Below are 144179 nucleotides of genomic sequence, written 5' to 3' on the forward strand. Positions count from 1 at the left end.
AGTGAGTGAATAACGGAAATATTTTATTTGTCAAAGGATTTTTTATCTAAATCGCAATCAGGCTTCAGAAAAGGACTGTTACTTTAACCCTTAAAGTAGTAAATAATGGAGGCACTTTATAAAAGAAAAAGTTGTGCAGCTCTCTTTATTGCTTTATCTAAGGAATTTGACATGGTCAACCACAAGGAACTTGTTAAAGAGGCTTCTCAATGTCAGTTTATCAGGATGCTTTGCCAAACACCTTTATGCCAGGACTCAGTGCATGCTGCTTGATTGGTCTGTCTCTTCTGTTCTGACTGTCTCCAAGGGTGTCCCCCAAGGTTCAGTACTGAGTCCTGTATTATTCACATTTTACATCAATAATCTGTGTGACAACGTGCCTAACATCATTTCAGTGTGAATCAAAAGCAGTCTGCTTTTGATGAGATCCAGTCTAATCAACAGTAACTTAAATTGACATTAAATGTGGACAAAACTAAACTTGGCAGTTACTGAAAACTGGACTACTATTAATCTAGGTATTTATTAATCTAGGTATTTATTTTTAAAACTTGCTTCTCCTTTAGTGCCACAAATATTTGGTCTCAGCAACATTTTTGCCTCTGCCTGATTATGCTGATTGTTTAAGATGAATATGTCTACTCCATGTTTATAAAAGCTTCACACTCTTTATTGGACAAGAAGGGCTTTATGTGTTCTGCCCCCTGCACATGGATCAAATTCCAGAATGATTTCAAATCTGACAAAGTTAATTTCATTGAATGAATTCACATCACATATTAAGGACTCAGATTGTACCTCTATTGGCCAATGTCTTTGCATTTTATCATAATCACCTCATGGTTTTAGTTTGTGATTATATGTTTCTTATGTCTGCCTCTTGTTCTCTACATACCTAGGTATTGTTTCTTTTAAGACACTGGTTTTAGTTTTGTGTTACACTGATTTCATTTTATGCACGATTTTAGTTGTTGTTTTTTTCTAATTAGCATTTTTGTCTTTCACTGTCCCTGAATCCAACTTTGATGTTTGTTTTCATGCTGTCCTCTTGGCCAGGTCTCTCTTGCAAATCAGAATTTTAATCATAGTGGAATCTTATCTGATTAAATAAAGATAAACTGAACTGGCCAAACAGTTACTGTAACAATTCTCAGTTTGGCAAGAGCTTGAACTTTCGTGTTTGTTTTGAAGGGAAAGTAGTATGTAAATTGCAAGACTGTGCGTAGGAATTAGGCTAATAAGGGTCTTGTGCAAAGAAAAGGTCTTTGAGTGGAGCTGATTAGCATTAGGGAACAAATGGAGAGGTGGGCAGCCACAGCGTGGAACTACAAAGCTTACCTTTTCATACAAAAGTTTCAGCTACGTTGTCCAAAAATGTACTCAGTTTTTAGCTCAATGGTTGGACGACTGGATTATGTGCTGAACTGTATGGCACTGTGTATTTGGTACAAGAATGAATGGGCGATTCATTTACTTGGGCTCTGTGAATACATTGTGCTTCAATAAAGCTTTTGTGTGAATCCCTTTTGGATGACAATTGTAAAATAGCATTTCTTTGTCAGACAAAATACTTTTTTTACTTATCTCCATGGTAACCTTGCTCTCTCAGTCCTGCCTCAGTCGTTTGTCAAGTAACTCACTAGTCTTTTAAGGTTGGCTGTGAGTCCATACATCCACTTGCTCACACAGCCAAATGTCTATGAACACATCTTTTGATCCTCATACAGGAAAAAAACAATTTAATTTTATTTCCATCTCAAGGTGAGTAACAGGAGAGACATGTCTCTCAAATAGAAGAATACAATCTAGCCTAAATTTTGTGGTCAAAGTTTTCCTTTGTTTTCTAACACTCCTGACTGGTATTTTTTATTTAAAGTCTAAAGGGCAAAGACACACCTTGCTTCACAAGAGGAGTGCAGAAAAGCTATTTCTGTTTCAAATGAATAAAGTGGAGGTGACTGCAGTGGGTTATTCAGGTCAGCCCGCAATCTTTTAAATGACATTTACTTCAAAAACAACGGAATTGAGAATCATACTTATGTTTAAAAAAATCTCACTACCTTCAAATCAGCATAATACTGAAAATTGGTTCTTGTGAGAGGGCATTTACTTGACTTTTGTTCTAAATTGAATGATTACTTCCTTGTGAATCTTGTCACGTTATAATTAAAGGCTTTTCCCTTTGTATTCCAGGGACAAATTCTCTGTTTAAGTGTGCAATATGAATTTTTATTCTGTGTGCAGCATCACTGAACACAGGACTTTTATCAGTCTCCTTCACACACTAACTGCAATCTGGTTGTCTGACTTAACTACGATAAAGTGATACTAATTTAGAGTATTTTTTTCATTCATTGACTGTGTGGTTATCTTATTCCTCTCACAAGCTTTTCAGTCAGTAGGCTGTGAAGTCTTACCTTTGGATTCAACAACAAAGAAATTTTTGTTCATGAGGCTAACTTTTTTAAAACTTTTTTTGTCATGGACAAAGATTTTACATTTTACCATACAGTGCAGTGTAATCTTTCCTTGGCCTCTCAGTGTATCAGATTCAGGCTTGAATGGCCTCCCCCTGGTGCAAAACCAATTGATCACTGTAGAAAAGTTATCAGTGGGCATAATCTCATTCCTCTGCTTTCAATACATGCTTGCAGTGGACAATAGAGCATTCCTCAGTTTGGCTTACTGGTCCGCCTGTTTGGACAGCGAGTGGTGACAGATAAAAGATCCACATCGCTACTTTATACATCTCTAGAAAAAGAGCGCACAAAAGAAAAGAGAAAGTCTGACACGTTCGGTGTGATGATGACAGGTATGTTCCCTGTGAAATGTTCTATAGATGTCCTTTAATTATCCTGGGGGACAGAAACAGCGCTTTGAGACCAAAGATTTCAGCTTTGTCTCGTGTGATAGAGAATATGAATCACTCAGCTTGTCTCAGGCACCAGAGACAGGCAAAAGAGGATCTTCCATGTAAAACACTTGTGTATTGCTGCACAGCTGTCACTGTGTACAGGAGCTGGGATTGTGTAAAAATTGGGGCTTAATTTGATTGAGAAACCACACTGGATGCACAGATGCATGGCATATCCCCATCTCCTTTGCTCTCCCTTTATCTCTCTCTCTCTCTCTGAATGAACCAGAAACAAAGGAAAGATGGATTTACAGCCTAATCATGGTAAAAAGCTCAGTGTTCCCCTCCATAGAAAGAGATTTGTGCCCTATTAGACCAGTAAATAGCCAACTTCAGTCTTATTATCGTCTTAAAACGTAGACCAGGTTTCCCAGCCTTTTCAACAAGCCTTGATCTTCATTTCCACAAGAGGGTTTTGGAAACGGTTGTGACATATAACACTTTCCAACACAAAACAAAATATACATTTGTAGATGCGGTCACATCACTCAGCTGTATTAAGTTAAAAAGAAGGAAAAATAAATAAACCTTAAAAAACAGAAAATAAACATATAAACAACTATGCAAATACATTTGCATAATCCTATCAATGTAGTGCAGTAGGAATTGCAATTAGTGCAAGTCAGGGCTGATCCGCTTTACTGTGGTTTGTCTGCTTTTGGCTGCGTCTTTGTGGGTGGCACAGGGTTGGAGAGAATCAGAAATGGGGGAGACACTCAAGCTGTTCCTGTTAGTCGAGTGATGTCTGAATAATTGGGTCATAGTTGAAAGCCAGTTCTCAGACAAAAATATGTTTTGCAATAATAATAATAATTATTGTTTGTCCAAAACTCGCTGCGTGATAATTTTTCGGCTTTTGGGATACCCACATATCATTCCTCAAAGGGATTTTAATCCCCGCCCCCCCTCCAAAAAAAAGAGCTTTTCAGTCTGTTGTGACTGTAAGCTCAGTAGTGCTTGAATGTGAAAAAAGAAATAAAAGTGTTTCTCTGCTAATGCCAGCTTTTTTTTTTTTTTAAACTACTTTCACACGAAACCATCCCACACACAAGTGCTAATGTCACCAGAATCAATAAGCTGTCTCAGAACATTTGAACATTCTCAGAATGGCTCTGTGTCAGCAGTGTTCTTGCCATTTTCTTCAAAACCAATCGAGGTGCCACACCTGAGTTCCTAATGGTTCTATTGATACATCCCTTTGTGCTGCAAGCCAATGTCACTTTAATGCAAGTGTGGAAGAAGAACCAGGTGCTCCGCCTCTCCCGTTCAGTTTCGAGTGATTTCAATGTGCTCAACTGACAGTATCTCAAATCTGCATAACGCTTTCATGTGCATAGAAATAGAAAAGTATGCATTTTAAATACAGTAGGAGACTGTCAAACATCACGCATCCCCATTCAAATGTATTCATTTACACTTACAATTTACAATTTACAATTTGGTATTTAGCAGACGCTTTTAGCCAAAGCGTCTTACAATAAGTGCATCAGTCAGATCCTATTACCTCATAAGCAGAGATCACATTTATTAATAAACCAAAAATATAGTTTTGTAAGAGAACCTCAGATGTGGTTCTTTTTTGCAGTTACTGAGTGTCCTCAGATCTGAAATATGTAATGTTCCTCTGAGAACAGGTTTTAAAGTATATCTCATATATACCGTCTGTAAAATGTAGTGCATGTGTCTTATACTGTTGCACTGCCTATTTCCACATGATACCCTGTTTCCCTATTTCCACATTATGCTATTCATTTGCATTAGGACCTGTTTTTTTTCTAGACAGGTTTTTTAGTGTGAGGTTTTCCCAAGACTTTAATTATTCTTGTTTTGTTTTGTTTTGTTTGTTTGTTTTTTCCTTTTGCTTTCATGTTTCAGTTTTCTTGATCCTCTGAAGTGTTTCGTTTGCTGATTGTGTAAATCACACTCATATTTCTTTGGGCTGTGACTTTTCCCTCAAGTTATCTAACATCAGACGAACAAGGAACACTATTTGTCTTTTTTTTCCCCCCAGAGAATATTCAAACAGTATGCCCATCCCCTACTGCTAAATGAAGTAATTATGAATGGTTGAAATCAAACTGTGATTATTTCTCGCTGCTTGACCCAGGAACATTGGAAATATAATCTGCATGAAGGTTTTTAAATGAGAGGTCTAGAGAAAGAAGAAAACAGAGTAGCTGCAACATTGTTCATAAATTGCTATGTTTGATTAACTTCATTTTTCAACATTAAGTTCACTAGAGTTAGCTAATGATTTTTTTTAGATGTATATTTTATATTACTCATTGTGAAAAAGAAATTACCATGGGCATTGTTGATTACCCCCCGAAAGGATGGACTACAGATCTTATTCAGTGGAACACAGCAGGCCTACATATGCGATGAAATACTAATTGCTTTTCAGGTGCATTACATGTTGTTTACAATGACTGAGTTTGTCTTAGATTGTTTTATATGTGTAGATTGAGACTTATTCTTTGACACTGACATTGCGAACATGATTGCATTTATCATTATTCTGAGACTATTGCTTCCTCACAGACCACTGCATTAAGTACATTTCTCAGTCCTCTGCATTTTGTGAAGTTTTGATTTATTCTGTTCTCAGACAGTGTTTTCATCAGCTCTTGGAAATCTCTGCCTTTGTAGGAAAATTATGATAAAATCTTTGACGCTTACCTTAGCAACAAATTCAGTTATATATTCTTTCTGATTTAAGTTTCAGGCTTATGTTTAATGAAATCACCATCAAGCTGACCGTTGGAAGATTTGACATGAGAAAATAGCGTGTATGAGCATATGTGTGTGTGTGTATGGTATGAGGTTTCTATCCTTGCATCCTGGAAGATCTTTGTTAAGTTTCCACTGCTACATCCCATGTAGCAAGTCTGAACACTGTTAACACCCTATCTCACAAGCACCCAGTCCCTTTTCAGAGATGAGGTCCTCAGCTCTTTGATGTTTTCCTTTCCATAACCTTCCAAATCAAACACATAATAGATTATTAAATCAAAAAACACATCTTAATTTTCTCTGTGCTACTGCTAGTCTGGCACTATATGCACATCTTTGCTCTTGTAAGTGTGTTTCAGTCCCTTGAAAACCATAAAGGCTAATTCACACTGCTTACTGAGCATTATACTCCTGCCGCCTCCTGCCCGAGTGGGACTTTATCTCCACATAGATCCCCAGTTTCACTCTCTCTCCTGACACCTGAGCTGCATCTGTCGCTCTTTGGTCTCTCAGTCTTAAATTTCATAATGGACTCCCCTCATGAACTGATAACTCCATAAAAAACAAAACAAAACAAAAAAAAAACCATTTATGAAATAAGCTCAGATCAGCCCAAAACTTTGTCTTATTTACTATTTCAATATCAAATCATTAGTTTTGTTCACCTTTTAATGTTTAATGTCAGTTTAAATGGCTTTGCATTGTAAGGACAATGGGAAGAAGATAGCAGAAAAAACCCTTGACTGTGTAGACCCTTTGAGACTCAACACCAGTTGCCAAGCCCACTGGGGAAACGGAATGACGTACAAGCATAACGGGATTGGAGCTAAAAATCACAGTTTCACAGCGTTCCCCTTCATCAGGCATGCTGTGTGATCAGTCACCTCCCATACGCCAAAGCACAACTCAGTTGTGATTAATGCATTGGGTAGAACCGTGCCACTTAAGGATCAGACAGTGCATGGCAATGTTGCATGCCTTACCAGGTCATGTATTTACATTTATTCCTGAAATTAACAGCTTGTGGCATAACGCATGCAAATGAGACTAAGACTGAGGATTTGTGAGCAACTGAGCCAAAGGAGGGAGCCTAGAATGTATGTGCATATGTTAGTGTGTGTGTGTGTGTGTGTGTGTGTGTGTGTGTATGTGTGTGTATGTGTGTGTGTCTGAGTGCATGCACAAGTGGATGTGTGTGTGTGTGTGTATGTGTGTAAGTCATGTTTACTCAGCTAAACTATCACTGATTAAGAAAACACATTTCTCTTTGGCAGCAAAAATGGGGAGAGTTGCGAATTTATAATTATGTCGTTTTGATATAAAAATATTTTACTGAGATAATGTGGCAGTCAATCTCTTGTGTAGTCCATACACAACACAGTTGGGGCTCAAAATGAATAAGCAGATACAGGATTAAAATGAGCAAAACAAATCAACTTTGTTTTAGAACGGGGACTGGACCACACCAATAAAACTGGGAATGCTACCAGCTCTTGTTGCTGTGCAGAACAGCGAATGAGTAAAAATTAAAGCAGCTTGTTGACCTTTTCTCTAGATTCTAAGTGTTGTCCCAGAACTGTGCCATTGTGTTTATCTTCTCTGGGTGGTAATCTCAAGGACATATATTAACTGCATGCTCCACTGTGTGCACATGGTGATGAATACATATTGAGAGAGGGCAAGAGGTCAGGTCAAGTGACCTCCAGGCTGGTAGAGGAAAATCTACTCAGTAAAATTATACCAGAGCTGAGACAAGGATACGCCATATCATGAGAAATAGTGGCTCTGTTTTGCACAACAGAGTAACATTATACATTTTCCACTCTAAAAGGCCTCCTCAGACTCTCTCTTTAGGTCTGGGCTTTGACCATAAACAGTCCTCAAGGAAACTGATGGATGTGCTCTGAGGGCGAACAATATATACCAATATTTGATCCACTGGTTTCGTTAAAGGTTTTGTTAAAGTTATACTGGCCAGATGAGAACTCGTGTTTTCACATATTCAATCCAATATAAGCAGTTCTGTCTTGTCTACTCAACACAAAGTAAGAGCGTTTTGGAAGTATATCCAGAATGTGTTCCTTGGGGAGGAATTTAAAGAGTTTATGGAGAAGAGACTGAGTAGGCAAATATTTCTCTCTGTTTTTGCACATTTACACATTTTAATGAAGCCTCTTCCTGTCAGCAAGAGTTGAGTTGAGTACAACACATCCTCCATAAGGGGAATCTGTCTCACATGGACTGTCGTGGACCCTCACCACACATGTTTGGGCAATGACAGTATGTACATGGTGGATGCATTCTACTGGCAAATTACAGCTTAAAGAATTTTTTTTTTCCCCAAGTATCTTTGTGTTGGTCTCAGAAAAAGTTCAATGGGTGGCCATTTTTTTTTTGCATACTTTAGCAAAGACAGGGTTGTTTTAATGAGATTTGTGGCGTTCCCCAGCAGTGGTTTAAATTAGAAGCTGAAGACTTTGACAGGAGAAGAGACAGCATTAATACAAGGAGAGTGCCACCCTCTCCTGCCCATCCAGCATACCATTCGGCTCTCTGACAGGCACTTTGAAGCAGGGGCTGTGTTAATTGCCAGCTGCTACTTGTCAGATTATATTTCACAAATTCTTTAATACTGCCATCTCCAATTATTCCTCAATGATTTTGTTTTTTTTTCACCCAGGTTATGGAATGGACTTTTAAAAGCTGGACTCTTAAGGCAAACAGCATTTTAATGTGCTTTGACTCTGTGGGAGACAAATGAACACACAACTAGTTTAGAAAGAAATGTTATTGAAATGTGTTGTGTTTTAAGCTTAATGTCTCCTCCTGTCTCATATTTCACCATATAAATAGATATACACAATCAGCAAGGTGATGGCATTAGGTTTCCCTCGTAAAAGATCTTTGTTTTGCTTCAGATGCATGTTCACTGACCATGGAGGAGAACCGTATCCTGTCTCTGAGTAAGCAAACAGGTCACTCTCATTTTAATGACTAAATTTTTTATCAAATTTAATTTGAATGACTAGCCCGTCATGTTGATCATAATCAATCAGATTTTCCCAGCTTCCAAAATGTTCCTAACAATTTGCTGGTTTGTCCTTGGGGTTTCGCATTATTTCCAATATATTATCTCAGGGAGGCATCACAAACTTTCCCTTTGAATGGTGGATTCTGATTTTCAGGCTTGTCTTTTCCCTCTAAGGCACTTGTGTAAGCAGCACTGACCCGATCGATGGCAGAGGTATTGACCCAGTGAGTCTCTATCTGTGAGGTCCAGACTGGAGGTCAGGCAATTAGGCTCTGTTACAACTCAGCGTTCCTGGGAGCTTCAGCTGGAGATGGGAGCAGAAAAAGCATGCTAGAGCTCTAATGTACTAAATGAACCACAGCTTCCATCCACCAGACATGGTACCATCTACCAGACATAGAGCATTGAACTCATTTATACAAGGGCGAGTTTTCTGATAAATCAGTAGCTGACAAGATATGTTCTTATTGTATTTCTCACTGGCAGGTCTGTGGGTATGTTTTTATTTTGATATTGTTTGAACATATACTTATACATATGTTTCAGCAGGACATCATGTGAATGAGAAACTGTCCACAACAGGCAGCAGCCTCACTGCAAAAAAAAAAAAAAAAAAAATCTTTGTGGTTAAAGTTTTGCGATTGAGTGGACACATTGAATGAAAACATCAAAGACAACTTTATGTGCATGTTCTGAAATATATGCATTTTTCCTTCCTTTAGGGATCAGGATAAAGTGTATTTGTGGAGTAGGAGTGAAGCTTCCAGATTGATAGATGGTCAAAACTACCTTATAATCTGAACAGATAGGGATATAAAGAACCAATAAAATGGTTCTGATCTGTTATGGTTTAGGACAATACCTTGAACTGAGTTTTATTTTATACACATCAATTGCATTTATCCTCGTAGTGAAATTTTAAGTAGTATGTTGGCTTTTAGGCAGCAAAACTGACCTTTGGCCTGCAGTGCTTATGAGAAGACGTGCTGAGTTCCAGGATATTACTATTTATTTTAGTTTGAACATGCTTTGCATTCAACGAGCTTAATGCTTAAGTTTGGCTAGTTCCTCTCTTACTCTGAGGTGTTCGGTCAATTGCTCACAACTTCATCAATTATTTCTTTGTTTTTGTATGCATGTGTGTGTGTGTGTGTGTGTGAGAAAGAGAGAGAGAGAGAGACAGAGAGAGAGAGATAGAGAGAGATTTATGTTTGGAGGAAATAATTGTGTGTGTTTTTCTCCAGTAGAGTTAGAATAACTGAAAACGACATTGCACTGTGTCCACTAATATAAACATTATTTCATTTCAGTCAGCTGGGTGACGTTAAGCACAATGGCATTGTTGAATGGATGCTAATCGGTTCATTGTGAATAGGTCTTGGAAAATGTTGCTGCATAAGAAAACAATCTCCTCACCAGAATTGACCAGCTGCAGCTCCCTTCTTTTCAATAACATATATAAATTACAGGAATGACAAGCTGCATTGTTAGTGCTCTGGACAGGTGGAAGTCCAAGATAAAATATACAAGATATTTTCTACGGTTTTCTAATCTTTCAGAATAGATAACTGGACTGGAGTTTAAAATAAAACTGAAATAAATCTATAAATAAATATACCAGATAAGCGACTAAAATTGCGCGTCATTTCTAATGTCCCTTGTCGAGACATTAGATCATTCAGTCAGAGCCACATCGTGATAGGAACAGTTTATAAGTCTAAGTTTATGAGTGATAAAAAATTAGAAAAGCTTTCCAACTCCTATTAAAAGAAGTGAGAAGATATTAAAGATGACTTTGAATATGTGTTCGGCATTTTATTCAATACACTATATGGTTCATTGTACAACCAATAGACTGTGTTTGTTATTATATTAAGAGTTATCAGAGCATCCACCTCAGTCTCTGCTGTCACAGAAGAGTACTCAATACCATTTATTCATTACATGCAGTTTGAACACCATGGAGGAAGAAAGTTTTAGACTTTATAGTAGCCATGGCCTGTGAGTTTGTGTGTGTGTGTGTGTGTGTGTGAGTGTGTGTGTGCCTGTGTGTGTGCCTGTGATGTGTAGGTTGGAGGTTGGTGTCTTTTCTTCACCTTTTCCCTCTTTTACACAGGAGGCCCTCCATTAAAGAAAAGTAATGGGCTGTCAGTGTATCTCATCCTTCAATAGACATCCAGTTCAAAGCCCAAATTATGGAGATGGGAGGAGGTCATTATCCCCTGCCACCTCTCATCAGTGCCAAAGCTGAGGGTGTGATAGAGAGTTGAGCCAAAGGCAAGGCTCATCCAGGGCCTCCCTAGACATGCAGGCCTTTCCATGGGTCAGTGGATGTCCAAAAATGAATGTTCTAATAAGGGCGTTTAGGGGATACTTAGTCTTAATATACAGTTAATGCTTACTTTAGTCAAGCATTTATTGAGTTTGTTTTCTCTCCACATCGACTTTGCATTTGTGCTGATTCTGGTCCACAATAAAACTGAGCAGAACAGGGAATGCCTCTGAAAATGTTGCTTGGTTGCTCAAAACACATTATGTCGCTGCTTCACTCAGCAGATACATAACTCAAAACCTATCAAAGGAAATTAATAATATTTTAGATATGTAAAAATGGTTCTTTGAAACATAATGATGAATTAACTCATGATGAGTTTAATGAGAAATACATTGCTATATTCCGACAGCTCACCGCTGGATTTTCTAACATGATGAATCCTTTATAGCAACCATCTCTCACAGTCAAATGGATAGATCTCCTTTTAAAGTAGGCAGTAAATTATACGCCAGAGGGCTAGATCCCAGCTGAACAAAGGTAGTTTAACAGCCTAAGCTGTCTTCTCAGTCATATATGGTCCCCAACACACACACACACACACACACAATTGTTAGAAAGAGCACAAGCACTTCCATTTGTCACAATGTCCCAGTCCCATGGGAACCATTTCTAATTCATCTCTCTTGAAATGCTATGAGAAGTTCCGCTATGTGTAACTGACACACGGTTGGCTGCAAAATAAAGCCCGATAATTGCACTTAAATGAAACACTTTTCGCTCCATCCTGTTTGCTTCTTAAGTAGTTATTCACTACAGAACACAATACAAAAATGAAATATTATCTGTTAGTGCAGTATACTGCTGCAAAAAAAGAGAAAAAAAAAAGGTTTTAAATTGTACTAGTGGTGCAGATGCAGAAATTTGGTTGCATAATGAACCAGCAGACATCCAAGGCACTCAAAAAGGCTGCATCTACTGGAGTATTTACAACACAGTATGATGCAATTTATGTTAAAAGTACAGAATTACTACAATTTAATTATAAATCCCTATTGAACAATATCCTTGCATCTCGAATTGCACCATAATTTAAAGTTATGGAATCTCAGCAACAATAACAACTACTGCAACAACATTAATACATTTAGCTGCATGCAACATTTAGTAGTTTCCGAATTGTTACATTCAAAAACTTTTCTGAAGTTTCAGGTTGATCAGTGAAATAATTCTGTGTGAATGCAAATTTTCACCGTGTACAAAGCGGATGTGACAGAAATCTCCTGAACATGGCTGAACCAGGAGAGACATTTCTGTCTGGCAACACTTGAGTCTGGATACTGGTTTGTGCTTTTGAAAATGGTCCCACCGCGTGCCACCAATTTCACGTGAGAGGTCATGATTCTGCACCAGAACAGAGAAAACATAGTCATTGCATATTTTCATTGGGGTTTGCTTAGAATTGCCCCTTATCTTTCAGAGTGTGGCAGGCAGCTTCTCCCCTATCCTGTCTGAGATATCCACATTGACAGATCCATCAATGACAGGGCCAAGATATATAAAAGAAGGCGTGAAGTCAACGGGCTTTCCACGGATAATGAGAGGATTGGGGATACTGTTTGAAGGTGATACATGCATGGCCTTTGTTTCCGGACTGCATGTTTTCATCCCGACCTTTCTTGTCACTGCATGGAAGATATCTAACACTTTTGTAAGGGCCTGTCTTGATGAGACAGTGCTATGTCATCAGCACGTAAAGACCGGTCAAGACCAGCCAATGAGGGGTCTTAGGGATGGATCAATGCTATCAGTAAGACATCCTATGACATGGTAAAAAAAGATTTTAGTATAATTCCCTGCAATATTCCTGATGTTAAGGGGAAGCAGTCAGTCTCCTCAGCTCAAATCCTGACACAGCTCTTACTGTCATTGTAGAGTAGCTCACAATTCTGCACAATTTAGTAGGCATGCCAGAGCCAGAGGAACTGCTATAGGCAGCCTTGAAGTCAACAAAGGAAAGGTAAAGGGTTCTTGAATACTTGCCAAAGGCAGATCTGTCCAACACAGTGTTCTGCCATCTGACAACCTTTAGCTCTCTCTCTCTCTCTCTCTCTCTCTCTCTCTCTTTCTTTCTCTCTCTCTTTCTTTTCTCTCTCTTTCTCTCTCTCTCTCTCTCTCCTTCTCTCTCTCTTTCTCTCCTTACGTCATGCTTTCTCCTGCTTCTGGTATGTACCTCCCTTCATATGCACTGAAAGAGGCACACTTTCAAATATTTACAAATATGTATAACTCTGTTCATATGCAAATTAAAAATTCAAGGTGAACAAAATGTAGTGGAATGTGTAATGAATTTAATCATCATGTCATGCATTTTTATAATTTTAGTACTGCAGCAAATTGTTGATGGTCAAGATGAGAATTACTTTTCAATATTGCAACCGAAAATAAAAAAAGAAATTGGCTTTGCCTTTTTTTCTTTTCTTTCTTTTTTTAGTTTGAGTGTAACATTAGTGACACCTAACTACACAAGGCACCATGTGGCATATGGTGAATGCCAAGTGACAGAGTGATTAAGGTGCTACAGCTTGAAAGACAACATCTCAGAGAAAGAGATTCTTGTGGTGAGAAGGAAGCCCCCCCCCCTCCACACACACACACACACACACACACACACACACACACACTGTGGCAACCAAGAGCTGATCTATCTGTGACAGGTTAACTGATGGCACTGTTTAAATTGCTGAACCAAGAAAGAGAGTGCCACTTATGTGAGGAAATACATACTGTCTTCCAAAGCTGGGTCACAGGTGGTCCAGAGGAAATTACCACCCCACATGTTAGCTTTGAGCCCTTGACCCATTGTGTCCGCTCCCAGATCACAAACACTTCCCTGGAATGACTGTCTTTTGAGAGTAATCCTAATCGGCAAGGGCTACATATTCTGCTCTACCAGTTTGGATAAAATATTGAAAGTTATCATCTCCAGTTTCTCATCTCTTTTCATCTCATCTAATGGTATCATGATGTGAACCTGAAACAGTCCCGAGGAGGAGTGGATGTTGTTCTGCACTTGGAAGGTGTGGCTTTAACAGCCTTGTCACCTATGACCGAGGACCAGACCAATTCATAACCAGAACTAAAGTTTGGCATCTGAGAGGACGCATTGTGTGCAATTCTAGTAAACAGCTAAGATAGGCCCAATAAGAGCCGTGTCAATGACTACGGTGTATCGTATCTGCTGCTAACAGAGGAGTCAGGAATGGTGCAGCATACTGAGAAGTCATGGATCTGCTGCACCATGTTTTACCTTCAGATATCTGGACTTAAGAACATGGCCATACAGCAAGCAGTCCACTGTAGAGCACCTACGCCTACAGCCAGCTTGGTCCTGTGGTCTTCTACACAATCCGGCTGTAAGGAAATGTTCTAGTATGGATCAGGGTGAAAAGTTTGCTTGGCACTGAGCTCAGAGTGATATCGCAGGGATTTTCACAGAGGAGGTGATTGCCATTGTGCTTCAAGAGGGGCAGGATAATGCCTTGTGACCAACTGTCTGAGATAGCTGATTCTAGGGAACAGCTCTGGAGCATGGGGCACTGAGTTATGCAGTGTGGCTCTGTGGGGCATGGCTCGGATTACCACAATCTTTTGAGACCCAATGCTTTGGTCCATCTCAGTTGGATGGACAGCCTGGGAGGAGTCTTTTAAGGTTTTGAAAAAATTTTTTTTTAAAGCGATCAAATATTCAACTACATGTTTTTGTCACAGGTAAAAGACATTTAGCGCCAAACAAACCTCAAAAGAAATGGACAGAAATGTGACATTTGACACTATAGCACCACAGTATGGCCAGCTCTGGCCAGTTTTATAGCCTGGGTAATGTGAGGAATTTTGTGGGATCTGGCCAGCTTTCATAGGTGTTTGTTCCCTGGAAAGTTTCAGGTGAAAAATAGTATACAAGAACAAGAAACATGTAAACACAAAAAAGATCCAGAGGCTTCTCAGCTTGGAGCCATAAGAAGCAGCTTTATTACTATACTGCTTTTCTGACAGTTCCTCAAAGTGTTTCACATCACCGTGAAAAGTTATACTGGAGTCATGAAAATGAACAGTAACTTTAACAAAAAGTTGAATATGTTTAATTGTGAAGAACCACAAGGCTAGTTGAATGAGTTGGATTTCAATACTCAGGAATATATCACTATGAAATGATGCTTTTCACAGCACAATGCAAAGCAAAGGTGAACCCTAACCCTAAGTTATATTATTTGTATCCTGCAACCTTGAGTTGACAAGAATTATCTGTTTATTCTAACAGACCTGTGCTAAACTTTTTCCAAATGAAGCATAACACTTGACTTGGATCACTGGTGGATTACTTTTACATTTCTATGGCTACTACTACTACTGCTATCCTGACCAAGCTCTGTGGTGTCATATCTTATCAATTTCCCTTATAATTCAGGACAAACCAGAGTTTCTCTCCATATTCCAACAAAAGAAACTCTCCTGATTTCTCCTGAGATCATCCAGTCTGACTGACAGCCATAAATTTTGTACAGCATGTGTTTTTTATTTAATCCATCCTGAAGAGTGAGAGAACACATGTGACTAAAAATCATGTGTATTCAAATCCTAGTTCAAAAGAGGCACTAAAAAATATACTAATTAATGATAGTTTAGTACTGGGAATCTTATACTGAATTTAACAAGGAAAGAGGTAAATTATTGTTTAGGCAAAGCTTTATGTATGTATGTGATACTTTCATTTCTTAGTAATGTTTTCTTTTTCTTTTTCTTTCTTTCTTCCTTTTTTTTTTATTAGAGTGAAAGTCTTGCTTGTGACGTGGCGTTGCCTTACTCTTTCAGCATGTGGAAATACAGCAGCAATCCATACAGGATTAACATGCTTTACATTGGGAGCAAGGTGGCATAATTGATTCCCATAAGCCAGCTTCAAAGTAAGCTTGTTAAAGTGAAATGTAGGAGGATTAAAAGAAAAATGCAAAGGTACAGCAGAAACCTACCCAGATGATGATGAGCTATAGGCCAACGCTCATAAAGAACCCCATGCACCCGGAGTTTCAGCTATAATGCATGTACCGCAATTACTATCTAGAATCAATAGGAGGCATAAGGAAAAGAACAGCAAAACGAGGTAATTATAGCTCCTCTCGTGGCTTTTTAAATAACCAGCTAAATCACCTCATATGCCTTGTTAACTTTCTCATCTGCGTCATAACGTATAGAGGGAGATATTTCAAATATTTATGCTTAGTGTATGGACGTCTTCAGGTAGGGGTTTGGTTTCTCTGCTCTCTAAAGTAATATTTCAGACTGTTGAGATGAATTCATAATATCATGCTCTCACTCTGGGTTCTTTGTCTCTTGGAAATAAATAAAAAAATACATACTGCTGAGCTCTGCACGATTGTATAGAGTGATACAGTAGCACAGATCACCCTATCTCAGGCATCTAAAGTATATTCATCTGACCAAAAGAAAAAATATTTTTCGGGAAGGAAGATAACCATTTGGTGCTTCAGTATGGCTCATCAGAGTGTTACCTCCCGCCCCTCTCTTTCTCAGACACAGATGCCATAATGTTACATCTCTAGCTGACAGTATAACACACAGTCATCAGTGTGTCAGTCACAGGCTCATGCAGTTCTGTCAAGTTCATGGCTCTGATGTCAAGAATGACATTTGAGTCCTCTGTGATTCCCAGAAAGAAAATCACAGCAAACTCACAGACGGTCTCTGAGTCTGACGTCGACAGGCAAAAGTTCAAATTTGACTCTCCTTTTATCATTCGCCAGTGGTGCGTTCAAATGTCAAGAAAAGTCTCAAAAAAGTCTCTTTTTTTGTATGCTCCTGATCTTTTTTTTTTTTTTAGCAAAGTTTGACCTCTGACAACTTTGACAAGTGGATATGTATATTGATACCGATCACCAAGGAATACTTCATACATCAATCACAAACCATCCTTAAAAGGAAAACAGAATCTTTGAACATCAAAACAAAACACAGTGTCAGTTCCTCCATTCAGAGATGCTGTGTGCACTTGTATGTGTTGACAAATACGTATATTTGGAAACATTTTGTTTATGGCTTTTTTCAGTGCAGCAATTACTGAGAATGACTGTCATTTTTGCAAAGCTGATATAAAAAAAAAAAACCTGCTACAGAAGTGCAAACTGAGAATGCATCATATTATTATTACCACAGAGTCCATAATGTTGCACTAAATGTGCTCCTCCAGCTTTGTTCAAGCCAGCAAATACTGGCTCTAAATAGAGGGAAATTATAGTGTCGACATTTCCAAATGTGCAGTGCCCAAGGCTGAAGATGACGGGGCCGAGGAAGGTTTCATGGAGGATTTTGAGATTTTCACCTCATTCAGCATGAAAGGATATTCTCCACAGAGAGGACTGAGTTGAACAACAACAAAAAAATCCTAAGGATTTAAAGCTTCCTTTTCATACATGAAAGTTTGATAGTGTTGTTGTATGTATGTTTTATACTTTTAAATGCTTTTTTTTTTCAATCATCCCGGGAGACGGATCTCATCTGAAACACTCAAATGCCCTCCAGACAACTTAACCTTGATTCACCTATACAGCTTTTGTCCGGTAAGAATGGATGGTTTTATAAGTTAATGCCCCCACTGGCAATTAAGCATGTCATCTCGGGTTTACCTGCGTGCGATGGCAAACGGCTGAGATCACATTGCCCATTACACTGATAAATGTGCTGTAGGAGTGAACAAGACCTTCTCAGTCAGGCTGCCCCCTGTTGTCTCCTCACACATAACAGGCGTTTAAAAGGCTGATCAAAGAGGGTGTCATCGCTGCCAATTACGGACCCCATGAAGCCTGGGGATAACATCCACATCTATTAGTGAGCTTCAAGACAGTCTAAAGGCAACGGGGATAAGTCGTCTGGTAGAGAGGATTCCATTCCCATTCAGACAGTGAAACAGGAACACATACAGAGAAATTTGTATGGGATACCTATAGAAGGAATTCTTCTCATACAGGGTACCATTAGCTATTAAGCTATGTAATTTTTCTTAGCGTTTTCTGCCCTGCAGACACACAAAAAAAAAATTGGTTAAACACATCATTCATCTGCAAGTGCTTATTCTAATTTGAAAGCTATCAAAGTATGATTAACTGGGGAGTTAATCATTCATATCTCAACTTACCTTTTAAAACGTCTGACCTTATAAAGACAAATCTTACTTCTTTAACTGTCTGTTTCACCTTTAACAAAGTTTCATTCAGTTTTTTTTTCTAGTTAAAACAATGAGAGTTTTGGTTTGAATAAATTTATAAGATGATTATCTTTCCACTACTTAAAGTGCTGAGTCTGTTTTCTCAAAGGGGAATCTCTCTTTATTCCCTCCTAAATGATTCCAGTGAGGCAGTTTAATTAGCAGAGAGAGAGAGAGAGAGAGAGAGAGAGAGAGAGAGAGAGAGAGAGAGAGAGAGAGAGAGACAAAGAGAGAGAGATCTCAGTGCATTATGTGGAACATTACTGCGAAAACTACACTAAGAAGAAGTATCTTGTCTGTGTTTCAAAATCGACCATCAGCCAACAAGTCTCAGCCACATGACTACCACATGATTGATATGTCTTTAAATGCAGCACTGGTCTAGTATCCTCTACAGAGAGAATCTCTTCCTCTCCCCACACATTTAGCAGCACATGATAGACAATCACAGCATAACACTCTGACACCTCAGTGGAACCCAGTGGAAACTTCTACTTGTGTACCAAAGCCCTTTATTCTCTAGGTTATAGGAAATACCAGCTTTCTGCTTCACTTTATACCAGCTTTATTCAGCATTCTCCTTCTGTTTTAGTGTTTCCCTCCGCAGTGCTGAAATATGCAGAGTATTTATCCATTGCTGAAAAAAATATGTTCATGTACTGTACATATACTCATTATTCATAAACCACATGTCAGTGCTCCTCCATTTACAAATCTCATGTGTTCTGTGATTTGAGTCCTCTAAACGCATCAGTTGCTGGAGTAAGGTCTCTTACAATGCGATATGTCCAGGCCTTCGGCTCTTGTGGGAAGGAATAGGTGGAATGCGACTTAGGCGAGATTAACGGAGGAATCATGCAGTCTCTACACACTTTCTCACAGAGGGAGATATCATGACTTACCTCAAGTGGATTTGGTATTTTCATCTTCTCTGTGGTGTTATTAAACCTAATCACACTTGTGAATGTCGATGAAAATGAGATATTTAGGAATTGCTCTAACACTCTACCCTTGGGGACTGATCCTTCTTTGAAAGGTTAGAAGCAGTCCACATTATATCCACATTATATGCAATTTGTGTTAACTTCTTTATCAGCTAACTCAATCAACCGGCACTGAGTAGATCCAGATGGACAATCTGCTTTCAAAATATCGTTAAAAGCAGAGCGCGAATTATACAACGACGCCCCCCCCGCCCACAACTGTTGTTTTTACCTCTTTTGGGGGGGTGTAAGTCTTAATTAGGGGGGTCAGACCCCCCCAATTCCCCTCATAATTTGAACCCTGATTAAAAGTCTAGTGAAGGTGATGTCTCAGTTGTTTGCATATTAATTTGAATATTTTACATTTATATTTGTTCATTTAGCAGACGCTTTTATCCAAAGTGAGTTCAAAGACAGGCAGAATATAAGCCAAGCATATAGCCATTAAGCAGACATTCCAGACATTCCAAAAAATGGTGCTGAAGTATTAAAAAAACTAAAAATTGGTAGACATACTTTTAGACATGCTCTTACCCTCTTAGACGCTCTTAAATTGGGGCATTCAATTAATTAGCCTTTTTAATTGCAAATGCAATTATTCTATACTCATTATCTCCACGTGGATTAAAAGGATATTGTGATGACATGGAAGCCTCAATACATAAACGAAAGAAGAGTACATGTTACTTTATGAACAATATGGTGTGTGGTGACAAAAATATCCTCAACTCACCATTTCTTGAAATTGTTTCCCTATGAGCTAACTTTAACCTGAGAGTGCTTTTTGTTTTTTAGTGGACAGAGAGGGGCATCCATTGTCTTGAATCAGGAGTCTCCCATTTCCTTATTAGTTTGAAATGAGGAGCAATAGGCCTCTTTTATGACTTTTCCCTCTCAAACTCTTGATTTTCTGCTGACACTGTACCTCCCATCACCCATACCCCAAAAGGCTCCAAAAATTATTGACTGTTTTTTTGTTTTGTTTTGTCAGTTTCCTCTGTCAGCACAGCAGAAATAGGTGTCAACACATCTAAATACTGAAAACAACTGTGAAAGTTCTGAAAAAAAAAAGTTCCTGACATGAAGTCCAGAGACTATAATAATTCACCATGTTCCCTCTTTGTAGCTCTTTTGATAACCCACTGTTGGTTGGATTCAGTATGAAATGTATGACTCACCACACTCAACATATTTATTGCTCTCTGAATCATAAATAAGTATAGCCACATTTTTCAGCACCTAAAGAACACGAAAGCTTCTTCCTTACGGTCCTATAGACTTTGCTTAACAGGTCCAGTACTTGAAGCTAAATTTGGTTTGTCTCAATTAAACACTGAACTCCTGCAGTTTGAAAACTGGGTCAGTCTTGAAGAGCTGTCTCCCTTGGAGTGGAACTGTCGCAGGCTCTCCACCACCAAAATATCAATTAATTTATCTTATGGCAGCCATGCACAGAGAGGACTGTGCAGAGCTGAATACTAATAGCCAACAAAGACAGAAAAAGAGAGAGAGAGAGAGAGAGAGAAAGTGCCATAAGCATAGCCCCTAGTCAGGGCAGAGGTTCTGTGAACAGCCAAGAGGATACCAGAGGAAGTTCTTATCATTAATGCTGCACTACATTTAAAGTGCAGGTGCACCCTGACAGTTTGATAAAGGTGGCCAAGGGGAAACTCCACAGGGAGACTCAAAGTAGAACATCTCTTATTCTGAACATAGCCTTTAGAAAGGATTAAAGAGTTTCCCAAGCACTGAAGCTAACCTAGCGCCATTACATTTTTTCTATTGTATTTTTAGCTGGTGTGGATGATTTAGTGTAACTACCAAATTTAGCTGGAACAATCAGGCATGTTTCCCATGAAAATGCAACACATTGCTTTGACAGTTTTTGGTGTGACACTGCCTGGAGAGATGGATGATAGTTTTCCATGAGCTTCGATGGAATATCTCCAGGAAAAGCAGAAGAATAAAAAAGTCTTTTTGTTTGCACACCGTACTCTGGAAGCTTCTCCAGGAATTAATCGATAAACTCCCGCGGTGCACAGAGCCAGGCAATCAGAGGCCATTCTTCTCTATGCTTTGTGGTTCTGTGCCTCCTACTGCCCCCATCTAACCTGCCTATGAGCCACTCTGCTCGGTCAGCCCTGCTCCTGCTTGGGCCTTATCAAAGCACTAAGAGCCACCAGCAGGAGACAGAAGGCCCCTCATTATCCCTCAGGGCCTAATTGCATCTCCAACCTGTGAGGAACAAACCGACACCATCCCCTCGCTAGCGTTCCCAGGCATATGTTTCTTTATGACTTTGCAAACCCTTAAAAGTGATCACTGTAATTCTGTAGTCTACAGTGGCTTTATGTTGACAGAGGAGCTGCAATTATAGGACACAAAAGCGAACAGATCCCTAATGCGTCTTGTGTTTGTTTAGTGGTATACAAGCCATTGTGTTAGTGTGTCTGAGGGTGGTTGGGTGGAAACAGTGTCACTATGGGTGTAATTGAGGCTACTGCTACAACATGCTCATCTATCGTTAGTTCCGATTCAACAGAGCCAGGGCTCGTGTTCTAATGATATCACTCTGTTAGACAGTAAGGCTATAAGTGACACAAGGAATCTGTCAAAGATAAAGGAGTTAAACAAATAAAGCTTATTTTGTCTAATCAGTATTCATCATGGTATGGAACTCATAACGGATTAGAGGGGGGGAAAACAAAAAGCACCGGAGAGCTCAAAAGTCACACGACTTTGCCTACTGATTCAAAATTCAAAGCTGTGAGAATTAGTGTTATGACTGGACTGACAGGTCAAATGAGAGCTCCTGTGACTCATATCTGCCACAAAGTGAAATTTCAAAACACCCAGGCACAATTATTTTGGAAATGTATTAAACCTCAGGTGCTCCAATGCCATCAACTCTCATAAAAAGACTAGGTGCTTTAGCAATTGATTTGGCAATTCTTCTTATGATTAAATGAGGACATTTTCAGAGACTTGAATGTGTATAATATGAATTTTTTGTTCATTGTGTCCCAGTAATGGAATATACAGTAGCCAATATATGATTCATGTGAATATTTCAATTGTGTTATTTCGCCTCAAGTCTAAAACTGAGATTGTTTTGTAACCTTTGACAAAGCCTGCTCCACAAAAATTGTTTTTCTTTCTCTTTTTTTTTTTTTTTTAGACGGGGCAGTGGGATGGCTTGGTGGAAGTTACGATTTGCTGGAATGGAGCTTAAAATTATCCGCAAACTTCACAGGAAGTGATATTATTCTATGGGTGTGAGAATGAACCTGTGAAAATATTCTCACACATGAGGTGGAGAATAGTCCAGGGTAGGAGGTGTTTGGGGCCATTGAGGGGTTAGCTTGTGTTGATGCATATTACTGAGGGCTCTGGTGTGTTACAATGGTAAACAACATTTCATCTGCTTCATCAGCACAGTCAAGACAGGTGAAAGCAATAAGCTGTTTATTCTTCTCAGAGACAATGGGTCCTATACATGGGCGAGCATGCTGTATGAATGTATGTACGCTATATGTGCCTCTGCCAGTATCTTTAATAGCAGGTACCTCTGTTTTTCACACTGTATGTTATGTTCCTGTGAGCTTGACACTGGACAATGAATTAAAATGCTGACACTCTTAAGAGTAAAAAAAAAAAAAGATTTAATATGCTACAACATTAGGGCAAAGGGAGAAACAGAGAGAAACTATTCACAGACAGTGGTTTAAGTACATTGCTGAAAAGACACATGATGCAGTAAAACAATAGAACAGATAAATGAACCTGTCATCCTGTCAATTCCCATGCTACATAGACATCAGTAGAAGATATATAGACCCTAACTATCTGTCTGAGGGGATCACATAGTACTCGTATATTTACTATATAACCTAAAACGACTCAAATCTACTGTATATAGGAGACAAAAAATAGAACAGAGAGAGAGAGAGCATGTACACAGCTAAGTATATGTATGAGATGGAAGGTGTGTTGTCTGTGTATGTGTGGGAAGAATATGTTCCTAACCTGGGCATGAATCTGTATGTGAACAGAATACAACATAACAAAACACCGGCTTGGTCAGGGTTACGCTATGCATAACAAAGAAAAAGTGGAGAAATCTAGCATAAGACACACTCCAATCTCATCAGTCGATGGATTTTGATTGTATAGCATTTCAAAACAATGGAGTCAGTAAAATGGGAGACTAAGTACAGTGATATTACCCATCTCATATGATCAAATCACAAGACAGGGCAAAAACAATTGCTGAGGATATTCATCTGGACATTTTTTGAATACGGTGGGTGTGCAATCATGTTGGAATGATTGCTGCTGATAAGCACAATCTTAATTTAAGAATTCATTGCTTCTGCCTGAGAGACTGTAGAGGATCTCTGTATAAAGCTAAAGTCGCCCATTGAAATATCAAGTTATAAAAAGACTTTGAAAAGCAGTAGGCGAACACGGTTCTTAAGGAGTGTGATACAGCATTGAGAGTTTGATCTGCCAGGCTCACAATGACATGTCTCTCCCTGCTGTTTTCAGCTCAAAGCTCTGCCTGAATTTCCCTCCACTACAACACATTATGCTGAGATCAAAGAGGTGTAGAGCATACAGACAGGAAAACCATCATCCTTACTCTTCATTTCTCTCTCTCTCTCTCTCTCTCTCTCTCTCACACACACACACACACACACACACACACACACAGAAATTCTCTCTCTCCCTCTCTCTCTCTCTCTCTGCCCCCTCCCTCTGCACACTAAGACACATACATGCACTTTCACATACTGTGAGAGAGGCTCAAACTCTCCCGCTTACTCAAAATCAAATTAGCCATGTGTCATTGGAGATAATGGCAGCAGGTAATGATATCAAAGATAATATTGTTATTCAGAAGCTGTCCCCTGGATGATGATGTTCTGTACGACTTTCAAGACTGATAGCCAGCATTATTAAAGCCATTACTGTAGTATCAATACAGGGAATTACCTGGAGAATTACCTATTGCTTGCAGTAAAACAGTCAATAAGATCTTATGAATGTCTCAGTTTTAAAATGATGGCAGAATAACAGAGGGGAAAAAAAACATCGTTTGTGAACCGGTCACTTGTCCACAGCAACAAAATGTCCCATTCACAGCTCCTACTGTTTGCTTTGTCATGGGGCTCTTACCACATAGCTCTGGAAGAAAAAAGAATGCAAGTTTTATCCTTCAAAACAGATGTCAAGCACCTGTGACTAGGCCAGTGAGATGTAAGAAGGAAGCACTGACAACCATTATAACGAGCAAACTTGCAGACGCTTTTCACATTCCACAACAGAAAGCCAAAAAAACCCCCAAAAATAAATAAATAAAAAGGCTGAAGCTCATTATTTTCACATCTATCTCTGGAATGTGAGATGCAAAGAATGTGACCAAAATGTTACCAACAGGCATGAATTACTGGGAGAAAGCTTACCATACAATGAAACCCTCTTTACAGAGAGAGAGAGAGAGAGAGAGAAAAAAAACATTAACAGACAAAAATGCAACAACTATTCTGCGTTTTCCATACAACACCATTTTCTAGTCAGTGTTCCAATTTAATGTGTAATCTCAGCCATTGTAGATCAATGATATACTTCAAATGAGTATCTGTTGCCTTCACTATCAAAAAAAGAACATCATTCTCATACTCCTAAATTCCAGGACCAGTTCTATCAGTGCCTTTACTGCAGGATCCTCAAATATAATTTCCACTAATCAAAAGTAATTAAATGTGCTGATGATGGAATATGTTGAAAAATGTGTTGAAAAGCAAATAGAAAAAAAGTTCAATAGTCCTTAACAGGGTCACTCTAGTATAGGTTTTCTCCATTGGGTTCTTACCTAAACAGCTCTTTAGATAAGGGTTAGATGTGTCTCACTGGCTGTGATCGCAAAGTGTCAAGATCCTAGTGTCATGATCCACGATCCTAGCCATTAGTATACTTCACTGGGAACTAGGATTTGGCTAGTTTGTGTGTCCTTTTTAGCTTAGGATGTTAATTGTTTATTCCTGGCATGTAGCTGGTTGCATAACACATTTTAATAATAAAAGAATCCAGACTGTTTTCTTATCAAAGCTAATGAAGCTCTTATGTAGCTCTTCTGAATAACTTCTTGCTCTTATTAGTTTAGAGAAATATATTTTCTCAAAAATGGTCTTGTTCTCCCCTGATATTTTGGGAAGTCAGAGTGATAAATGTGTTGACATAATGTTTCCTAAAAGAGATAAATAGCCTTAATTTGCATTAGAATCTCTAAATGTGTATGATCTTGTGTGTTGGGAGTTAGTGCAGAATAATCCAGGCAAGCAAGAAGGCTAGGATGTAGCACTAACTGTTCCTCCTATGTGTATGTGTGTGTGTGTTTGGTGGAAGTTATATGTTTCTTTTCATTTTCTGAGCTTTATATTTCATAATATGCTGTGTTTTCAGTCAATTTTTAACGGCACAACGTGAATGAGATACATAAGAGGTGTCAGAAGAGGTGTCATTTCTCTCAGCATTTCACATTACATTTAAGAAATATTTCAGCACATATAAAATATGTCAGGCTCCATAAAACAATTTTATAGCTGACAGTCTATAGTTGTGAAGAGAAACAGGAGAAACAGCACAGGAGGGATCTGAAAAAAAAGACCTGGTGGGTTGAACAAAATATTGAAAACAAATTTTATTTTAAAGCATTAATGTTATAGACAGTGATTTTTTTTGACAGATCTCTCTCTCTCTCTCTCTCTCTCTCTCTCTCTCTTCTTTGTTGTTTCATGCAGGTTTCACTGTTGTGTTCTGTGAGTCCTGCAGCAGTTCTTCATAGTAGAGCAGCTGATCCACCTCAAAGCAATCACTGGGCCTGTCCACCAGCCTACTCAGAGCTTCTCTGATATGGCCCTCACTCTCACTCCTGTCCCTGGCCTGCTTCAGGTAATCATACACCTTCTGGAATGTTTCCCCTCCCAGCCTCTGGCACACTGACCTGGAGAACACAAATTCAACATAGAAACAGACTCTTAGAGAAAGCATGGAATTTTCCCGTGACGTTATAGTGACGTTCTAGATTGGAAACGTTCAAAGAAAGCCTCATTAGTATATATGAGGAATGAGACTGTAATAAAAAAAAAAAATTGTTAAAAATTAATCCAAAGCCACCTGAGATAAAAGGAATGAGAAAACTATTCCAGAGACTTTTGTCCGGCGTAACTCTGTTTTGCTTAGATGAGAAACAGGTGCATCCATGCAGGACTCCCTATATAAAGGCCCCCTGACAGGTGTTGGACCCGTGAGCAGACACCGTGAATTAGACTTTCTGTCTAAGGGATGTCAACCTGATCTCCATAGGCCCCTGTGGAGCCTTCAACCAGAAAAGAGTGCCCACACAAACACACAAGATACATCAAAAGCCAAAGAACAGCAATGACAAAAACAACAACAATAAAACAAAACAAAAAAAAAATAGAAAAATAGGGAAAAAAAATCTGAGGGATACATGTGCTATTATAAAACTCCAGCGACAACAGTAATACTCCATCATGAAATATGGCAAAGGGTCAGTCATATCATTATAATAACTACTAATCAGCACTGTTCAAATTAGCCTTAGTCACTTGCAATCAAAACAGAGAATATTTAGTATGAATGTATGCCTTTTGGGGGAACTTTCAAAATTAAAGTGAACTGAAAAACAATCATTAATGGAATAAAATGAGCTTTTGCCATAGAAGTCACACCATTCAGGTATGTTTCAGTGTTTTGCTCATCAGAGATATTTGTTCTTTTTGGGGGTAATTCAAAAGTAGCTCTTAATAATAACTAAAACTCAGAATTTGGATTTAGAAGATTTTAAATCATTGTATGAGTTATGACAAAGATTTATTAGTAACACTGGCCTGGTCCATATATATCCAGCTGAAAATTGCTTTTTTTATTTTTTCATTTTTTTATTTATTTATTTATATTTTTTTTTTTGCTGGTCAAGAATGGAGCTTCTCCAGAGAGTATGAACCATCATGAGGCTCAAGATTGCATTGTATTGAGGATTTCAGATAGCACAAGAAAAATGAACCTTTGAAGGTGATTAATTTTTCTGGGAAAATGTCAGAAAATGATTTTTTTTTTTCTTGTCTGAGGGATAGCCAGTGGTTTCTATCTTGGGATTACCCCAGAGCTGGTTGGGCCTTGGGGGTGTAATGCAATTTTGGCTGTGGATATGAGTTCTCATGGTCTTCCTGTGATTGGGTTCCCCAGTTGCGCCGGATATCATGACAATGTATGGCTTCTGGCCCAATTACCTTTTCTTCATCACTGGCTGAGACAGGACAGTTGCCCTGCTGATTATATCCCGATATAATCAAACTTCTCGTGGTCACAATCACCGTGGTGAACCCTTGACGTCCCTATGACACATAAAACACCCATTCCTGAACAGAAGATGAAGGGAGCGATGAGGGGAATCTTACAGCTGGGTCTGAGAAAGGATGAACGTGCCTTCAAAGACAAATGTAAAACAGCACAAATGGCCCCGTGGAAACTCACAGAGTTCCTGTAAAAACTCTGTCTCTTTCCTTTCTCTTTCATGCTGCTTAACTGTCTCTTTTTTTGCAGTCTTCATCTTCCTTTTTCAACAGTTGCAGATTTTTTTCTTTCTTTTTTCTTTTGACTGAGCACCACTGAATATATCTACATTAGATGTTAGAAGTTGCGATGAATGACGACTTGGAAACGTAGGCCTCAGGGGTCGGTGCTTGTACTTTTTGAAGCCAGTCCAAAACAAGCTCACTTTGATCTTCCTCTGAGGATACGGGAAATATCACGTACCGGATAATATGAAATACCCTCAAATAAGGTGCCAACACTGATTTAAAACATTTTTAAGCATCTCTCCCCTAAAACTACCCCAAACAAATATCTACTGTAACTTACTATGTTTATTCAAACGTAACCGTGTAACTCTTCAGCTGGGATAAGTGCTCTGAGAAGAGGCTGTGTAGACAGATATGATCTATGTATGACTGGAGGCAGTGTGCCACCGGGACCTTGCAGATTAGGAATCATCATCATGGTATCCTTAAGTACTCATCGGTCAAACCTATCGTCCTCCTGAGAGTAAACGTAATCTGTCATGCGCTTCTCACAATCAAGCCATTGCAACAGTGTTCACAAAAAGGCAACAGGAGCACCTCCCTAATTTCACATGACCATTTGTTGTGCACACAGTAAGCAAACACACGTACATTGACACATATACACAACACACACAGAAGTACATTTATATTCTGTGTAGTAACAGACACTTAGGCTCCTCATGTAAACGCGCAGCAACAGGAGTAGAGCGAGAGAGCGCAAACAGTTAATTCCAAAGTGGAGTGTATAGAGCTGAGAGTTGCAAAAAGTTATCACAGTTTACCTCTATCATAAATACAGACATACAGCAACTTACACCCAAACGTTTGGATATATGGCAGCAGCTGAGTGTGCAGAGGGCCTGGGAAATTAGCAAGGAGAGTGGGAAGATGTCGGCATAATCCTCCACCCAGCCAATCCTCTCCAGTAATGGGCATGGGGAGGGGATAGCATGTGGTCTGGGATTAAATCGATTGTACCCACCTTGTTCACTTTAGCAAGAGGTAATTGCTGTCTCCTTCTCGCCACGCTTCTCTGGAGCTCCACTGTGACTCGGCAAGTTTGAGAGCTCCAAACTGGCTAAATGAGGAGAGGGAATTGCTCGGGGCTCCGAAATAGGAAATATTTCAGTGTTCATGTTCACACATATGCAAATAGTCTCTTCTTCCTGGGAAATGCAATAGCTTTGCCAGTGACTTTTATTAATGACTGAGCCCTAGCACAAGAATAGCTTCACATGAGCTGCTAATCGCAGATGAAAAAACACATTAGACTGTGAGGAGGCATTACTGCTCCAGACATATTAAATTTAAAAATAGGATCAAATGGTTCAGATACAGAATGAATTCTGTGAAGTTTTGAAGAGGTGTCATCCTTCTCGATAACGTAGAAAAAAACAGTTGCTGCTTCACCCTTCATGCTAATATGGAAGTGTAATGGTGACATAAAATACCTAACAAAAGTAAAAAAAAAAAAAAGAAATACACACACACACAGACACACACACACACACACACACACACACACACACATATATATATATATATATATATATACATGTGTGTGTAATTTTAACTTTGCAAAGCTGCCAAAGTCTTACGCAGTAGTGAAACAACACACTATGAATGAAACAGAATATAAAAAACATACTGCATCTATACAGCTCAGAAAAGAGAGGAATAAGAGGTAGCTAACCTTCGGAGATAGCTAAGTCATAACTTTCTCTAGAGACTGGAATGCCCAAATGAATGCCTTAAAAATCAGGAATAAGCCCAAGAATTAAGAAAGAACTCAAAGGGTCTATTCACACCCAGACACCAGCCTCAGTTTTTCATACTCTGTGTAATGACAACCAACAATCTGCTGAGATGATTCATGATCTCAATAATTCCTTTTTCCACATAAACAAGCACCACTGACTATAAAGAACAACACGAGTCCATGAATAAATGGTAAGCCATGTAAAAATCATTAAACATTAACAAGAACAAATGAGCTATTGAAGCAGTCTGACTAGATATCTCAAAATGTTCAATGAACTGTGTGTGTGTGTGTGTGTGTGTGTGTGTGTGTGTGTGTGTGTATGTGTGAGAGAGAGACAGAGAGAGATGAGTCCAGAAACTGTATGTCACATTGGAGCAGATGTACTAGACCACAGTTCTTCAGTAGAGCAATGGGGAAATTAGAGGTACAGGATATAAACAAATCCATATGGTTCTAAGGATGAGATCCTATTCAACTGAGTTTAATGATGAACAAACACAGACAGGGTACACAGACACCACTTAAACCTAAGTGCACTTCTGAGATGTACAAACCTATGCCTGCCACTAAAAACAGGAGCACACAATCAATAACAAAGAATTTTTAAACCAGAATTAGCCTAGTCACAGGTGGGGTTTTTCCAACAGTGAGGCAGGGGGTCATTCTGATAAGAGAGTTTTGTATGTAGGTACGAAATATTTAGTCATCTGTGTGCGACAATTTGAACCATTCATTTTAAAGTTTTCACTAACTGTACATTGCAAGCATACAAGCATATGCACATACGCATGCCCACACAAACACACACACACACACACACAAACACACACACATACATGACTCACATTGATATGAGTCCATTTATAGTTGATTAATCAAGACTGTGCAATCAGCTCAACCCCCACCACCTAGACCCAAACCTGCATGGCAAACGCAGTCTAAGCTCCCACTTCCAGTCCAGCAAACACACACTCCAAACAGCAATCACCACAGCACATTTCAAACACACACACACTCATACACACACACACACCTGATACTGTCAGGGCTAGAGGAGTGAGAGAGAAGACACAAAGATGTGCACTGCTCCGGAGTTTTGCCTTGCTTGATCTTCAAACTCAAACTTTGTATGTGCAGTCTTCTGCAGCATTCTCCTGCTGCTCTATGAATGTGATCATTCTTTAAGATGAAAGAAACATCCTCTTTGTGACTGTGTGCGTGCTTCTCGCGTGAGCTTTGATCTATCCTTTCTGTGTCTCTTAATGAGTACAATTTATCTAGAGTTGCACTGCACTGCAAGAAGACCTGATGCTTGTGTATAGGACTAATTTGTTTCTGCGTGATGGAAGTTTCCCCTTGCAAAAGGGTCACACCATAGTGGCATAGTTTTTTTCAGGAATGCTATTGCTCACAGGATTGTGTACTGATAAATAATAAAAATGTGTAAGGACTCTTTTTGAGTGTACAAAATCTGGATCTTTATAATCTTTATAAGATTGTATAACATTTTTTTTGTTATTATACAAATCTTTTTAGTAGCAAACCAATGTTAAGTCTCTGGGGTTTTTTGAGGTTTTTTTTGCTCTTTTTCTCAGCTGATGTATAACTAGCACATAAAGCTTTGCAATCATGGATCAGCTGCCGAGCCTTCATGGGAACCGTAGGGAAATTGCAGCTGTTGCAAATTGCTACCTGTGCCTCCCTCATACACCCCCTTCTCCCCATCACCCCTCCTCCTCTTATGAAACATCTGAGCAGTGAGGGAGCTGACAGCCTCTAATTCCTCCTCTCACAGGAAGCGCGCTTCCGTTATTAATGTCACCAGTCTGGACTTAGCAGGGGAGCCGGTGGCTATGTTTGCAGGCAAAACGAGGGCGACGGCAACTCTAACACCACGCCGCTCTACCATGCATAGGGAGTGTGTGCGCGCGCGCGCGTGTGTGTGTGTGTGGAGGGGAGTAACAGCGGACAAGAGACCCAACTCAAGAGGCCAAGGATTCAGAGGTTGCCATGGTGAGTAGGCTGTCTGCTGTGCAAAAAGACGGTCGACGACATCCCTAACACCCAAAAACGATGATACCAAAAAAAAAAAAAAATAGGATCGTTATGGCCAGATCCTGTGAGAATCGTTCATCTGGGACGTCTCTGTGATTGAGTCTGGACTGAGACCGAGATAAAGAGGCCAGGATCAAATCTGATTAGCTCGTCCTCAGCTGAACTTCTCCCGAACAAACTGGATCCCTAAGTGGGCTGCCTAATCAGTAGTAGAGTGTACACATTAGCTCTACGCTTCACTAGCCCCTAAGAGACAGCAGAGCAGTGTCTTATAAACAACTTTTCCACTAAGACACCATGAGGAGGTTTTTGTCATGAACTCATTGCGCTGATCAGAAACACAGCAGGCCACTGGCATCACTTCAGGGCCACCAAAGTGAGATAAAGTGCACCATAAGGTACCAAATATCTTTAATATGCATGAGAATGTAGACTTTATTCAAATGGAAGTTTCGAATAAATTTAAAAGGAAAGGAATAAAACTTCAGCTTCTTTCAACAGATGACAAAAGTCTGCATTATGAAATTGTGGTAAGGGTGGGGGGGGGGGGGGGGCAATGATGCAATCATTGTGTGACAGTGGGCAATTCCCACAGATGTGTGCTCGACTCAGTGCTGACACACAGCGATTCTGCAAGCCAGAGACGTAGGTTCAGATTTTTAATATCCCTAAGGAAATGATGTGATCGAACCTCTCCGAGTCGTCCTGCTGACAGCTGACACTCACTGCCCTTGGGGAGAGAAACTGTGATAGATGCATGTATGAGGTCTTAATAGCCTGTAGGCTAGCTGCTGTATCAAGGATCTTTCTAACCATTAGGTTTGCCTTGAGAGGCATTGTGTTGGTAGGAGCTGCTGATCTTTAAGTGTCCATGGGTCAGTCTTTACTCTGTACCTTGTATTAGCAATTCTGTTTCTGATGGCTTCTGCACTTACGCATGAACTAAACAAAATAACAGTTATTTCTTATCCAGTTGCCAATACCTAAAAGCCAAAACCATGGTGGCTGAACTATAAATTTATGTCCTGTTACGAACCAATGTTGAGACTGTTTGTCTGTAAAACATTCCATAACAGCATCAAACCTGTAACGATTAGTTTTCCTTGAAACAAACAGGTATATAGCCAGTCTGAATACTAATTCTATAACAATAAATCAAAAACTTATCACCAGACACCTGGGTCAGTGTCAGAGCACACAGAAAATGCAACCCACAATCACAATCAAATTTGTCCGTCTATTCAAGCAAGTAATTATAGTAAAAGCTTGTCACAATACTGGCTACTCAACCCTAACCCTAACCCTCAGAAGGGATTTAGTAAAGTGCAGCACACTGTATCCAGAACAACAGCATGCAATCAGCATGTATCAATTTATAGACAACCTGTAAAGGTCAAGACAACTAATGCATGCCAGATTCATTGGCAACAAATATACAGGCCTATATACATGCTGCCTGGCCAAAAAAAAAGTCGCCATTTAGATTTGGAGCCTCTGGAAGCAGTGTCATGATCTGCGGTTGCTTCAGTTGGTCAGGTCTAAGCTCAGCAACGTTATGTGGCAGTAAAATGAAATCAGCTGAACACCTGAATGTACTGAATGACCAGGTTATCCCATCAATGGATTTTTTCTTCCCTGATGGAATGGGCGTATTCCAGGATGACAATGCCAAGATTCATCGGGCTCAAATTGTGAAAGAGTGGTTCAGGGAGCACGAGGAATCGTTTTCGCACGTGAATTGGCCACTACACAGTCCTGACCTTAACCCCACTGAAAGTCTTTGGGATGTGCCGGAGAACACTTTACGGAGTGGTTCGACTATCCTGTCGTATATACAAGATCTTGGTGAAAAATTAATGCAACTCTGGACGGAAACAAATGTTGTGACGTTGCATAAGTTTGTCGAAACAACACCGTGGCGAATGCGAGCCATACTCAAAGCGAAAGGCGGCCCAACGAAATATTAGAGCGTGCGACTTTTTTTTTTGGCCAGGCAGTGCATATATGTTAATGTACACAGAAATTTCAGTAGACCCCACAGCAGAGACGGAATAGCAATCTTCAATATTCAACACACTCTAAAAGGCACATAACCATATCTACTCTATCCCTTATGGCAAGCAGCACAGCGCAGTTCAAGGCAGGACAGACAGTGCATGAAACACCAAAGGAATGATAGCTTTCAAAGCACACTCCCTTGTCTCGGGTTGACGAGAACCCTCTGTGGGATCTCAGTGTGCATGGGACTCCTCCAAAATGCTATCCTGCCTGACAGGAGTCCACAGTTCAGCACTGGAGGAGTTGGCTGTACGAATAGTCTTTAATCAGCTTGCCACACGTGAAAAGGTTCCAGGTACTGACAGGGTTAGGGTGAAACTAAATTTCCCCCCTTAACCGATGCTATATCTACTTAAAACAGTTTACCTGTCCTAACTAGCCATTCATCTGACCTTGTCTCCAGAGAGCCTAGTACCCCTTAGAGAGATACACAGCAGAATCCTGTGAGTCACCACATAGCCAGCTAAATCAACTTTTCATTGTGACATCAGCGTCTGTCCCCTCTTCCCCCAACCCCGACTCCATTCCTCCACTTAAAAGTTTGTGCAAAGTCCTAGTACTTGACAGTAATTAGTCAATTATTCAGTGCCTTAGTACTTCTCAGACGCTCCCATTATGCATAGTGGAAAAAGCCATCACACTACTTCATCTGTCAATGTAAAACACACACTCACACCATTAATGTTTATGTGACTTGGCTAAAAAGAGGATATGTGGGTCAGTGTATCTGCCAATCAGAAATGTCAGAGGACACAAATACACATTTAACTAAAACCATATGTCGTATATGCAATGTCATGGATGTCAGTAAAAAATGTCACTAAAGGTGGTGAACTTTGGGAAATCCCAAAAACAAAATATAAAGTTGGCAACCCTGGTCTAATCTTAAGCTTGAGGATCTGCTTACATTTTTCAGACTCCTCATGCCCACTGACCATAATCTCACGCATCTGAAATGGTATTCAGGAAGTGACTTCATGCTCCCAAGTGTTTCTGTCTGATAATTAGTGTGACTGAGGGGTCAATCACACCGACCTGTCCACATTGGTGGGAGAGAATGGTCTGCAGCTAAAGTTAACAGTTTGAACATTTCGTTTAAAGCTTGCAACACGAACATCTTAAATGGTCTGTCTAAATGACCCCCGTCAAACTATCTAGTCAGAATTCATCAGAAAAACTCTCAGCATACAGGAATATGCCTCTCGCCTCGAGAGCTCTGATGAAGACTAAAGCGACGCAGCAGTATGGCAGGGAGACTGAAGTAAAGGAAAGCGTATGAGGCCCAACTCACACCAGTGACCATGGAGCCACAATTCGCTGGGTCCCCTTATGGAGAATGAAACTGAGAAGAGCATGAGGAGTGGAAGTGGGCAATGTTAATGTCAGTGTTGAGGATGCAGTACTCACTCCCTCATGCGCTGTATTCTGCTCTTCACCATGGTACAGTTAATGCCGCGGGTTCCCTGAGCAGCTGTTAGAGGTTCTGATCTCTCTGGTGCAACACTCGCAGCTCCTGAAACAACATACATAGCAATTTTTTAGTGTGGATTTATTTTCAAAACCACACAGACACACACACACACACGTTTGTACTCATATCCTAGTGGGGACTTCCTTTGACTCCCATTATCCTGTAACTAAAGAATACTAACCTATCCCTAACCCTAACCTTAACCAAAGAAATGTTTTGACACTTTTTGTTTGATCAGTAACAACAATATAGTTTAGAAAAACGTTGTTCTCCTAATGGGGACCAGCATTTTGGTCCTCACCAGGCACTTTTGTCAGATTGTGCTATCTTACTGGGGACTTACCTGTCCCCAGAAAGCCACCATTGCATGCACACACACACACACACACACACACACACACACACACACACACAGAGATACTTAACGATATCAGTTACAGATAAATAGCATCAAAACCAAAATTCTGGGTCTGTATGAGGGAAGCTTTTATTCTTTTGAAAAATGTGCTGATTACTGGGCCATAGCAGAGAATGTCAAGCAATCAATCACAACACAGCATCTTGTCTACTCTGCTTTTTGAATAGTCTCTGATATACTAACTATCATCTCTTTCTCTTACTACATTTCCTGGAAATAATGAACAGTGTCATGTTCCATTTGTTGACAGTGAAAGACCATCACACTTTTGTGGGGGCAGAGTCTTTAAAAAATCTGCCATTTCCGTAATGATACTGTCTTGACTCATTCAGCCACTTCAGTCATTAAAAGGCATATCCATCTAAACAACATACTGGAGCTGTTTTGGAACAGCTGATTTTTTTTTATTGATTCTATGTATCACTCAGGGCTGGGTATTATAGATCTACACTACCTCCTGAATAGGATGGTAAAATATTACAAGGAAATAAATTACATAAACCAACAGCAAAACATCAGCCGTCTCCAGGACAATAAATAAAAAATGCTTATCTGATTGAATTTTACAAGGAAATTTATGATGTATCTTTAAAAGGAGCCATCAGCTTTCAGAACAGCAGGGTGAAAAACAGCTTAATGGACAATATTTACGATATAAAGTATTACTGGATTTGAAGCTCAATTGTTGTAGCTGAGAAAGAAGAGATTTCAAAGCAAAAAGGGAAAGTTTGTGTGTTAGATGTGAAGTTTAGTCTCTTGTTCTATGTAGGCCAGTAGTGAATAAAATCAGACATCTGAAAGCTCCCCGCACACAGGTGATCAAGGAGAAAAGAGGAGTCTCTGAGCTGTCAAACACACTGACATGAGCTCTCTGGTTCACTGGGCCTGGTCAGATTCTTTGTGTGTGTGTGTGTGTGTGTGTTTGCTGATGGTGGAACAAGCAACAACTATATATTATCTGTTGGACATTATTTCTGTATATCAGTAGGTTAATTTGTTTGCATTTCTAGCACCCTCTGCAAGACTGTAGGCTGTTTGTTTAGTGTTCAGTTCTGATGCTGGATCAAAAGATTTCTTACCCTTCATCTAATATTCCAACACTGAGGTCATTCATCTTCGTGAGTTTAGAAAGGCAGCTGAATTTGGAAGCGAAAAGACAAATTCGAGTCTACTGGATATCAAGTGGAAGGACTGCTGACACCAGGATTTTCAAATAGAGTCAGAACCACAGTCTCATCATTTTTTTAATTCAGAGATGGACAGGACAGGCTCCCCCCAACGATTTGGAAATCAAGATACCACTCTGTTCATTGCTTTTGTTCTCTCTCTCTTTCTCTCTCTCCTACTCTCTCTCTCTCTCCTACACCCAAACCCTAATTGTAACCATGACTCAAACAAAAAAGAAAAAAAAAAAACCTCTCACATTTTAGATTTACTAAAAACAACAAAACCTGTAAAATGGTCCTATTCAGTGATTTTACTATTGTGTCTACTCTATGATTTTAAGGGTGAAAACTATATTTTTAGACAAGTACACACAGACACACACGCATGCAGTATGCTGACGCTGTTGGAACGGACACAAACACGATTGTACAAGCGAGAAACACTGACTGGAAGAATAATTATACAATAAAATTTAAATGTTGTGCAAAATATTACAATCAACGTTAAGGGAAAAAAAATCAGAAACAAGGAGAACACTGACACAGTGCACATGAAACCTAAAGAGGAAATACAAGTCATGGAAGAAACTGAGAGCTCCAGAAATACTGATTCCAACACTATCGATGAGGAAGTGAGGAGAGTGGACTTGATATGGCTAGCAGCTGTAAATAGCATCACAGAAATGACCTAATCAATGTAAATGCCAGGCCTCCTTTAGGAGAGAAAAAACAAAGACTGTCCAGCAGTTTCCCTTCACTTTCAACATGAGAAAAATACTCATCAATATCAAATATGTCGAAAGGAATGCAATTGTCTAAAGCAGTTAATCAATCATTCTGTATCAAGCTAAATTATTATGCTAGCCATGCTTTACGACAATGTGTCATTCCTGGATGACTTTGACCTTCAAGAATGAGATTTCTGCTGACCTATCATCTAATTGGCCAGTCAGAAATAGAGAGGAATGTCATATCTCAAATAGTTCAGTGTGTGTGTGTGTGTGTGTGTGTGTGTGTGTGTGAGAGAGAGAGAGAGAGAGAGTGTATGTAAGAGTGTTGTGCTATAGGGCAGGGACAAACTATGTGTTATAGCAGGAGGACTACAACCACTATGAATCAACCAGAGAAAGAATGTAATACACTGGACAAACAGGCATACTGAACTGCAGTGCTCCTGGTCTATTCAGAGTGTGGTGACTTGTACTATTTACTAAAACAGCACAGTACCAAAACCCATTCATATACAATATCACTGTGGATAAATGATCATTGCTCACCTCTGACCATAGAAAGTATTGATTTTATAGTATAAAATTTTATTCTTCTGTGATGTGCTTGAAGAAGACAGTGAAGGATGTACTCACCACTTGAATCACCTTCTAGAACATTCTTCATATGTTTGATCATGGCCTCCAGGTCACTGTCCTGTGGGAGATACAGAGAAGGTGGAGGTCACACTAGACAAAGAATTCTCCATCTTGCTTCTGAGGATACTGGGGTCAGTATTAAACACACCATATGGCCTCCTTTGCCTTGATTATGAAGCTCTAGAGACTCATTTCCATTCTGTAGGCTGAGGAAGGAGTCTGAGGTCTAAGCTGAGGCATAGAAACCCACAAATTATCAGTGCATACTGACTTCATCAATCACAGATGTCCACAATACACCAACCCGCAAGAACAATGGTTTAAAACAAGAGGCCACTGGACACCAAAATCACCTGCATGAAAAGAAGGACTTTGTGTCAGTTGGGACACCAGACCCAAAAGATATTAAATGAAAGATGCTCAAGGATAAGGGCCGTAAGAACATCTGTTTGTGTGTGACCTCCTGTTAGGAGTTCCAGGGATTTCACTAGGTCCCAATGGCATCTAACAAGTAAAGTTGACACAAGAGAGTGAGATACAACTGAGGCAAAGGTAGCGGTAAAGCACCAAGCATCTTCATCATCATTATCATCCTCATCATCGTAGTCCCCACTGTAAGGCAACAACATCTCCTCTTCAAGGTCTAGCTCAAGATTTGCACTCAGATTGGTTTTTGAAGAAGCGTAGGAATAATTTCACTAAGAATGGGACATTGTAATTGCATCTGGGTGGGAGTATTTCCTTCTGGAATTGGATGTGTAGCAAGTATGCTGGTCACACAAAAAATAACAACAGTAATAAAACAAAAAATTCTAGCGCCCAAAAGAATCTTCCTTTAAAATAAATGCAGTTCCTTCAGCGCCCCCTCTTCCGCTCCCCACATGAAAACAGCCGTCCCACAATTGGGGAAAAAAAAAAAAAAAAAAAAACATTCAGCAAACCAGTGCCTTTTTCTCTGCGAAGGAACTAATTATCAAATATCCACTGGGGCAGAAGTCTATTTCATCTGAGTCTCTAGTCTCATCTGCTTAGGCCATTTCTTTTTTTTTTTCCTCCCCTCCAACAATGACAAATAGTTTTAATCTATCTAGGCCCGTCTGTCCAAATGGTGAGCTTGGCGGAGGCTGGATTGCGGACTGAGAAGCTGGTCGAGGAAGCAGCCTGTGGGCTTCAGTGTGCCTTTCATGCACTTTACCCACTTATGAATGAGTGGATTCTGCCGCTCTGCTCTGGTCCCTCTGGTGTGGAGGTCACACTGAAAAAAAAAAACATCCTCCATCTTTTTTCACCAACCAAAGTTAACGTCATTAGACCTTTTGCTATGTATGTGATATGCTTTTGCGTTACAATTTACAATTTACAATTTGTAATTTGGCATTTCGCAGACGCTTTTAACCAGCGTTATGCTAGGTGATGATTTATGATCAGGAATATTTTTGATGCAGATTGCCCTCTTGTACAAACATTGTATTTGGTTGAATTATTGTGACAAAATGCATAAGATACATATAGCTGCGTCTCATATTCATGAGCAGGTCATTTAAAGAAAAAAAAAAGATGGCAAATTGTGGTAATGTCATGGGTGATGCTATGCTAACATGAGCTAATGTACAGATGAATAATTCAAAAGGATAAAACAGAGGGGCATGAGAGAAAGGCTGAGTGCTGGGCAGACAGCGTGGCTCAAATATGTACTTAGGCCACTCCAGCCTTTGAGTTTGAGATATGGGAGTCGGTGTACCTCCGCTGTAATTGAACATGGAATAAACTAGAAAGCACATATTAGTAGAAAGCAGAACTTATATTCACAGCAAATATGGGAGTACAGACAATATCCATGTAACTTATTTAGTTCAGAATTAGCTGGGTTTTTTTGTTTTTTTTTTTACCATGAAACACGGGCCCTATGAGCCCCCATGGGGCACAATCGATAGACAGCTGCCTGAAGAGACCAGATGAATTTCATATTCTCTTAAACATTGCTCAGTCAGACCGTAGACAGATTTTGACTGACAACCTCTTCTCCCCCTGTCAGACAGCTTCGTTCTCCTCACCTGTCCGAACGTTTGATGAAAGGTGTCTGATGGCACGGGCTCCTCAGGGGCCTCTTCCCCCTCCTCCTCCTCCTCCTCTTCCTCAGAACAGGACTCAAATCTCTCTTCATAATAATAAGCCTCTGCACTCTGCGGATCTTCAGGAATGTCTGAGGGAGACGAACACGTACGCACACGAACAGGGACACACACACACACACATACACACACACGTACACAAACATGATGGATTTTAGGAGGTATCACCTGATGCAATGTGCAATGTACTGCATGTGTGTCATGTTAAACTTGGACGATCCAATGGCAAACCACATGTGCAAGAATCCAAGCAGAAAAGCCCATCTCATCTACACAGGGTCAGCCAACAGTTGTAATAGCTAGCAGGTGTTGGAAGAGAATGTCACACTCATATGAACATCTCACACACACACACACACACACACACACAAACACACACACAGGTGCGCTTTGGTCTGGCAGGGTTATCTAATTCCCAATTACACTATTTCATGCCAGTGATCCTATTAGTTGGCCTGGTGCTGCCAGTTCCTGGGTCACACTAAGAGGCTGAAAGAGAGAAAGATGAAGGGAGAGATGGAAGGAGAGAGAAGCGAAAGGGCGTGAATCCAACTGTGCTCCACACTGAAGGACTCTCCCATTCCCCGCCTGAGTGATTTCATTTTCTTGTTTAGCACTTTCCACCTGAGCACCAAACTGGTCGTCAAGGAGAAAGGGAGAAAGATGCCATCTTTGGCAGAGTCTTTAAAGCAGATCCAAAAAAAACTATAGACACAGCGCACTCAGTCTCAATTCAAAACAACAATCTCACACTGTACAGTCCATCTACAGGAGAACCTCTTTCACACTCTTTCAAGGTGACTATTAGACCCAAGGTAAATCAGGTTTGGGGTTTGAGGAAATGAAATCATTTGTTATGTTGTGCGGTTCTGTCAACTTTGTCCCATTGGACACCTCTTTTTGATAATGAGATCAGTCTTGAGTGGATATCTAGTATAAGAACGTAGATGAAGATTCATTTTCCACTCCATTCAATCAATCATTCGAATGCCGTTCAGCTGGCAGGAACAGCGTGCTTTTAGTCATCGAGGTGTAAGCTGGCAACAGAAGAACTTACTATTAGAACATCGTGTTCCTCCTCATAACTTTAGAACTCTTCCACCCCCTCAACAGGGTTCAATAAACACTAGGGATATATTTTTGCTGCGCGTCTTAAAATCTATGAACAGGGACAAATGAGACTGATAAATGATGAGCTTTTCCCAATTAAATGACCTCAGGAGTTACCAGAGATGGTCAGCATTTTCGGTCGACCCTGTCCTGGCACCAGATTTCATTGATTTTAATTAGCAATGTTAATGCCTCACCTGAATTGCTTATGCAAACAAGGATTACCTGTTTTTTTTTTATTCATTAAGTATTTTATATTCACATTCTGACTTGCACTGTCAAGGTTACACAAGCCTACAGTGAAGGCACCTGGCTGATTCTTGGCCCCTGTGTTGTCATCTGCCTGTTCAGTGGCTGAAACATTGTCTCAGTGAAAAAAAAAAGCTCATATGGTAGTAAAGCATAATGTTTCATAAAATATTGGTAATGAACTGGTGAACTGATTGGTTAACTGATAGACTCATGTCACCTGTGGAGCAAGAATGAGATACAGATAGATGTGATAAACAGGTATAGGCAACAGCAATCAACAGAAACAGATTTGAGAGAGAGAAAGGCAAAGAGAGAGAGAGAGAGAGAGAGAGAGAGAGAGAGAGTGAGAGAAACAGAGAGAGTAAGAACGTTGGTAACATATACCGTTCTACTGAGACCTCAGCTTCATTGTTAGAAAAAAATTAAAGCTATGTATTGTTTTGATAATTAACAGATAATGAAATTCTTGAAAACTAAATATTGCCTCTGAGAGCTTTCTAATGAAAAAAAACAAACAAACAGTCTTACAGTGTAATATCAGTGCTATTCTCTCCTTTGATCTGTTATTTATTTACTCTGCAACAGAACAGCCTCAAAACTTTCGGTACACAGTATTATCAACTGTACACACCACTGCATCGCTCCAATGTCACCCATATCAGAAACAGGTGGGCATCCTCTATATGGGAAAATCTCATATATTTCTGTGCGAGAAATAGTGAGCAGAAAATGATTTTCTACAAACTTATTATCTCTTCTGCTTCCTCTGCTGCAGAGCAGATTTACGACAGCTGTGTCGGGGAGAAGATTCGGCACTCACTACTTATCTTAGCTAAGGTCTCTCCTAACCCTTAATATAGTATTTAGAAGAAAACCAATGATTTAAAGACTTAAAGGAGGTAAAGACATAGTAGTAGTATATTGCATTTAATAACACAGTGAAAAATTTATTAGATCTGCACATCACACATTGCTTCCATCTGTCAGGGCTTGCCTTTCTCTCGCTGGGCCTACGCACACTGCTGTTCCCCCTACCTCGCTCGTTTAAAACATCTAATTTCCGTGGTAATTTACAGGGCTAAAGTAATTAAGGAGAGGAGCAGATGGATAACCTTGCTGCATTTCCTGAAAGAGGATCTCAAAGATTTATCGTCACAACAATCACACAACTCGATTTTTTTGGGTCAAGGAGGCGTTTTTGCCTGCGTTCGGCTCAGCTTTGATTAGGATAATGATGATGACAGTAATGGAGATTCATTGTGAGGAGGCACAGTGAATTATCGTGGCTAAAACAGGTTTCTCTTGTAATTTACGGAGTTTCAAAAAAAAACACCGGCAAACAGATGAACACTCAAAAATGTATTTTTGCAGCTGAAAAGAAAATAAGATGATGAGCATTTTTTTGCAGATATTCTGACAGCGTTGGGTATATTATCCTGGTGACAAAAGTCTGTTTTTCTCCTTTATTAACACTTCTGCGATCTTGTCATTAAAATGTGTATTTACAAATATATATCATTGTTCAGAAAAAAAGTCTAAAAATGTAACTCTTGTTAACTTGTTTTGCATGGATTATCATGCCACTCCAAAGAAAAAAAAAAAAGAGATGCATTTACCTATTCAGAGAAAGAGCATGTGTGAAAAGGTTTGTTCTTCTCCCAAAGATAATGTCAAACTAGATCAACTGTCCAAAAATATTCCTTATAAAGAGCATCACTTGACCTTCATGGAATCAATGCAGTGAATGCACGTAGGAGCATAATTTAGTTTTCCTTAACAGCAGGTGGCTCAACAAACAGGGTGCTCAAGATAAAACTCTTGACACATGAATAGAGAAGAATCAGTCCACACTGGTTTCCTGTTGTCCCAACTTTCAAAGTAAACCCTTTATCTTTAAAGAGGTATAAATAATGCATGATTTTAAGCTGCATGTTTTCTGAAGTTGGCATATGTCCCACTATCCTTTGATAGGAGGCTAACTCCTTCGCCTAAAGGCTTGTTGGACAGTAAGCTCTGGGGCTCTGTGGTTGTATGTTGCCCTGCCACTGACCTTAAAGGACCACTTATGCAATACATGAAGATATATTACAGTAAGGAACTCCAGAGGTATTGCAAGAACAAAGCAAAGCACAACAATACACAGGATCAAAGCTGAAAACACATGACCTAACTCTTAGATCTTCCTGGTACTGCTCTGTTTTACAGCAAAACAAATCATTCAACCATCGTCGACACCAACTGCTCTAAGCTAAACAGTCTCAGGAGCTTCTGGCAATTTTCCTTTCATGACGTCGTGTGCCGCACTCAGCCACACTCTGGGGGAAACGAGAAAAAGAATATATACATGTATACAAATACGTATAATATACTTACTGAATTTTTTCTTTTTTTACACACTTTAACAGGCACTTTTGTGGAAGATTAATCAGTTTACATTCTAAATTCACTTGACTACACAGTGAGTGTGTGTGTGTGTGTGTGTGTGTGTGTGTGTGTGTGTGTGTGTGTGTGTGTAAAGCACAACACTCTATAAGGTATAATACTTCTGGTAACATGTCCTGTTGAATGTTCAGTTCAGAGTGTAACCGCAGAGAGAGAAGCAGTGAAGCATCAAGAAGGCATTGAATTTTAATGGTGATCTGGGAAAAAGGGAAAACCTTTTTCTGATGAAAAACTGAAGTTTTCACAGAGACTGATACGAGACTTAATTTCATCAAACAGACATTAGGAGAAACACTGCGGTGAGAGAGAGAAAAAAAGAATTAATCTTATCATCAAGGGAACTCAGTTTCCTTCACATTTTCCCTCAAGAAAGCACTTGCTGACAGTTTGATAAAACTAAGTCATTTCTAAGGATTGCTTTCGATAGGCCTATTCAGGGAAGCTGTTACTATATCCCCCAAGGTTTTTGTCCATGCCTTAAGAATAGGACTGACCAGCACGGGGTTCCGTTTTCCTCATTACTTGCAGAGGATTCTGGGCCACAGTCTGTGACATTCTGGATAAACAGCTTTCCCTACCCCCTGAGTTAGCAAGTCAGCCAGCAGCACAAAGCACCTGATCCCTTTTTGTTTAGTGCCTGCACACCTGGTCTAAGATGCTTATCATTTTCAATAGAGCTATTACCTGCTCCGTTTCCACATACGGCCGTACCTCCTAGAGGCTCCCATTAATGTTCAGATTCATATTAGCCTCCCTGATGGCTAATGCAGATACCAGCTGTCATCTCATATCTGCTTATTTGTCCACCTGACCCCTAAAATTCATTTGCTGTTGTTGTGAAACACTCACCATGGCCCAACGATTCAGATGTGCACAGTTGATCTCCCATTGGCCCAGGGTGCTCTGTTGGGGTATTTCTCTGGGCCGTGACTTGTTGAATTTGGCATGCAGTGTTTTCTTCCCTCTCCTTTCATACAAACACAGGGGGGGGGAAAAATTCCATTTATGTAAGTTTTTAGTGGGCGCTTCATTTTCCTTGATTTCAAACTTAGTTGCAAAATGTTGGATACAGACAGCGCGTTGATGAGCGGAGGACTTGGCTAATTGCAGCAATTACATGAAGAGAACAACTGCTCAGAGAAATGCCAAGGGAAAAGTTTGAGGTTTAATGTTTGGAGTTTCAGTGAGAACTTTGAGGGAATGGGGAGAACTAAATTTAGTAAAATCTATTTTGTTTCACTCTGACCTTTAAAATATAGTGCCGAAGCTCATATTCAAAGAAAAAGATTGATTGACGTCACATTTCTGTAATGTCACCCTGACCAAAGCAGAGAAAAACTTACATTTAAAACATCCACACTGACTTTCTGGAAATTTCTAGACCGAAATTCTTGAACGCGAAGACGATTTTCTTGATACTTTTCCTCAGCAACTAGCCTGTCAAGGTATGTTAAAAAGATTAAAAGCTAAATACAAGAAAAAAAAACCACAACAGTGCTGGAGTCAGTGTAAGATATTAATGAGAAACAGTTTTGAAAGTGCTCAATAAAGGTTTCCATTATTAAATGCTGCACTAGTTTCGGATGTGACAGAGTATGTCTTGTTTTCAAGCAAAAAGAGACAGGTTTTTAATTTATGGTGGAATGAGAAAACTACAGAATAGCCTACATATATGGAAAAATAACTTAAAATGTGTGAGTGGGTTAGTGCAGAGGTAAATGAACTGAATTAAAGCACATCTATACTTCATCTAAGATCCAAACACCTCATATAATTAACTGTCTGCTAATCTTTTGCCTGAGAAGGACCTGTTGTGTTCTGGAATCAAATACGAGAGACGCAATCTGATTTCTCATTTATTATGTATGGAAAGTGCAGAATGTACTGAGGACATCTGTCACATGATTAAATTTGACTCCAAATACAACTGAAAGCACAGCAGCATTTTCAGTGAGCGCAAAGTGTGAATGAATAAATATTCTGCAAAGCTACGCCTCCAAACCTTTCCTTGCAAAATCTAACTTTCAGGTGAAAAGACTGCCATCAAAAAGCAAAGCACTCTAACCCTAAAAGAGTTTGTGAACAGATGGTATTGCTTTGCTTCCAAGGACAGTATATGTGATGGGAAAACCACTGAGTTTTAAAAGGTTGTGAATTCTGCTGGTAGGCACTGTAACTGCTGCTCTGTAACTCACTTGAGTTTTCTGGCCTCCTCGTCTGCGGCCTGGAGCTTCCGGAGCCTCATGCGCTCTCTCGGGGTCATCTTCTGCACCTCTGACCTCTCCCGCAATGTCTGCAGGTGAACCTTCCGTCTGTTAAGACCAGGAGCAGAAATCACAGAGAGCAGTGAAGGCTGTGTGGATTGAAAGACCACTGCTAGGCTGTATTAAAATAAAATCTCCTGGAAAAAAAAAAACTCATTAAAAGCAAATTATTAGTGTGTTTAAACATTTGCAATTTTTTCATAGTCTGTACTCTCAGAAATAGAAATGTCAAGGTGTAAAGCTGCAATGATCATTTAATAGGGCTAGATTTTGATAACATCAGGTTTAACATGTGTACATCAATCTCGCTACAAGACATTTTCTTCCCATGCTGTGCTTCAGTGGGCACAAAATGGGCATTTGTGCTTCAGTGGACACGGAAGCCAAGTGGACTGGTCGTTTTTAGTCAAGGTTTTAAATAAGCCTCCTAATATCTCTGCAAAACGCCTGCTGGAAAACACCTGATTCATAATGCATGTCTGCCACGTGTTAGAAAGACATCCAGAACAATGCAATTTTGACATTTTAGACATTTTTTTTTTAGGTCGAGGCTTATTGTGATTGGCATGGGACCGTAGGTGATGAAATCTTTAATTAGCGTGTTCAGGGATGAGGGAAATTCATGGGCGACAGCCACTTGTTAGTTGCACCTGATTAACACCCCCAAACTGCAAAGTGTCACAAAAGAATTGGAGGTGCATATTTTTAGATTCCCCTCTGACGAGCAGGTGTGATACAAAAGAGAGTCACTGCCCTGTTCCCAGAAACCCACTGTGCGTATGACTTAACAGGTCTTTCGGTGTCTGTGGCTCAATGGCCATTTTCCTCATGCAAAAAAAATGTAGTGAGAGTTTGAGCAACTATTCCTTTCCTCTTGTCATTGATTTTATGAGAAAGAGTGCAGAGTTACCCACACTGCTCTGAGAATTTGTGCAGTGTTCCCTCCAGAGCACCTATCTCTTAGAGTCAGACCGGAAAACTTGTGTTTTATACTCTGTGAATATGAGAGAGAGAGAGGGAGAGAAAGAGAGAGAGAGAGAGGGAGGGAGAGAGAGAGAGGAGGGGAGAGGGATAGAGAAAGAGAGAGGGGAGAGAGAGAGTGAGAGAGAGAGACAGAGAGAAAGAGAGAGGGGAGAGAAAGAGAGAGGGGGGAGTGAGAGAGGGAGAGAGAGAGAGAGAGAGAGAGAGAGAGAGGGAGCAGTGGGAGAGGGGCAAAGAAACAATCAAACAGAGAAAATGTAAGATGGACACATATTTAATGGATACATAAATCACTTAATGGGACTCTCCAGTGCCTTCCAAAAATGTACAGTTTGCTGAGGCAGTGTGATGATGAAAGAAAACAACACACACACACAAAGCATACAGCCGCTTGTCTGAGACCCTGCATAAAGAGCCTCTGTATGTGGGTCAGCTACAGAAGGCTTTGTTTCTCTCCCTCTCCCTGAATTCTTAAAGAGGTTGAAAGGGGTTGTGTGGAAGACTGCATCTTAGCCACAGGGAGTCAGATCTAGAGAGTACATTTGCAGAACAATAAAGAAATTTGCGCGACACAAATTATACAAGTCTAATGAAAGCCTGTGTACACAGCAATAAAAGAAAGAAAATGACATCAAAGTGTATTGTTTTTAGTGTCATCTCTCAGACGCCCAACCCCTCTGATTATATCTGATTATATGTTTCTTGGGATGTGATACCACAGTCACTTCTGCATGGCACACCCCATAAAGAGCTTTCACAGCCCCCAGAGGGGGTGGTTTTCTCTCTCTCTCTCTCTCTCTCTCTCTCTCTCTGTGTGTGTGTGTGTGTGTGTGTGTGTGTGTGTGTGTGTGTAAGGGTGTTTGTTATCACTTTAGACCACCTTTGGACTAATTAGTGCACCATGTGAAATGTGCTGGTGTTATAACTGTCACTTCCTATCATCACTAAAATATGGATGCATGAACAAGAATTGAAAAGCATCATGGGTGTGTATCACACATAAAGAAACACATATTACACTGGACATCTTCTTTATCTGTCCATCTGTACGACACAACAAAATCAGTTTAAATGTGTTACAGAAAACAGAGACATTTTCCTGGCCAACTCTGCAATGTGCAGCATGCTGTTAAATGTACACAGACCGGCCTGCAAACAACAGATGGGTAATTCTATCTCAACATCAGGGCGGTCGGACGAGATTCGAAAGGAAGTTTTTGCCCTGAGTATGAAAAACAGGCAAGTGTAGACACGCTTCCCGAAGTTGGAAGTATCTCAGTCAATAACTTCAGCGCGAAGGAACACTATCAATCATTGACATTTTATCTGCCGAATTTGGAAAGGTTAGACGCAGGGTTGTACGTGTGAGGAAATGTGACAGGTAATCGAAGGGGAGATGAACACTTATAACTGTCCTTTAGGAATCTATAGAGCTAGACCAGCAGTACATAGTAATCAAATACTGTCTGCTGCATAATGGCCAACAGCATTAACCTTTACAGGAAGTCCTGTGAGCAGCCAATACAAGTACTCGTAATGCCCCCGCCCCCCCCCCCCGGCTGTGATCAGATTGGTCTGGTCTCCTCTGTAGGGCTTACCTGCATGTTCTCCTCAATGAATTTTGTCCTCAGTGCATCTGCTGCAGAGATCCTAGACAAAGGATCTTTCTCCAACATACTATTGCCAAAAATAGAGAGTAAAAAAAGTTGGCCATAGTACAGTAAAATAAATAAATAAAAAGATAGAAGGAAAGACAGAATGAACAAAAAAATCTATTAGAATCCATCAAGGTGATGCAATCTTTTGACAGCAAAGGATGTCTGATTATGCTTTGAGATAATGAGTCACGTTTATTTATTAATTATTACGTGAATCACACGACTACGCCAAGTAATCCTGATCAAGAGACTGCTGGAAGCTGTGAACCATTCATGACGGAATCCACAAATCGCTACAAATATCAAACTCAGATCTGCAGACTTTCAAAGGGTTTTTTTTTTTTCCATAAACTGGTGGACAATCAACTCAACCAGACATATTTCAAATGGTTCAGTCTATCAGTCTACTCATGCATGACAAGAGAAATACAGTGGCCCAAGCCTGCAGGGGAGATGGGAGGGAGGGGGGTCATTTGATTTCACTTGGGCATTTTGAGTTCTTTAGTGTCATAGTGTCAAAGAAAATGTAGGCCTGTGCATGGAGACTCATACCTCTGCATTATTGAGTTGAGCTCTCTGGAGTATGTATCCGGAAGGCATGGACTCGAGCCCTCCACTATCTTCATGACTACTGACAGAAAATTATGTCCCTCAAAGGCATGCTCCAAGCAGCACATCTCATAGAGAATACAGCCTAAGGACCTGTGAGAGGCAAAGAGTCAGTACCACTCACATACTGCTGGGTGAAACATACTGATGGAATAGGAAGAGAGACAAATGGAAAGCAGTCTGTATGAAAATTGCAAAGCTTGTGAAGTGTGCGGCAGCCAAGCTCAACTGTCAAATTAATCTCCATATAGGAAGCAATCAGATCATAAAAGCCAGCGCTTAAATATACATTACGTGGATGTGAGACAAGACACCGATGTTGATCGGAAGTGTAATCAAAAACCACGATTGTCTAAAATTGAATGAGCAACTGTAACCATCTTCATATTACAAAGAATATAATAGCTCAGAGGATCTTCATATCAAGAAGGAAAGGCAAATCCTGCATTTAGTCAGAGATCTCATATAAATTTAGGCTTTTGGGATATTCGCAATGAATAATACTGCAAACCAGACAGCAGTATAGGCACACTGAGACTAAAAGCAGATAGCAGTGAGTCAGAGGTGATAGCCATCAATAACCACTTTCAAATAAAGTCATTTCATCTTCTATATTAAGTTTTGGAAGTCACTTTGAATATCTGCTAAAATCTGAGTTTTGACTAATTCTAGAATATATAATGATATGAGAAACACTGAACATTTTTGCAGATGAAAGCACTGACGGAAGTATTAATTGCATCAAGATCATATAGAGCTATTCCCATAAAATTCCAAAATAATATACGGAGAACGTTGAATATCAGCATTGTCATTTCAGATGCTATCAAGGCTTTGGGAAACAGGTTGAATTAGTCTGACAACTTTAATGACTTTTCTAAAGGACAGCCTTTTTAGAAGGGCTATCCAGGCTCCTATCCAGGCTCCTGCCTCTCTCTCTCTCTCTCTCTCTCCCTCCATTAACTAACAGCATAATGTAACCTATCTTTCCCTGGCTTGGTTTGCATGGTTGGCCCACTACACTCAGCCACATGGGGTGGATGGTCCTCCTCTCATTAGAGTGCTTTATAAGTCTGGGCAGACCAGAGGGCACACAGCTCTGATCTCCCTCTCCTTGTCTCACCTCCTGTAGGCTCATGATTGATCACTTCTTTGGTAAGAACGGATTTAGTGGGGACAAGAGGACAGGTGCATTGGGACATACAGACAGTGCTGATCTTTGCAATTCAGTGTGCTGGATTTGAGCAGGTACTGGAACTGGCTATTTTGAGCTGCAGGTGTCCTCAGGAGCCTCTCATTTCATCAATTTATACTTCCCTAAGAATTCAAATGCAGACTTATAGGACAAGTATACCCTTGTGAAAAAGAAGTATACTTAAATATGTTAGCAGTATATTTGCAGTATCCAAAGAGAAATAAAAGTATGTTTTTAATTGAATGTATTTTAATTACATGCCCTTAAAGCATACCTGAATGTGTTTTCAAAAAGTATGTTCTAAATTAATATATTTCAAGTATTACTTTAGCGCACTGTTCTGGAATGCATTTCAATGACTGTGACTGTAACTGTCCTTGTAAATGATGTACCGCCCCTCCTACCACATCAAAAGGTAAGTGAGTTATTATCTAATTTATGCTAGCGCTACCTAAATGACGTATTTTGAAAGAAAACAAAAGCAGTGTCATTAGTCTAAATGTAAATCCAGTGAAGCTCAGTATATATACCTTTTTTAACACATCCAAAAAGGGTTTTGAAAGAGTACCACGACAACACTTATTTACTGTTCCTGAAGCACATACCGATTTGTTTTCTCATGCAACTTAAGTGTCCCAAAATAACATATCAAAGTAGCATTTAGTGTATTAAATTTCTACTAGAATCTGAATCAAATATAACTTAAATATTCCTAAATTCAAATAAATTGTTCCAAAATAGTGCATCCAGTACCAACTGAAGTGCGATTAAAATGTGGGCATTAATAGTACACTTTTTAAAGAAAAAGTGCACATCTCCGAAGTACACTTTAGTACACTTTTTTTCCCACACGGGTATGCAGGAATCAGCACACTGCTTCATTATGCCTGTATTATTATGTATCTTCACCTACACTTCTGACTAATTGCAGCTTTCAGTAAAAGTCTGAGATTACTCCCATCATCTGAGAGCTTTCATGTATGCAGCAAATTTCAAGCAAATGCCAGATTACAGTGCCAGTTTACACATGACGCATCAGTTTCACATCATTTAAAAAAAGCTGCCTTCAGAAAGATAGCTAGAAGTAAGCATAAACACACAGTCACAGAAACTGCATATACTATGTGCCTTAGCAAAAATAAGTACAATTATCTTTCACATATCAAATATAGTGATAAAAGATTGCAAAATTTTCTTGTAACAAATATTCAAATTTTTTTTGGCTATCAAAAGTCAGGGACACCTAGGTTTTTGATGATAGCAATAATCTTCTCCTCTTAACATGATTACAGACTGGTGTGTTTCAATGGAAAGCTATTTAGATCTCACCATTTCTTTGCAAAAACTTCAAAACTGAAGGAACAGCTGGTGAAAGTACTACCCTGGGAATAATGATATACCTCGCACATTTTATACCCCCAGGTGTGATCTCAGCACTCATCTGTGGCTATCTCTCAGGTGTTTAAACATTTTTAGGGCAAAAAACCTTTAATATGCGCTTTTAAGAACAGTTTGGAAAAAATAAAACTGTCAAATAATTATTTAGGCAAATCCTACTCTTCATACCAAGGAAGACACACCTGCGATGAATGTGAATCTGAACACTGCCTAAATATAGCCAAAGTGCTAGTAAATAGCTGCTTTATGTTAGCAAAATCTTTGATGGCATTTTTTTTCTTACTCACTTGAAAAGTAACGGAGAAAACCAAACACTACCCAGAATATTCGAATAAGAAAAGGTGTCCTCAACCTATGACAGTGTATGATATTTGTAACATGTGCGCTGCTCACCAGATATCAGACTTGGAATCATATCCCCGGTGACTAAGGGCTTCAGGACTCATGTAGTAAGGAGTGCCAGTGAAGGTGGTGGCCAGGTCACATGATCCCATGAGCAGACAGGAAACCCCAAAATCACCTGACCAAGCAGTAAACATCTGCTTCAACATATTTTGTGTGTACTGTAAACACAGCAATTTTTTGTTATTTAGTGCAGACATGATTCAGTGGTAGTACTATTTAATGTGGCCTTCTACAATAAAACAGTCATCATGTCTAAGCCCTCAGAGGACTGGTTTTGTTGTTATATTTCTCCTTTCTGTCTCTGTAAAGAAATGAATTCACTTTGAAACTCTTTGGTAATAATCATATCTCTTCAGAAATAGGGATCAGCTGCTGTCACAATAATAGGGCCTGTGAAGATAAAGTGAAATTCTTTGGTCCTCTGTGTTATTAAAAGGTTTTTTTTTTTTAAATGTTACATGAACATCCAAAAGCAAAAGGCACAGGTTTCCTGTGGGACGCTGCAGGAAAACATACCTATTTTAACAATGTTCCTCTTCAAAAAAATATTTTTAGCTTTTAGATCCCGGTGAAGTATCCGCCTGGTAGAGAAAGGTAAAGAAGAAAAAAAAAAAAAAGAGTCAGTAAATACAGAGGCAACGTAAAGGGAAAGGAATTTGAAATTCATGTTTCAGAGTTTTGAAATGTACCCTGCTGTGTGCCCCGGCTAGCCTACGTTCCCATATCCACACTTATCCAGGGGGAAGCTTTTAAAACATCAAAACATTTGACTAGCAACCATCTCAGCTCCACAACTACAAAGCATTTCAAGATATGAGGATGTTGATGACAACAGTGATTATTATTATTCCTATTATTCACATTCTTCATCATCTTCTTCTTCTTCTTCTTCGTCTTCTCCTTCTTAGTTGTTGCTGTTGCTGTTTCTGTTGCTCTTCTTCTTCTTCTTCTTCCTCTTCTTTAACCAAAATATTTCCCATTGATGAAGTGAAAAGGCAGTGACAGGCATGCCTGGCCTCCAGCCCTACCTCTGGTGCATGTAGTGAACTCCCAGGAGCAGCTGGATCAGCCACTCAGTCACTTGTTTCTCAGACAGGCTCTGCCCAGCTACCCTCAGTTCTTCTAATTTACAGTCCAGATCCCTGTCCTTTAATAAAAACAACAAAAAAGGAGGAGAGTGTATCTTTAATGAATGTGAATTGAAGCTGACCCAACTTTTACAGGGTACAAAGTTAAACAAGTTGTTGTTCTGTACATTTTAATGCATAATTATGATTTTTTCTTTACAGATTCTAAACAAAAAAAATGGTATATTTTAAGGTTTGGGCACTTTTAAATTAGCATTGAGGAACAGATCTTTTGACAAATATTTCAGCCGCCAAACTTTTCTTGTTTCTGTCTTTCTATTCTCACTTCTGGAATTTCTCCCTTTCTTCCTCACAGAACTATTCAAGGTCAGAAATGTTCTCCGGTCTTCCTGCATGTTGAAAACTGCGTATTTGAAATTTAACCACACAATTTGAATAAACTGATAAGGTGATAAACATTCCCAAACCTACATCTTTCTTCTCTGTAAGTACTTCGTTGTGGATTTTGACATTCCAGATGTAAAAAAGCTATGCTGCTAAATATCTAATGTCTTTTCACCTTCAATATTTTAGTGCGGAACATTACATGTTCTTCTCCTCAGTTGTTTATATTTGATGCACTGATACAGTCACCATGTTGGTAAATCAATATAGTTTTGAGTTTCAAATGAAACAAGACTAAAACCTTTTTGATAGAAAACAAAAAATGTCACTGGTACATAAACATGTGTACATGAGAAAATGTAGACGTATATCTAACACCAGGGTAGATTACAGTGAGTGTACATGTCAAAAAGGGACAACCTATCATTTCACCTCTATCATCTGACAGTTTTTCTGACAGCTGAAATTGCTTGCTGTAAGCACTTAGAGAACTGTTTAAAGCCTGTTCCTGTTTTGTAAAAGCTTCCTGTTTTTTGTTTTCAGGTCCTCTGGGAATAGTTCAAAGGAGCCCATATTCCTTAAAATAAATAAATAAATAAATAAATAAATAAAATTTTTAAAAAATGTAAAAAAGGATAGGATAGAACAACAATCATGGTCTGAAACATTAGAGGTCATGAAGTTTCTTCACAATTACAGTTCAACTTAAAATGTTAAGCACATTTTTAAAAAGTAATTAAAGATCATCCAGAGAATTGCTCAAATCTTTGCAAGAACTACATCCACTAAATTAATTTTTCTATATCATTTTGAATCTGTAAAGATCAGGTTTAACATCGCGCCATAGGTACTGACCAGCTTCTATTACAAAAAACATACTTTGACCAAGTTGTTCGAGTTTGGCCACATTTTATAGTATGGAGGGACATCTGATACATCTATGTGTTTGTAACAGAGTGGTGGATTGTATATGCTACCTGAGAAGTTCACAGTACTTACTCCTACATGTGCACAAACATGGAGACACCAGTCTACAAACCAAAAAGAAAAATGTGTCATTTCTGAGTTACTAACATATCCATCTGACATATCCACTGCTGCCAGAGGTTGGTAACCAAAATGTATCATAGATGAAGATGGAGTTTAACTCTCTCATACTGTGCCCCACACAACCCTGCCTCTACAGGTTGGCACTAGGTCTATGCTCCCTGGAAAATTCCACAGGCTGCCCCAGTAAAAAAGAGAGAGACAGAACAGAGAGAGAGAGAGAGAGAGAGAGAGAGAGAGAAAGAAGGGGGGGAGAAAGAAATATGGAGAGAACAAGTGAGTGCCAGAATGAGAGGCAAAAAGAGAGGAATTCTAGATTGCTCATACAAACTCACAAATGCAGAGCCTACTCAGCAGTATGCCTTTAATTGAGTTTTCCGATCAGGCATGAAATCTGTCGAAGGCTGTGAAATATTAAATAACTTGCTAAACTAAAACTTGCTTAATCTAACTATTCGATCGATAACAGCCAGTCTTAAAGATATAAATATATACATTATGAAAACAATTCAATTTCAGATGCAATGCAAGAATTCTTCGAAAATAGATTGACTCTGTATGCTTGGACTGATCTCCATATATCACTTTCTGAAAATTTCCATCGGCTCCTAAACTCTTTCAGACGCATTTCAGCTTTATGATAACTCTTGGATTGAGGTCAGCATGCAACACAATGAAAGATCATCTTATTTTCCTTGAACAGTGTTAAGGGATACATCAATCTCAGACAGTAATGTGACCACTGTTGACCCATTCCCGCCTGAACACAGTGCAAATCTTTGCCTGCATCATCGAAATTACTCGTCTCGCTGTCAACTAAGCATCATACGAGGTCTGAAAGAGTCAGTTCTATTACCAGCTGAATCCTCTCATTCTAATGTGTGTGACTTATTGAGAGGCACACAGGGGGGCTTCCTGGTGAGTTGCCTGGGTAGAGGTTTGATGGGTTTACTGATTCATTAGGAGATTCTCTGTGTAAGACCTCCTGCATGTTAGCCCATGGGAACCGTTTGCTTAGTGTTTCCTTAGAGCGTGAGGGTTTAGCAAAGACAAATACACATACACACACACAGAAACACATTCATAGACAAACAGTGCTTATCATCATCTTGAGGCTGTCATTAGGATGTAACTGATATGTCTGAGAACCCATTAGTTTCTCCTGATTAATTCGTTTACAGAAGTGCAGCAATCATAGTTCGTAAAGTACATATAAACAGAAAGTTCAAGAGTTCGCTTCAACTGTGAATATAAACAAATGGAATCACTGTGTCAACAATTGCATTTTGACCACACTCTCTGCCAAGAATGCTTAAATCACTCTGTCTGTCTCCCTCGCTCTCTCCCTCTCTCTCTCTCTGTGTCCTAATGAGAATTTGATGGAGTGCTATTAGACATCTTAAATATATTATGACAGTTTATTGAAATATATGCATCTAATCATTTTCCCCCACTGGCATTCTTCCAGGCCCCTCTAAACACACCGTTTGAGAACTGAAGTTTAGTGGTGTAGTTGGCACACTGCCAGAGCCAGGTGACAGATAGCCCTGTGAGATGGGAAATGACTGCTGTAACCATGGCGAAGTATCACTCTGGGGAAGAAACTGCCTCTCTGTTGTATTAACGTCAACTCAGTCATTACCAAGCAATCATTCAGGTGCTGAACGCTGTGGGGTCATAAACATTCTCAGTTTTTCTGTGGGTGTGTATGTGGTGTGTGTTTGTGTGGGTTCAATAGGGTAACTGTGGTGAGACCAATGGATGATGTCACTGAGCCTTAATGATTCCTACCCACAGTCACTCCTAATAGCATAGACTCCTCATCAACCATGCCCAAGACCTCCACATGGACTCGTTGCCTGTTCAGTGAAGCACTCAGGAGAAATGTCTCCACAGTGTCTATTATGAGAGCCTTGCTGGTAGGAGAGCAGATCTTTACTCACAGAATGTGAAAGTAATGAGATTTGCTGTGGGGCAAATAGAATAAATTTATCTTCATTTGATAATGGATTCCTCCACTTGGACAACATTCCAAGATGTCAGACAAAATTGGTATTATTTCGAGCTGTTTTCGGAAAACAGAGAACAACTAGCAAGTAAACACATATTCTCACTCTCTTCCCTCTCTCTCTCTCTCTCTCTCTCTCTCTCAGTTATACGTGGTCATGTTCCCCATACTTTATCTATTACACTCTGTGGATCATCAACTAATATTGATTTTTCCTGTGCACAATGTTGCCTGCCCATTTGATGTCTGTTACTGTAATAATCCGCAGTAAAAGGTGGATGAGTATCTGCACCTCCTGAGATAAAAAAAAAAAAAGCTCCATCTGCAAAAGCCTATCCAGAACATTAGAGAGAAAGTCCATCACTAGAAACCTAGAGCATGGACATAGCACGTTCTGGTTCATTAGCATAGCAGGCTCAGAGATGAGATTCTGTATCTGAAACTATGCAAATAATACGCTAATGAGATGTAAAAAAGGGGGGGGGGTGGAGCAGAGGAGGGAGAAAGGACATGCATGCATTAATTTGACTCCACTTTTTTTTTCCTCCTCATTTTCCTTCCATAGCTGAGAAACAAGCTGAGATAAGAGGGGGACAAACATGTGATCAATAAATTATTCCATTTTCAATCAGATCTGTCACATGCTCTTATAAGAATGGACTCAACACAAGAAGGGATTTGAGAGTAAATCCCTGTCAAAGTAACATCTCCAAATCCATGTCCGCAGTAATCGCAGTCTGTAAACGATGGATCATTTAAAACCATTATTGGTGTGCATATCAATCTTTGGGAGCCACAGACCTAAATAATGAGGAATCAGGTGAAAATAGGAGAAACACATTCATATACTCATGACTAATTTCACAGAACATGACAGTAGTGTTAGCCATTGGCTTTTTCCTAGGAAATGCTCATCTCTGTCTCATGCTCAGAAAGCTCTATAAATACAAGCACATGATAATGTACACTAATTGCAGTAACACCACCATTATTATGATTTTTTTTAAAAATGCCTTTTTATAATGATAATACATGACATGAGGGAATCACTCTGCAGAAAACAAAGGTAGATAACAATGAGAAGTAGAAAAAAAAATGAAGCTACAGTCCACAGAGTTATTCGCTTACTGGCATTTAATTCTGTGACAGACAGGCCTGGTGACAGACACTGTGAATATTATGAGGTAGAAGGAAACAATACTGGCCAATCAATATATGCAAAATATAAGAGACATAACTAAATTCAATAAACACTGAGAAGTAATTCAGTAGCAGAGATTTGTTGGTAAAAAAAAAAAAAGAAGAAGAAGAAGGAATCTGATAGCACCGTGACCAAGCCCTATATATGAGAGGGCTGAATAGGTCAGATGATAAAATTGTCACTTTGGCAGTTGCCGAAATGAGTGTGACCTCTGTGAGTGCCCAAGGAGTCTCCTGTCATTGTGAAACCGTGTTCTACTGATCTGCCACTGACACCACAGAGCTTACAGCAGAAAGAGTCCAAAAGAGAAAAACATGGGGGGGGGGGGGGGGGGGGGGGGGGGGGGGGGGGGTAATAGGGTTGATGAAAAGATTCGAGAAAAATATAACTCTGGAAAAAAACCAGAGGGACAGGAATGGCGGTATTAATGTGTCAGTCTACTGTGGCAGATGGATAGCAGGGAGGAAAAGCATATTGTAGGAGACTTTACGGTACCTCACAGTACTCTGTGATTATACAGAAGGCATCCCTCTCTAAGAAGCTGGTGTAGAACTTAAGTATGGCGGGGTGGTGGAGCTGGGACAGGAGCTGAGCCTCCTGCGTTGCTTGGACAGTCTCGTTGGGATTCAAGCCTCCCACTGGGATCTCCTTCAGGACTTTACTTCACCACATAACACAAGGAGAGAGACAGACAGACAGACAGACAGAGAGAAGAGAAAAAATGTCCTGTTTGAATAAAAACTGAAGAGAATTGAGGACCTGTAGTAGTTTTTTTTTTTTTTTTTTTTGCAAGTGGACATGCACTGGTTTGCACTTTTCACCTTCTTACGTGATATTTCAACAGGCTTGCATCACGGTAAGATGGTCAGGGAGACAAAATGCATATTGTAGATATAGAAATATAGAAATCATGAATCTTATGTCACTAAATAAAATAACTGTATGGACTGAAACCCCTGTGAATAGCCAAGGGATTTGTTCTGTGTCTAATGAAGCAAATTAAACTTATTGGTGAAATCATGATCAGAAAACCCTCAGAGGTACACCTACAGCTTATTTTGACAATCAGTAAGAACAAAACATTAAAAACTATTCTCAAAGCTCCAGCCTTTCATATTAAACTATGTTAAAATAATATTCAATACCCTATATATTTTCCTGTCAGCAAAAAATTCTCTATTCACTTTTGGAACAGTGTATTTATGGACTGGTTTACTTGAGGCTTCCAACTTATAAAATACAGTTATATGGAGTTATTGTGGTGCACTGATCATTTATTGTGTTATTGGTTTTTCAGATGGATATAACCTTAACATGTGAGAATGATGTTATTAAATCTCTGCTTTTAGATCTAGGTAAAGATTCCCACGAACAGGTATTGCAAGGACTGACATCGGTGCTTAGAATCCTTACATTTTTAATGTCCAAACAGGGCTTTTATAATTACTAAATAGGGCTCACATGACCTTTCAAAATGAGAAAACAAATCAGCGCTAAGGTTAAGCAGATACGGGATGCCCATTAAAAGGTCACTTTGTTTGGTAAAGTAAGGCTTGTATTTGCTTAATGTGACCTCTGACCCACCAGGCTTCCAGGCCATGTCTGTACAGCACAGACTGGTGACATCTGAATTCCCCAAATCCCTTCTGTCAGCAAGTTTACAATCACTGCTGTCCAAGCCAAGGGAACAGACCAAACTAGCTCCAAGATTGCATTGTCCTCTGCAATACGGATGAATTAGGGGAACATAATGAGGTCCCCTCTGGTGTCAGCACTATGTTCTCCAAATTGACTCCTGTACACCCCCAGCCCCCCACCCACTCCCAAAAAAAAAAAAATTAATCTAGATTTGTGTGCGCGCGTGTGTGTGTGTGTGTGTGTGCGTGCGTGTGTGTGTGTGCATGTATGTGTGTGTGCGCGTGTATGTGTGCGTGTGCATGTGTGAGTGTGTGTGCATGTGTGTCTTACATTTCTTTTGTGTTTTATTTTTATATTTCTGCTATACTCAACAATATTATTATTAAGTATGAAACATTTCTTTTCAAAGTGAATGGGTTAGCAATACTTGCCAGACCACCAAGAAGCTCCTTAATGACTCCCAACATACAACACATCCTTAAGGACAAACCAGAATGTGGAGAAGGGGATGCACAGCACTTCTGGGTGAATAAATGTCAGTGGTTTACTTGAATTCATTCTGTATTCAATGGCAAAATAAGTGTACCAGGTTCATTTTCTCCTCACCTGGAATCTTGACCAAACATCAGATAGTTGGGTTACAAATCTATTTATATGAACATGCATTAACTGTCTCAAAGTCAAGAGTTTACACTTACAACAATATCCCAATTTTATTTAGGCCCTACATTTCATAAGCAATATAAATACTAATATAGTAACATAAAGGAATAAGTCTTCAAGCAGTTATTATGCTTTCCACTTTCTGTGGCGCTGAATGCACTCGGTACAGTTTTCTCTGATGTCTCCCTGTTGATTGCTGTTTACAGCTGGCTCTGGTCTCCTTCTCTAGCATAAGTCAGTACGGGATTAAAGTATTTGTTCCTCTTTGTCAAATTTCATTATGCATTATGACTATAAAACAGAATTATAAAACAGATTTCAAGTGACTCTGCTCCCTCCTGTGTATCAGTTGTGTCCATAATCTTGTGTTGTCTCTTTTCAATCTTCCCTTTTCCTCTGAGCCTGCTCGCTCTTTAGAGTCATGATCCGAAATGTTACATCTTTTACACGCATGCCAGGACAACTGTGTGTTTTTTTTTGGTTTCAAAATGGACGGTGGATCGTTATATACCAACAAAAAGTAAAACAGACCTATGACAAAACAGTGAGATAAAAAGAGTCTCAGCACAGTGAAAAGAGTCACCATTTTCTTTGTTCTGCGTAAAAGTTTCATTTTTGATGTTCTGCTCTAATATATATTGAGATATGACTTTCTTTTGAAGGCCTTGAGCAAAACTGCAAAGAATCCAAGTAAATGACAATCAGCATACACCATCACCATTATTTATTATGAACATCAATAATGCTCTTTAACTAATGCAGTGGTCATTGTTAAGTATTTATCAAATCTTAAAAGACCCACTTGCTGATTAGATAGGTTCTCTGCTGAAGATCTTATTTTCACTAAATCCAGCAGTGGAGCCTAGTTGTCTCTACTGATTAAACTTCGTTCAGTTCTTAATTTAAACATGGGGGATAAATCTAGAATGCTCAGGGCAGCTAATTGAATCCCTTCGGCTTTTGGTAAAAAATCATGCAAATGAGCTTTGAACACAAGATGAGGATTTAAAAACCATATATTAACATCCCAATTTCCAGTCCTTGTGGGAACTAATCAGCGCCACTAACTGAAATGAATGCACTGCTGCTGCTTCCAAATTCCTTGCTAATTTGGTCATCGGGTCATTGTGGAGGACCAGTAATTTCTACATCCCCTCATCATATCATTCCTCCCTCTCATCCTCTATTATCATTAAAGCACAGGATGCTAAGACATGGCCCCTCCTGAGCTCACTGAAAAATTGTATTAATTTGGATCATTTTCTCTTCCTCTTTCCACTCATTTTCCAGGGTGGTGAGCCACTGACCATCTCTAATTGGTGACGCATCTGTTTGTTGTTTTAGTTAACGTAACAAGCACTGGTAGTTAGAGGGGAAGACCCTTGATCTTTTTTTCATATGTTATAACTGCTGTATTTAAGACTCTTTTTGTAACAAATTCATTGCACAGTTTCATGAGTTACAGGTTAACTGGCAGAGGCTTTTACAAGGCAACAAGGCCAGTTGACACTGAGCAGCCTCTCTCATGAAGGAAGTGTGTGGGCTTCTCCCTATTATTTCTCATCCTCCCTTACACCATCCCTTTTGAATGAATCACTATTGTCAGTGTCAGCTGGATGGCTGGTGATGATAAGACCAAAGGAGCACTCGCTGACAGACCCACCCTCTTTCCTTCTGGCTCAAATCGTTGACAATAGCAGGTGGGCAGAGTTCATTGAGGCTTGTGCCAACATGGACCGGGACCTGGCCTAATGGAGTTTTTCATGTACCTAGACAGCCATAAAATACACCAAAATGCCAGATCATGAAACATGCCTGCTCAGTCTTACACCTTAAAAACGTATTTTCACCGCTTGTAGCAATAAGTCATTCTTCACAAATGTCTATTTTTGCTGTACTTCATAGTTTATGGCACCTTGTCCTTGCTAATTACGAGTTACTGCAACTCTGTTTCTACTGTCATGTCAGATCAGCCCCTCTGGGAGAGGTTTCACAAAGGATAATAACTATGGGCTTAGTGACATTTTCAAATGTCCATCACCCTGAATCATCACACAAACATTATCCTGGCCAGAAGTACAGCCTCTTTTTAACTGATAATATGCAGATTAACTATTCCATTTCATAAGAAAGATTTTGTGTAATTTCTCTAAAACACACCGTCCAAACTATGATCATTCCTCAACAAAAGACATATTACAGGTTAAAAAAAAACATGATTATTTGCTTTGTTAACCACATGACCTACTGTATTTGTTGTGGTAACTCAAAAATGTATCATCATGTCATAACCAATAAGGATTTTGATTCCTGACTGTTCACATTTTCACAGCTGCTTGTTAAAAAGATGAGACTTCAAAACCATGACTATAGTGCAATTCCAACCTTAATTTTCAATAACCTGTATTTTTGCACATTTTGTTGAGGAGAGAAGTGGCATAAGTCTGTTTCGGAGAAAATATGGAGTACTGCAATATTCCCATTATTGATAAGATTTTCTCTCATTTTTTGAACACTCCATGAGAAAATAAGATTACATCAGTAAAATGGTCTATACTTTAAGCTGGGGTGTTTGTATTCCCTACTGAACGCAGTACTATCACAGTATCGTCAGTAATTTTGCAGTTATGTCAGTGAAAATATCTTACATTTGAAAACAAACAAATGAAATATAAAGACCTGACATCGACCTGTGGGAAATCTGTCGCCAAACTCTATTTCTTGTCTGCTGTCAATTTATTTAGTAATAAAATGGTTTATCCTGCAAGAGGCTCCCCTGTCCAACCTTATACAGAGATGAGATGGTGAAGGTAATAAAAACCTCCAATCACTGAGATGTTCTGTGGTGAATAATTGAACATGTGCGTGGCCCATTTTCAGTCTCCCTCTAGAGACAGAGGGCAAATGGTACAATCTAAGAATATCTTGGAGATAAGCAAAAACCTCACCATAATCCAACACATAATAAACCAGAAATGATCAGCTACCCTAAATCTGGGTAGATCCCAGCCAAAACATCCCTCTAAAAAATAGGCTTGAATACACAGCTAAATGGGAAGGCACAAATAATAGGTCACGGTTTTATTTTCCAAGCTTGTCTTCAGTTTCATCTCTCCACTTCGTCCTTTTTCTTGACTTAACCTCCACTAAACCCACTAAATCCCCAAGAGTCCATCAACTCATATTTATGCTGAGTCCTGATGTACACTTTTCAAACATTCAGCATCTACAGAACTTTTACTGCTGTGGAAAATGATCAGTTGCCATTGCTGCTTACTGAAAAACAAGAGGCCAATCAGTGACCTTTGACTAAGCCCCACCCTACCTATACTTTGCATTGGACTGCTTCTCTCACAAATCTCCACACCATCTCTTCTTGTGTACCTGTATTCTTACTGCTCCCTATACTACAATGTTTGATGGATGAGTACAAGAGCTAAAAAGACTGGGAGGCCTAATTGCACGATTTACAAATGTTCTTTCAGAGGTATGAGGGCTTTATTATGCTGATAACATTAAAGAGTTGTTGTTTATTAGTTTGGAGCTACTGACACTCTGCCACAGTGAAATATCTTCTGTACTGTTAAGGTTGTCGGTGATTCTCTGTGATGATCGTCATTCAGTTTTGAAACATGCCAGTGGCCCTTATGAAAAATCAAACAAACAAACAAAACAGCAATCATGGCAGTCACTAGGCAACAAATTCAAACAGACATTGAGAATTCCTAGGCAGGATATGTGAGACAGGTACACTGTGAGTTTGTTTAGATCACCAGGATTAAGACTTTGAGTCTTCATGGTACTTTTGCCCTGATCATCTATCCATTTTTGTGCAAAAAAAAAAAAAAACCCCGATACCTTAGTTCCTTTGAGCTGTCTGATATTCAAATTACTGTTGTCCCTGACACAAAAAGTAAACTAAAACAGAGTAGGCCCCTTGACAAATGAACCAGGTCAGAGAGTGAACCAATTTCAGAAGATGTTTTGGGTTTTATTGGAATGAAGCTTGTATCTGCTATGACCAATGGAGCCCCAGATCTGTCAGACATTAATGTGGAGAGAAAAAAAAGAGAGAAACAGGGAATAGGAAAGAAGAAGAGAGAGAAAGTCCTGGGCACATGGGAGATGGTCTGTGTCTGGAGACAAATCGGAGGGATCTGTGAGGGCGGGGGGGGGGGGGGGGTTGGTGGGGGGGTTGCATAAATGGGCCAAAGAAAGCAGAGGCAGTAAAATAAGCCACTCTAGGGAGTTGAGTTGACAGGTAAGTCGTGAGAGAACAGGGCTACAGTGGAGCAGCGGGGGAGCCCAGAGCCTCCCTGCCTGGGTGAGATGAACAGCCTCTGGACTGTGGAAGAAAAAATAACTATCTCACGCACTCTAAATGAACTCTAAATCCATTGTACTGGTGCCCTTAACTCTCTGATAAAAAAGCAATAACCAGACCTATTCTCTCTCTCTGTAAATGACAACACGAAGCAACATTGAGCATCTCTCTTGTGTCCTATCTTATGTCACCTAAAGAGCACAGGTCATTACGAGGTAGCTACGAGCAACATGTCTAATGTTACAACACTTAACTGTAATTTGTTTTCAGTTTGGTGTAACTTTGCACAGTTATGTTTGAGCTTTGAGAAAAAAACAAAACCAAACAAACAAACAAACAAATCAATACATGAATCTCTTAATAAACAAATCATTAGTTCAGTCACTCACCGTAAAACATATACATAAATGTACATAAATGTACATAAATTCATATCTCATATACATATATACTGTATATGTTTATGAGATATGAATTCTAAATAATCGCCACGGTCTGCACATACTGCCACAAGGCAAAAAGTCATATTAATAGTAATGTCTAATGAAATTCCTTATTTTTATTGCATGCTGGATTCATTCCCTTTTTAAATGTCATTTCTACCTCATATGCATGTAGTATTTTCTGCAAACCAGGGAAACTTTTACAGAGGGGAAATGAGATGCGAGGAAATTGACAATAGGAGTCAAATGAGGCGGTTGGTGCCATTTACAGTTTCAAGCTGTACCATTTGTTTTGCTTTAATACAAAAATAAGGCTTTAAAATTATTCATAATACTCACATTTTAGGGTAATATGAAACATATAGTTTGCAATCACAGTTAATTCATTGTAGGAACAGGCTTTCTCCACATGGGCCGCATATGAAAGTATCACTTTAGAATATCGAATCAAATGTTGTTATCTTAATTGGTTATTAAGTACCAAGTTGCTACACAATACACGACGGTGTGACATGAATATGATATAATATGTACTGCTGGACTGCTTTTTTTTTTGTTTGTTTTTTCTGCATTCATTCTAGTGCACTGCATCTTGAAATGTGTCCACACATTGGTATATATCCATCAGTTCACTGCCCAGTCGCCCCAATGGTGAGTAATGCTTTCAGCAAACAATGAGACACTGGAACCATTTGGGATTTGGATGGTTTACAGCGGCTATAGATGGGAAACATCTGAGTATGACCAGAATTAAATCCTCTTACTGCAAGAGAGTAAATGAATACATGAAGAAAAAGACACGTACCCCTGCTTTCATCTCTGCCTGACTTTGACGTCTACCACTGTGATTTAACATACACCAAAATGTATTACTTTTGCAATTAAACGTGCTGCCATGAACAATCAGAGACGAGTTTTGTGCACTGACAGGCTTTTGGTAATGTGAAGGAGGTAGGCCAAGCAATTAATCTTGATCTGACTTAAATGGCTATTGGTAAAGAGACTCTTTTCTGTGACACTGTCATTTTGTTCTTGGCTTCTGACAATGTATTTGACCTGTCATGCAGTAATTTCATGTCGATGTAAAACAGACCGGTCAACTGTGGACAAAAAATCACTGAAGTGCTTTATAAAAAAAAAAAAACTTAGTCTACAGCACAGATACAGTTACTAACAATTTCCTCACCAAAAAAATAGGTGCATTCTAGGAATCTGAAAAAGTACACAAAAAATGTTAATGACAGCATGACTTTGATTTGCATTTCCATTTAGTCAGAGGTGTCGCTCATTAAATAAAGGTCATGCCTCCTAGAAAAAAAATCTCCAAATCTGGAGAATTATCTGCGTCTCTGTTGAGCTAAAATTTAGTCACATTGAGTATTTGTGTGTAATCCTGTAAAACAGCGCTGTTTGGCACTGTGAAAGCAACCATATGGTAACACTTTTCAGATATGTAAATGAATATCTGTGTGTGTGTGTGTGTGTGTGTGTGTGAGAGAGAGAGAGAGAGAGAGAGAGAGAGAGAGAGGGAGGGAGAGCAAGCGAGCGAGAGAGAGAGAGAGAGAGAGAGAGAGAGAGAGAGAGAGAGAGAGAGAGAGAGAAGACGAGAGAGAAAAGAAGAGAGAATGTGCATGTGCACATATGTATTACATCATGCACATCTTCATATTAATCTGACTGTTTACATTATAGTTTGAATGAAGATATCACCCAGTGTTTTTGTGTCTTGCCCACGCTGTAGCTATATGCCAATCAAAACACTTGAAAACAGAGACTGGACTGCTATACTGACAGTTACTAGGTGCTATCCACAACCACTCTCTAACTCTCCACAACTGGACACTCATACCCTACCATATATAAAAACTGACATTCACAACTGAAAAATTTCCTTCCATCAGTCACTTCAAGACATTCCTACCAGGGGATCTCGATCTTGAATATCTATGCTGCGGGTATGCATCTCATACATATGTAACTAACAAGGACCAAAAACTACAGTGAGCTCACAGCGAGACAACGGAATGAGGGAACACGTCGAACTGCATAATCCTGCTTTCGCCGATAAAAACAGTCAAGGCCGTTGCAGCTTGTCTTCTCTTTGAGATGGTTATATCAAGTAGCCTCAGTAGGCAGAGTTAATGAGGGTATGGACGGAGCATTAGCACAGTAGGAACGCGGAGCGAGATGGTGGGAGACCCTGCAGATCAGCAGGTCTCTCTGGGGCCACTGTGGGTGGGATATAGCGCTGGCACAGCTAATGGAAAACAGTGAGAGATCTGCTGGAGGAGGAGAGCATGACGCAGCCTCACTCTACGGCACACGGCTCTGACATTTGCCACTCACAAAGACACAAAGGTGTCCATCAAACTGCAAATGCTACAGAGGCAACAACAATATAAAAAGGTCCCAGCAGGGATTTGGTGGTCTAGAGGAGCAAAGAGGGAGAGAGAATGAGGGAGAGCGAGAGAGAAGTGGAGAGAGGCAGAAAGAGACAGACAGAGACAGACAGATAGATGGACAGATGGAGGGACAGAGAAAGAGAGAGAGAGAGAGAGAGAGAGAGAGAGAGAGAGAGAGAGAAAGAGGGAGAGAATGCAAGAGGGAGAGAGACAGAGAGAAATAGAGGGAGAGGGGGAGAGAAGGAGGGAGAGAGAAGGCAAAAGTAGGAAGAAAGAATGCTGAGGTAGAGAGAAAGAGGAAATGGGGAGAGAGGAGATGCTAAAAGTCCTGCAGGAGCAAAACGAGGAGACGTGGGGGGAGGCGGAAAGCTTTTGGACTTAGAGTCACTGAGGGCTGCTAACGGTGCACGGCATGAGGCGTGTCAGAGAGTGCTGTGCACAGCTGAGATGTGGAAGTGGCTGGAAGGCTGAAACTGGCACTCAGGGTCTGTGGGAAGAATGACCCATGGCGTGACATCGCTAGCCTTTGGTCTTCTAAAGTGGGCTACTCCATCTAATTGGCTTCCATCTCTACTGATGCCCCACCCCCTGTCATCTTCTTCATTCTCAGTCAAATACTAGCCAACTATAAAGGCAACACACTCCAACCTTGTCCACTGGTATTGCTCTACAGACTCTTTTTGATGCAACAAGCTAAAGCCAACTCATACTTACAACTTTAAACGTTGTATGCATGTATGTATGCATGTATGTATGCATGTATTTATGTATGTGTGCATGTGTCAAAATATGCATAAAGAGACAACACAAAGCCATATGTTTGTTCTCAGGCCAACTGGAGAACAGAATAGCGAGCCTGGTCCAAGATCACTGATGTATGCCCTTTGTAGTGAGGGCTAATTATGTGTAGTATGTGTGTTGCTCCAAACAGTGGTATTTCTTTTTTCTGTGGCTTTTTTGTTTGTTTGTTTGTTTTTCATTTGATGTTATAGGTAGGGCCAGAGGCTAACATGTTTTTTTTTTTTTTTTGTCACTCAGATATGGTGAGAAAGCCTCACAATGTTTTTCTCCTGACAGAAATGAGCAGCTCTGGACAGATACCATTTAATATTCTCATTGGATAGCAGGAAATCTTATCAAGCTGTTACATGTATGGACTTGAAAGCACAAACTATTTGAGTAGTTCTATCCTAACCCTCAGGGTCTAATCCATATAGTACACTTGTATTTGGCTATTCCCTCAGAATTCCAGTGTTTCAATTCAGCATCTTATATTAGGCCCTTTCTCTTTAACTCATAGTTTGTCATGTTCATTTGATTAAAGTATCTCCAAAATATATTTGTTGTGAAGTGCTTGCAAAGAAAACAGATAAGCGATAAATGACGAATAAAGTAACCTGTGGAGCAAAGACCAATGCTGCCATCCAGTGGTACAATGGCAAACTGCTCTTACTTTGCACTCCAAAATTATTGTGGACAGAACTCCAAACAGATGTGGTAAAACCTTCTTTCACTTTCTTAAAGATTTGTCGCTTTTTTCTGTGTTTTCCATTATCAACAGCCTCATATGTCTGTCACTTCAAACCAATAAACTTTGCTCTAAAATTTTGAATAGAACTGAATACGAATTGTGCATTCTTTAGGATAGAAATACAGACTAATGTAAATGTAACCTACCAAAAATTCAAAAGAGCATTAAAATGTGACAACTATGAAGAAAACTCCACAGTGGCTACACTACAGAATCACTCACAGGTGCTCTCCAAACGCAGCTTTGGTGTCCCGCACAAGGTATACAGTACCAAAACTGCCCCTGCCTAGTCTTTGCTGGATGCTGTATCTCTTTGCAATCAGGGAGTTCTGGTCAGGAGTCGTAGTGTTGAGAGAATCACGACACTTGGGGGCTCCCAGTTCTCGGAACTTTGGCATCTTCTAATCCGAATCATCCGAACCCGGGGAGAGAAACTGCACAAAGACAAAAAGGTATTTTGAAATATTGCTTATTCTACATATGCCTGATCTTTGAATTTTCAAATAGAATTCTGTTTTGATCACTATCACGATTCTGTCTTGAAAGAAGATAGTTGCTTGTTCAAATGCAACGTTTCCTTGTGCTCTGTTATGGTTTCAGTTTAAAACTAATAAAGACGGACTGCATCAGACATTTGCGCATGGATTCATTGGATTTAGCTTTTCTATGTCTAAAGGACGTCCAGTCACCTTACCTCGTGTCATTCTACAGCAAAGTAAGCTATAGAGGATGTTGCAATTATCTTACAATATTTTGTGGTTCTAAATCAGTTCGGCTGAACTTCCGTGTTTTGTCTTCGTTTCTATAGTAACAGCAACTGTAATATAGCTCTTTAGTCTGTAGATGACGCTAAGGCCTTTGCCATTTTTGTCTGTAAAGCATCTACACGATGTTTATCTTTAAAAGTCATTAAATTACAGTTTGTTGTTACAGAATCGTTGACCTCTCTCTGTGTGTGTGTGCGCGCGTGTGACGTGTCGAGAGTATAAAACTAATTTCTACTCTCTCCAATCGAAAGGTTCAGAGATAACATCGAAATAATAATTTTACAGACATACATTCAATGTTAAATACAAACTAGGGAATTTTGATTCGGGTTTATTGTCTTTCAGATATGGTGTTAAAGGTCCTCTAAACCAAAAACAGTAGTGCCGCGCTAAACAGTACGGTTCAATGATATGTGGACAAACATTTTTACGTCCCTGCATTAACAGAGATAATCTGATACAGACGTATGTAGACGCCTGTAAGTTTGTTATTTTTCCTATAGGCCTATAGCCTGCCTGTTTCTGGGCGGATTGCTCAGCAATGCAGCAATGCTTGTTGTCTTCATGCGCTTCGTAGAGTAAAGTAGAAAAGCAGTTAATATTAGAGGACGGCTTAATTTAGATCTAAACTGACGAATACACTGTGTGACTTCTTCTTTTCTTGTTCTTTGCCAATATTTAGCGACGTGTCAAATGACAGGATCAAAAGAGCAATCCCAGTGAGTCCACGAGAATTCCACAGGCAGAAAACACAGGGGAATGAGAAAAACTAAATAAAAAAACTTGGGGGAAATCACTATGAAACTTTATATTTTCTATATGTTAATGTACTCTACATGAAAAGACAAACAATAATAAATAATTAAATCTTGTTTGTTTGTTTGGTCGGTTGGTTGATGGATTGGTCAGGGTTAGGGTTAGGGTTAAGTAGGTTGGTTGACTGGTTAGGTGGTTGGTATCGATATTGTCTCCTGCTAGATAAAGCATGTGGTCAATGAAATTAAAGTCTGATTAAATTATTATCAGCAAAGCGCATTCATCAAATCTTTATCAGTAAAGACCATCCAGCAAGTTTTCAACAGTTATGTCATTAGCATTTTTTTTATTTTACTATTATGAGCATGGGGTAAATATTTGCGTGTTAGTTAATCAAAGAGATCCGTCAGCAAAATAGCAAAAACATCTCAGCCTACATTTATCATTTCTTTTTTCTTTTTTTTTTTGAACTGATTTTCAGGTTCAGAGTGACCACTTTTTTTCTCCTCCTCCTCTTCCTCCTCCTCCTCCTCCTCCTCCTTCTTCTTCTTCTTCTTCCTCTTCTTTATCAGAGAGCACATGTCTGTGAAGCGGGCAGTTTAAGAAACATTATGGTCAGGAAACGGACCCACAACGTTCCACTCCGAGTAATATTTCTCTTATCTGTATGTCACAACCACCTAAACAACAAATCTTTTGTTTTTTGTTCGTTCAAAAAAGTAAGAATAAAACTAGCGGAAAACACTGGACAAAAGTAAAGCATTGCATTTTAAAAGTCAAAGTTAAGCATTGAAAGACAGAAGCTTGTTTTTCCTTTGAAAAGCACTTTTTTTCCATCATAAAATGAACCAAGACCATTAATTGGAACATCTACACTATTTCACACCCTATCGTTTCGTGTGAAGCCTCAAGAGCTTACAGTGAAAGATGCAATCTGTTATCTGGCCACAGTGCTATAGATGACATTGGAGTCTTCCCCACTTAGCTGTTCCCTGTTTAAAGAAGAACACACCAACCATTGCTTTTCATATGATTAAATATTAAAATCTTTCAAATATCCACAAAACTCTGACATCCAATTTCAGTATCTTAGAACAGGGGTTTTCAATCTGTGGAACCTGCGGACAGAAAATGGAGGGGGGGGGGTGTAAGTTCAAAGCTAGACAAAGCTTGGGGGGGGGTAATGGGGTGTAAATGGTGACTAAGCGATGTGATGAAAAAAATATATTATGCTTAAACACAGCAACGATCACTACAACAACATATCTTTCATAGATATGCTGCATTAGTGCCACTGATATCAAACTATGTAAAACTTTTCAGACACTGTCTCTGACCTTTTTAGTGATCCCTCGGGTCTGAGGCTGAGTGTTGCGTATTGCACTTCCTCATCGGGAGACAAGGTTTCCTGTTGAGGCGTTTTGCTCTGGTTGTGACATGCAGAGTCTGTTCTGCTGTTGTTATGGCCATAAACCTTTTATGAATCAAAGCCAAAAAGAAATGCATAAACCCCAGACATCTCTGATTGTGAATTATACAAAATATCTGTACATTAATCAAATTAAGAGCTGTTGATTGAAAGGGAGTTAGCTATGCAGATTGCTCTGGTGCTCAGCTGGTCTTTCATATCTGCATTATTTTGTGAAGTAGAAGAAAATCATACAGAAAAAAATTGTATTCACCCAAAATTTTAGTATAGAATACCAATAAATGAGTTGGGGATAAGATAAAAGTTTAGGACGATTCATTTGAAAAGGACTGAAGTCAGACCTGAGCTCCTCCTTCAGTGACTCCATCTTCGCTGAGAGATTCTGCTTTTCTTCTGAAAAAAGAAGGAAGGATGGGATGAACCAAAGTTTAAAAAAAGAGCTTAGATCAAACACTGTGTTGTATATAAAGAAAGAGGAGATGCTACCTCTTAATAAGAAAGATGGCTGATACTGTCACAGCTATGAGGACCAAAGCAAGTCCTATCATGAGAAAACCCAGGTTGAAGTCGGGAGTATCTGTTAAAAAAAATCATTTCATTGCTTATGATTTATGCATCCCTCCCATGTGTGAAGTATGCTTTTCTATATATAGTAAATGAACCAATATTTCTGTTTCTTTGTGCAATATTATTAACCATCATAAAAATCATTGTAATGAATGCGAATAAAGAAAAATCTGTTTATTTTTATACCTTCAATGTAAAGGCTGAAAGCCTCAGAACTACTTGCTCCATAACTTTTCAAAGCACAGGAATAATTGCCAGAGTCTTTATGGGTCAAACTGCCAAAGTGTAAGATGGAACCAGATGCTGCAAGAGTCTTGTTTCCCTTTAACCAAATGAGTTCTGATGAACTGAGTGAACACTCAGAGTCACAGATCAAATTTAAGGAATCTCCCTCCTTTATTGTTCCATTTCCTCTGAGTCTGGTCATGGACACCCTTAAAACTTTAAAATATCAAAGGGATGTGTAAAATATTTTACTATAGAAAACAGAAGCATTCTCTAACCACACCAGTTGGATATGTGTGTCTGTTTTCAGAAAAAAGAAAGAATATGAAAAACATAGCTCTGATTTACAACTGATTTACTAATTACTTTAAAGTGGAATGTAGTGTAAGAGCTTACAAAATGTAATATTTCATATTTTACCTTTCACCATGATTTGCACTCCAGTGTAACCCGTCCATTTACCCGACACCACACTGGTTAGAAATCGGAACTGATACTGTCCAGAATGTCTGAAATTTATGTCCTGAATTTGCAACGTACAATTTGTTTTATCATCACCTTTGTAGGCAAAATGGTGGGAGTTTGTTTGGGACTCACTGTCATAAACAAAAGGTGGATGCACACACATTTTGTCCCTTCTGCACCACAACATGTCTGTTACTTGTGCAGTCTTTGGATATGTATACGAACAAGGGATCGTTACACTGGACCCCACTACTGCACAGATCTGTGTTTTTTCATAACGTACGGCCCACTCTCCACCGAAAGCACCTAGAAAACAACACAGTCACCATGAGACAGAGATGCGTGAGAAGAATCAAACCGTGATACAAACTTTCTCACATAACGGGTTCCACTTTTGAGGCTTCCGAATTTGTGGGCTACCTGAGGAAAGAAATAACTCTAACTCCCATTATGTTGTTTCTTTTTTCAATAATCCATTGATTTGTTGAGCAGAATATTACTGCATTTAAGACAGCATTAAATCCTGCAAGTAATTATGGTTCACTGGCAATCTGAATAACAATTTGTACTTTAGTCTATCATAATCAAAAGACTATGATGCTTCATAAAAAACTTCTTTTCTAGTAAATAGAAGACAGTAGAAATCACATGTTTAAGTTGCTATCTCATGTTAATAGATTAGAAATAAGAATTACTCAGAACAAAGGCCAGACAGGCAGATGACAAAAACTTGACAGAAATTAATCTTAACATGCTTTTTTTAAGTTAAGAAAATACTTTTATGATCTCCACGGTGTATACAGATCATCTGAAATATTTTTTAAAAAGACATATACGGGTAAAACTGTTAAATGTAAAAAACAAAGGAACAAATCAGTAAAATCTTCCTATTAGGATACATCAAGTGAATAACGCAACATTCACCACTCAGGAAATAGAATAACTCACTTGAATATGCAATAGTGTAACAGCTTGACCTAAATCAATGAACGATTCTGCTGGTTTTCTGGAAAACACTGACCTTACCATTCAAATCGTACTCTTACAAAAAAAAAAAAAGGCATAAAACTGGAATAACTATGAACAACACTACAAACAATTCTTACCAGAAGTGAAGAAAAACACTAATGTGCGATGCAGCAGTTTTTGTTTACTATTCATGACTCAAGTTTTCCTTTTATTTTGCAGTAACTGTATTAACTGAACTGTCCAGGCACTGATGTGATACATGCAGATAAAATGGCCAGGATACAAAGTTACAAAAAGAAGAAGTCCGTGTTAAATCAGCATAAGCAGCTGATGCACACTTTCATCATCTGTTGCCTTATATGGGTGTCTGTTGGAGTGGTTTGGCGTAATTTGTGTTTTCAATAGTTTTCTAGTTTTGATATTTCAGTCATTTTTCTTTCTTTCTTTATTTCATCAAATTATTCTCAGTTTTAACTTTGAAAGTTCTAAACGACCCATAATGAACTTTTCCCCCGTTCATTGCTGGCAATTAACACCACTGTTTTTTAAAAGCAATCACATGAATGTTGCCCATGTGTTTTTGAGCGACTATGGATAATTCTCTACGTAGAGGGTGTTTTATCTGTAAGGGTACTAAATTGTCTTTAAGGAAATTATGTTATTAATACATTGGTGCAAAATTGCCTATCAGTTATCAGATCGGCATCAACATAATTTGAAATTTGACACGGCCCAAACAGTACAGCAAAGAACCTCCCCAAATGCCGCTGTATATTACTAGTGATAAAAAAGTAGTCCCGTTGAGTTTTCCTCGTTTTAGCCACTAGAGGGTGCGTTTAGATTCGTGAAAATGGCGCTATTGCACTACATTTCCCAAAGATAAGAGCAAAGACCTTCCCTATGCCCCAGATGCTTTGCTATGCCCTAAACATTGGTTGCTTCCGGTTGGAGTGTAAATGAGGACATGACACAGTCGTTCAGAGAATCGGTCTATATTGAGGTGGAAAACAGTAATTTTTTTTTTTATACTGACACTCTTTGACCAAAGGTTTTACAAACACACTTTTCGCCTTTGCCAGCTCGGCAATTTAGCTGGCTGCAATGGAGGCAGTGCCGCGAATGCCAATGATATGGCTTGATTTGAAGGAAGCAGGAGAGTTCCAGTTCAGTCCGTCTGTAAAACAGGTGAGAAGGACAAGTTGGACAGCCAACAACGATTTCTCATAACGACAGCTCATTTGGTTGATCTAGGGAGTAACCCCGAGCTGCAATAAACCTGATCTGTTTAAATAAGTGTTAGACTTATTGTCATCTAGCTAATACAACCTAGCTAAGTAACGATCGACATTACTTAGATTGCCGATAATTTCGCGAGTTAGCTGCTAGCTAACACATCCAGCTAGGTTAGCCGGGTTAACTAGTAGGATTGTATTTAATATCTAGTCTCTCGTTTAGCTGAATTTGTGGACTGCGTTTTATAATAGAGTAACTGGCTGATGCCCAGTTATATTGAGTCAGGCAATAATGTTATCGCGAAACATTTTTGCCTCTTAGGTAAGTACGGATAAGGAAATTCAGGAATGTTGATTAAGCTAATGATTAGCCAGCAGCCAGCTAGCTGGTAAACGCCTATGTATTAGGGTAGACAGGGTTTGTTTACAGCTTCTTCAGAACTTCTTTGTCGATCACTGAGTTCTAGCGAGGTAAGGCCACATAGCTATGTAAAATGGTTTAAATGCTATTCTGTTGTCTCGTGTTGACGGGTTTCCGTTGGATTACAAGCACTCAGTGGTTTGAAACTGATGTTGGTCCTCCTGAATCAAGCCTGAGATGATGTCATTACAATGCTCAGTTTCGGCGACGGAAGATCGGGAATTTGTACTCTTGCTCCACTCTGTTATTGCTCAGTTATTTCCTTGACTGCCAGTGCTACACATCGAAGCTATTTTAAATGATCTAAATCTGACGTCCTAATTCTCACAGTACCTTGGCAGCTTGGTCTGAATAAGTGGAAAGCCCTTTGTCCCCCCCCCCCCCCCCTTATTTTACACTCTAGAACCTTCGCAGCCTTCTAATCCCACGGACGGTAATGTCTGCCTAGACTAACAAGATGAAGAGATGGCCTTACATAGTGGAACAAAAATTGACACATGGAAATGAGAGATATCTCGAAGATTGTTGTTTTTATATAAATGATCTAAATATAAAAGTATATGAGGTGCTTTTAGGGTGCGAAACATCTCAGGTAGATGCTGTCATAGACTTCACGTGACTATTAGTGATTAGTTACCTGTATCTGGTGTGTTTCTGTTCAGCGGATGTCCTCTTTTTCTTTTGACCACACTAGCTATGTCACATGTGAGACACATTTAGTCACTTTTTCCCATCTGAGAAAAGCTTTATGTTGATAACGGAGAATGATCTGAAGTGGAAAGCAGATATAATTAATGTTAGTTAAATTTAGTTAAGAGATTATTATTGTTTAACATTAATCTTCTTATTTATACATTATGTATATTTGACGTTAAAACCTGACATTTATGGCCATTAACATCGGCTTTATGAACTGACATGTTTAATTTTGTATTCATATTTTTTCCAATTGAAAAATGACATTTGTGTGCTCTCTCTTCTCTTTCCGAAGTTCATTCTGAAAAACTATGGAGAGGATCCAGATAACTACAATGAGCAGTTAAAGAAACTGGAGCAATTACGGCAGGTGAGCTAATGTTTAAGAGGAGGTCATAACTTATGGAGAGGAAGATTTAAGACATAGGCAGAGAGAGGAATACTGGGTGGGGCTTAAGTAAAAATAAAACCTGCAAAGCCAAAGATAAAGTTAATTGTTGTGTGACAAAACACTTGTTTTTTTGTTTTTGATGGTTGGCATGCCGAAACAGATTGAAGACATACGTGCAAATTGCCTTCTTCTACTTTGTTTAAACCCTTTACAGTAGTCCAGACATGCAAAGGACAACTGGGGTAATAGATACTTCAATCTTAAATTTTGAAACAGAAACGATGTAGCGAGAATTTTCTCAGGAAAGAGCAGCACTAGTGGTAGCATTGCAGTTTTTTATACGCTTGCACAGATTGCAAACAAACTGTTTTATAGGTGTACAGAATCAGAATAGGAAGCTTCACAGTATGAACAGGGTGGTCAGTGATTTGTCCGTTATTTCCTCTATGCGACCATTCTGTACGTTTTTACGCTGTAGAGTGCTGTGAATGTGACACGGGACTTTGAAGGCTGCAGTACGTTACGGAAATACTTTGGTCAGCTGCACTACCTCCAGAGTCGCGTGCCCCTTGGGGCTGGCCAAGAAGCTGCTGTGCCTGTCTCCTGGTGAGGACCACAAGCTTACCATGCTCACACGTAACATTTTATATGAACTTAATGCATACTTTCACAAAGGATTGCATGTGTGACCAGCATTGACCTATAAACCACGCCCACTTCTGTTTTTCTGGGCAGGACAGAGATTTTCTCTGGAAAGACAGTTACTCATGATGACATTAACTATGAGCAAGCCTGCATCCTCTACAATCTGGGTGAGTTGGCCCATCTCGGTCAGAGTCCTCCCCCACGTTGTTTTCGAAAGCAAAAAGGGTAGGGTTCTTTTGCTTGTGGTGCATGTGTGGTCAGGGTTTGGTGTATTTGAATATTTTCAAGAAGTTTACATGGGTTGGTTAGGGCAGGCTGTAATGAGATACGAGTGTTTGTACTATCATTCATCAGGCACAGAGAAAAGAGGACAAGAGTCAGTGTCAGGCTCCCCTCTCCATACTCCCCTGTGTGATCTTCTGTTGCAAACCCCAGTTGCTTGTAGCATGGCTTGTTTTTTGTGTTAACCACACACAAGATAGGATGGTCAGCCTTGTTCTGGCTGTGCTTAGCGTAGAGGAGACAGGAGCACAGAAGCTTCATTGTAAGACTGGATTTGCATAGTCACTGAGATAGCTGCAGTCCCTGTTACAGAGTATTGTGTCGGACCAGGCGAGACACTGGTTTCCTGGTTTTCAAGTCATTTTCTTCATTCCACAGGAGCGCTCCATTCAATGTTGGGAGCCATGGACAACAGGGTGTCTGAAGAGGTGAGAAAGAATGAAAACTTGCTCTTCCCCTGCCCTTTTGCTGAATGCTACAGCATTGGTTTATTTATTATAGCTATCAGTGCTTTTCACTACTAGCCTAAATCATTGCTTTCTGACACATATACACTGTTTCTTTCTCTCTCTCTCTCTGTCTCTCTCTCTCTTTCTCTCTTTCTGTTCTACTCTAGGGTATGAAGGTGTCTTGCACACATTTTCAGTGCTCAGCTGGAGCCTTCTCCTACTTGAGGGATCACTTCAGTCACAACTTCAGTGTGGACATGAGCCATCAGATCCTCAATCTTAACATCAATCTTATGCTGGTACGCATTTTTACAACTAGTCTCTCTCTCTCTCTCTCTCTCTCTCTCTCTCTCTCTCCCCACCTCTCTCTTGCTCACACATGTGTACAAACACAGACAAAAATACACAGATTCATGTTGCTTTATGTTACTTTTGGAAGTGTTACTTTGTGCCGTGGTGTGGTTCTGATAATTTCTCCATCTTTACAGGGCCAGGCTCAAGAGTGCCTCTTGGAAAAATCCATGTTGGACAACAGGAAAAGCTTCCTTGTTGCTCGTATTAGCGCTCAGGTAATCACAAAACACTTGTTCCACTTCCATGAAAAATCACTCAGGCTTGTGTTAACAAAGTGTATCTCTGTTCTGAGAAGAAATCTGAATTAAGTTGTTTCTCAACTGTGTTATCCTGTACTGAAATGCCTCAGTCATATAACCCTTCAATATTGGCTACTCAGGTAGTGGACTATTATAAGGAGGCTTGCCGTGCCTTGGAGAACTCAGACACAGCCTCTATGCTCGGAAAGATCCAGAAAGACTGGAAGAAGCTGGTGCAAATGAAGATCTACTATTTTGCTGCTATTGCTCATGTGAGTGGCTTATTACGTGGGAGGTGCTGAAATGCAGGTGGTTAGAGTTGTCTGCCTAGATGTGCTGATTTACATTGGTCTTTTCATTTTGACCTGCATCCTCTTTGCAGCTGCATATGGGGAAACAAGCAGAAGAACAGCAGAAATATGGAGAGAGGGTAAGACACCATCTCTTTTACTGCCCCCCAGCACTTTCATCGTTTCACTCTCTTACTATATTGTTGTTTACGTGGTCTGGACGTGTTGCGGCTCTTACCCAAACCACAGTATTGCCCTGTCTTTCTAACCATGTGTTTGTCTTCCTATTTAACAGCTGGCTTACTTGCAGAGCTCCCTAGACAAACTCAATGAGGCCATAAAGTTGGCCAAGGTATCAGTTTGTCTAATTCACTAATTTATATTTTGCATTTCATATTTTATGTGTATAGAAGATTCATTTTATGTTTATTTGAACGATAATCAAACTGCACACACTGTCTTTACCAGCTCTCATTGTCGCTACTCCTTTCCAGTTCCTTTTGTTCAAGAGCTCTCTGTTTGTCATTCACTGCAGGGCCAGCCAGACAGTGTGCAAGAAGCCTTGAGGTTCACTTTGGATGTAATAGGGGGAAAGTAAGCCATCATAGCTCAAATATTTTCATTTTGGTCTGACACAGTGTCACGCTGTATTGAATCACTGCTCCTCTGGATGGAAAAAAAAAAGTCAATATGTCATTTTCCTTTTTTCAGATTTAACTCTGCCAAGAAAGACAATGACTTTATTTACCATGAATCTGTTCCTTCTCTGGATACCCTGCCTTCAGTTAAAGGTACTGCAGTCACCATAATGTGATTAATCTCCTTTAAGGTACATTCAGGGCAGATTAAGGTACTTAGAAACAGATCTATATCTAAATGAAACGCATGCAGAATAAACCGTTTTCATGGCCCCAGGTGCTCCGCTGGTAAAGGCACTGCCAGTGAATCCAACTGACCCAAGTGTGACAGGCCCAGACATCTTCTCCAAGCTTGTTCCCATGGCTGCCCATGAGGCGTCTTCACTTTACAGGCGAGGCTACTGTCTCTGATTATCTCTCTCAGTACTGCTTTCACTGATTTGATGTTTTCATGTACAGTGGTCCTGTTTGCTTCTAAGACAAATAGAAATATTTTGATCACTGTTCTTTTATGTCTGCAGTGAAGAAAAAGCTAAGCTGCTACGAGATGTCATGGCTAAAATTGACAGCAAGAATGAGACATTAGAGTGAGTACAAGCAGTTGAGATTTGTATGTCACAGTCAATAAGCTATTGCTGACTTGGTGAGATGTTAAATTTTCTTTCTCCTCCAGGCAGTTCATGGACTCTCTGAGCCTGGACCCTGAGACTGTGGATAATATGGATATGTATAATAACATTCCCACTGTGCTGATGGAGAAATGTGCTGCTCTGAGTGTCAGACCTGACACAGTTAAGAGCCTCATTCAATCAATGCAGGGTTAGTGGTTCTCCCTTCCTTCTCAGTGAGAAAAGACATGCCTACAATACTCCTTCTTTGGCTTATGTGCCATTCTTCTATGTTTTCAGCCTTGTCTGGTGTGTTCACGGATGTGGAGGCATCTCTAAAGGAGATTCGGGACGTGCTGGATGAGGATGAGGCAGGAGAGCGAAGCCTAGAGGAGGGGGTGGGGAAACAATATGTGCCAGCCCGACCTCCCACCCTGGCTGAGCTGAGGAGAGATCTAGAGAAGTACCTTGAGGCCCATGAGAAAGCAAGCTTCACGAACACAGAACTCCACAGGGCCATGAACTTGCACATCAGCAACCTGAAACTGCTTGGAGGACCACTCGACAGCCTGAGAGAGGCACTGCCCAAGCCTCAGCTCACTGAGGGTGTGTGTTTGTTGATGTAACTAAGCGGCAATTACCACAGTAAATTCTCTTGTTTTAAGTTTTGCATTACACATGCTGTGCTCGTGTTGTTTTGCAGATGAAGTGGCTGGTCTTCAGTGTATGAAGAGGATTCTGGGTAAAGTGCAGGAAATGCGGGACCAGCGGAGCTCTCTTGAGAAACAGCTGAGGGACCTCATCCAGCAGGACGATATCACAGCTGCTCTGGTCACAACAGAGCGAGCTGACATGAAGGTACTGGGCATATGCCTTCCATCAGTCAAATTGAATTTTAAGTAATAAAGATTGAAGATTCAAGAACTTATTGTCATTGTGCAAGCACAACGAAATTGCAGACCGGTGCATTTATATTAAGACTTACACGTATTTACAAAAAAAGGTAAGAAATATGAAAAATATAAATATAAAATATCAACAATAAAATAAGAAATATAAATATCACTGTTAAAAAAAGTACAGAAGCAATAAGTACGAAATATAAACAATGTAAAGTATAAAATACAATTGACAGTAAATACAACTATCAATGATGCAAAAACGCCAGCAGCAAAGGTGCAGTAAAGGTGTGGTGTGACTTGGAGTGATGGTGTATTGGGATGCTGAATGACATGTATGGTTGATGTGGAATACTGCACATAATCAGTGGTTGAAATGACATTTAAGTGAATATTGCATGTATTCCAGTGACAATAGTACATGAAATTACATGAGTGAAATGACATGAATGACAAAGTAAATATTGCCCGTATGACATGAAGTGACATATGAGTAAATATTGCACTTATGACATGACATGTAAATAAAAAAGTATTGCATGTACTCCAATGATAGCAATACATCAGTCTTGTCAGACTGAGAAGATATCTTGAGTTCAATAGTGCCACAGTATTTGGGAAGAAGCTGTTTTTTAGTCTATTTGTGCCTGTGTGGATTGTTCTTAAGCGCCTGCCTGATGGGAGGAGCTTAAACAGATGGTGTCCAGAGTGTGTAATGTCTTTTACGATGTTCTTAGCCCTCCTCACGTAGCGAATGCCATGAAGATGTTCTAGTGATGGCAGCTCTATGCCAACAATGTCCTGTGCTGTTTTCACAACACTCTGGAGGGCTTTTTTATCAGCTTTGGTGCAGCTGCTGTACCAGGCTGTCATGCAGTTTGTTAGGATGCGCTCTGGGGTGCATCTGTAAAAGTTGACAAGCAGCTTTTGGGGGAGGTTGGCTCTCCTTAGCCTCCTTAGAAAATAAAGCCATTGTTGTGCCTTACCCACCACTGCCAGACCAGAGATGAGTGTCTGTAGTCTTTTCCTCTAGCAAATTGTCTTTTTTTCCCTTTGTCAGAGGCTATTTGAGGAGCAGCTGAAGAAGTATGAACAAGTTAAGGTGTATATTGATCAAAACCTTGCGGCCCAGGAGAACATTTTGAAGGCACTGACCGAGGCTAATGTGCAGTATGCCACTGTGCGCAAGACTCTTGCAGAAACGGAGCAAAAGTAAGTTGTTTGGACATGTTTGCAAGGCAGTTGTTTCCTTTACCATGGTTTTGGGATTTACATGCAGCTTCTCACATGTGAGTGTTATCTCTGTGCTCTGCAGGTGGAATAGCACAGTGCAGATGCTGGTTGCATCATATGAGGCCTATGAAGACCTGATGAAGAAATCTCAGGAAGGAAAAGAGTTTTACCAGGACCTGGAGGGCAAGGCGTCTCGTCTCTTAGAAAGAGCCAAGACTGTCTGTAAATCCAGGGAAGAGGAGAGAAAAGCCATACTGGAAAAGTAAGAGGGAATGTGTAGTTACATTAACCTTATTTTAACCATGCTAGACACTGAAATTATAACTATGCTCAAATTTTCTTGAAACCTTCCTGTTTGATTTCTTTGTTGCTTATTAGAATGTCCCCTGTTTCCCTTTTTGTTGTTCTGTTAGGGAGCTCCAAAAAAAGGCTCCTCCCAGGCCGACAGCCCCAAAACCCCCTCAAAAGAAGCCATCAGATGTGGATCCCTCTGATTTTGAAGACCCTGAGCTTGCCCAGCTGAGTGCTGCTATCCTGGCCTTGGGAGGAGAACTGCCAGAGGAGCTCCGCAGTCTGCCTCCTGACTTCAGCCTCCCCTCCAGAGGTCGTCCTCTGGCCCCAGAAACCTTCCTCCCAGGAGTGAACACCAGCTCCTCTATGCGCTGGCCAGGAGCATCATCCTCACCATACGCAGCACCTCAGTTTCCTCCAAACCTACCCCCTCCTGAACTCTTGGCACGAATTCCCCGTTTCCCAACCCCTCTTCCCACACAAAGCCCCCTTAATGTACCCCCAGCTCCTCTACCACAGCAGCCACAGCTTCCACAGGCATCCCAGCAACCATCTGTGTCTGGGTACGGCCCTCCATCCTCTATCCAGTCCCATCCAGGGCCAACTGGGATTCTAGGAGTACCTGGGGCACCTCCAGCACCTGCTCCCATTCGACCCTCCACCACCACTGTGGATAGCGTGCAGACACCCATCCCTAGCTACACTCCAGCTCCAGGACAACCAGCCTTGCATACACCCACTCCACATCACACTATACCACCTGCAGCATCTGGAGTCTATACGGTGCCTCCACAAGTGGGTCCCTATCCCCAGTACGTACAAGCTCCTGGTGTGCCCATGAACCAGCCACCTCAGAGAGTGCAGGCACCTCAACCACAGAGCCAGATTCAACAGCAGTTCCCCCGGCCCCACAGTACTGGCCAACCACAGCCCCCTTATCCAGCAGTTCCTGCTCAGCAACAGATTCCAAGACCTCTCACTGGACCACAGTCTCATCCACAGACTCAACCACAGTATCAACACTACATGGCCCAGCCGAGACAGCCTGGGCCACCTAACTTCCAGCAACCTGCATTCCCAAGGCAGGTTCCTCCTCATATCCAGCCAGCTCTCCAGCCAAATCAGGGGTACCCCCCCTCACTAGTCCCTGACTCCCGTTCTGCACATCCTCAAGTAAATGCAGTGTCCCAGAATCAGGTTGTAGCCCACAGCCCACACCCACAAATGCCCCCTTCCACTCAGTCCATGCCTCCTGTGTCCATGCCACATTTAGCCCATGTAAAACCACAAATACCTCCTGTTTCCCAGCCTTACATGCCCCCTGTCAACCAGCAAATGCAGCCAGCTTCCTATCCACAAATGCCTCCATCTTCTCAGCACTTACCTCCTGTACCCCATGCACAGATGCCGCCAACTTCACAACAAATGACCCCACCTTCTCATCCACAAATTGGTCCTCCTTCCGCACAGATGTCTCCACCCTCTCGTCCACAAATGCCTCCAGCTTCCCAACCATTACCATACCCCTCTCATCCACAAATGCCCCCTGCCTCTCAGACCCTTCATCCTTCTGCTTTCCCTGCACATCAGCCCAGAGGTCCTCTTCCAGCTCAGCCTCAATTACCTCCAGGCTCTGTGCCCTCCCAGCTGTCTGTCCACCCTAATACCCTGCCACCACAGCATCACCCACACCCCCAAGCGCCTCTACAGACTCACATGCAGATGCCCCCACATATGACACAGCATCCTATCCGTATGCCACAGCAGCCTCTTTCCCCTCATTCTGCCTCTATGGGCTATCCAGGTGGTGCTCCCATAATGCCCCATCAGTCGGCCCAAATGACCCCCCAACAGCCCAAGCCAATCGCGCCTCAGCCGATGGCGCCTCAGCCGATGGCGCCTCAGCCGATGGCTCCTCAGCCGATGGCTCCTCAGCCGATGGCTCCCCAGCAACCCCCTTCTGGTTCCACATCCTATACTGCCCCACCTGGTGGGATCATTCCATCTGGACCTCTGCAGCACCCCTCTCCAGTGGGACCGTCTGGTCCCCAGTCTCTGCCTCAGGGCATGATCCCAACCTCAGCGGGAGCCCCAGTGGCCCCACAGCCAAATGTAATGCCCTCACCTGCCCCTTCACCTGCTCCTTCCCCAGGCCCCCCATCCTTGGGTCTGGTCCCACAGAGACCCTCTCCTGCTATCACTCCTGTTGTAGGAACTCCACACCCCCAGTCTCCATCAACTGTCCCATCTTCTACTGCTCCCTTGCCTACAATGGACTCTCTATTCCAACGTCAGAACTCTAGTACTGATGACCTGCTCTCCTCTAGTCCTGAGAGTCAGCATGGTGGCACAAAGGATACTGCTAATGTCTTATTACCTACCAAGGCTGATCCTCAGGATGGTGAACGCCGAAAGAAGGCAGAGGGTGTGCGTCTTATCCAGGGAGATCCCTACCAGGCACCCGAGAGGGTTTCCCGTCTCTATGCAGATCTGGAACGGTTCCGATTGATAGTTGAATCTTTGGAGCATCCAACAGGGGAGGGTAGTCAGTCTGAGTTAGATGCACGTTGGAAGGAGCTACAGGACCAACAGGAGAAGGACGCTCGGCAGCTTTCCATTGCCATAGCACGCTGCTACACCATGAAGAATCGGCACCAAGATGTCATGCCCTATGATTTCAATCGTGTGGTCCTACAGTCGGGCAAGGACGACTACATCAACGGCAGCTTCATTGAGGATCTGTCACCATACTGTCCCCGCCTCATTGCTACACAGGCTCCTCTCACTGGCACAGCCGCTGATTTCTGGCTTATGGTCTACGAGCAGAAGGTTTCACTGATTGTTATGCTAGTGTCTGATCAGGAGCTGGAAAAGGTAATGATATACTTATGATGATCTTTATAAATGTTTTTGATATCTAACCAATACAGTAAGGGGCTATTGCTCACTTCAGATCTGACTGTCATGTTTTTCTGTATGTAGCAAAAAGTGGTACGTTACTTCCCAACTGAACGAGGTCAGCAGCTCGCCCAGGGGCCAATCACCCTCACTCTGACCACTCAGAAGACCACCCCAACTCATGTGGAGCGCATGATTGGGCTGCAATACCGTGACCAGAGTCTCAGACGCACTGTCATCCACCTACAGTTCACCTCCTGGCCTGAGCTGTGAGACATCACGCAATGCCCACAATCTAAAATACAAGGCCAACTAAAAATTGTTCGTTTTTTTCTCAGTCCATCTTCACAACCTTACTGTCGCTCTCTTTCTCTCTTCGTGAACAGAGGTCTCCCTGAAAGTAAAAGCAGCCTTATTCACTTTATTCAGGAAGTTCATGGACATTATCTACATCAGCGCCCATTACATACACCTGTTGTGGTCCACTGCAGGTAGTGCAATTTAAAATGAGGATTTAAACGTTACATTAAAGATAATCCGTGATGATGTGGAAGACTCGTATATGATGTATTTAGCGTGAATGTTTCCATTCCCTTTCTATTTCTCTCAGCTCTGGTGTAGGACGTACAGGCGCCTTCTGCCTGCTGTATGCTGCCCTGCAAGAGCTGGAGGCTGGAAATGGTATACCTGAGCTGACCACACTAGTGAGGAAGATGAGGCAGCAAAGGAAGAACATGCTACAAGAAAAGGTTGGTGTATGATTGAGCAGAAAAGCAAGAGTTTAGATAAGGTAGAGTTGAATAGGAAATGATTTTACATGATAGAACTTAACGGAAGGTATCTGATGCAAACATCTTTGCTGTGTCCACAGCTCCACCTAAAGTTCTGCTATGAGGCTGTCTTGAAACATGCAGAACAGGTGCTACAGCGCCATGGCATCACCATTGCCCCCTGCAGCAAGACAACAAACAGCACAGCAGTCAAAGTGAGCTTCTTCACTCATTCTCTCATTTCCATTTGGACTTAAAAGTTTTTAGTCTCTGATCATTTGTGATCCCGTCTTTCTGCCTGTTTTTCCAGCCTTACTCTCGGCAGGAGTCCCAGGACATTGTTCTGGGAGGGGACATGCCTATAAGTTCCATCCAGGCCACCATAGCTAAGCTCAGCATACGTGCCCCGAGTGTTGAGTCAGAGCAAGATCCAAACCAGGACCAGATCCCCCCAGCCCCAGCTGTGCTGCAGCCCAGTGAAGAGTTGGAGCCTGCTGCCGTACAAACGCCTCCACATGAGCTCCCTCACACTGAGCCACTGCCAGCTTCTCTCAGTCCTCCTCTCTCCAACACTTCTTCACCTGACAAAACACACTCTCCATCGCCACCCAGTGGTCAAGGAAATGGATTTGATGTGCCAACACCTACGTCATCCGCCTCTGATCACCAACCTGGATCAGGTTCAGCTCCTCCCACCACCACCTCTCCTCGTTCATCGTCTCTGGATCTTTTGGCATCCCTGACTCCTGAGGCTTTCACGCTTGACAACACCTGCCGCGGGAAGCAGCGTATCAGCAAGCAGAGCTTCCTCCAGCCTCAGGAGGGTCAGGGCCTGCAAGGCCCACCTCAAAGTGATGACCCGCTCAGCAGCTTAGACCCTCTCTGGACTCTCAATAAGACATGACACTGCACATTAAATGAGCTCCTCTATGCTCCTACTGCTCTTGCTTCTATTCCATCGTGTGTCTCGCCAGGGAAATACCCTCTCTTCTTGGCTGCTCCAAAGCCCTTCCTTCTTGGCCCCTGATGGTGGCCCGTGCCTGAGGGACCACATCACTGTGCGTCTGTCTGTCCATTTACGGTTTTAGTCTGTTTACACTGCTCTTGTTCAGCACTGCCCCTTCCAATTCCAGCCTTTATTCTTTATCTTCAGTCTGGTCCTTTATTCAGAATGCATGCACTTCTATTCTGATGGTGTGTCTTACAACATTTACCCTTCCTGGCCAGGTATGTTCATTTCTGCTCAAAAATGCTTACGTTACTTGAAACAGAGAGGTGAGGAAAAAGAAAGGAAAAGAAAAAAAAAAGAAAACGTGCAGTTTGTCTCACCACAAAATGGTAGTAATTTAGAGGGGCACTTGATGCTCTGAGCTCCTACCTGGTCTTATTATATTTTGCTGCTTGCAGTGCAACTTGTCTGTTATGAAGATAAGTGTCTACACGTGTATTACAAGCTATCAAGACCTGCAGTTTTATGTATCTAGGGCCAAATCATAGAAGGTAATTAATTGAGGAGCTGAGCTGAAATACATTGTATTCACTTTGATATTGCTTTTACACTTGCGTTTCAGAATCTGCAGTTCTAAAATCGCAGAGCATTCTAACAGAGTTGATTCTTTCTTGCCTTTCTTTTAACATTGTAAATATATCTATCTTAATTAAAATCAACATCTTGAAGACCCATGTTCCTGATGTGTGCGTATGGGAAACAGACTGCAAATGATCTAAAAATTAAAAAAATTCTCTATGAAGAGCCCATTGTAAAAAGCAGAGAACAAGAACTCCACACTCAAACTGAAGACCCCTGCAGGCCTCCCATGAGGGGTGCCCTAGGCTACAAAGTAATTAATAATCTCTGGGTCTGTATTTTGTACATAAGGAGAGAGCACAAAATGTTAAAGGTATCAAAGCCTTTTTATTTGCAAATTAGTATAAAGTTGTATTCCTGTGTTAAAAATAGTACAGAGCATTAGATACATACATCCTCTACAGTTTTGCTTACACTGTGTATTAATGGGATGAAGGAGGAAAAGGCAGAGTAGGCCCAAATCTAACAATATTTACACCCAGTCTGTCTCTGCCTCCCTCCTCCAACATCTGCAGTGCAACCCCGTCCCCATCTCACTACACTGAAACGGCCTCCTCCTTGAGTTTCCTTCACTTCAGTTTGAAAATGTTAAAAATGTTTTAACAGATTAATATTGGTAAAAAATGACATTACCACCACTCTGCATGCTTCCAATGATGCCGTTACAGGTGTAAGATACTGAAGGAAAGGAGAAGAGGTAGGCCATTTACCGGTACTAAAGTGGGGCTCGTCAATAATCCCATCTAGATTATGCAGTGCAACTTGTATATATCTATTCAAATATGCAGCACAGTCATCTCTGATTAGTTCAAGGTGTCATCTGAGAGTGAAGAATGTATCAGTGTTAAATTGGCTGAGGGTACGAGGGGTTCCTCTACAACCTGCAAGTGCAAGAATTCACGGATTTAGAGGAAGCCAGACAATATGAAAAATAATCATGACAAATTGAACAGCACTTTAGTGTGGTCCAAGGTAAAAAAAAAAAAAAAAATCCCATTAACAGTACTTGCCTCCTAAGAGCAGTCTGGACAAGCCCATGAACAGACAATGTTCATGCTAAAAGAGACCCAACATTGTGTTTGGAAAGTCTGAGTTTCTGTGCTCAACATCCTGCATACTCAATGTGGTCCCCCATAATATCGTTAGAGATACACATTAAAATGCTTCCTGCATCTTACCAATTCATTCCTCATGAGATTATGGGTCATAACAGAACTGTTCCCTGATAAATCTGGTTCTTTTTTTTGAACAATCTCATCTTAAATTGCTCAGATGTGCATAATGCTGTGGTACATGAATTAAATTAATAAAAATGTTAAATGTCAAAAGGTGGCATTAGGATCAGTGTTGGAAAAAAAACACTGATTTTCATAAACTCAACCGGAAAGACAGCAGTTAAATTGGGGGCCTCCAACCCAAAAAAAAAAAACAAAAATTCAATTCACATTTTATAAACCAAAAACAACTATGGGTTGGACAACTAAAGCTAAGAAAACAACACAAATATATTTTGCCTAATAATCCATTTCTTCAACAGCTTCTCCATGAAATTCAAAAGCTTTTCTTGTCTACTATTTACATCCGTAAAGCAAAGCAAATAAGTTAATCATTTCCATTTGCCGTGTGCGTTTCTACTCATTACAGTGTGAGTAATGTATAATCCATCAAAACCAGTCCTCCGAATATCCCACTGCATCTCTAAAGGTGCTTGAACGATGCTGAGTACTAACTGATGGTGGTAATATAAGGAATACCAGTATCTGTCCATAGACAATTTTAGTGTTAAAATATTTGCATATGCCATATGCATATCATCTTTTACTCCTGTCATCTTGTGAAGCATACGTGTGTGTGTGTGTGTGTGTGTGTGTGTGTGGAAGAGATGTGTGTAATGTGTATCTCCAGGCCTGGCAGCAGTAGTACATTCTCCCAGTGTTGCTGTGCTCAGGAGGCTTTTGGCAGGTGGGTGTGGTTACTACTTCAGCATTACAAACCCCCATGACATCTAACAAATCCACAGTTGTCTGTAGAAAGACAGCCAAATAAACTGTTTGCGTGTGAGATCAGGACAGATCTGAGGGCAGTCGTTTAGAGACGCGATATGTAGAGCGTTGGTGTATACAGCATGGGGCCAGATGACTCCACATAAACAACAGAGACTGTTGGATCTGTGACTGAGGGAAAACATTGTATATTCATTTGAAATGGAAAAACTGGTGAAATGACAAATATGAACACCTTAAACCAGCCATGACTTTATATGAAATAATGCACTCTGTAGCCACTCTGAGTCCAGGCTAAGAAGAGACGGGGCTTAAATGATCAGTCTTCACTGTGGATCTGTGTGGGTCGCACATGCCTCTCTATTACGGTCTGTTTCAGCAGGCACGACCGGCCTACCGAAACTCAGGACAACACGGCAGTACTGCTACTGCGATGTGAAAAGCTGTAATCTGTTCTTACCAAGACTTTCTAAATATAAATAATAATAAAAAAAAAAATCCACAGACAGAAAAAGAAAGACTTAATTCTATATGATAGAAATGTATCCACCACAGTCCACAATCACATTCTAGTCTGTCCCAAAGAGCCTCCAGAGCACATCGACTGAACTGGGGAGGGTGTGGGTTGGAGCACTAAAGGAAAAATGGTCATTACATAGGGCTGTGTGTGCGTCCGAGTTACCCTGAAACCCCCCCCCCCCCCCCCCCCCCCCCCACCCGCTCTCTCTCCCTAACACCTCCCCCATGAACAATGAGCCACAATGAAAGAGATGTTACTTATTGGGAGTGAGTCTCTCACCTCTGTCGAATTTCCTTTCCAAGGAAGGAAAAACAAACAAAAATAACACTAAACAAACACACACACACACACAAATCTGACCTTATCATGTTGTTAATGTTTCCTTTAGTAAAAGCTTACTTTTTATATTAAAATTTATGACAACGTCTCCACGTGAAATTATCATTTAAGAGCCAAGTTTAGCATTTCCATACAAATTATGCTATTCAGAATTTCTCTCTAATAAATAAGATTCAAACATTATAAAATAGCCCGTCCCCGGGAGGCTCCAATGATTACAGCATTCTTCTCACACACACACTCTCATTCACACACTCAGACTCAAAACACATTTTAATATTATTGTCAGCAGTATTTTCTGTTTTGTTTTGTTTTTTCATCAAAATTACCCCCCCCCCAAACAACTCTCTACTTTTCATTTTTCCACCCATACCCCCTTAACCACCCTTCCCACACACAGACACAACACACTCCTCCCCATCACATTCAAACTGGTGCTAGCAACTGCTATACTGGGGCCAAACCTCCTTAGCCTCTCTGGCTTGCTATTGGCATTTAAATGGAAAGGCAGGCCAGATAGGCTAGAAGTCCCCGTCAGCAGATTTGAATCCACAATCATGAGACTCTCCAAACAGAAAAAGAAAAGTCTAAACATTCTGCTCAGTTATATATTCTACCAAAAATATAAAATGTTCTGAATGAAGGTCCAAAAAGGCCTGTAAAAAAAAAAACAAAACAAAAAAACAAAAAAAACCCCCACATGAATAAGAGCACAGAGGCAGCCATCTTGCCCACAGACAGCTACTCTGTAGACATGTTACTCAAGTCTGTGCTCCGACTCCCATCTGTCCAAACAGGAATATTCAGCACTACAGATACAAGGCCTATTCCCCCCCCGTTCGATGAAACAATGCAGCATCGGGAGGGAAAGGACCGGCAAAAAAGAAAGAAAAAAAAAAAAAAAAAAAAGAAGAGAGAAGCAGCCAGTCACATCTGTAAGAAAAGGTTAACCTGTGACATCACAGGTCAGGGAAAGACAGAAGAGCTTCAGTGCATCCGAGCTGGCCATGCCGTGCCGTTCCCTGGGAGAGAGAGAGAGACGAGAGTCTGTGGGCCGCTGGCGGGCTCAGTCCAGCTTCTCCAGCACAGAGGGCACATAGACCAGGCTGAGTTCGCTACCAAAGTCACACACGATGGCGGCGTTGTCTAGCACCAGGAGCTGTCGCACACCCTGGCCCTCGCTGTTCTGGCCCAGGTATACAGTCTGAAGCAGGTCCCCAAAGTTCAAATCCCAGAAAGACACACAGCCCTGACCCCCCGTCACCAGTAAACTCTCAGAAATCACACCCAGACTCGCCCCGCAGCCCACCTCCTGAGAGCGAGAGACATAGAGAGAGAGAGAGAGAGAGAGAATAAAAGAGAGGGAGAGAGAGAGCAAGAGAGTGAGAGGGAGAGATTTATAACAAATCAGCACGAGCGACATCTTATATCACTTTCTATATTCAAGTCTGAAGTACTAATATGCAAGAAAACACGCATCCCATGTACTGACCTGCTGTATGGAGTAGAGTTTAATTCCTGTGCACCGGTCCCAGATGCAAATGAGGTCATCCAACCCGCTGCTGATGACACAGGAAGTGGTGCAAACTAGCGAGGTGACATCACCACGGTGACCGTATACGTGGCTGACCCGGCTTCCTGTCAGCACGTCCCACAGACAGATCGCCCCGTCCTGCCCCCCGCTGGCCAGAACCATGGTCTATAACACATCAGAGAAGCCACACCTGAGCATATCTCAGTCCATCAGCACTGCACTGTAACAGAGGGTAGTGACATAGTGCCATTAGACAGACCTGGTCTATGTAAATGGCAGTGATGCCTCCTGAGTGACCCTGTAATGTGAAGAGACAGCACGAGTCTTCCAGACGATACACCTGTGACACAGAGAGAGAGAGAAAAAGAGGCATCTCAGCTGGTGGCTCTGACTGCGTGTGTGTGTGTTAAAGAGCGTGATCCTAAATATGTGACGTGTAAAATGCGTGATTAGTGTGGCTGCCTGGAAACTGTGAAGTGCAGGAAGGAGAGTGAATGATGTTTATGGCTATGCGGCTCTTACTCTGACAGTGTGGTCTTGGCTGCCTGTGACCACTCTGCCTGCTGCTGCTTTGAGCACAGTGATGGGTTTCTGATGGGCACACTGTACAGAGCGTGTCAGCTGGCAGCTGATCACATCCTCGCTGCTGTAGCAGGGGGAGGGAGGCAAACTTCCCCTGCCAGGAGGGCCTGCAACACAGTATCACGTGAGATAGTGAGTTAAAAAAAAAACAAAAAACACCAAACTAAGGTCTGCTAATTTAAAACAGCGGCGCTCACAACTGCAGACACATCTGATCTCTCATATAGAACAAGGGGCTGAATGTAGACAGAGCCCATTTCTAGCACAGAACATATAAAGTTGGTTGGTTTGAGTGTCCTGTGGTAGGAATGGACTGTGGCTATTGAGGCATCCGCAGTCAAACCACAACGACTATACCATCTCCCGTTCTGTGCTGAGAAATGCCAGACCTCGTTAGCGAAACAAAACTGTATCATTAATCACTCCATGTTCTAAGGCAGTTTCAACACAGATACACTGCCATTATGTCCAATGGCCAACCACTACAAAACTCCATTTGGTCCTCCAAGAGTATATATACTCTGGGTGATATATTTGATGCTAATGGCATGCGCTGATTCCAAGACATTAAATCTGCCTTCTCTCTCCCTAGCCAAACATTCTTCCTTTATTTATAAATTTGCTCCATACTGCAGACATGTAACATTCCTTTGGGTGCTCCTTTAGCTACTCATGCCTTAGTAAGTTATCTGTCAGTGGGTGGGAGGGTGGGATCATACATTTACAAGAAATGTATTTTTCCAGGTGCCTTTGAAAAGTTCCTGTATTTGCAGTATGGGAAAGAGAGCTGAAGTTGAGTATGGAGCCTGCATGGGAGAGAGTATGAGGCAATATACCTCTATATATACACCTTTTCTCATCAAGGAACCTCAGTCACCAGCTGATCCATTTCAAGGTTATTCAAATGGCTTATACAACTCCCTTCAAACGGTCCCAAATGAAACGTGCCAGCGATCCTAACTGTCATACATGCAACACTGGGGCGGCAGGCACAATGCCCCATATGTTTTGGGAGTGCCCCACTATCTCAAGATTCTGGCGTACTGTGGTCTACACTGTTATCAGATGCTCTGGACACTGACACCGTGGCTTCACCTTCCCTTTTTCTCCTTAAGGACGACTCTCTCCTGCAGCTCCCGGTCTCTCAGCACACACTACTCCTTACAGCAGCAAAAAAAGTTATACTGCAGTTGTGGTTTACAACTGCTTCACCTTCATTTAATATATGGACTCCTAATATGATCTCTATTACGACTCAGGAGAGGTCACATGCAAGATTACATGGAGCAAAGTCTAAAGCTATTGATGCTTGGATGTCTTATTAGTCTTATGCGAACATTTTTATAATCCTTTCTGATAGCATTATTACTACCTCCATATTTTGACTACATTTTTTTCTTGTGCAGTATGTACGTGCATATTTGCAACATGTATTTACGGATATTCTTTGTACATTTTCCTTTAACCTGAACCTGTACACTGACAGTATCTTTGTCTTTGATGAGTGGTTTCATTCCCTGGGTCGCTCGCTGTGTTTGCTAATAAAAAGTTGTTTACAAAAGAAAAAGGAACAGACTGTGGTCACAGTCTGTTACACTCACCACGGTACTGCAGCAGACCGAGAGGCTTATTGATGTCCACTGTGAAGAAATCCAGGGAGCCGTTCAAACGAGCTGCAACAATCCTGCAGAACAGAAGACGATTGTCAGACAGAGCCACTGTGTTTGCTGTGCCTCTTTAGACTGGATTTTGTGTATGGTTTGAGGCGGTCTGTAAATGTCACCTGTTGTTGAGGAAAGCCAGAGCTGTAATGCCTGAGGATCCATCTTCATTACTGCATCGCAAAGAGCCTTCCACTGCATCCCATAACTATAATACACACACGCGCACACACACGCACAGAGAGAGAGAGAGAGAGAAAACTCTTAATCTCTTCCTTTCCTTCAGGTTCCTCTGTTATCCATATATTTGTTGTTGCACTTTTTTTTTTTTTTTTCCTTCACAGCATTTCTCACCTCCAGTTTGCCGCTGCTTCTGCCCGCGGCGATCAGGTTGCCCCTCAGCTCCATGGCCCACACTGAGCTGTCCCAGTCAGAGGGACCAGGCAAGGGCCTTTCGGGGGGCAGGACGGGCTGGTCGCCCAGGCTGCGGCGCCTTTGCTGGGACGCTGGTGGTGAGGGAGGGAAGGGAAGTGGTGGGGAGGCCTCATGCTCCTGGTACGCCTTCTCCACGAGCCCCCCGAAATCAAAGCCAGAGCCGGGCTGCGTCTGGGAAGGAGGCTGTTCACCAAAATTAGTGTCAATGAGGGGCGTGAGGTCAGGCTGATCCCCAAACAGAGTGGGGCGGGTGGGTGTGGCTCTCCTTCTCAGCGGGTATACCTCGCCATCTGCCATGCCCGCGCCCAACCCGGCATCCTGGCCATCAGATCCAAGCAAGTAGTCTGCATCACACACTCCCGCAAGATCCCAACCGTCACGATGCTCCCATCCACTGCTGCTACTGCTCCTGCGCAAACTGGACAGACAAAAGAGAGGTACAGAGGTCAGGTACTGAGTGACACAATTCAGTTACTGCTGTTTCATTTCAGAAAACGTCTTCATCATTTCAGATCGTGGCGTGACATGACAGAGTGCCCGGGAGCACGCGTGCTCATCCGGATAACCGGATAATGACTAAAATCAAAAGTGGCTTTCAAAGTTAACTGTACAAAAGCACTGCACTCTGAGCAACTTCTGAGATCAAAAAGGTTCAAGAACACGCTTTACACAGTTCAAAGGTGTGATATCATATCTGAATAAGATGTCATTCAAAAGACCACTCAAAATCACACTATGAAACCACATACACCAGCTCTTTGAGCTTCTGCGTGTTTCTTACCCATGGTTTGGTATGACAGTGAGACAGTCTCCCGTCTGGGCATCCCACACACGAATCTGACCAGCTAAACAGCAGCTGGCCAACAGCATGCCGTCGCTTGCAAGACACTCAATGTCCTGATGATAGAGGAAAAACAAAATCATACATTTCATCCACCCTGATGGTCCAGTTTGAATCATTTCATGCTTATACCATATATGACCTTGTGTAAGGCTGCCCTACCATGCTGTGTCCGCGTAGCAGCAGAGGAGAGATCTCACTGACAGGGGGGGAATAGCCATAGTCATCACAGGGCAGGTCTCCACGGCGACGGCGTCCGTGCTGCACTCCATTCTGTCCATAGTTACGGGGGCAGAGTACTCTGTATAGACAAAAGAGCAGAAGCACAAGGAGAACTCCTGCAGCTAAGCCCAGGGCAGCAACCCTAGAGAGAAAGAAAGAGAGAGAGAGAGAGAGAGAGAGAGAGAGTCAAAAAGTGTTTGTGTTATCTTCATTAAGACATAATAAAGTAATTAAGTTTTTACTAAATGGATTTGTGTGAATAATCAACTTGGTCATTAGAATGCTGTCTCTGTACTGACAATGTTCACAATGCAAATTTCTGCATTATCGCCCTCTAGCAGTGAGCATGAGGAACTGTAGTTGCTAGGTTCCATAATGTGATACTTGTTACACCAGTGAAACAGGTTATTTTTGAAAGACCAGTCCATCCACTGAAAGTTATGGTGACCCAAAGATAGTACGTGCTTAAACTGATACTGTCCAAAGGTGGTTACTCAAGTGAAAATTCATATGACATACAATCTTCCATTCTCACATACAATGGCCCACAAAACCCACTGTAATTTTTACTAAACACACATATATATTGGTGCCTACATTTTCTTTTTGTTAACTGAACAGTGCTTTCCCCTCCCTCAATACGGCTGAAGTGACCTTGAGCAAGGCACTTAACCCCCAAATGCTCCCCGGGTGCTGCGGCTCCCCACTGCTCCAGTGTGTGTGTGTGTGTGTGTGTGTGTGTGTGTGTGCATTCACTGCTCTCTCAGACGGCTTAAAATGCAAAGTCAAATGTCCCCGTTGTGAGACTAATAAACTGCAGTACTGCAAAGGAGCACTTGAGACATTTCATGATGAAACAAACAACTCGACTTCAAATCTGGGCAGAGTCCCAGTGGGAGTATGTGATTACACCAAGAGTGGATGGAAGAACTGAAGAGCTATTCCTCTCTACGTTGCTCAATTTTTCATTATCTCTGTTTCATAAATACCTAGAGTATGAGGGTTAGAATGACAAAGCAGGTTCTTTGTTTCGGTGTGTCAGGCAGAGCCATTCCCAGAGTGACTCAGAAGCGCATGTGGGATTTATGTACACATTGCATCACTCAGAAACACACCAAGGTTCCACAAACGTTCCATGAATTCAGTCAAATTCTCAGCACGGGAAGCAGTCATTCCACGAAACGACTCATTCAGTTTGAGTGTGTGGTTTTATTTGTTTGTTTGTTTTTTTCTTGAGGCATTAATTTCTATACTAGTGTAACGGTTAAATAACATTCGCTTAAGGGCGATTCAATGTGCAGGTGAAGTCAAGTGTGTTGTGACTGTGTGTGTTGAAGGTGAGAGAAAGGACCCACTTATAAAGAGTGAGGTCCGTCTGCAGGTCGGTGGTCTTGGGGCTGGGGGGTGGCGGGTGGCGCGGGTCCTGTGGGTGACGTGTTTCGATGGCCTCTTGTGGGCTCAGGTGAAGACTGACTGGGATTACAGGCAAAATGCTGATATACCTGTGGATGTGAGAGGTCAGTCTGTCACTGTCACAACATTCAGCACACCGCTAGACTGAGAGTCTAACACGAGTGCATCAGATATTGGTGAACACGTCGTTGCTGAGCGACTGACCTCTTTGCCAAGGTGATGTTGTAGTAGCTGAAGAGAGACGGCCAGTGGCGGAAGGATAGCTGTCTCCAGCCCTCCTCGTCCTCTGGTCCCCAGCTGATCTGTGGGCCCGCGGTGGTGGCCAAGCCCGGCCGTGGAGCCCCGTAACCCTGAGACTGATTTTCGGGTAAGGGGGTGGGTTCAGGAGCAGGGAGGACGCTCAGCGTGCTGGTCGGATCACCACCAGGAAATACGGGAGCCACGCCCAGGTGAGGAGGAAGCCCCGCATCTCCCAAAGGGCTCTGTTCTGACACCTGGGCAGCCAGGTAAGTTCTTAAACCGGCAGGGTCCGTATAGACAAGGATTCCAATCCAGATCACCGTTCCTGCCTGCGAGTAAAAACACACATATATGAACATTCATTACATCCATTCAGCAAAGACGAAGAAATATGAATGAAGAGTTACATACATGGCGGTAAACTAGATGTGTGTGTGTGCGTTCTTACCATGATGATGCGCTGAGCCAAGCGAGTCCGGGCTAAAAAATACACCACCCTGAGTCTCTTCGGCAAGCGCAGGTTACGGAACGCCGGGGCCTGGAGGGTGATGGTGTGGGGAGAGGGCCGAGGAGGTGGAGGAGTTTCCCTCGGACGCAGAGGGCCCGGCTTCGGTGGCGGCATGCCTGCTTCGGCTGGAAGACGTCTGTTCAGATCGGCCAGCTGTGTGTGTGAATGTGTGCATGCGTGTGTGTGTGTTTGTGAGGGGGAGGGGGGGGGTTCAAAGGGTTGGTATGAAACTGCCGTATAACACAGTAAAGTAAAAACTAAACTAAGAAACGAATTTTTGCAAGTGGTCTTCGCCTGTTACTCACCTCCATCCGGCGAATGTCGATTGAGAGCACTGTAGTGAAGAAGAACATCTGGAGGAAGAAGTCTGACACAAGGCCCACCACAGCAAACAGACAGAACTCCTGAAACACACACACATACACACAAACACATACACAAGTAGGGTATGACTTTGGCACAGATCTTGATAACAGGTGTTATTACACACTGAGTCATTCACTACTGTATCTGAAAGTTTATAGGTACCTGGATGGCAGGAACTAAGGTGAAGTATCCGATTAAAATGATAACAAGCTCAGTAGCCATGTTCTTCATGATAGACCAGCTCTCACTGCTAAGGCCTACAGAGAGAGAGAGAGACCAACAGTTTACACCCGGCCAGAAAGAGCAGAAAAGTAAGCAGATGAGTGCATAGAGACCAGTCTAATGTTTATACCCTGGGCAATACGCAGCTTCACCTCCAGGTCGACGGGTGTGGAGACCACAGACTTGGTGAGGACCAGCACATTCTCTAAGCCAATTACCACCACTAGGTAGGGAAAGATCTCTCTGCATGGCAACAGAACAGAATATATAAAAGGTCATTCCAAACAAACAAAGTCATTAAGGAAGAAAAGAATCATATTATTTCATAAACGACAGATATATATCAGCTAGATAAAGCAGCAGGAAAAGGCTATCAAATTAAACATGAGATGTTCCAGGGCACAAGGTTAGTGGGTTAAAGTCAAATGAGGGACTGAACTGGGTCATTGTCAAATAGTTGATTACAAAAAAGTGACAACACAGTTTTACTGGGGTTGTGGTATACAAGATAATCACTTTCAAAGCACGTCTTATGTAGGTGGGAGCATGCTGACTGTTGTAACCCCACGTGACACATCAGCGCCTCAGCCAAGAACAGAGTAGGTAGATGGTGTGAGGTCACCCCACTGCATCTGTACTCTACACTTCACAATCTGATTGGGCCAAGGGTTTTTTTAAGCCCCGCCTACTCAGACCCACAGCACAAGGGGAATCCCCCTCAACCCTCTCCAGGACCAGACTTATCAGCTAGTGACATCATCAAGTCGAGTTACTCATCAACCTGTTTCTCAAATCAAACATTACATGAGTCCACACTGATACTGATGCCCTCTGTCTGACCCCACATAGAAAATATTAGTTTGGGAAAACAGTCTGAAAAGTTTGTGCATTGTGAGTGTGTGCTTTGGTTAAGAAATCAAGAGTTCTTACCCTCCATTGAGTGTGGGCGTCAGGCCAAAGAGTGTGCAAAGCCCTACAGACATTAGAAGAGAGCTGAGAACCGTTACCACAGCAGCCAAGGCCAAACCCCATTTAGATTTCACCATGTCAATCTTTCCTGCAAGATCAAAAAAAAAAGAAAGGACAGAGAGGAGGAGAGACTGAACGATCATAATATTTTGGCGAAGAAAACACAGTACAAGTAGTTGAATCACACAAATGCTTTAGGGTAGTCACGGTTGTTCCTTTGGAATAACAAATTCCGAGAACTATGAAGCAAAACAAATTATAGGAACACGTATGGAAGCCTGAACAAGTCCGTTCAATGTTCTGTAGTCAGAGTATGCCACACAAAGGTGAGTCTTATCAGCGTGAATTCTTCTGGCCGAATGTACTGTTCTGGGGATAATCCTATGGCCAGACTAGAACAGCCTTGGCGTCAGCTCAGTCGTACCCTGAGCAGCCTCTCTAATCCGAGTGCTTTCTGCTGCCAGCCACTGCCCTTGTCTTGAGGGTATTTGGCATCAGTGCCACCCTTAACACAAACCATGTCATAACACTAACACAGAGAGGTGGCAACTGAAGTGGAAACATAATGGCATTACCTCACTATCAGGCACGGAGAGAAGAGAAAGAGACAGAGAAAGAGAGAGAGAGAGCGAGAGAGAGAATTCATTCACAGGTTCATAGGAGTGGACATGTGGCTAGCTAAAACAGCAGGCATGCATGGGAGAGGGAATGGGAAACAAAAGAGAGAGAAGGGGGGGGCGGGGTTTCCGTACGGGTGGAGAAGTAGATGTAGGCGAACAGGATGATGTAGGTGGTGACCAATGGAATGAGCTCGGCGATGCCAATCTCTTCTTTGAAGTGGACATGGACCATGTGGTCTTCCCGCAGGCTGCAGTTCACTGAGGGGTGAAGCTGCTTTAGTCGAGTCCGTAGGCTGCCCAGGAACCTGCAGGAGCACAACGAACCAACACACACTTACCTCACTTCAACAGAATAGCAGAACTGTCTTATACAAAAAAAAAAAAAAAAATCATCTTTGCACTCTCTCCTTAAAAATACACTGACATGCAGACATACGGCACAAAAAAAAAAACAGAGTTTCTACAACACGAGGAACACTGGCTGACCTGGCGTCATAGCCGCTGAGTGCGATGGTGATCGTGTAGGTGACCACTCGCTTCCTGTTGTACAAACTCACTCCTGTGTGTTTTCCCGGGACACCAAAGAGCAGGTCTAAAAAGACATGGATACACATACAGTTATCACAGCATATAAATGAAGACATCATAGATAAAAATAAACACATAACAAGACGTCCCTCAGCAAAATGAATAAATGCTCTAGGACTTTTCTGTGTTTCTGCATCTGCCTGTCGCACCTCTTAATGTGGCTGAAGTGTGGAGGCCTTTGGGTTCGTGCTGTTGGATGGTTTTCAGGAGGTCTGGATCAGAGTCAAACAAATCCCGCCGATTCTGCCAATAGTTGCCTGGAGAAATCAGCAGGCAGCCGTGCTCAGGAAGTACCGCCTGCATGCGTCGTAACCCTGGCAACAGGTCTGTCACCTGTAGGCAGAGTGCCTCCAAGCTTCTGACACCAGAATTATATGTGTAAAAGTGTGAAAAGGTGATAGAAAACAAGTGTGAAAGAAAAAGAAGAAAAATGCATGACATTAATAAAAGGTCAAAAGATGGAGACTATAAGAGAACAAAGCAATAACAGTAAGACATGAAACTTTATCAGAAGGCACGTTTTCTACCACCCTGGAGCAGATAGGGTACCTGTCTGTGTAAACGTGGTTGCGGATCTCTTCCAGAAGGTTGAAGACTCTACCCAGAGGAGAACGGAATGCATCTACAGGGACGAGGGTGTTGTCCCAGGGGGAGACAGCTGCCTTTACCAGTACCTGCTGGATGTAGGCCACCGGAGGCCCTCGGTACTGCCAAGTGAAGGTGTTAGAGTGGAGAGTATATTACTGAGTGCAAACTGTACATTTTGGTGTACTGTAGTACAAAGGGACAGTTTTTGAGTGTGTATGTGTGTGTGAGTGAGTGATTCTCTTCAGTGTGTGTGTGTATAGAGCCACCTTACCCATTCCGGGCGTTCACCGAGGTCCCCCTGAGGCTCATGGGACGGGATGGAGTAGTCCCGAACACTCGTGGTAAACTCCACAGGACCGGTTCCAGGGAGAGGCAGCTTCAGCAGAGGGTAACTGTCAGAGGTGAAAGAGAGGTCAGCGAATGATTCAGTACAGACCAATAAAGTCATATCATCATATACCATTCTATCAGAGGTACATGCTCTGTCTCCCTCCTCATCACGTGACTCTTACATCAATGAGTAGACTTTATCATCTGCCTTTACCGTGACTGTGTGTCTGCAGACGGAGTAATACATGAAAACAACAAAAGAGAAAGGTCAGAAGGACCACGCATGGTTTTTACAGGTTAAACATTAACAGGCAGTGTCTAGTACGTTCTGCTAAGATGAAAGGAGCTGATTAAAGTCAGTCCTCTGATGACCACCTCGTACATCTCTACTGATCTTCCTGTGCCCCGCTGACAAATTTACCACACTGTTTTAAGAGACAGGCAGTCATATCATGTCATTTTGCATATGCAAAAACCACTGTAATGCAGTAATCTATAAATATACTATAGGAGACAGCAATATCGCGCCAGCACTGTCCTCTCTGCACATAAATTGTGAGAGCTAAGCTTTGGACAAAAGATTAAGGTAGCGTGAATCTAAAAGAACAGATGAATCCTATAAGCTTGAAGATAAACTTACATACAAAAAAAAAAAAAACCCTGATGGGGTTTGTTATTATAATGTGTTATGTGTTATTATAAAACTGCATCCACATCGTTCAGATTGTACTTAAGATAAGGAGTAGGAAGTTTGCAGTTGCGTGTAAAAACGCTGAAGTGTCTCTTTTTTGCAGAAGAAGACTCGGTTTACCGACTAACGACAATCCACCCCTGAGCCCACGGCGAGAACAGAACTCTGATAACTGGACCTCTAACAGGCTGATGCTTCGTTAGAAAAGGAAAAAAAAACACAACTGCTTCAGAGAGTTGCTGGGTTTTTGTTTGCTTGACAGTCGGGTGTCTCGAACACACACAGAGCTGAACTGCAGATGGTCGGCCTTCCCTCTCCTGGACCCTGACTTAACAAAGGGCTCATCTGCCTATTGTATTTCAAAAATGTGAACCACCCAGCTATGCCTACAGTTAAAGAAGAAGGGGGGGGGGGGGGGGGGGGGGGGGGGGGGGGGGGGGGGGGACAACATAACCCTGTTAGAGAACAGATGAAAGCGCGTGATCGGGTCTGTAGTCGTCGTAACAAGATTACCTCCCCGTCAGAAATTCACAAGCGCTTTTACGCTATTCGTAATACTAGATCAGTTCACAAGGCGGAAATGATCCTCTCTGACAACTTCTGCAAAATGTAGCCTATTGATGAAGCAGTGGAAGACTGATACAGAAAAAGACATAGACCATATTTTCAGTTTCTCTGAGTAATTCTTGGTGTTGGCACAAGGTTGAATAGGGAGTTTTTCGCTCTACGGAATCTAAATGACTAAAGTGTCCCCTTAGATTTGACTAAGGTCACTGTACCTTCACAAAGCCTTGTTCTGTTCCTCCACAGAGGCCTTCCTCCAGGCCAGAGCAAAGACACTGGGCTTTTCTCTGGGGTCTGCTTTCTCACACTCCTTCTTTTCTACTTGGATTTGTCTTTTAACTGTGCTCCAGGATTTTAATTCACTTTTTGCTGACAGGGACAAGAAAGAATCGGGCTCCCTCTGGCAGGGTGAAAGCGCTTTCTCCCCCTCGCGAACAGAGCCCTCTTAAATTTTGCTATTGTTTCGGCCGATTTGATAGAGGCGCGCTTGTCCTGAGCTTCACGACGACGGTCTGATCCAGTCGTGTCAGGACGTCACAGCACAGTTACAGATTTGTTTCTAACCTCCGTCATTCTTTCTCTCCTTCTCCCTCTTCCGTCAACGTCTACGTTAAAGTCACGGTTTAACACGAGAGGAAAGGCACTCAAGACACGCTCACCCTATAGCGATCCAATGCGCGTTAGCCTTAAACGGAACCAAGCGTATGCAGAGGAGGTGAAACAGAGAAAGGGAGACACTCACCAGCAGGTCAGGATGCTGGCTGAGGTGAAGAGGATGATGGGGACCGGGTAGGAGGCGCACAGCAGGCCGTGCTGGTAGAAGGCGGCCGAGATGTTCTGCCGAAGCCGCTCTCTCACCGTCATCCTGTGAGGAGGGGTCAGCTGGCTGCCATTGGAGTTCGCCTTGCGGCTGGGGTGGTGGCACCGGGGGGCATCCAGGGATCTGAGAGGGCAAACGGTCGTGAAATCATAACTCTGCATTCAGGCACAAAGTGTGGGCAATACACAAATAAATAAATAAATAAATGGATCAAACATGAGAGACTAAGACTCTGTATTACACTTCACTTCAAAGCGAGAAGGATAAAAAAAAAGACTTCAAAAGGAGACAGCTACAAAGCAACATATGTAAAGTAGCAAACACAGACACAAACAAACTCTCTCAGTAAAAAAACATCCTCCTCTGTATCGCCTATGATTTTCTAAATCACTCTCTCAATCACCATTAGTCAGTATAAAGTCCAATTCACAAAGGTGTCAAATGAGAAGTGTTTGAACCAGGCTACCTAACCCTCTGAGGAGTCAATCCATCGTACCTCTGCATTCTCCATAACAGAGTCCATGGACTAGACTGTTCCCATGTCTACCTGACAGCCAGCGATTTCACTTATGGCTATGAAATGTTTCCAGGAGGGCAGGGTTTACGGAGGTTTACTGCCGGTCCTTAGCTTAAATAGAGCTCCTTTTGTCAATGGCCACTCTTGCGACTGCGCCGTTCTACCCAAGAAACATTCCTCAATGGAATTTACCTCCAGAGAGCCAAGCGCTCCCACATCTATATATAAACACTCTATAAACAAGACACACGCACACGGGCTTAGCGACAAAGCGTCGCAAACAAATAAAAACAAGCAAAGAACCGACCACAAGCAAAGCAAAGGAAAACAATACAGAAGCGCATATCACATACAACTTATTGTGGGATGAATATTTTCAAAACCTTCGAAACATAGCCTACCAGCTTCAAATGCTTTGTACTGGCTTTTCATTGAAAGAGATCAAAAATACAGTCACCAAAATGACTAGCATTCTTTTTCTTTTTTTTTATTCTTGAATATGCACAAACCCTGTCTAGCAAAAGCCTAAACACTTTTCTTCCTGCCAGCAAATCAGTAAGACGCAGACCTTCACTCAGTACAATGTATCTCTCTCTCTCTCTCCCTCTTCACCACACATGGGTTACATGAGGGTAGAGGAAGGCCAGATCTGGCAGGTGTTTGTTTCGGTCAGTGAGCTAATCCTAGATTAAGCCGATCAGAGTGGCACAAATGAGTCTTGATCAACTTTGCGCTTTCTCTCTTTCCTGTTCTCCCTCCCTTCCTAGAAGAAAACACCCATACTGTACACATGGACCGGTCAGAGTCTGCACATTCAGACCAATGCAAACACCAGAGAACAGTAGTATGCAAGTGGTCATTGATAAATAGCGTTCCTGAATTCCTGAGGGACTGTGGGAGAGCACTCCTGAAAACGATAAGCGAGCACGTGATTCCGCACGTACGCAACTGGAACAGCTTATAGAAGGGATCATAACCTAGCCTCTCATTACTCAGTGGAAAAAAAAAACAAACAAAACAAAACAATGTGTCTTTGTTGCACAGATCTAACTACTGAGTCAAGCAATCAATCTTGGCTTGAGCCGGAGCCATCGCTTCACAAATCAAAGATACAGCTCGACGTTCCATCATGTTCAAATGCCACAAATCTGGACCGACGACACAAGTAAAATATTTGAAATGACAGTCAATGAAAGAGTACTGAGCAAACAAATGAAATGGGCAAACAACAGCTTTTGAACAACGATGCATTTACAAATACAGCCACTGTATAAGGTGTGCATGGGTAAAAGATGTTTGTCAGAGTTGTGAAGTTAGAGAGGAGTGCAGGTCATCTAGGAGGAAAAGCAATAAGACCCCAGAGATGAGACACAGAATCAAATATCTGTGAAGTCTACAGCCCTTGCCAGTCACGTTGAGAAATATCTACCCTCAATGACATAGCAAAAAGGCCCAGACGGAAGCAAATCACACTGAAGTTACTTAATGAGTCAATCAATAATCAAATTACTGCTAAATATAATGTGTAAAGTAAAAGCAATTTATATTATAAAATTAAAATCAACAGTTTCTGTGAACATCAGTTTCATCACACACTGCTTACATCATCTGCACATACCAAACACTGCACAAAGACACAAGGAGGACATCAAAGTAGACATATACGTAAGTTAAAATAAACACAAATTCAAACACAGAGTAAACTCTACAATGAGAGTTCACTGAAATAAGCAATCTGTCCTCATACTGAAATGTTATGCAACAAATAAACACCACTTGCAGATCAAATACAACGGAGTCCTCTATTAATTCACCTTAGTAACCACAACCTCATAAAGAAAGACTACTTTCCTGGAGACAGTAAAAAATAATTCAACTACATACTGAAGACGACTGAACAAATACTTGTTGAGTTTATGTTTTAGAAACACTGTGGGGTCTTACAGACTTCGGGGAGGTGCAATACGCAGATGACTGATAACTCAGACTGACAAATGCACACTCAGTCACTTTCAACAAGTTCAAGGTCTCCGGTTACAAGAATAAAAATACGATTTCGTGTATAGTGCACCACGCTGCACTTGCGAGACGGCATTCAACTGCCGACAATATCAGGGACGGTGATGCAATCACACGGTAATATCAACAGCTTGGGTAGTAATGTTAGAACGTTGCAAGAAATAACCTAAACACTCACATGTTTGCACTGTGAAACGCAGCTCCGATTCAGAACTTTCATGCTTTCCTCATTCTATAACACTTTTCTTTTAGTTTGACCCTCTTACGATGTATTTTGTACAAGTAGGTTATCTGGTTATTGAGCTTATGAGACAGGCAGTTAGCTAACCCTCTGTTAGCTGACAGTACAACGCCTGAAGTACTTCAAAGGCACTTCCGAATAAATTCTGACTGGAGGTGACGGATACAGGCAAACTGTGTAAAATCTCACCAGAAAAGATCATCTAGCCACCTTTTTGACGTTACAAAGATTCATCATAGCACTACATCTTTTCCCGCTAATCCACAATGCGCTAACACTTAGACGGCGTCATGTTAGCTAACCAAAATGCAAAGCAGGCATAGCGTGGATTGGTTCTACAACAGACTCATTAAAATTATCTTTTTGCATTGATCCGACATCAGTTTTTCAATTTCCCTTTAAATTATTAAAGCTGAGACTTGGGTAGGCAAAACTGCTCCGAAATCAGCGTTAAATGACAACTTCTACCAGGAGCTCTTGCAGCAACAAGTTTCTTAGTTGGGTATTTAAAAGAGGCAGACATCGTTAGAGAACCGAGAGGGTTTTAAGTACACCAAATAACCAGCTAAATTACCGGATAGCCAGTGGCTCACATTCTCGCCTCTGTGTTTTAAGAACAGACTTTTCCATGACAGCTATTTACCTTCTTCAGCAGTTCTCTTAGGGTGGCATGCTATCTAGCTAACTATGCTATCGTACACTTTGACAACCGGTTAACCAGCTTTGCTAAAGTAGCTAACCACCACATTTCTTGTGAGCAAAAAGGTTTCTTTGCTGACCTGGCCACATAAACCTAGTATCCGCTCCTTCTCAAATTACTATACTCCAAGCTACTAACAAATGCTACACAAACATAACCAAAACAGTTTCTTTTACATAACTCACGGACAGTTCACTATTTCACCTAATACACTCTGGCACAATTTACAGCTAGCTACCACAACGTCAGTTTAACTCACTAAATAATAAGTTAATTATAGGAAACTCATTGAACATAACCCTACGTTAACGCACACCTTTTAAAGCACTGAGCTAACTAGCCACCAGGCTAGTTTAACGGGAACAACCAGAGCTATGCGGCCTGATGGTGGCTGCTCAGCTCATTAGTGAACTGTCAATAAGACAATTTATTCAGAACTAAAACAGCACTCGATCACACACTCACCCGACTTAGATGCAAGAGATTCTCTCGTAACTATGTTTGAGGTGTTCTAAAAAAGCAACCTCCGTTTTGTGGATTTGAAGCCTATATATCCAACTCCTCGGCTTCACTGAAGACCCTACGTTGACGGCTTCATGTCACAACTACGGAGGCAGCGGCGTGAATTTCCAACCTGACCCTTCAACTTGCAACTCTCACCCAGGCATCGTCTGAATCAGGTAATACAGCCGCGACCTCTGCTGGACATAATTGATTTGGCAGGCGACTATTCTCCATAAACGCTTGCGCCTTCAAAATCTTCATTTGAAAGGTAATTTCATAATGTTAAGTCTCTTACATGGCGGATCCTTCCGACTAAGTGATCTTGCCCCTGTAATTTGTCTACTGCCGGAAGCAGACCGACTGCATTTACGAGAACGCAGATTTAGACATGGTGGAGAATGATGAAGGGAACCAAGAGAACTTAAACCCCTGAAGAAGATTCAGAATAAAATTAATCTAATATTCTCTTACAGTTTAAAATGGAACCTCCTTCTTACTTCACAGGCAATGCAAAATGTCAGTTCTTACTGGAAATTCACGTTACCAAGTAAGATCAAACATGTAAGGAGCACCAGTGAAATCCTTTAAGAAATGCCCCAACAGTGCAAAATTATTCACTTTCATGTTATTCCTGCTCCTTTTCCCTTTTTGGTTGCCTTACAATGTGATTCTTCCTCTTTGCAATTCCATACTATCCTTAGTAACCTCCTCTATTTTTCCTCCAAATTTGGAATGTTCAGATATTCAGAGGTGACTGGTTAACATTCTTATTTAACAGTAAGAAAATATAGGCAATTTATACTACAGCAGTAATACTCTATCAGAAACCCTGAGGTTTTCTGTCTACACCACATAATGTCACTGAAATCAAACAATTACATACAATAAAATTCTAATGTATCTACACATCACAGCTCATGGTTTAATCCATGTGACATGGTACCAGCACAATTGGTTGAATTCCAAGCCAATACCACAGCATTTAGGTCACACCAATTTGTTTCTTTATTAAGTCAATCAAATATTACTCCGTATGGGGTTGTCAAGTTCAGTTTATACACCTTGCAAAACAAAGAACTTCAATAAAAACACAGGGTAAACCCAGTGTAACTTATATATAAACAGTCCACAATGTGACGAGTTGTGTTAAGAGATGGTATGGGATCGGAGTTCCATGTTTACTAACTGACACAGATATTTCCTGAGTGAAGCTGCGGTGCTGTTCGGTTGCAAACGGATCAGAGTACTGCACTCGAGGTTCCTCGGGCAAAGAACGATGCTCCTTTGTCATGAACTTTATACTGAAAGACCTTTCTCTGGGTCTGTGCACTTCCACACCTCTCACGCCACCAAACCTCAACCTGAAACGCAACACACACTGGGTTAGCTCCACTGCTTTTAATATCTCTGTCTGAGATGAATGTCTCTTCAAAGGATCAAATTGCAAGCTCCTGTTGTTTTTATGATTTTTTTTAATACCTGTCCATGTATGTCCCTGCAGTAACCAGTGGAAAGACCCTCGACCCGGAGACCAAGGCTGCATTGATGGGTAAGTCCCCTCAAGAGCATGTCTGAGCTGTCATCTTCAATCTCATCCTCGTCTTCTTCCTCTTCACATCGCACAAGAGTCACTATATTGCCCTTTATACCGAACAGATCCATCAGAATGAATGTTATAACTGAGAAGAGTATGTGTGCTTGTGTAACAGGTCATCCATATACTTACAGTTTACACAGAGGCATTTAATCTATATACACATTCTGCTTTGCCCTTGTCATGATTAGCGGCAAATATGGACCTAACTTATTCATGTGTAAAATTTCTGCAAAACCTCATTCTCTATGGTTTATGTAAAAAGACGTAACCATACATGTGCCGTATGTATTCATCTAACCTGGAGCTCAGAGCATATGGTGGTCTTGCAGTAGTGACTGAAGTCTAGTGCTGCTCCAACACTGACACCCAGACTGAGTAGAACACTCAGGTCATCTATGACCAGCACTGGGGGCCCCCACAAAGCACCACCACTGCTCCCAGTCTGATTCACAGAGGCCTGTACAAACTCAAAAAGACCCCGCAAGTCAGCACAAGGGGGCCTGCACAGAGAAAGAAGGAGAAGATATTAGTAGCCACATTTAATGTACTTCAGATATTACATTAAAATTATTAAACAACTAAGTAGCTACATATTTACATGGAAACATGCAAGTTGAAAAATATAATGAGACAGAAAAGCAGCCAGTGAACCACATCAAAAAGGTACCTGAGATAATCTAATGTATGCTTTTCATCACTAGGGCTTTCCTGTGCCAAGACACTGAGAGAGTCCTTCAGTCCTTCAAGGAACACCAACTGTCCCTTCTCCCTTGCCTGTATGAGGCTGACACCCTGTGTATCAAGACACAAAGACAGACAAAATAAATACATATCAACAGAACAGATACAAGATGCTGCTAACTCCATCAGACTTACCAGTCTTTGACTGACAGCATTGTAATGACTGAAGGACTGCACAAGGCCCAGAAAACACACTTTACAGCCAGCTGAAAATGAACAGAAGTTAGTCCCCTGTAACAACCTTTGTATTAAAAAGATGTCCCAAAAGCCTAAAAGGAATTTCTCTCAACTGTTAATTAATAATGTTCTGCTGGCCCTGAACTCACCACGTAAGTAGAAGGTAAGAAAATGATGAATGAGGAATGAAGCGTCTGCCTTTTTGTCAGAGACCAGGATATATTCTCCCTGTAGTGAAGATCATTACGAGATCTATTGTGAAATAATGATTTTCCCACCTAAAACAGTAATCACACCTCAGGTGAAGGTGGGTGCAGCTATAATAATTGGTTAAAACTGGGCGACGTTCAGACGAAAACAGATCAGTTGCCTTATTGTATAAGCTAGAACTGTGGCACCCTCTGACAGTCAAACAGCTACGAAAAAGAACCTTTACTATAAGACATGCAACTCTAGATTCATTTACCCCTTTAAAATTGTCCGGACTGGTGTTAAGGATGCTGTTGAGTTCAGGGAACATGTCCTCTGCCTGATGAGTCCCAACACGGCTGTTCTGATGCTTCTCGGTCCTTTCTCACACGGCTACGTGCAGTACACTGGACAACGTATAAGCAACCTTACGATTACATGTCGTAAAATAGTTTAACAGAAGAAAACAGTTTGGGCCAGCCGCTAGCTACACGTTACGAGCTGGAACATGAAGTAGTTAGTGACGGTGATTTCACAATTGCATGTATTACAGACGGTAACAATAATATTAGAAAATAAATATTTACCTGTCTGTTACGTGAAAATGAACCTGTCCTGTACCTGAAATTCTATTCCATAGTTAATAAGCAACCACATCCATACTTCGGACAACTCTTTGTAGCGAAAGGAGATGATGTATATTTTGACTTCGCAGAAAGCATGGTATTGTAGTGTAGCCGTACAGGGACAATATTAATAAAAAACGCGTTGTTGGGAACAGTAAATATGCAAGAAGGGCGTTATTACTATTAATCATACGGGTATGAAATATAATGATTTAAAGTGTGTGTGTGTGTGTGTGTGTGTGTGCGTGTGTGCGTGCGTGCGTGCGTGCGTGTGTGTGTGTGCGTGATATTGTGAGTGTGTGTGCGTGCATGTGTGTGTGTGTGTGTGTGTGTGTGTGTGTGTGTGTGAGAGAGAGAGAGAGAGAGAGAGAGATGAAGTGGAGAACAGATATTATTGTCTTAAATTCACACAAGTCTGTCGTTAAACGCATAGAGGGGAAACTAACAAATACAATTAATGTGTAATTTTTCTCTCTCAGAGTAGCTGATGTCATGCCCACCCTCTCATGTAGTATTATGAAATCTTTAAGTGTAAAATGTCAAATTTGCGTGACTCTGTGGTGTAAAATATCAGACTCTTAAGGCGAATATACTCATAAATATACCCCCCCCCCCCCCCCCCCCCCCCCAGTTTTGCAAGATCATGGCAGTCAATAAACAATGTTGAATAGAGGAGGTGGAGGCAGAGAATAAATCCTACAAATACCTGTACACATTGCCTCTTTCTAGTAGCAAAGGGGTCTCCTCCAGGGGTCGGCTGATCCTCCTAATTTGCACTGAGACACAAATAAATCAGATTGCAGCACTCTGTTAAAAAAGGGACATAAGTGGACATTTAACTAAAACAAAGATCTTGCCGAACATAGCCTTTCATTAAGTGTAAAAAGGCATCTAGAAATGATGGAGATCACATCTATGTGTTCCTTATATGGGTTTAGTCAGTGTATAATGTGCTTTACAGACACATTGTCAGTTTCACTCTGTTCTTTGGGGAGAACCAGGATGTCAGTGGATTCCTGTGCTCTCTGCAGTAGGTGATCTCTGTGTGTGTGTGGGGGGGGGGGGGCATCCCCCTTGTTACTAAAATGACCATAATGCATCCCTCTTGTTAACCTTCCATCCATCTATAGTACTCTATAGAGTAGTGTCAGTGACCATTGGGTCCCCCCCCCCCCCCCCCCCCGATAAAAAATAACAAATCACCTACTGGCTCTCTGTCAAGTGGTGTCGAAGAGGATTTAATAGCTCAGTGCTGTCTATGATTCTGAGTGGGTATTATGATAATACCATGGTATAATTGCAGTGCTTTAACCATAGCATGTGTAACAGGGGTCAGTTGGTCAAATACATAGGAGACAAACACAGGATTTTCTTCTCACTGTTTAATGATGACAGCTGATGATGGCTGTAGAACACAAATACACTCACACACAGTTGTCTTCGTGTGATGACTGCCTGTGTTCGGTCTGTCAGTAAATGTGCTCACGCTTTTTGCAATGTTCCAAAGTTGAATAAATACATATCACTGTTTACATTGCAGTGATACAACATGTACATGTGACAATGTCAGCAATTATCTATCATTTCACAGTATACCAACTATTGTCTGGAACATACCTCAGCAATTATCAGAATTCACAGCAAGAGTATTTTTTCAGTATCTATTCCAGAAACAAACATTCAGCTATTAAAAGAATAAAAAACATGTATTACTGAACGACTATTACTATCACTCTTATGGAGTATATGGAAATCTACTACTGTCAGTATTAATGAAAATATCACTTTGGATTAACATGGAGCCAATTACTCGATCAAGGTACACAACACATACGCATACGCATACGCATACGCATACGCACATGCCTTCATGTGGTGTCTGTCCATGTTTGATTGGCATGTACAAAATAAAAACATGGATTATAGTTTTCATTAACAGCCTGATGCATAAAGCTACACCTCTAACAGAGCCGTGAGTGACATGACTAGAGATGAATGAGTGGAATGAAAAAATAACATGAAAAACATCTATGAAAATATTCATAATGATCTTAAATGTACACAAATATTCTCATTTTGCACTAAATTTATTTATTGATCTATTATTTATTTGTTGCAGAATAGTCATATATAGATTATGCATAAATTATAGTTATCTACTCCAAAAGACTCCCAGGTATATTTGGATATGTTCTTATGATTTTTCAGATATGTAAAAAATCTCTCTTCAGCGCTGAGTGTCATGAGAAAAATCTGGAAATTGGGACGACTACAGAAAAGAAACATAATTCAAAAATACGGTGAGGAAAATGTGCTTGTGTGCTGTGGACACTATGGGAGTTTAAGGAACATTGTGATTTCTAGTTTGAGAAAAGTCTTCATGCCTAATTTATATAAATATACTTGAGACAATTGTATTTTGAAAATCCCTTCTCTCCCTCTCTCTGACATTTCAGTTAGGAAAATGTTAAGGATACGGCCTTACCAGCAATCCATCTTTCTTTCTTTTTCCAGCAGACACAGGACTGAATCCCTCTTTCTCCAGTAAAGGCTTTTTGAAGTCCTGCTCCACCAAACCTCCCTTATTTAGATAAAGAACACAAGGTCTCCCTGAAAACAACTCTCCTCTGTCTTTTCTTGCTTCCCCTTTAGACAGGTTTGCACATTAAAAAAATCTTACTTGCGAATTCAATATCTATAAGTAAATAAATACATTTCTGTTATGCAGCTGGCCCCAGTGCTGATCTACAATCTCTCAGCCACACTGATTTTAATGTGGTGGTGTCAAAGAGATGATTTAACATTTAAGGATCTGCCTCAGATTCTGATACCTATTCAGTCACACACAGTGTGGAGGACACTATCGGTTATACAGTCAGTTAAAACTGCCAGTGACATCCAGTGATTCTCTAAAATTAAGACAACCTTTTTACAGTTTATGAACTTCCAGCATCACCAGAGTCAGGGAGCAAAAGCTACTGCAGCTGAAGTATCATATTACACCACTAGATGGCAGTGTGTGATATTGTTGGATTCACTGGCAAGCGGAATTGTGAGGATTGTTTTTCCCAGAGCCGTTGAGAGAGGCTCTGGTTTTTCCTCTCCAGTTATTTTGCATTGCATTGTCCAGTTTCCCAGCATAGAGAAATGATGTTCCACAAACAACTGAACTCAAACAGGGATCAGCCATTCTGTTCTTGTTAGAAGACTTGAGATCTTTGTACTGTTTTATGTGTGAGTACATTAGTTTTTAATTTAGTAACTTTGTGTCCAAAATTCTGTGGTCATTCTTTTTGTAAAATGCAACAACAAATTATTGAGTAAAACTGGCATTCTCTAAAAGCCTCCAGAAAGATTCTTTCCACTGCCTCAGCGATGGTGGCCCAAGCCCTTGCATAAAGTTTGTATTTATTACTATGCAACAAATAGATGAGCACATTGTTGGCCACATGCTAATGTGTGTGTGTGTGTGTGTGTGTGTGTGTGTCTGCATGTCTGATGGAAAGAAATAAATGGAATGAGAGACAGAGAGAGAGAGAGAGAGGAAAGAGAAAAAATGTGTGTGTGTATGTTTCTTTTTCAGACCCCTGTGTCTCAGTACTACAGAGAAGCTAATGGAGCGTGGTAATCTAATCCTATGTGTCACAAAGGATCCTTGGAGCTCCCTGCAGCCAGGGAGACGGCCTTCTGCTTTCTTATAGTCAGGGGCCCACTGGCCGCACGCCACTGTTCACACACACTCAGACACAGCAGGGGGATCAGGGCAATAAGGTGGTGGACCAGGGATTGTATGAGGAAGCGAAAGACAGTGGGAAAATCTAAAGGGGGTTCTTTCTCTATCACTCACTCTTTCATAGGTCAATCCCAGATGGCTCAACTTTCTTAATCCATTTTTTCAGGACACTGAATGTGTCTTGGAGATGCATACTTTGTGAATCATTCAGTTAAGAGTATATTTTGCGTTCATGTTCTCAATTTCAGCTGTCTGTGAATATGCCTGTGTGAGAGAGTCTGTTATTCTATTACAAAAATAGCACATGCACGAATGAAAACAAGTTCTGAAAAGATGCAATCTCTTCTGTAGACGCTCTAAACAAACCTCTTGCCAATACGCCGGAAGAAATTGAGCAGCCGTTTCAGCTAAATAAGCCATGTCTTATGAAAACAATACTGAATAAAAAACAGTAATTTCACTTAGTTATGGACTAAAGACTAAACTTTCCTCTTACTTTGAACTGCCACTGTCCTCATATACACTCTGAACATGCACTCAGAATACTTACAGATTCCTCAAGCTATTCAAATCTGTGCCCCCCCCCCCTTCCCCCAGCTGCTATTGAGACTCCTAACAACTTTGCAACTTGCCTGTGTCGACTCATTTAATTACTTTGGATGTGGGGTGAGAGTATTCTTTCAGGCTGTAGTCATTAATATTTCAAAGTAGATGTGAAAAGTGAATTGAAATGCTGCCTCTGAAGGAACCAGTCCCCAATGACGCATGATGGAGATGTAAAACAGCACAAAAACAAAACAAAACAAAAAAAAAAGAATGAAACATATTTAAAGTTTGGATTTATTGTGAATAAAAAAGATTCATATATAAACAGTAGGAATATCGTAAAATTCCAGCCAGTCCAGTTCAAGTAGGTATCAGTGTATCTTATTGTCCAATGATATAGTTTTCATGCCCTGGGTTTTAGAGAGTGTGTTTTTAGTCACAATCCGTGTGTGTGATGCAGATGCAAGTCTTGAACATGTTTTGAATTTAACATTATTTCATTCATGTTGTGCATCATGAGCTGTACGTTTTGTATATTGCCAACAACGTTGAAAGTGTCTGAAGTTCTTTTTTTATAATTATTATTATTATTTATTATTATTTGTCTTCAAAATACGGTCCTGTCGCTGTGCGTGGTCCAGTGTGGAAATTGTATATTGTGAATAATTACTACATACAGAGAGCTGCTTTCTTGTGATGGAGGCTGAGACTCATGGGGTGCAGACTGTGAGTGTGCGTGGTCGACTCCTCCTGGTAATGACAGCGGGCAAGGAGCGCGTGCTGACAGGACTGCAGCTGGGACAGGGGTCACAGGGGCGTTCGTACGGTCGGTCCTCCCACCTGACTCTGCCCCGCATCTTATTCTGGGCCGGGGACTTTGGCACCTTGTACAGGTAAACGTCGTAGTGCACGAGTGGTCCGGAAGGGGGTAAAACCTTGACGTTTTTAGGAAGGTGAAGTTCCACGTCAATTGTCACTTTACCCTGGAAAGAAGACACACACAAAAGACAAACGCACACAGACACAAAACAAGTCCCAAGTGACACACAAAGGACCATTTACACACACTATCAAAAAAATCTTTGCTTTAGGAGGCGGCGTCAGTGTAGAACATCGTTTTAAAAGTTACGGTCTGCGCTTACTGCGCTAATCCTGCCTCCACACTCACAGTTGGTACTCAATACCTCATGCAGTGTGTGATATCAAAAGGGAATGCCAGACTCTGCAGGACAAATAAAACTATGGGAATAAAGAGGGGGTGGTATTTTCTCCAAATCCATAATCTACTGACCACATTTCCATCATAAAAGCCTTTGGTTGATTGTTCACATTCCAAAGGACAGACTCATTAATAATCGCACGCATTCCTTTAATTTAGTTCTCTCTGCGCATTCATTCTCTAGTACACTTCCATAAACCCAAATCTCTTTCAAGAGTATTCACCTCATGCTAAGAGTGTGTGCGCGCGTGTGTGCGCGTGTGTGTGTGCGTGCGGCGTGCGTGCGTGCGTGCGTGTGTGTGTGGGCTGCTTATGTATTGAAGGTAGCCAATGGCCACACTCTCTTGGAAATCTGTATGTCATCGTTCCACCACATTCTCAACCAATGACAAAGCAGGGATGAAGCTTCCATCTCCCCATGCTCATGATGGCTGATGGTGATTTAGCCACACCTCTGCCACTAAAGCAGTGAATTTAGATGAAATAAGAGGGAGTAAACTGACAATATTTCTTCCTTCCAACTGGAGTATTTTATGAACATACTGAAGGCATTAATATGACAGATGCAAGGCGGCTCTATAATGAAGATTTAGGTCAGCTTGATTGGGGGAAAATATGATAGGGCAAAAAAAGGGAGGGACAAAAAAAGCCAAGGAAAAAAAAAAAGAATATTAATTGGTAATGTACCACCAATTACCTCTGAATAATTTTATATAATTTTTTTTGTATATCTTGAATATACTAAATATTAATACGATACTAGGTTTAGAATGTGTGTAATGCAGGTACACACTTAATGTTTTATCAGCTGTTTTATTGGAGTAGCTGAAGCTTTGAGTGAATTTTCTGCTCATTCCAGCCAATGACTGAGAGAATCAGAATGTGTCTCTATGACGATAAAGCCAGTAGTGATGTTCTTGGATGAGAATCTATTCCCAGGAATGGGGGGATATAAAAGAAAGGTGCAATGTGATAGGGTCAAATAATGCAACACTAAAACAATAAGGTAAGGAGTAGAGAGGTAGACAGAGAGACTGTGAGAGAGAGAGAGAGAGAGAGAGAGAGAGAGGTGACGAAAGAAACACAGCTGTCGAGAAGGGAGACAAGGTGAAAAATAAAGCCAGAAGGAAGGACTTCATACTTATAAATCATTGCTTATATACAATTTCTCTTTAATAACACTCATATTTTCCTTTTCTGAAGCTCTGAATGTCATGGAAATTGCAATGTGAAGAGTTTTTGTGCGTGTGTGTTATATAGTTTAATATGTAAAACTGCTGCTGAATGCTTTGTGCTGAATGCTTTATGTGTTTACTGAGGTGTGTACAGTTTTCTCATTGTGAGGCTGAAGGTCAAGAACTGTCTGCTTTGACAAGTACAATATGCTAAAATCTGCTTGCATCATTTGCAGAATGGCAGATTTAAGAAGCAGTTTTTTTGCCAGCTCTCTGAATTCTTTCTCCCACTGTTGACAGTTTTATAAATGCAGTTTCCATGGCACCCAGCAGAGCTTTGGTAATTCAATTGGAAAACTGCTGTAATGAGAGAGACCGCAGAACCTTCAAAACTGGCCCATATTACCACATGTTTGGCGTTTAAGAATGCATGTTACTGCTAGTACATAGGCTACTGAACACTGTGACACAGTAAATGCACAGTAAGACCTAACCCCCTTAGATATGCATATGTCCCCTGTTTTCAGGCCATACTGAACACACTGAATGGCTGTGCGACACCTGAAAGGAACCTCTCTGCAGCACTGTAATAGGGTCTATTCTTGTTATGAATACAGATTTACACAATGATACACGCTGAGCAGAGGCCCTTGGTATTCTGACTATACTCGGAGAAAGGGGGCAGGGAGCAAGAAAGCTAGAGGACGAATAAAGCTTAAAATGAAGGACAACACAAAGGAAGGAAGAAAGAAAGAAAGAGAGACACAAAGAAGGAAGGAAAGAAAGAAAGAAAGAAAGAAAGAAAGAAAGAAAGAAAGAAAGAAAGAAAGAAAGAAAGAAAGAAAGAAAGAAAGAAAGAAAGAAAGAAAGAAAGAAATCGGTCATTAATTAGAGTTGTATATGCCCATTATCTATTCTGCTCTGCACTTAATTAGCCCTTTCCTCTGTCACAAGAGGCTGAGGAACTGTGGTGGATTGCATGCCCACTATGGGCAGTATGGTTAAACCTAATCTAATCATCCTTTAGCCTAGCAGCCTCAAGAGAGACTCACAAGATAGAGCCACTCACTCAAGTGTGGAATTTACTTGTTTGATTCTGGGTTTTTTTTTCTTTAATGCAAACGGAGTTGCAATACAGATGTTACTTTGTGTCGTTTACTATAAAACTAACTGTATGGAATGACACTGTAACCCCCCCCCCCCCCCCCCATTCACAAATCATATTGGAAATCAAATGAAAATTGAATAATGAGGCTATTATTTAGTTCAAACTCCCATCGCGTAAACCTTTGGCAATCAATCGAGATCCATTAACGCTTTTGATAGTAATGCAATGTTGTTTCCGCTGTACAAATGACAGTAACATATTTCAAGCTCATAGGAATGTGTTCAGCTGCAATTCTCTCCAGCATTCCAAAGCATACATTTAAAGCCTTTAGATGATTTCCAGTGAATTTAAACATATAAATATTTATATTCATACCTGTGAGAGTGTGTGGTGAAGAAACACATAAGGATATGTGAGACACTGTGAAAGTAAGTGTATATCTGAAAGAGTGATTGTGTGCAAATGTCTAAGCGAACCCATTTTGAATCTGTGAACTGTGAATAAACGTAAGATGGGGGAGTTGCTTTTGAGCTGAGTAAGGTGATTGTGAGTTAAAGGAGACAGGAGACATGCAGGCTACAGGCGTGAGAATGTTGAGATGTATCTGTTAAGACTGCTAGAACTCACTGCTTTCAGTATAGACTCTAATGTACTGAGAGTGTAGCGTAATCCACTGGTTCACTGAAAATCAGTAAGGCACACAGCTTGCTGTGAATACGCAGGCTCCACTAATTTTGAGGTCCCAAAAACTATATTCTGTGATATGCTCATAATTCAGTCTTAAATTGAGTTGTTTTGTGTTGTTAGTGTCAGGGTGTTGGTGCAGAATTCAGGGAGTTGCATAAGTGTCAGAAGCCATGCATTACAGCCAATCAAAGCGAGAAATATGAAGTCATTGACAAAGCAACAGGAAAAGGGAAAAACACAGACCAGGAACACACTGGGACAAGGACTTTAATGTTAAAAAGGTTTATTTCAACAACTGTCCGACTTTTTTTTGTTCTGTTTGTAGTCTGTATTCCCAAAAAAGTACAAAATAAAACAAGTACATCAAAGGATTAGAAATCACATCAATGAAAACGAAGACACACTGTGTTTTTTTTCTTTATATCAATCCAAGCAATTTTTCATATATTTATACATACTCACTGAATTAGTCAGACAAACATCAAAACCTCTCAGTAGCTTTATCTTTTATGACAATGATATTTTTTTTTTTACTATACCCCATATATGTTTTTTTTTTCTTTTTACAAAATACACCAACGCATGCCATATTTCAGTAAGGCAGGGGAAGGTGTGTGTGTGTGTATGTATGTGTATGTATGTGTATGTGTGTGTGTGTGTGTGTGTATATGTGTGTCAGGGCAAGATCAAGGGAAGGGTTACGGGGGCAAAGAGACTGAGACGAAGGGCGGGGCTGCGAGGCAGGATTTGAGTGGATGTAAGGGGGGGGGGGGCCAGGGGTCACTAGGAGTAGATACTTTCTGGTGTATTGTGATGGTGATGTTGGCTGCAGTGGCTCATCGTTTTGAGTGACGGTGGAGATGGTGATAGAAGTGGAGTGCTGTTTTTTTTTTTATTATCATTATTTTTTTTTTTTTCCTGTCGCTCTACATCATGTTGTTCTGCAGCGAATTTACCTCCGAGGAGTTCTCCTCCCCAAGCACCTTGTGGTTCTCGTGCTTGGGGGTGAGTGAGTTCTGGATGTTCAATGTCTCGTCCTCCTTGGGAGCGGGAGCCTTCACGGGGTCCTCCAGCTTGTTCTGGGCATTAGGATCATCCTGAGGAAGAAGAGCCCCCTGTTAGCCCCAAACTCCACAGATAAAAAAAATTCCCTCAAAACCATTACTCCCATCTCACTGTCTGAAACCCACATCCTCTCATTATTCATCCCAAATATTACCATCTTACCTTCTGCTTCCGTGCACTCTTTTTTATAAAGACACTATAACACATTTATTGTATATTTATGACAAATTCATTCCAAAAGGTTTGCCATTCATTCAGCATACTTTGCATCCTACCTGTTTTAATGTTTGCAACGAGGTAATATTAAGCATGAAACTATAACTCCATTAATATCCATGACATCCATACATCAATCTGTATATTAAAATGTCATTAAATGGCAAGATGTGACATGATACAAATAAAGGCTTGTTGTTTAAAAAAAGAAAAATCAGACAATTGCAATTTGGCAATTGTAATGTCCTTTTTTTTGTTTTATTTGGACCTACAGAGTTGGGGTGAAGGGCTGTATGAGGCTAAAAATTCACACACAACAAGCAACTCCCCCCAAACCCAAACCCAACCCAACGCAACATGCATACATGCAAACCACCCCTCCCCTCCCGGTTCACACAGCCCTCCCCCTCATCTCTGATCCCACAGGAAAGCCCTGCTGAAAACAGTAGTGCTAATGCACAGTGTAGAAGTGTCCTACTGCAATTCCAGCAAAACCCCACAAACTCTCTGTGGAATAACCATTGTACATGCCCTAATTAGAGCAGTAATTGAAAAAGTATGTTAAGAAATGAATCTCACTTTCCCTTCATTGGCTTTGGAGAGAATAATTAAGGCCTTGAAAAGGAGAAATCAAGTTAAGTTCTGGCATCCTGTTTCTGCTAATTAAGATGCAACAGTAAACTCTGCTTAAAAGGGGCAGCAAACAAACCGCTATTATCACAATACAACCAACATGTTCCATCCGTATCAGTTTGGATTAAGGGAACAAACTCACCATCCCAAATTTCACCACCCAGCACCTAAATAGATTTAATGTAGCCGAATGGTGTGAACTGAACTGAAACCCTGTATGGATTTTGCCCTACAGAGACTTTTGTGGACTTTTAACCCATATGGATTTTGTCCTGGGAGTCAAGTCAAGTTGGAGTAAGGCACAGGCGTGACACCTTTTCACCACCTAAAAGGCAATTTGAGAAAATTTACCCGTTCACCGTTGGCTTAGATTGTAACTTCGGGCAGGACGTGGGGGTACGGGACCTCCATGGTTACGGGATAGGGGGCTTCCTTTCTTCCGTCGACATGAAACTGGAAAATGTGTTTTTTTAAGCGTAGTAAAGAGGGAGGGGGGGGGTTGTACAATTTTCTGAAGGGAATTTTGGAATCACTTCTTTTAAAGCAACAGTAATATTGGGGGGTGGGGGTGCCATGATGGAAGTGACAAATGTACATGTCTTTGTATCCTTCACTGCAACTTGTGTTGTGTTGTGGGAAAGTATGGCGGCTTGAATTTATGAGATAATTTTGCTATGTTTATCTTTCTTTTTCTTCTTTTTTTTCTTGTTGTATCTTTCTTTCTTTCTTTCTTTTTTGGTCAGGAATAAGTTGTTTTATTCAAAAAAGATAAACCTAACAAAACTTCTTTTTCCCCTCAATCCCCATTAATGAAATCTCCCGGGTAACCAACGGGCGCTCTTGCAAACTTGCTGAAGGAACTGAAAATGCATTTTCTTGTCTGAAACAGATAGCCTTTGACGGGCTTTTAAATGTTCCAGTGCCCTTATATTAGATTCCATTGCTCGTTGCATAGGTAGCTGAGATTAAACAGAGCAAGTCATGTGGATTAGCGGATTTAAATGAAAATCTGAGGCTATGGTCTAGTGTGTATATTTTTACGTGTGCTTTTGAATATAAACCTTGTTGAGGAAGGACACTAAGAGGACGGGACAGGACAGTGCCAACTCAAAAGAGTCAATACGGACAAGGCTTTACTGTTTCTTAGCACAGCACAGCAGAGAATAGTTCAACACAGCACTCGAACAGCCCACAAACCAGAGTGGACAGAAAGGACAATACAGGGACAAAGGTATTGACTCTGACCAGAGTCTTACAGTCATATCGAAGGACTCACACTTAAATTCTGATAGTTGTTCTCAGTAATGAAATAAGTCTGCTTTTACTTGTTCATTGGAAGAGGACGGTGTACATGGAGGTACAGGGAAATTTGAAGAAAATTATGGCAGACATAAACGACCACTTATGCACCAGCATGGTCCATGCAATGTCCTCCTACCTGATCTCTGACAACAAACATATACCTAAAATCATTTTAAACTGGCCTGTTTTACTCAAAAAAATGTCTTAGGATGTGTATGTGCATGAATGTGTGTGTGTGTGTGTGTGTGTGTGTGTGTGCATGGAGTCTGGCTACTGGCCAAAGCTAGACTCTTCAGCTCAGGCAGATATTGGTCTGTGTAACAGCAGCTTTTGGCTGATGATAATAAAAGGCTCAGTGGTCTATATTTTCAAAGTCAATTCTCTCTCTCCCTCTATCTGTCTGGCTCTCTCTGTCTTTAGAGATTCCTCTTGTTTTACTGCATGCATTTAATTTACAGGAGTGTTTTCTTTTCAGTGATGATCCCTAGCTGCCCCCCCACCCCACCCCTCCTCCTGCTCTGAGAAGGGCAAGAGATCGATGCCTGTGTCTTACCACGCACGAAAGTCAGCATGTGTGGAATTTCCTACGAGGCTGATGCACTTCTGCTCTTTTCATGGTTTATCATTTTATTGTTGGAGATTGTTGTTGACCTCAGCAAAAGAAAAAAAAAAGTCTAAGGAGAACTTTCCATTCGAACTGCCAAACTCTGCAACAACTAAACTGCACAGACCAAATTAGGTATCTAACAAAAAATCTCTGTCATTAATCAATACATGTTTTTACATGGGCATCATAAGCCAAAGCACTAAAAGCCAACAGTTACTATTATTTATATGGTGTGAGGCTATTAATTTTTTTTTTTTTATCAACGATTAGAATTTACCTTATTTGACCAGGGGAATCTGTATTCTCTCATCTACCCCTATTCTTTCATCTGTTGCTTGAGAACATTGCATGACCCACGCTTCTGTAGCACTGTGTAGTATACTTTCATTGCCTCATTGTGAGGCTGATTCGGGTTGGGAGCACCTGAACATTTCTACCAGTTTAGAGAGGATGATTGACAGGATAACAGTACAATGAGAAGACGGCTGTTGCCATGGGCGGGGCTGCCAAGGGGGGTAATTAGTCTTACCTCACAGTCGGGCTCCTCTTTGGTCTTACACTCCCAGGTGTATCTGCTCATGGTTTTCTGAGGGGTAGGGGCAGGGGAGAGGATTATGTACCTCATAGCGATAAACATCTCATTCAGAACGAGATAGAGCTCATGACAGGAGTGACAGAAGTAGATCGTGAAACAGAAGAGAAGAAGAAGAAAAGGACAGGGAAAGACAGAGTCGAAGAGGACAGGAAGAAGACCCCTCGTGTAAGACCCAGCAGGTCCTATTTTTTTTTTTTTTTTTTTGCCCTGTCGGTATAACGATACATGGGCTCGCTAAATGATGAACGCCGAAATCACGCCGGCTATGTCTCATTTGACAACCTAAGTGAATAAGTTGATCTAAATGGGGGTTTTTTGGGTTGGTTTACTTGAACGACATCTTATATTACTAAAGTTTGCAGGTGCCATAAAAACAGAGCTGAAACAAAAGCTGAATTGTGGTTTGGAATCACATTCAGATCTACACCTGAAAACCTGCAGGCAGTGACTATGCCATACACCATTAGCACTAGCAAAAAGCATATAGCCACCAGCAGTGTGCAGATGAGGCTGTTACCAGACATTACTTTTCAGACTCCAGACACTGGACTATACCACAGTTTGATAAAGGTTTCGTAGTCATTAGCTCTTATGGTTTGGTGGAATGCCCTTTCGCGTACAGCACGGGACTAAACGTGTGGATTTTGAATACACCTATGCTACATTTCTTAGAATACGAGAAAGAATAACGTCACTCATTCCTTAAGGTGTCTCAATAGACCACAACAGTTAGTAAAGAGTGTTTTAGGGTGTTGGACGTGCTATGGTTATCCCACAAAAGAGAACCACACCCATGTTAGCACTATATCTACCCATGCTGCAGACGCATTAGTCACCTGTCTGAACCTCTCTCACGTACCACCTACAGGCGGCAGCAAGACATTGCATCTCAGATGTTTATCCTGCTTTATCGTGTTCCACCCACCTGCAACCTTACTGCTGAAAGAAAATCCTGGTGAGACGTCCACCCGTACCCCCCCCCCCCCTCCCCCACCCACCCAGCTGAAGCAGGAAACCAGGATAAACGAGTGAAACGACAGACAGATATATTGAAGCGGTGCAGCAGACAAGCAGCGGCGGCTCACATGGCCACTGGGAGGAACATGTGAGCGTTTGAACATGCAGTGACAAACGGATGCACAGGAGATAGAAAGGGAGAGCGGGGGGGGGGTTGGGAGTCGGGCGGGGGTTGGGGGTGGGCTCTCTCAGACGGTTGACGGACTGGCAGACAGGACAAGAGGGCACACTGAGGAAACCTGACAGCCACTGAACGTTCCTGAGCAATAAAAAGCCTTCTGATGGAAGCCTTAGCTTGGTGCTCTAAGTTGCGATGTCTGTTCAGTGTGCAATGTGTATGCATGCGCATTTGGTGTAAAATATGTTACTTAGTGTGTCTAGGTCTGTCTTGGCATTGATTCTCTGTAAGAGATCGATATGCGTGGTTTCTCATTGGTCTCTGAGACTGGTGGTAATGTATGGCTGAACGTTGGCTTCTTTTCCACACTTGGATAAATGAAGCTGGAGGATGGGGGCTGACAGCGAATGGTTTAGTCAGGTCAGCAATACTAGAGAACTGTATCAATAATTGGCCATCAGAAGCTGCTATGTGCGCTATAGAGAGAGAGCGCCAGGGTTTTTCAGTAACCTTGTTGCTATGGCAACAGCTGTTGCCTCAGTAACCATGCGCCTGTCTGTGAAGAAACTTGTTCAGCAGAGAGAGAGAGAGAGCGAGAGAGCACTCCCCTCCTTCCAATCCCCCTCCCATCGATAGGTTATACTCAGGCCCATGCAGAGAAGGAGGGAAAAGAGGGAAAGAGATAGAGACAAGAAACACGTTACCTGACAGATAATGTTATCATAGTAAGCCAAAGCACGGGCATGAGGGAGGTTAGGAGGGGTGTCGCACAGTTTCCTTACATTTGGGTGGGAGCCCTCAGCGATGGTGGACAACGAGAAATTATCATTGTGCTGCTCCGAGGAAGGACGGTACTTACTGCTGTCAGTTTGGGGGAAGGGGAAAAGGAATGAAAGAGGGGAGAGAGATGTGAGGGGGGGGGAGAGGTTATAGCAAAAAGACAGAGGACAAGAGGGGAGAGGATGAAAGACAGAAGGTATCGAAGTAAATAAGGATGAGAAAGAATAGAACAGGAGGGGAGGGAACGATGAGAGTATGTTAAAATGGGGATGTGAGGGACGGACAGAGAGAGAGAGAGAGAGAGAGAGAGAGAGGGAGAGAGAGAAAGCAAGAGACATAAGTATTAGTGCAAATCTAAGACAGATATTTGGAGGCAGACATTTAGACTTACAGAACAGATACACTCTGTGATGCAACACAGGAATTTATGAACAGAGGACAAGCCACCACTCTCAGTTCCACCTGGAAGACTGATTTGTTTGAAAAAAAAAAAAATTACAAATCACAATTTCACTATCCCAGAAAGGGATGAATTATGGCACAAATCGCAGCAAAAAAAAAAAACCCCACTAAGATACAGCTTACGGAACCTCCATCCTAACTTCATGTGTTCAGAACCCCAAATCTTCGGGCCCCTACTCCTTTCCCTACTCTTAATCCCTGATCCAGCTCTGTATGCTGTAATGTATATTTAATGATCAACATGATTGGCTAATGAGAGCTGCTCTGACAAATGGAGAGAGAGGGAGAAAGAGAAAAGGAGAGCAGAGGCCAATTAACTCTGGTCTCTGGTGGACTGGATCCACACAGGGGGGATTTAGAAAGCTTCTGTGTGCCGCTATGTGATGAGCGAAAAAAAAAAAAAAAAAGTGAGAGAGTGTTAGCGAGAGAGCGTGTAGGATTCAAATGAATTCAGGGAAAATTCAAAGAGCCGGTGTTTTGGGATTTGTATCAGACGGGCTGTTTTCTGCCGTTAGTGCAGTACACTCCGTCTTTGTATCTGTCCAATTTTAAACGGGGTCCCATTACAGCTAATTTATGATTTGTGGTCGAGGGATGCGTGCGAGAGCCAAGGTGACTCAGTGCTCTTAAGTCTTTCGCTGCATGTCCTCTTCTCTTTGTACAAAGAGAACACAGAACACGATGGGTTCTTCGTTCTCTCTCTCTCTCTCTCTCTCTCTCTCTCTCTCTAATGGCTCTCAACTCTTCGTAGAGAGGCTGCAGATTTCATCTTGATGTTGGTACATGGTGCAAAGTTGACTGCAATTATCTGCAGCGGTTGAACAGGTAGGTGTATGATGAATTCATGAGCCTCATTTGCAGTGTTTGTGCTTAAATTTCTCTCCCTCTCTCTCTCTCTCTCTCTAGATCTACATCCTTATCCAGACTATTTTACATATGAACACGCCGAATCCCTTTCCTGTAGCATTTTCCAACGCTCCATTTTACTCTTTCTTTTTCTCCTTCCCTCCCTCCCTCCCTCCCTCCCTCCCCACCATTCCATCCATCCCTGTTCTGTTCTTCTCTTCCTCCAGGATCTTCCTCCTCTGCCTTCTGCGGACCCTTTTTGATGAGGCTGTCTGCTCTTTAAATCCTGGCCCCACGCCCCTGCCCCCACACCCCCCCAGGTCTCACAGCTGTATGTAGGTCAGCCCTCTACTCTCACCCCTCCCTCCTGATAACACTGCCCTACTTTCAGCTGGAGCTACTGTCACATCAGTGCTGGGTGCTAGCACCGTACGCTCAGCATTAGCACGCTATCCACCTACTGCTCCACTTTTATTCAACATTATTTCTGTTAACAACATCAGCTCCACCACATACGCGATACTCTCTTGGTTCAGCTTCACACAACTCGTGTTAAAACACAGAGTTCTGAATACGATCAGGCATGATTTTTTTTTGTTGTTGTTGCTGTTGAAATTCCTTGTCAGTTTATTTGAAATCTGTTTTTATGTGTGTGTTTTTTTTTTTTTTTTTGCTTCTGTCTTTTCCCCCCTCAGCTCTTCGCCTACATTCATTTTCTCAGGAATTTTTCCACAGGCAACACGCTGTTAGCTGTCTCTTTCGGTATTACTAAGCGACTTGATTGTCACTTCCTCCACTTAAATCTCGTCTTCTTTCTGTCTGCTCCGTCTTTTTCTTCCTTTTCCTTGTCAGTACTCTACAAGTCATGTCATCCCTGAGAGCTACCCAACCAAAACAAACCAGAGCCCTGACTAAAAATGAACCCAGTATGGAGTCTCTCCTCTTCCCTTTGCCAACCTCTCCTCTTCCCAAACTCCCCCCCCCCTCTCGAGGCTCCCCTCGAGGCTCCCCTCGCCTCCCACCCCCCCCCCTCACCCCCCCTTCCCCGACATGCTGTAGCCTAATTCCCTGCTGCACCCTGCAGGCTGAAGGCTCACCTGCGTTTGCGCAGCTTGTTGTTCTCGGTCTTGAGCACGTGCAGCTTCTTGGCGAAGCAGACGATGATCATGAAGAGCAGGAGAACCATGAGAGCCGACGCCCCGATGGCGATGCACAGCACCTGGAACTCAGTGATCACCGACTCACACCGCGCACCCTTGTGCCAGATGTAGTCCTGTATGTTACACCTGTCAAAGGTAGAGAGATGGAGGGATGCCAAAAGAGAAAGATAGATGGTATGAGAGACACATCATGGCAAAGTTGAGAGCAGGAGGAGAGAGAAACAGGAGAGAATTAAATGGGGAAGGGGAGAGAAGAGAGGTGTCGAGAAGGAGGGCCAAGAAGGTTAATTGAGCAGTCTGTTGCACTGTCAGAACCCTTCTCACAGTGCTCCCCAATGACTTCCCCAAAGGTGTTTCCTAGATTCACCTGCATCTTTCACACTGGGATAATATTAACGTAACACCGTATAACTCTGTCTGAAATGGCCCAAATGCCCTTTCAAAAACACAAACGCAGCATCCTCACATGGACTGAGTCAAACTGCCATAGAGTCCAAACACCGATTTCTCCCTGTCAAACCTCTCAAAAAAGTACTCTGATTTCCTCATGCTATCTGTTGTTATGTCTGAATTATTCATGAACGAGGTGAGTGTCCTGTTCCAAGGGCATGTTAAAATTCACTGCCGTGTTCCAATTCACCTGACACTTCACAAAGTCATTTATGCAGACAGCTGGCTAGAGGTGAAGATGAACTTCTGTGTATGTGCAAAGGCCAAAATAACCGCTAAGCTGAAAGAAATGCCAGCGTGAAGTGTCTTCATTAGGTGCAGGGTGACAGTGAGCCAGAAGAACAGCTCCTGCGTCACTTGAAACAGATTCTATCGTTTTCCGGAATTCTCTTTGAGGGACGCGACATTATTCTCCCCGTGATAAATTCTATCATTTGGTGTTTTGCTGATGGTGGTAAAAAAAAATTGCTGTCTTAGGCATGACTCCTGAGTTTTCCATAAAAAGTGTTCAGGTGGGCTGAGATCTGCTCATTGAGACGAGTGTTGCATATTGTTTACGTGCTCATCAAACCGCACGGGATCCGCCTGCGCTCCGCGGATTATGGCTGTGTCATGCTTAAGGAGACCATGCCAGAAAAATTCACCCGTAACAAAAGCACCAGAACCCTTCCTTTTTTCTTGGTCTGTTTCTGATATGGTCTTAATAGACTGTTGAAAAGAACGGATGATTCATCAGAAAATACGATGTTGTTTACATTGTGTAGTAGCCCTGCCTTTGCGTGTTGCACAACTTTGCTCGTAAACCTTCATTTTATATGTAATCATTTTTATTATTCGCCCTCGTCCTATCACAGTTTTGTCACACGATATGAAGTTTTCTTAAGAGAGCTCTTGCTGAAACGTTTCTCTTACTTTAGGCTTATGATTTCAATTTGATTCAGTTTCTCGTCTGCGTTTCTTCCATCTTGAACCAATTCATGGAGAGTTCACACTAATCTTTCATGTAAACACTTCATCCATGATTCCTCATGAAACATTCGCAATCTGCATCGCTCAAGCCTCTTTAAATCATAAATCAACAATTATCTGTCTTTTAAAGTCAATGACATTTCTTCCTTTATCCAGTAGCCACATCAGTGGGTAATCAGTATAGCCATAAGTCTAAACATGACAGGATGTTGTTTACTTAACTCAGGGTCTACCAATGTATGTAAACACCTCCTTTCAGCATACTTTGTATCTGTCATTGACTGTCTCTTTTTGTTAATTTGACAGTTACCTATTTGTTATTGTCATTGTCCCTGTTTTTTGTCTTGTGAGTGAATTTGAAAGCCTTTCGAGAAAACCAAGAACCACACCCTTATTTAGAGATACTGTGGTAGCGAGAACTAAACTTACACCCATTCTACTGTTGTGGTTTCTGAAAGGTCAGTTCAGTGTACCTTTGTTTTAAATGGACATTTGTTTGATCTAAGTGTTTGTTATGATGCAGAGAACAACTTAAGTCTTCAAAAGCCAAACGCTCTAAGTCTGGACATTTTCAAAACAGTAAACAAAAGTAAAGAGGCACACACGACGTCTCCATGTGAGTCGCAACATCTCCGTCTTTCTCCATTTTGGGTATGGCATGGACATTGTGCGTGTGCCTGTGGGACAGAGCAGGAGACACCACAGGAGCAGATGGTTCTGTCAGCTGATTGGATTGAGCTTGTACCATCTCTTTGCATCTCAAGACCAAATACAGCTCTTTGCAGCATCTGGAATGGTTCTGTTATACTGCCATCATCTGCAGCTCTCATGACTAGACAAGCACACAGAGGAAAGCGAGCAGAAGTCAAGTAACGAGAGACACACAGACAGGGGGTGTAGCAAACGAAGGAGAGATTTATAGACCCTGAAAGACAAAAAAAAAAGGAAAAAAAAAAAAAGGATGAGCTGTAGTGTTGTTCTTCAGAGCAAAGAATTTTGCTCATCAAACCAAAAATGATGACTAGGAGAGACAGACAACAAGTTGATTTAAGTACACAGATGCCTCCTGTCTACAGACAGACAGATACACACAGACACGCACGCACGCGCGCGCACACACACACACGCACACACACACACACACACACTCACACACACACTCAGGCTTTGTTTAGGTCTAAATTTGTCTCTGTTGAAAAATAGAGAGAAAAGAAGACAGAGGAGCACAAAGCCACACAAATCCAACTGTATTGCTCTCCCACTGACAGGAATTCTCTTTCCAACCCATCACTAAAACATGCGCACACACACACACACACACACAGACACACACACAAACGCGCACGCACACACACAGATACACACACACGCACACACACGCACACACACGCGCGCACAGACACACACACATACACACATGCGCGCGTGCACACACACACACAGACACACACACACACACACACAGACACACACACACACACACACATGCGCGCGCACACACACACACAAATGTGGGGGTCTATAGTGAAAGGAAATTGGGACAGTCTCTCTTTTTCACAGTTTCAGTGGTATGGGGTGGGGGCTTTAGTTTGAACTCCTTTCACCACAGCATCCTGTATCCTGTCTTTTTGTGACTATGCCAACCATGCCAATGAAGATCAGGGCTTGGCAAAATGCCAGTCAGGGTATTCACTCACAGGAAAGAGAAGTGACAGGACTGCTAATGAGTGCCACACAGCTTCCATTCTAAAACATTTCTTAAGCATTTGAGCTGCACACTATTCTTACCTCTGCCTGTCTATTCAACTCCTTTTCCTCCTCAGTGTCTTTTCCTGTTACTAGAGCATTAAAACAGCTTTACTGTATAACGCATAAAGTGTGAATATTTCTCTTTCAGCAAATGGATTTTTTTTACCCTTCCTGTTTCTTAAGTTTTTCCTTTATCTCTATATTTATAGATGAGAATCGTTTCTCCTCCTCCACACATTCTCTCTCTCTCTCTCTCTCTCTCTAACTCCCCCACTTCATGCACATTTAATTTCCTAAGTAGGAACACTCTTCATTCCTCTGTTTATCTCCTCCTCCCTCTCTCTTTAGTAGTTGTGAGACTCACCGGGCACATGCAGTGTGTGAGACCTCCGTAATGTAAAGCTGTCACGGTCATGTTCATGCTTCATGACCTTCAACTATATTATATAAATGACCACCAAAAGTTCACTGAGAGAAGCTATAGCCTGTCAGCGATGTTACAAATGCCCCCAATGTAACCACACATCTCATGTGCTAGAGTAAATGAGGGTTGAATCTTTGCTATTAACCTCCTTGTGAAAATATGGGCAAAGTTTGAGGCTGCAGTCCAGACAGATGGAGGTTCTGTGTGTGTATGAGAATGTGTTAGTGTGTGTGTGTGTGTGTGTGTGTATGTGTGTGCGTGTCTCAGTGATGAATATCAGATAAGGGGCTGAGTGTAGGAGTGGATCGCTGCCAAAAAGGGTCAGCTGAGCAGTAACAGTAGCAGATGCGGCAATGACATGTCATTCCTTCGCTCAGAGCTCTCTGAGAACAGCTTATTGCTTTTCTCTCTCTCTCTCTCTCTCTCTCTCTCACTCACTCTCTCTCTCTCTCTCATTGTGTTTTTCTCCATCCCTCTGTCTCTTTCTCTCCTCTCATAATGGAGGCACCGGTTCACACTGATATAAACATGAGCTTTAAGGCTTTCTACATAACTACATATTTAACTGTGTTGGATGGGGCGGAGTGTTTGGCTACTGTGAATGCAGTCAATTAGGATTACCACTGCACTCTGAATCATTAGTCCAAATAAAGGTCTATTCCCCTCTGTTTATCGAACTATGAGGCCTGACCAGCATTATTCTGAGTCGAATCTCCTAAATATTTATTTGATTAGAGCTATGGACGCTGCAGCCATCCCGGATCCGACACTGGGACACAATGGGATGGGGGTGGACTGGTGATGCCCAGATGGAGTTTTTCTAGCTGTGAGGCGCCTTACCAGCCTGGAAGTGCAGGAAACTCAGAGGTTAGATTAAGGGTTATTATTAATCAACTTCCGTTGCATCTGACACAACAAAACCTCATCGAACTGGAAAAAACACTCCCCTCTACATACTCTGCAACATCTGTGGACAGATCACTGGGCTCTCCTCAATTCCATCACTCTGAATATCAATAATGCTATGTGTCCTGGTTTCTTAATGCTTCTTCTATTATGTGTTCTATCAATTCAAAAAATGGCCCCCATTTGTCCAGAGGGGCTCATTTTCAGTGACTATGCTCATAGATTGAGAAGCAGTGGACATTGACTTTGGTTGCTTTATGACTTTAGGACTCATTGATGTGGCCATGAACCTTACCAGCCCGGGAAAAATGGAGAGCGGATCTATGTGTGTGGGTGTGTGTGTGTGTGTGTGTGTGTGCACGCGTACGTGCGTATTTGTGTGCGTGCATGTGAGCGTGCATGCGTTTGAAAAAGAAAATAAACAAAGACAGGAAAGTCCCACATGACAAAGAGCATACTTTACAAGTACAGCTGGTTAGAATAATTGCCTTGATAGTTAGCATTACTTTATTTGAATTGTCTTGTTTGTTTCAACAATACATTGTAGGATATTCTTTACGAAGGACTTTTAAATCCAGTTTAAAGTAAGGGAGACTTGTGGCAGAGAAGAAGTTGTGTGGCCGGGGTATTTTCAGACTGCTGACACCTCTTTTTAATTATAACAATCTGCCACAGTCTCCAGCAGCATGTGAGTGCTGTCTGCTGTTCAGATACACAAACACAGACGGGTGGCACACCACTGCTTCACATACAGATACTCATACATAGATTAATAACAAAGTATAAATGTAGCGTCTCTCTCTCTCTCTCTCTCACACACACACACACACACACAGTGTGAACTCACACTGGCTTGCCCTGATCTGTTTCCATTTTGGCAGACAGAGCAGGGTTAGACTCATTTGCTTTTTCTCTCTCTCTCGCTTTCAACTTCAAACTCCTTTCATTCCCACACTGAAAAGACTCTTGGTTTGTTTGTGTGAATTTCTTTTGCACTCATTTATATGTGTAGAAAGAGTAAAACTAAAAATACACTTAATCTAAGAGAAGAGCCTGTTACTAAATCACAGCTAGGTGGTAGAGGGGAGAAACTAAACATTTAAATTATTTTGATGTTCAAACATGTTCTCAAAAAGAGATATACAACTACTTATAATCTCTGTAATTCCTTCTGGCTATTCTAGTTTACATTTTACTATTCTCCAAAAAAAATGTGACCCACATCACATACAGACACACAGACACATAGACAATCACACACACACACACACACACACACACGCACACTTAAAAACACAAACACAAACATAAACACAAAACATAAGAGAGCTTATTTCTTTGTAAACATCACAGCAACAGCGATAACTACAAACACAAGGACCACTTGTGAAATGGAGGGGAAAGAGTGAGTGCTGTGTGAAGATGGCTTGTGCCTGCAGCATTCATCATCCTATAATCTAATTGCACTGGTGAATGAATCAGTTTGTTCAGAAAAAGCATCACGCACAACAAAGCAAACCTGGAATACAGCTGCCCAGAGCTCCACTGACCCAGTTTACTCTGCTCCTCAGCACTGGGCACAGGCCAGTCAGCAAACCGAAGGGTATTGCTGCTGGACTCCAAGGGGGGCAATCCCAAAATTTAGCAGTTATGGCAAATAAATGCTCCATGATTACCACCTGGCCCAGAATTCTTCAAAAAAAAAAAAAAAAAAAAAAAATCCAGGGCTGACAGTAAATCGTTACTATAGTAACACATCTGGTTCATGCACCATTGAGAACAGAACACACTCAAAGACAAAAGGGAAACATATATGCTTTAATTTCTAGCAAATAATGAGCATGCTTTAATGCTTAAAGTGGTCCCATAGGACTTGTGATCTTTGATAGAGGCAATTATGGATCAAGTCTTTTTCTGAAAACACTGCTGAGGGAAAAACTCGAAGAGCACACTAACAACATCCAAGTTTAACAATACAATCTATCAGCATCATTCTGGGGATAAGGAAGCTTTTAATCAGCGGCTTTGCCCTCTGTGCTTGAGTTAAAGTCAGGGTCAAGACCAGGAGCACTAAACGGGAAACGGGATGGGCAATAAAACGACAGATTTACTCCTATGGGAAACTCGTTAAAGGACTGGGGGGTGAAGAGAGGGATGGTCCCAAGCCATAATTATAAGCTTTGAGCTGAGTCTCACTGGAAGCTTTGGGAAAGGCTGTATTACGTTTGATATACACCCTCCCTGTACCTACCTCCTCACAGGTGAACAGATGGTTGGAAAAACAGATCCCAGTGATAAATCTTTAGAGCACAGGTCAGAGGCCAAACAGACCACATATTGAACATCATCAGTACTTTTATTAGGGAGGCAGTATCCTAAAACCCTTCCATTGTGATGAGGGGTGGGCCACAGAAAAGGGATGTGTCTAGAATCTTCTAGATATTCTAGAAATTTAGCATTTCATACACGTAGTCAGCTTTTCAATTTTTAGTGTGGCACTTAGTGGACTGGATATGGCTTTAACTGTTCATGTATCATTAGCATAATCAGTGTCAGTCAGGAGAATGATGATCCAATTAGGTGGAGGTGGTATGAATTTATTTGCAAGTTAATTAGGGCACATGCTAGCTTTGTCTAGATTGTTCTACGCTGAGTGGTCTGTCACATGTGTTACTAGAAAAATTTGCGAGAAAATGTCAACCTTGAAATTTGAGAATCTGGAGCTTCTACTCATATCTTAGATTTTCAAAGCTTTAAAGCAAAGACAAGATGGTTTACTGAAAGTTACATTTCAGAAAACATTATGGCTGTTTTTCAAATGTTCAAAGTATCTTTCACATCCCTCCCCCATTTTCTCTTAATCCTTAGTCCAGCATGCTGAATTTCATAGTCATCCATACTAAAACCCAGCTTAGGGGAGGTTTTCTCACCATGACCTCTTTACTGAACTGGTTTTGAGCCTTTCATTTAATGGGATGGCAATTCCTTCTATCAATGGCTTAAACCCTAAACTGGATATGGAAGCCTGGAAATATTGTAGCTACTATTAGTCTGTTGATTGGACCTAATGTTTATCTGTAAATTCTACTTAAACAAGTCCAAATATAGACAAGTCCATTTAGACAAGTCTAAAATGGATTTTACTTGTGTAATCTTGATGCATGAAAATGGAACAGATTCACAAACAATCTGGAGAGAACTGAATGTAAGGGTCACATGTTTGAGCCAAGCAACAGGGCTCAAAAGGATCTGGCAGTGTAAGAAAATTTTCCTAATAAAGTTTTCCCATAAAGCATCCAGGAAAACATGTGGAACTTTATATTCTGAGGCACTGGGTCTGTCCTCGTGCCTGTCCTCAAATTCTCTTTCATGGACGGTCGCAGCTAGAAAAACAGAGTCACTGTTTAGAGCAGCATAATTCCTGCCAAACCAACACATGCAAATGCTAACATATTCAGGGGGATTTCCTTTTCAGTGTTTCCCGCTGAACCATTTTTAACTCTTACCTGCAGAAGACTCCAGTTCCATCCAGAGAGTAACACTGGCCCCCATTAAAGCAGTAGTTGGGCAGCAAGTCACAGGGGGACCTGCAAGTACCATTGCTCTGCACGTAGCCCGGACGGCAGCCTGAGCCGGTGGTGCCACCAGCCACGCCTGGAGAAGCGGCAGGATCCTCTCCCTCGGCAGCCCCACTGGGGAGCGTTTCATCAGGGGTGTAGAAGCTTGGGACACGAGGTCGGAAAGGCCTGGTAGGAGCTGTGGTAGTGAGGTCATCATCATATGTATCAGTGGTAGTGCTGTAAGAGTACTCGTCCGGAGTGGTTGAGACACCATCATCGTAAGGGGTGAGGTAGTCATAGTTCTCGGGCATCGACCAGGTGGGGTCACGTCCCTGGAGCTCGTGCGCTGACGGAGAAGGTGGGACGAGGTCCCTGCGATGGGAGCCTGGGTCAAGGAAATCAACGGTGAGGACGTCGGGGTGAGAGCGGTGAAGGACTGGGGAAGGAGTGGTGGGGGGTGTCTGACGGTCCAGGTCGAAGACAGTGGTTTCCATGTTGCCTTTTGCAGTCTGCCATGGAGGGTCAGTGTGCACACGTTGTCTCAGGTCCTCCTCCTCCATAAACTCATTGGTATGATCATGAGGGAGCAAGAGATCAGTCTCGGCTGAGTCCGGGCTGATGTCTGGGCTTCCTTGACCTACCGTCTCCTTGTTTGGACTTCCGGGGACCAGAGGAATGCTCTCTTCAAGCATACCACTCCCAACCTCCTCACCATCTCGGGGCTTACGTGCAGCTCTCAGAGTTAGGGTTATGGTATTGGATGAACCAGTGACACCAGCAACCTCCTCCATTTTGTCACCCTCAGCTGGCTGTGATGTCATGTTCATGGGGTTGTCTGACTCAGTAACATTTCCGACCACGGAATTCCCTGCGAAAAGATGTGGGGTGCAAGTTTAGGGCGAAGTCTTATTGAATCCTCTTTGTATTTTGTTCAAAATCATCCTCAGAACTATGAAACAATTCATTGAACAATACTGAACAACCAAATACATCAAGATATATAAAGAGGAGACAGCGCAGATTTTTATTCCTTGTAGTGTCCAGACCGATAAACAAATAAGACAAAAATTGAAAAAAGACAGGCAAGATGGAGAAAACAGCAACGCTGTTTTTGTCTTAGCATCAATTATTTCCAGCTGAGTAAGTCTCCCTATTTCTTTCAAAAGCAGCTTTAGCAAGCCTCAGGATTAAGAGTAATAATTTTACTAATGTACTCTGTTGGTGAGGAGCTTGGATTAGGGATTAGGGTTTGGACTCAAGAGCATGGGGCTTCCCCACAGGGAAACACTATTATGATCTGCAAGGGAGACGGACACCGTCTTTAAGTCTTAAATCAGACCAGTCGCAGCTCTTGTTCCTAATGGTGGATGGAATGGTTTGCTAAAGACTCAATGTCCTATTGGAGCAGTGGATTTTGGACTCAGTGTGAAGCAACCCCTACTTTATGAGACTGGTGTAAGTTTTACAATAAATCTCCCATTTAACAGTATGATATTTACAATATGGATTTTTTTTTTAAATTTTCTGTGATAATACAGTGACTGAAACAATATCATTCACACTAACTGAAATGTACTGTTGGATTGTCCAAGCATGTTTGCATGTTACTCCAGTTGTCTAAAAGGATCTAGTTACAGTGAACATCAACTGTTTAACTTCAAACTCATCAATTAATTTTGAACATATAAAAGAATAGGCAACACTGACCTTCAAATGATTGTAAAATTTTAGAAGACTTTAAGGAAAATGCAAGAGCCTATTTTGAAAAATGACTGTATATCTCTGGGAATTGAATCGCACTGAAAATACATAAATTTCGGTTCAGTTGTAAGTATATGCTACACTGTAAGAATATGAACGCTGTTTACTGTTTACAACAAGATTACTGCTTAATGTGTACTACAACTTTACTGCTGTTATCTGCCAGTCATTTTAATTTTAAACTTATTTATGGTGCACCTGAGCACACAATCTGTGAGATTATATCTGTGCTCATCACTAACATTATTGTTGCAAACTTTTAAAATTAAGAATGCACGTAGACCAATGCATCCTCACTCATCTCCTGCAAAACACATCAGTAGTGGGGCTCTGCTCCCCTCCAACCCTCCACACACACACACACACACACACACACACACATACACACACAAACAGACAAAAACACATAGCTTAGATGGTTTGCCTTTCACAGAATCTCTCATAAACATCTCAGTTAGTGAAAGATAAATCCTGACAGAAGTCCTAGATCACTTATACAGCTCTTACAGTAATAAGAAGTGGGTAGCTGTGTGGTGTCTGCATTTGTCTAAATGGATTTATCTCTTTTTGTTCCTCTAGGTTGAAAGATTGCAAAACAAATTGAGAGCATACTTTCCAAAGATGTAACATTTGTCAGCAGAGACACATCTCTGTGGCTTAGAATAAGCACATGCAGATTCGATGCCCAAAAAAGGCCAGGCAAGAAGAGCCTGTGTTTTATTAGCAAGTCGGAATGACCAATATTTTATTTCTGTAACTCATCTGATAGAATGTTATTTAATGTTGGGACACTGTAATAAGAAGTGTATGTATTTTCACATTCTTGATCGTTCGAGTTTATCGAGGAAGACTGCACAGAAGGGAATGCAGGATCATAGCTGACAGGAACATTTTTCTCAGCCATCTGGGGACAGTTATCCACACAGAGTTGTTTTGAACTTAAATCTTTCATTAGCAGACCTAGACCAACTGACAGACAGATGGACTGAAACACACACACACACTCTCTCTCTCTCTCTCTCTCTCTCTCTCTCTCTCCACACATCATCAAGTACTCTCACTTTTATTTTTGCATGCCACTCCAGAAAGCAGTAGGAGGCCTGTCAAAAGCAGTGGAGAAAACAATCTTTGATGTTGAATGCAATTAAAATATGTCTGTTTTTAACAGCCTGCCTTGTCAAGCTAATTGGATTAGCAAGAACAATTTAGGCAATGTCAGTGCCACCATTTATCCAATAAAACTACCTATGCAGTCTTTAAAAAGTACAGAGGAGGTTAATTATGATCCACTTGACTGTGAAATAAATATAATTTCGGTCAACTTGGGACAAAGTATCTAAAATCTATCTGTTACAAAAGGAGATTTACAAATTTATCATCTTAAAGAAGAGACAAAAAGCTAACAAATAAATTCGGACAGAGAAATGAGTATTTCTGTCAATAACAAAAACAAACAAACAGATGGCAAAACAATCTATGGAAATTCTTCTTCAGTAAGCTCACAAACACCATATCTTATGTACATTTTCATTTTTTCCACATTATTTTACACAGCGTTGGAGCTGGAGCTTAAGGAACTTCCCATATGGTGTGGTAAATATTTAAGCGCTGGGAACAAAGCCAAAATCGAATAAGAAAAAAACGGCAGAAAAGTTAGGGACCGTATGGGGGCTGAGCTGTCAAGTCTTATGTAGGTGGTCATATGACCTGGTGAGAGAGAGTATGTATATCAAAATACCATCAAGAAATAAAGCAAAACACCCTGGTCTTTACTAATATTATTTTGTTCTCTGGACCCATAAAATGTTGGATCAGGATCAGGTTACTTCCCAACACTGAATAAATCAATATCATAAATCTATGCTTTCACTATGATTTTTTTTTTCCATTTACAAACGGGTTCATTGATATGTGAATAATAAGTTCAAGCAGTATAATTGTAGCCAATGCTGGAGTGAAGTCAGTGACATAAATAGAGAAACAGGAGATCTGAGAAACAGGAGATTCTTGATTTAATCATACAGCTTTTAATACACAGTCACTTTTCACCATCAGCAAATGCATATCATAGATACTTGGCTTTAAACACATTAGGGTCAAAATTCCTGAAGGCTCTGCATGCCTTCACAAATGTAAAGGGCATACATTTACCACAGTGGAAGAGGTCCAGGTAATGCCAAGAACAGACAAACTTACAAAATATGGCTATTTTAACGGTGAGATACTGGCCCTTATAACTGAGCCTTAAATGGGTATATCCAGGGTTAGCCTGAAAGAGTGAGGTCATGATCCTGTATCTCTTTCCACAGAATCTAATTGTCTGTCTCCCAGACAGGACTGGGTACAAAAACCCAGAAACGGGGGCCAAGGCCCAGGGCTGTCTGAATGGACACAATGGGGTCCTTGTGTTCCCCTCTCTCACATGGTCAGACTTTGTTACGTAATACGTTGTTACCCCTCTTTTTCTTGGGAACCCTGATAGAGCTCTATTAGGCAAATGGCACTGAGATGGCAGAGCGGTCTAAAGAGTAGGAAGGGTTGAGTCGGCTATGTGGCTAGGTGCCAGCCCTGGTGGTGGTGGGTTTGACCGCTGGTGAAATGTGGGGTTCAGCATTGCCAGAGAATGGTTGCATGAAGCTGGGAGGATGCCAGACTCTTTATCTGGCTGGATGTCTTTAAAGGTTCTGGAGACAGACAGGAGGAAGGTGATGGGCTGTGACAGCGTATTCTCAGATGGCTATCAGATGGCAAAAAGGCCTGGCTATGACTAAAGCTGTCACAACTCAATTCATGACTTCCATGGGGCCGTCGCTGCTGAATACTGAGAAACGCTTTCTGTGGTTTCAAATGCTCATTCTGTCTCTTTTACCATTGTTTTAAACCAGTTTCAATAATGACTAATGACTAGAACGCACGAATACGTCGCATGGGGATGATGGGAGTGATATCGCAACATAAATATTTGGAAAATGCAATTTGGACAAATGATTTGTTTAAAGTGCAAGACTGTATTACTGAGTATTTCAGTAACTTCTATCTATGGCCATCGTTGCTTTCTGTTTACAGGCTCGGGAGTAACTACTGATTCAAACCATTAATCCACACTAAAGATCAATAGCCCGGATAGCTTTGCCCATATGTGAGAGTGAAGTCGGAAAAAGAAGAGGAGGTAGAAGGAGAGAGGGGGGAAGGAGCCCGTGGGGGAGGGGAAATCAGAGAGCGCTATTGAAATTGAGAGGAGGAGAGTGGGAGATGGGACTTTGAGGGGGGAAAGAGAAAAAGGTAGTACAAATAGAGCAAATGGAAGTGCTTCATTTCTCGCTGCTCTCAGTGCAGTAATGACCTGTTTCTATTTATCATTCTTTATGAATGAGAGGAGAGCTGGCAGCTGTTCCTGGCATCGGTCCTAGATGTAGAAATGTATATTTGAGATACGGTGACTGTCCGCCGGACACATTGTTGTATCTGATCACTCTTTCATTAGAACCACATTACGAATCTGCTAAGAGTCGATACGGTCGAAAGTAAATGTACAGATGCAGGGCAAGCAAAATAATGAATCAATCATCAATACATGATGAAAGTGCATTTGAATTCTGATGCATGTTTTGACATCAGAGTCAATGCGTAGGTGGAATGGTTCACAACACTCAAACTTAATCAAATACCTACATACTGGTTTTCACCCATTTTTCCCTCTCTCTCCCTCTCATATAAATCCTTTCATTTCTCCACTCAACAGGTGGTGGGCTGGAGGAGGAGGGATGTGTTGCCATGGCAACAAGCTTGCCCTCACTGTGCAGGGAACTGATGCAGTTGTGCTTACCCGGCATACAATACAATAGTCACACATTTGCCATAATAAGTACATATCTATACATGTACAAAATACGTCGCTGGAATTTAAAAAAAGACTGGAATTGAGAAATTTTTTTTACTCACTGGACACTGAAAGGAATTACGTAAAGCAGTTGTCTGGATTCGGACAACAATTGTAATAATGGCCCCTAACATCTGCACCCACCATGTTGTTATTCTTCAGCAAACTCTACCTTTAAAAGCCACCAAGCATACCACATTTCCTTTGAATGTTAGAGATGAGATGTAACATCATTAGAGTCTCCTGGATGACCTAATGGTTTCAAAATGGTTTGAGAGATGCTGTACATGCTCTTGTACAAAAAGGAAATGACATTTAGGATCTGTGGGTAACAAGAGCACTGGACTAAGGTACTTACATCCTCAACTCTGTTTTCTTCTGATTGATTTAAACAATTAAGCTAATTAAAAAATCTAGACTTTGAGTACTTGATAAACTCCTTGCTTTAAAAGGCGATGGTGGAAGGTGAGGGGATCGTACAGGCCAAGTTAATCCGACCCCCAATAATCCTATTACTGTTTTTTTTTTTTTTCTTTTGTCCTTCCCTCCTGTCTGAAACATGAGACAGTGGTGAATTCTTTTGGTAGTGAGTGGTAAAAAAAGGAGGTATGAATGAAGTGAACATCTCACTGATCCAGCATATTAGAGAAATCATCTTACTGCTTTCATCTTAGAATTTTCAGCTCGGTTAAATAAGCAATGCTACTCCATCAAGTTCACGCCAACCACACACTGATCCTTACAGGGATTCATTAGCATGATTAATGAACCTTTTCTCTGTAACGTCTAACACATATCAACATATCATTGTCTATTGGCTTCTTACCGTGGTTTAATTACTCGTTGAAATCCACAATAGTTGAAGTATCTATTCTACTTCAATTCATTTTTCCTAACTGGGAGAACTGTGTTTCATATCTCTGAAACAAATATAAAAGATACCGATATAACAGTGCTTATGGGACAAATAATGCCACGAAGCTGAATCTCATGGCCAGTTTGTCCACTACAATCTTAATCAGGAGATAAATGACTCACATAGATTCCTTTTTGAACAGACTTCCAGTGTAGTCAATTTTCTGATGCTTCTTATCAAGGCCTAAAATGAGCGCTAAAAGATCTGAGCATTCAAAACATACATCAGATTTACAGATTTCTCTGGAGATCATTCTATAGGGGATTGAGACTCAGATTCTGCTCATATAAAACACAAGCTCTCTCATCTTCTTATGGAAACGTCGGATCATGTACATAATATTTATAGGGAGAAAAGCATCATTAAGGGCATCAAGCCAAGGTCAAGCTCCCTAACACCTGTTATATTCCAGAGAGCTTTCTGGCTGCAGGGGAACACAGGAAAGGGAGGGAGGTGCTCAGAGATGTGAACTTTGTTTCGGAAGGACAGGT

At 41.3% G+C, this 144179-nt stretch overlaps 5 protein-coding genes across 6 annotated transcripts in view; 1 reads left to right on the forward strand and 4 right to left on the reverse strand.

Moving 5' to 3' along the window:
- Positions 1-21327: 21327 nt before the first annotated feature.
- Positions 21328-69733, reverse strand: nek11 (NIMA-related kinase 11). The gene is made up of 16 exons (XM_030783161.1): positions 69558-69733; positions 58830-58995; positions 53635-53753; positions 53123-53187; positions 52595-52721; positions 49552-49701; positions 48940-49018; positions 47275-47354; positions 46292-46408; positions 45440-45533; positions 44946-45063; positions 40215-40363; positions 38158-38218; positions 35146-35251; positions 26023-26218; positions 21328-21381 (listed from the first exon to the last, which is right to left on the reverse strand). The coding sequence occupies exons 1-16, from the start codon at positions 69731-69733 to the stop codon at positions 21328-21330; spliced, it is 1857 nt and encodes a 618-aa protein (XP_030639021.1).
- Positions 69734-75614: 5881 nt separating this feature from the next.
- ptpn23a (protein tyrosine phosphatase, non-receptor type 23, a) lies at positions 75615-88528 on the forward strand. The gene is made up of 25 exons (XM_030781543.1): positions 75615-75698; positions 77158-77232; positions 77732-77859; positions 77989-78065; positions 78559-78608; positions 78797-78928; positions 79118-79198; positions 79363-79494; positions 79808-79864; positions 80048-80106; positions 80224-80303; positions 80428-80542; positions 80672-80737; positions 80824-80969; positions 81059-81364; positions 81462-81616; positions 82718-82869; positions 82973-83152; positions 83304-85014; positions 85072-86055; positions 86164-86348; positions 86466-86570; positions 86690-86828; positions 86951-87064; positions 87160-88528. The coding sequence occupies exons 1-25, from the start codon at positions 75615-75617 to the stop codon at positions 87751-87753; spliced, it is 5907 nt and encodes a 1968-aa protein (XP_030637403.1). The 3' UTR covers positions 87754-88528.
- A 3152-nt stretch (positions 88529-91680) lies between these two features.
- On the reverse strand, positions 91681-108497 carry scap (SREBF chaperone). Of its 2 annotated transcripts, XM_030781908.1 has the most exons (24): positions 108436-108497; positions 104416-104616; positions 102360-102480; positions 102050-102207; positions 101650-101858; positions 101399-101504; positions 101045-101217; positions 100254-100380; positions 99454-99566; positions 99264-99358; positions 99041-99139; positions 98676-98888; positions 98192-98556; positions 97930-98076; positions 96515-96716; positions 96293-96408; positions 95794-95929; positions 95431-95694; positions 95199-95284; positions 95017-95099; positions 93356-93522; positions 93093-93173; positions 92792-92998; positions 91681-92611 (listed from the first exon to the last, which is right to left on the reverse strand). In XM_030781908.1, exons 2-24 carry the CDS (start codon positions 104535-104537, stop codon positions 92366-92368), a joined length of 3636 nt encoding a protein of 1211 aa, XP_030637768.1. In that variant the 5' UTR covers positions 104538-104616; positions 108436-108497; the 3' UTR covers positions 91681-92365. The 2 variants fall into 2 exon arrangements, with proteins under 2 accessions (XP_030637768.1, XP_030637767.1); XM_030781907.1 differs by having other exon boundaries at positions 95431-95929.
- Positions 108498-109491: 994 nt separating this feature from the next.
- On the reverse strand, positions 109492-111844 carry elp6 (elongator acetyltransferase complex subunit 6). The gene is made up of 8 exons (XM_030782666.1): positions 111766-111844; positions 111456-111585; positions 111139-111217; positions 110948-111018; positions 110739-110863; positions 110370-110571; positions 109954-110115; positions 109492-109835 (listed from the first exon to the last, which is right to left on the reverse strand). Exons 2-8 carry the CDS (start codon positions 111507-111509, stop codon positions 109713-109715), a joined length of 816 nt encoding a protein of 271 aa, XP_030638526.1. The 5' UTR covers positions 111510-111585; positions 111766-111844; the 3' UTR covers positions 109492-109712.
- A 9354-nt stretch (positions 111845-121198) lies between these two features.
- cspg5a (chondroitin sulfate proteoglycan 5a) overlaps positions 121199-144179 on the reverse strand; it is a 25006-nt gene continuing 2025 nt past the window's right edge. Inside the window, exons 2-6 of the mRNA XM_030783342.1 lie at positions 137078-137999; positions 129011-129199; positions 126530-126686; positions 124625-124681; positions 121199-121369 (exon numbers count right to left, since the gene is read on the reverse strand). Coding sequence (XP_030639202.1) covers positions 121199-121369; positions 124625-124681; positions 126530-126686; positions 129011-129199; positions 137078-137999 — 1496 coding nt within the window. The remainder of the gene's footprint in view (positions 121370-124624; positions 124682-126529; positions 126687-129010; positions 129200-137077; positions 138000-144179) is intronic.

This window comes from Chanos chanos, chromosome 8, assembly GCF_902362185.1.
Source record: "Chanos chanos chromosome 8, fChaCha1.1, whole genome shotgun sequence".
Taxonomy (NCBI): domain Eukaryota; kingdom Metazoa; phylum Chordata; class Actinopteri; order Gonorynchiformes; family Chanidae; genus Chanos; species Chanos chanos.

Coding starts and splice junctions, on each gene's coding strand:
- scap (XM_030781907.1), bottom strand. CDS start 104,537: ATGACGGTGAGAGAGCGGCTTCGGCAGAACATCTCGGCCGCCTTCTAC. Junction 100,381..101,044: donor CTACATCTACTTCTCCACCC/GTACGGAAACCC, acceptor TTGATCTTGCAG/GAAAGATTGACATGGTGAAA. Junction 93,174..93,355: donor GCCAAGACCACACTGTCAGA/GTAAGAGCCGCA, acceptor TCTGTGTCACAG/GTGTATCGTCTGGAAGACTC.
- nek11 (XM_030783161.1), bottom strand. CDS start 69,733: ATGCCAAAGTTCCGAGAACTGGGAGCCCCCAAGTGTCGTGATTCTCTC. Junction 45,064..45,439: donor TCAGTGTGGATGTTTTAAAT/GTAAGTTTTTCT, acceptor TTTGTATGAAAG/GAGAGGGAAGAAAACACTGC. Junction 26,219..35,145: donor AGAATACAGCGCATGAGGGA/GTGAGTACTGCA, acceptor TGTGTTCTCCAG/GTCAGTGTGCCAGAGGCTGG.
- elp6 (XM_030782666.1), bottom strand. CDS start 111,509: ATGTTCCCTGAACTCAACAGCATCCTTAACACCAGTCCGGACAATTTT. Junction 111,218..111,455: donor GTCCGGACAATTTTAAAGGG/GTAAATGAATCT, acceptor TCTTCACTACAG/GGAGAATATATCCTGGTCTC. Junction 111,019..111,138: donor TCTTACCTTCTACTTACGTG/GTGAGTTCAGGG, acceptor GTTCATTTTCAG/CTGGCTGTAAAGTGTGTTTT.
- ptpn23a (XM_030781543.1), top strand. CDS start 75,615: ATGGAGGCAGTGCCGCGAATGCCAATGATATGGCTTGATTTGAAGGAA. Junction 80,738..80,823: donor AGCAAGAATGAGACATTAGA/GTGAGTACAAGC, acceptor TTTCTCCTCCAG/GCAGTTCATGGACTCTCTGA. Junction 83,153..83,303: donor AGAAAAGCCATACTGGAAAA/GTAAGAGGGAAT, acceptor TTGTTCTGTTAG/GGAGCTCCAAAAAAAGGCTC.